The 144179-nt window shown below is 35.3% G+C and overlaps 1 pseudogene; it reads right to left on the reverse strand.

Annotated features, from left to right (window-relative positions):
- Positions 1-20916: 20916 nt before the first annotated feature.
- Positions 20917-94302, reverse strand: LOC141520522 (5-aminolevulinate synthase, non-specific, mitochondrial pseudogene; annotated as a pseudogene).
- Between the last annotated feature and the right edge of the window lie 49877 nt (positions 94303-144179).

The following is a 144179-nucleotide window of genomic DNA, read 5'->3' on the forward strand; positions in this document are numbered from 1 at the left end:
AAGGGTTGTGGGAAATTTGGTACACTATTACATTGTTGGTGGAGCTGTGAACTCATTCAACCTTTCTGGAGAGAAATTTGGAACTTTGCCCACAGGGTAACAAAAATGTGCATACCCTTTGATCCAGCAATACTACTACTGGGTCTATATCCTGAAGAGATAATGAAAAAGGGTAAAAACATTTCTTGTACAAAAATATTCATAGCATCCCTGTTTGTGGTGGCAAAGAATTGGAAATTCAAGTAAATGTCCTTCAATTGGGGAATGGCTTAGCAACCTGTGATATATGTATGTCATGGAACACTATTGTTCTATTAGAAACCAGGAAGGATGGGAATTCAGTAAAGCTTGGAGGGATTTGCATGAACTGATGCTGAATGAGATGAGCAGAACCAGAAAAATACTGTATACCCTAACAGCAACATGGGGGCGATGATCAACCTTGATGGACTCATTCACTTCATCAGTGCAACAATCGGGAACAATTTTGAGCTGTCTGCAATGAAGAATATCATCTGTATCCAGATGAAGAACTGTGGAGCTTGAACAAAGACCAAGCACTATTTCCTTAAATTTAGAAAAAAATACTGATATTGTCTGATCTTGCTATTTCTTGTACTTTATGTTTCTTCCTTAAGGATATGGTTTCTCTCTCATCACACTCAATTTGGATCAATGTACAACATGGAAACAATGTAAAGACTGACAAATTGCTTTCTGTGAGGATGGGAGGAGGGAAGTAAGATTAGGGGAAAAATTGTAAAACTCAAAATAAACAAAATCTTCAATAAAAATAATAAAAAAAAGAAAATCCCATGGACAATATTAGTGTCCTATATTTCATGGAGTCAAGAAAAATCAGACAAAACTAATGACTCAACAACACTCCGAGGATAGGATTGCAATCTTTGCTACTAGTTGGTAGAAACTGAGTACATTGAGTAATTAGGACTACATAGAAGCAATGTTTCAAAACAAAACAAGTATCATAAAACATTTTCTTCCAGTAGATTGTATTGTGGGAATAATTGAGAAAGCTATCATTTGAAGGATTTTTAATTCCAAATCTGATGTTTAGTAGAGAGATACAGTATGAGGTAATTCTGAAAAATCTTAAATTATCAGGGATTATGAATAAAATTTACCAAATAATTTCTGCTCTTTATTGAAACTATAAAAATTGTTATAACAAAGCAATAGCAATGATTTTCCCCTTTAATTTTGTCAGGGTGATTCAGACCACTTACCATAGTGGAAGCAGCATTGAGTTTGAATACAAAGAGATCTAGGTTTGAATATTGTTTCCCTTTGTGATCTTCCATTTTTTCATCTATATAATAGGAATAATAAATCAGGGTTACCGTTACAAATAATTATAAATTTATTGTGCTGTAAGACATGAGCTTCATGTGAGTCAGTTTATTGTTATTATTCTTGTTTTCACTTTATGTCTCTCAGCTTTTGAGGGGAGAAGGAAGCTGCCATTATGTACTCTTGGTTTCATTTGCTGGGAGGATTAACTGTCTACTATTGGAGGATTTTTTTTTTGTTACAAGTATCCCAGTTTGGGGTCACTGGCAGTGCTAAGTCTACTTTGTTAGTATCATAGGACTTTTTTTTAAAATTTAAGGTCTAGTTGTGAATCAAGGAAAGAATCCATACTGATTGAACAAATCTATAAATTGGCAGGGATTCTAGATTGGAACATCTGTACTATGCCAGTAGTTAACTTTTCCTCCCAAATTCCTGAATATACTAGGATCCTAAGGCTTATTTCAGAGGATTATTATAGCCTTGGTGTACATTTATATGGTAAAGTTTGAAAAGCACTTAACATATACTATCTCATTTGATCTTCACATTGGAGACATAGGGAGCATCATTGACTTGCTCAGGGTTAAAAATAGAGGTTGTCTGATTTTTCTAAATCTAAAATGGAAACTGCTGGTCTTAGGAAAAAAGAACAAACATTTATGTTAGATGAAGGCTTGCTCTTGCCCTCAAGTTACCCTATATGGGTAGAAGACTTAGTGCTAAAAAACTAAGAAATATTCCATTTTTTTCTGGGGGCAGGGTTAAGCAGTATCAGAGCTCTTGGTGGAGTCCTAATATCTCTGAAAATTCTTCTCTTGCTTTGACCTAGCTCTTAAACTCTTGGACATCTTTGTTCAAAGAATGGATTAGTAGAATGCAACAATTTTTATAGTATTTCCAATACTATAGTCAGCAAAAGTTAATACTGAATAAATCAGTCTTTCATATCACAATCCTTTTGCTATGAATATAATTATGGAGGTTTGTTTTTCATGCTAGAATTATAGAATTCTCCAGTGGGGTTTTCTCAGATAAGGGCATCCTCGTGTCATCATGCTATATAAAGAAACCAATTTGGCTATTAAAGTATTTGAGAATAGATATTAATCATCTACTAGCTGCCTTGGGCTGGGCATTCTTTGCTAGGATGGATGGGCATGAAAATAAAAAAAAGCAACAATTCCAAGGAAGATGTCATAAAACAGAGAAAAAGTTTGAAATTTTTTTTGCAGGGACCAGACCCACCTAGACTTTTGTGGCCAGGCTTCAGAAAGCAGTTGACCCAATAACTTTGAGATCTTTTTGAACCTTTAAGTGATATGGAAGTCAAACCAGATTTAGGGGCTTGAGCTAAGGTCCAGGATCAGTTCATTTGTCATGATTACTCACATTAGAGTGACTGTAGTTGTGGGTCATGATTCCTCACATTACTGTTTTCATCTCCCAGGCAGTCTCTTCCTGAATCTGAATTGGAAACTAGGAGGGGTTCAGAAAGCTTGTGAATACCTATGTGCTTTGTATATATTTTTGTTTATAATTATTTATGTATTCATAAGCTCTTTGAGGATAGAGACTATCTCATTTTGATCTTTATTACCCCAGAGCCTAATCATGCCTGGGATATACTTAATAAATGCTTATTTGATGATTTCCTATTACATTCTTTTATTTTTTATTTTTTTAGGTCTTTGCAAGGCAAATGGGGTTAAGTGGCTTGCCCAAGGCCACACAGCTAGGTAATTATTAAGTGTCTGAGACTGGATTTGAACCCAGGTACTCCTGACTCCAGGGCCGGTGCTTTATCCACTATGCCACCCAGCCGCCCCCTATTACATTCTAAGAGAGACAATTTGATTTCAACAGCTTTTTTTTCCATTGTACTTCATGCTCTACTGGTATGCACTGCATAATGTAGAACTAACAACTAGCTTTGTTTTAGTCTTGAGTCTTTCTTCCGCCCATATTCTAGGCACAGCTCAAGTTTTAGATTGGTGGTAGGACTCACTGGCTTGTTTTTTCTTTTAAACTCCCACACACACTACCCTTATCTGGTCGGTCTTCTAATCTTGTTCTCTAAATGTAATATATAGCCAAAGCATTTTCATCATAACCATTAACCCTCCTTTCATTTTTCTTTTCTACTGGGCTTTACAATGAATGAATAACATTTATTGAGCACTTACTATATATTAGGCATTGTGTTTTTTTAGGTTTTTGCAAGGCAGATGGGGTTAAATGACTTGCTAAAGGCCACACAGCTAGGTAATTGTTACTATTATTATTAAGTGTCTGAGGTCAGATTTGAACCCAGGTACTCCTGACTCCAAGGCCAGCACTCTATCCACTGTGCCACCTAGCCGCCCCATATTAGGCATCATATTACATTACATTATATTAAGAATACAAAGAAAAAATTTTATTCCTACCTCCAGATATGTTCAGGGGGAAAACATTACATGAATAGATATAAGTCAAATAAGAACAGAATTGATGGAAGGTAACTTCTTAGGGGAAGGTATTAGTAGCTGGAAGGACCATGGAAAGGCCTTTAGAAGATGCAAATTAAACTGAAATTTAAAAAAAAAATTAAAAAATATTATTTATTAAGACAATGGAGTTAAGTGACTTGCCCAAGTTCACACAACTAGGCAATTATTAAGTGTCTGACCTCAATTCGCATTTATTTTTATCTTTATCTGGAAATAAAATTTATAAATGTTTTGGTTCCAGAAAAAAACTACAATGATTTTTATTTGTGCAAGGTGAGTATTTTCTCTGAAGGAGAGTACCACACAAAGGAGGAAGATCCAAAGAAAATCTGAAACTACTTGCCTTAATCTTAACTATAAGAATGTATGAAACTTACTTGTTGACTGAACAAGAAGGGTTTTAATAATATAACTGGAAGGACAGGGAGGGACCAGGTTGTGAAGAGCTTTAATTGTTAAACAAAGGCCTTAATATTTGATCCTGTAGGTAATAGGGAGCCATTGGAATTTACTTGGACTGGCTGAATCTATACTCTAGTCCTGATAGCACCCTGTTCCTTGCCTTGCAAAAACCAATAAGCAAATTAAAAAAAAAAAAAAGATGAAACTTGAATTTGGAAATTACTAATAATTCCACTTTTATCCAGTCAAAACAGAAAGAACTGGGGTAGAATAAGGAAAAGTGAAAAAAGTAACACTAGGAAAACATTTTCTTTCTCTTGTTTTGCCCATTTCTCTTTCTATCTTCTTTTATCTTGTTTGTGTTTTGTATCTCCTACTTAACACAAATTTGAGCACACAGAAGAAACTTGATAAATATTTGTTCAGTTGACTAATAAATATAGTGAGGGCAAGTTGGAAAATTTCTTTTTTTTTCCAAACTGAAAGTACTTCAGATGTGGAGGCTATTATTAATACTAGCACTATATCTTCCTACTCTATATGGGAGACATTTACTATAGATGATAATTTCATCACTACCTCTGCATTGCTTTGCATGAGTAAATGATAAGGAGAAAAGTTAAAGCTGCCCAGACAATACAATTTGAAGGCTTATTATATTTGCCATGTATTATCGCCATCTGGGATGGGAAGTAGGAAGAAAGACAGACAGACAGACAAAGAAAGAAAGAAAGAAAGAAAGAAAGAAAGAAAGAAAGGAAGAAAGGAAGGAAGGAAGGAAGAAAGAATAAGCTATACTTCAAGGACATTATCATATGTAATAATAATGAAAAATGAGTCCTTGGAGTAGCTTTAATTTTTAGAAAGCTTTTGTCTATACTCAACAATATTCGACCTTCCTGTGATTTCTGCTCATACCTCACAGTCCTAAGTATTCCTAATTATAGAAGCTATAGAGAAGTGGATTCTACATCAGTACAGGGGTAAAAATTTTTTTTAAAGGTCTATTTCAAATATCATTTCTCTATGCTAAAAGTGAGCTTTCCCCCTTCTTTTATTCTCAGTTACATGGCACTGTATAGAAAGTACTCTATAGAAATGAGCCATTATTACTATAGTTGAAGAAAGAGTACCAAAATGGATGTAGAAAGGTGCTTATGATAGTTTTGGCCTACTTTGAGTTCATTTCTTTATAATGGGGGGAGAAAACTTCTAAATTTGATCAGAAACCACTAATTATTACTGAGGGTCTCTATGTTAAATCCAAATCATTTGGGTGTTATATAGTAGGGCATTCACTCAGAGGCATATACTGTTCCTGCCTCTTTTCATTATATTTTTCCCCATGCCTCTGAGTTTTTTTTGCATAGATTGGCTTATTTTCTTCCAGTAAAATTCCTGTAAATCATTTTCCTGTCCTAGGTTCTTGTCTTTGCTTGTTTGATTGTCTCCTTCCCTAGTGCTTCCATCTGAAATCCTTCAAAGTCCCCATAAAAGTGTATGTGTTTATGTGTAGTGAATAATGCATGAATCAATCCATTTCTCCCCACGTGTGATATTGGGCCCTTCATAATGCCATTCATTAATCTGTATGGCAGAAACAGTAGGAGAAAGTCAATATGGGTAAAGATAATTAGCAATTGATTAGCACCTGAGAAACCAAATGAAAAGGCACATTTTCCCCCAATGACAAGTTGTTGAAGTAATTGATAAAAACAAGAATTCTTGCTTGAGATAAAGCTGTTGTTTCAGTTTATAATGGAGAAAAATCTCAGAATTAATGAATGAATCTAAGTAAAAATTTCAGTAGAAAAAAAAGGATAATTTTCTAGGCACTGTCTGAAACAAAAATTCCCCCATACATGCTGGTAAACGTGAGGCAGTTTAGTAAGTTACATAAAAGACTTTCAATGTCTTAGGGAACTTTAGTGCAGATGCTTAATAAAAGTTTGTTTAATAAATTATTCCTCTACCTATCCATTTCCTCTCAAATAAAATGACATATAGACTATATTAACTTATAGGCTATATGAATGGAAAAATATTTTTACCAGGTATAAGCTCTTAAATTTTAAAATAGCTTTGTTTTTCTTCTGTTTTCACTCTCTCCTTTCTTTCAAGTTTCTGTTTTTAAATTTTACTTGATAAATTTGTGATGAATTCAAAGCTATACCAGCAAATTTCATTTTCAGCACTGATTTTAGAGCTAACTAGCTTTGTAATTGTGAACATAAGTAAGCTACAGGATAATAAGTCTAGTCAATAAATAAATATTTATTATGCACCCTCTGTGGGCCAGGTGCATGTTAAATGCTGTGTATACACATAAAAAAAGTCAGTGCTTGTTCTTAAGGAGTTGACAGTCAAATTGGGGAGAGATCTCTTGGAAGCTTCAAGTTACATGCAGGAAAAAATAGAGATAATTAACAAAGGCAAGGAACTAGAATTAAGGAGGATCAGGAAAAGTTTCCTGTAGAAAGTGAGATTTAACTTGAAGGAAGTTAAGATTCTGGGGATGGATATGAGGAAGGAATGAATTCTAGGTATGGAGGACAGAGCCAGTGAAAATATTTCAGAGTGGGGAGAATGAGTGTCTTGTGTGGAAGTTGAGGAAAATGTGTAAGGGGTAAGAAGACTGGAAAAGTAGTGGTGAGAGGGTTTTGAGTGAGGAAGGACCTTGAATGTCAAAAAACGGGGCTTTATGTTTGATTCTGGGGGTGATAGGGAACTACTGGAATTTATTGAGTAGGGGTGAGGATAATATCATCAGCCTGTGCTTTAAGATAATCTCTTTGTGGAAGATGGACAGGAATGGGGAGAGATTTGTATCAAAGAGGTAAACTGTATTAAATTTACATCCTTCACAGATTTATTCTAGCCTTTTTAATTTATATGAAATTATACCTTTAGTACCACATCATGGAAAGGACATATCTTACATCGACATAAAGTAATTTCTAGAGATGACATTAGTAGTTCACATCAGGAAATATTTCTTAGAGAGAATTTTATCAGAGCCTTGAAGGAAACTAAAGCTTCTAAGAATGGGTAGGGAGGAAATGAATTCTAGGTTTGTGGTACAGCCAATGCAATGGCATGGAACCTGAAGATAGTGTTATGTTTGAGGAAAAGTGCCCTGTTCTATAGAACACTCTTCCTAGTTCTACTCCTCCATGAATTGGTTCATGAAATGAACCTCTCCTCTAGAACTGTGATTGTTATAATCCCTTAGGATTTGTGTGATAAGGACAGGGAGAGAAAGTTCTTTCAGTTGGTCTCTTTTGAAGGTTGTCCATATGGCAGATACAATTATAAAGCTTCTATTCTTTGCCATGTGAGCAGCTTCCTTGCCAGTAGGAGAATGTTCTATTACTTTTCCAGACTTGAATGATTGAATTAGATTTACAGAAAAACAGAGAATCTGGAGGATCCTTTCTTTAGGAGTGTAGATGAAAAGAGGTCCAACAATCTATAAATCTTTCAGTCCCCTTTCTATATCATAAGTTTTGATCTATAATGCATTCTAAGGCAATTCAATTTTTCCACAAACTTGATGAAACCACCATAGTTACTATTATGTAATACACCTTTTTATGCATTTTGAAGTAATACTGTAGGTCCTAAGGAGCAGGTAGTATGTTCTCTATAATTTTAGTGACTCAACTAAATGGAAGTCATCTAATCTAACCAAGCAAAAATATTGAGGTAGGTCCACTTTACTATTCTAGTAACCCCAAACTGGGGAACTATACCCAGAAAGATAAACTCTGAGTCTGAGGGGAAGAGACTCATGCAATTTATATATTGGACAAATTTATAGAGATATTTGTGTAAGTATTGTGTGATTGTGGTGATTTTCCTTATTTTATGGAATACTCAGCCAGTACTATTCTTCCTTCTGAGGATGTTTCATGGCTTGAGGTTTTGGCTCAAGAAAAGGATATTTTTCACTGAAGGTGTTATGGCAGGGTTGGGTATCAGTGATTAAGGCTACATTATGATCTGGTAGCTCTCAGTGAGACTTTGGAAAATAAACTTTTCCAAAGACTCTTGAATGGTAATCAGTATTCTCTCATCATCCCTCCTGTCAATGCCTTGATGAGGATATCATAATAATTTCTCTGGGTACATACATTACCCAGAGGATTGAGCTTGGTACTTTTGTGTCAATTATGGTATTCCTAGACTGCTCCTGTAGATTTTTATTTCTACAATATGTAGGGTTAAATAAGGGGTTAGTTTGAATCATTTAGATGAACAAGAACAAAGGCATTTTCATCCCTGGCTCCCATAGGAATGGAATGCATGTTTGATATCTAAGTGTCTTCATAATAACAAAAATTAATAACTTTCTTATCAGGAAAATTAATTCCCAATTATTTACAGTTTTATTGTTTTATTAAAATAAGTAAAATGGAATTTTGGGATTTTTTTCCATTTCTTTGTTGATTGTCAATGACTGTCCCTAATGAAATTATCAGTATAGCTTCACCTTGCCAGCCATGCATCCAATGGACTGATAATCTCATTGATGTTCAGATCAATTCAGATCACAGTCTGTCCAAACCTGCTTATTTTGTGTAATTATTGTTTATATTCTCTCATAAATTTCTCCCAGGGGAACTTCTTGTTCCTTGACCATTGAGTGGATTCTGATAGAGTGCAAAGCTCATCGGTTAGATCTTGCTTGCAATACATGACAGGTCTATCTTTTTCTTCCAGTCACACAAATTTCTACCTTTATATCGTTTCTCCTGAAAAAATGGCCAGCAGCATGCAAAGTCATTTAACATTCTTATAAAATTTTATCCACTACATGCCTGTGATAGACCTTTCTGTTGTGTTTTATGGAGCTACCGTTCTGCTAACAAATTGCTTTTCACATTAGAACCATGCCTCTGTCATAAAATTACTTTGTATACATTTTTAATTTAACTTTCTAAGAAAATATTGTTACCCCTTGCCTTCAGGGCAAGGATTATTTTTGTTTTTGTCTTTGTGTCCCCAGAATCAAGCATTGTACCTAAAATGCTTTTTGAGTTGAATTATTGTAATAGAAACAATGCTGACTTTGAAGTTAGAGCACCTGAATACGTCTTGCCTAAGATACTTGCTACTTGTGTTGAAACTGAGTAAATCACCCTCTCTGGATTTCAGTTTCCTCATCTGTAAAATGAAGGAGTTGGACTAGAGATTCGTTGAGATTCCATCTATAGAGATTCCATCTCTATAGCTATGATCGTTTGACTCAGCACTCTGAAAATTGAGATTACAATTTCCCATTTCATTTCTTTTGCATTTTCAAGTATCTTCAAAAGTTCTCCTATTGTGACAGAGCAATCATAGCTGAGTTTTTTCAGCACCTTAGGATGTAGGTTATCCAGGTCTTTTAACTTGATCATACTAAAAGCAAGTGTGTCCTAGGGAAGAGCAGATTGACACAATGGTGCAAGTAATATTTGGCCATGGCTCCTCCCATCAATGGTATTACTAGGTCTTGAAATCTTTTCTTTCCTAATTAGTCTTCACAAACCTCAATTCTCTATTGCCAGAACTTTCTGTTTCTTTAGTTCATGGATAGTTCTCTTTTTTGCTACCAAAAGTCTCACTCTAAGAAACTTCTAGAATCAAATGATTGCCTCTCTATATCTATCTGAAATACATGTCTCTTTTCCCTTGATTGTTCCTTGAAATCTTTCAAATAGTCTTCAGTTATGGGATAGGGTGTCTTGTGACTCATGGAAGAGGGGGAGAGGAGGAGAAATACTCCTCTCCTCTTCTTTCAAGAGATGAAAATTTAAGTTCTTTCCCAACTTTTGGCTTCAACTTTCCAACATCAGTTGTTCCCAGGACTTTATTATTTTAATCACTCCCCCCCCTCCAGAAGTATGGGAAAATTTCATCCCAAGTCATTCATTTTACCTTATTTCATTTAATAACCAGGAATCCACAGCATGTTAACATGTAAATATCTCTTCATTTTGACTATACCTGTGATTACATCAACTGAACTGGGAAGGGGAAAATCAAATCTCCCCTCCACTGTATTAACTGTGTGAGCTAAAGAGCCATCAAATAGTGTCAGTAGATCTAGTAATGTCTTCAGAGACTTCACCCTATAAAAAAAGTCTGAAATCTTTCTACATTTTTGTCTTCTGCTGTGTTTGACATTGGAGACACTTGAATTGAAAAACAACTGTTGAGGGAAGGTGCTATAGTCTTATTCCTATACTATCAGTAATTTTCTCAAATTTTCATGAAGGTAATTTCTAGATGTCCTTTTGATTCCAATGATTTAGAGGTAGGAAGGAAGTAGGGTCCTTGGGTTCATAGAGCAATAAATGAAAAATGGAGTATGAATGAAGAATTAATGTTCTTCTGGAAATATTGATGAGAGTATGAGAGCATAGATTCAGAAAATATTAAGACCATGTGGAAATTCAGAGTCTATGAGTCAATATGAATGGCACTAGGGAAGTTCTTCTGGGTATGAATCACTAGCATTTTGTGGGTGATAATAGTGGGAGCAAGCTTTTACAAATGCTATAAGTGAGGGAACAATTTTGGACCTCCAGTAATCTCTCACCTGGAAAGAGAGAGATGCCAGTAAGTGGAAAGGGGAGTGGGGCAGGGAGTAAAAGAGAACTCTTGGAGAAGGAAAGCAAGTAATAAGTTTACACAAGGAGAAACTATAAAATAGCTCCCTCTAATCTCCCTTTAATGAACTGAAATTATACTATCACCTTAATGGCAGCGACACTCCATCAGCACCAAGGGTTTTTTTGGCAGTGTCATATCATTAGATTTTGAAAAGATTTTCAAGGTTATTGAATTTTTAATCCTATATAAAATGAGATAAAAAAGGAAATCTATAAATAAAGACATTTATTGAAGGTCAAACAATTACAATTTAGATCAACCACTGCCTTACTTAGATAAGGAAGTTCAGTGAAGGGAGTTACAGACAGCTATATCTACTTGGTGGGGCATCTAGGTAAGTGGATGGAATAGTAGGTGGATCACAAGTTATTTATTGCATGGTGATAACTCTTGTGTTTTTTTTGTTGTTGTTTGTGCTTCATTCTTATTATTTTTAGTTTTTGCAAGGCAATGGGTTAAATGACTTGCCCAAGGCCACCACAGCTAGGTAATTACTAAGTTTCTGAGGTCAGATTTGAATCGAGGTCCTCCCTACTCCAGGACTGGTGCTCTATCCACTGCGCCACCTAGCTGCCCCTTGTCATTCATTCTTGAAGAGGACCATGATATCATTCCTAGAAAAACCACAGGATCAGTGTTAGATCACTTCTAGACAAATCTAGCAGTAGGCTGCTGATTTTATCTTTAGGGTCAACAGCATAGCCAAATTGTAGGAAGCGAGGGGTTTTGAAAAGATCCTTGGTGCTACTTATCTGGAAAAAGGGACAGTTAGAAGCTACTTATCATAGCAGAGATTCCCAGGAGTTTCCATTGGGGATAGGGGTTGATAAGAAATTGCTAGTCAGAATAGGGTAGGGGTCCCGGAGTTTCCTAGGGATTGACAGAGTCTAACTCTCTCATTTTATAAAAGAGGAAATTGAGTCCTAGAAAAGTTTAGTGACTTACCTGGAGTCACACAACTAGTAAAGGGTACAAAAATTTGAACCTAAAGCTTCCAGATTCCAAGTCTTATGGCTCTCTTCTGTAGGATGAGAACAACTCTGAGGGGATCAAGAACTTTTGACCTATTATACTAGATACAGATACTAATGATATCAATGATAACAACTAAGAACTAACATTCAGTTTAAATAAGCTTCTTGAGGCTTCCTCAAAAACAGGTTGTGACAGTTTGATTTCATTTCATTTTTAGAAAAAGTATCTAGTACATCGGTAAGTGCTATTGATAGATTTTTCCTAGATTTAACTGAAAAAATGCTAGGCTGAGGAAGATGTCAACATATAGACCAGACAATACTGCAGCTATGTAGATTAAAAAATGGTTGAATAAATAAGCACAGTAATTAATTGTTTGATGTCAACTTGGAAGAAAGTCTCTAAGAAGTGCTTCCCCCAAAGCTTCTCTAACAGGGTATTTGTGTTTAATCTTCTACTGCTTTTCATTTTTATCAATGATTTCTATAAAGTTGTATATTGTACATTCATTAAATTTTAGAAGACAACTTCTACCATATTACAACATAATACTTTTTATTTACTCAGTATGAATCTTGTAAGCACCTGTCTGTGTACATTTCCTTCCCTATTAGAATGTAAGCTCCTTGAGGGCAAGGACTATAGTTTTTTCTTTGTATTCCTAGTATTTGAGAGCATGACTGTCATAAAGGGAGTTCTTAATAAACTCTTTAACTGGTTGTTTTAAACTGAGAGGGGTAACAAACACAAAAAATGACAGCCATTACCTGAAAAGGTCTTGATAGACCAAAACTTTGAACTGATTCTAATAAGGGGAAGTTTCTTAGGGTGAAAGGCTTATAATTTGGTTCAAGAAATCAACTTTAAAAGTACTGCATGGAGGAGTTAAGCTTATTTGAAGGGGTATCTGTGGTTTTAGAAGCCTGCAAGCTAAGTGATTTATCAAATATTGTCAAAGAAATTTTTTCCCCCACACTGAATAGGACTGATTTAGGCTAATTCTGTTTATTTGAGTCTAATATTGAAAAGAAAAGACACACTTGTAGGTCATTCAACATTTAACAAAAGGTTTAATTAGTTATAGGGTGGGGAATGATACAGCACTATTTAGCTTGATTAGAAGCATGCTCCCTCTCAAACCTCATTTGAAAACCTTGTGTTCATTTGGGTAGGGTATTCTGACCCCAAATCTTGGGGAATTAGCTAAGTATGAAGGACCTCAATTTCATATGAGTGGACCTTTTTAATGACCTTAGGTGACTAGAAAGTCATATCAATATGATTAACAGTCAACAGGAAGCATGTCAAAAAAGTCCTGGGGATAACTTTTTCACCTTTCCAGGAAAACTTGCCTAATTCAAATGTGTATATGGGTTTGGGATGACTCTGGTAGATGGAGATCTATTATGATGCTTATTTTATATTTTACTATGGAAACTGCTCATTAGATGGAATGTAGTACCTGGAATCAGGAAGACCTGAGTTCAAATTCAGCCTCAGAAACTGTGTGACTAAGAACAAGTAAAGTTCATCTGTAAGATGAACTGGAGAAGAAAATGTCAAACCATTCCAGTATCTTTGCAAAGAAAACCCCCCAAAGGGTACAAAAAGTCTGATATGACTGAAGCAAGTGAATGATATCAATAGAGAATCACAACAATGAAACAATATAAAAATCTCATTTACAATAAGACTGTGAAGTAAGTATTACTTCATGGAGTAGTATATTATCACAGTAAATATATTATCTTCATCATTTGAGTAAGAAAATTGAATCTAAGAGAAGATAAATGACCTCTACAAGGTCGCAAAAGTAGTGTTAGAGAAAGAATTTGGACTCAAGTCTCTCCTTACTCTAAGACAGTGTTCTTTTAATTATATCATGCTGCTTTAGTTTTTTCTTGAGACTTGCTTAATGAAAGTTTTCTTCATCTCTTCGGTCTATTCCTCACAGTCTGAAACATATTTAAATGGAATAGACAACCCAGCCTTTCAGAGAGGGAACTCAGGGAATATCTTAATGTAGTCCTTACTGGCCAGGAAATGGAGAAGAGGCACTATTGTCATGATGAAAAAGGTAAGGAAATTTGAAGGCTTTATCTTCCTTTAGCCTTTTCCTCTAGCTCACCATTTTTTCATTTTTTTGTGTGGTCTGGAAAATTTCAAACTTGATTTTTTTCTCTGTTATTATATAACTACCTTGTCTCATTTTGATGGTACAATTAAATATTTTATGATTCTGTTTCTCCAAAGAAATTTTGAAAACTATTCTGTTCAGAAGAGATTCTGGGTTTCCTCTCAATATTACCATATTTTGTCCCAATGACTTCTTTGGGATGTTTGCAAAACTCTTGGCAAACACAAGATCACATATGCAGGTATTAGAAATTTGGATAAGGAAGTTCATTAAGTTAACTTGACAAAAAATCAAAAGGTGAATTCTAATAATGCTTTCTTTAATCCAAATATCATACTACCTGAATGCTCCTACTTAATTTTTCATTATGATGCCAATTTCTTTTGTGATTGAATTTCTTCTTTTTTTTTTATTCTGGACCCATGATTTCATCAAAATATAGGCAACTCCCAGTGAGATAATTCTCTCTGACTCTAGCTAATAAAATTGCTGCATATAATTGGAAACAGATTAATCAGTACCAATATAGATCATACCTTCTCAACAAAAATATTCTTATAGAGTTGCCTGGAGACAATGGAAATTCATCCCCAGGTTTATGAAATCAAAGGCCAGTATATTTTAGAAGCTGTACTTGAATGCTAATCTTCTTGATTCTGTCTTTCCTTCGTCCCAAGCTGCCTCTTTTGTGAATGTAATTCAGGATAAAAATTTTAGGTGATATATACATAGCTACCAGACATATATTTGATGTTTATGATATCAATGTTCTGAATAGTCAGAGAATGTAAAATAATATACTTTACCCAGTTATAAAATTAACTTATTTTATCCATTGAATGATTTCATAATCTCAGTGTCATGAAAACCCAAAAGTCATTTTTCTCCCCAAATAAATTGATCGTGGTCCCACTAATATTTACTACTTAATAACTAAACCTTTACTCTCTTGACATTAGCTGCAGATAATCTTATTTATGTTCACTTAGTTTTAGAAGCTTAGAGGCAGCCCCAGAAATATCAGATGAATGTGAAATTAGATAACAGCTGAACAGTAAAGAAAAATCTTTTCCATTGTCAAATCATGTGGATAGTTGAAAAAAAGTTGTAGCTAGAGCTTATCCGTGAAATATCCTGAGAATATACAGTGTCCTCTCTTTACTTTTTTTTAAGGGATTTTTTATTTGCTTCTATAACAAACCATGATACTCACAAAGCCAATATATTAGGGTTATCTTAGGAACTCTGTCAATAGCTATATAGTTGCTTCATGTCCAAAAGGATATTTTGATTTTTCTGTAGTCAGACTCCCTAGACGTAGTATGGATCACAATGACTATGAATTAGAATTAATCTGTAACACTAAGTTCAATTCAGATTATTTGATTTAAATATATGGCAGATATAAAACAGAAATGGGACCATAGTGGAAATAATGAAATATTTGTTCTCTAGTGTTTAGAACTTAGGAACTCTGATTATTCTACTCATTTCCCGTACCTTGAAAAATCATATCAAAGTTTTGTTAAAAGCATATTCTTTGGGATGGCTAGGTGGCATAGTGGATAAAGCACTGGCCCTGGAGTCAGGAGTACCTGGGTTCAAATCCGGTCTCAGACACTTAATAATTACCTAGCTGTGTGGCCTTGGGCAAGCCACTTAACCCCATTTACCTTGCAAAAAACCCTAAAAAATAAAAAAAAATAAAAAAAAATAAGAGCATATTCTTGGGGCAACTAGGTAGCCCAGTAGATGGAACACAGTCCTGGAATCAGGAAGACTTGAGTTCAAATCCAAACTCAGACATTGAATAATTATCTAACTGTCTGACCTTGGGCAAATCATTTAACCTCTTTGCCTTGTCAAAAAAGAGCATATTTTTCTTTGATATGTAATATTACTTGTATTTAGAGGTTTCATATCTCTCATAAATGGAAAATATTTTTAAAAATGCAGGATTTGAGGAGTTCATGGCTCTCTTTAAGAAAGGACAATTTCTCTACATATGTAGAACCCAAGATATCATTTTATTTTCTTCTAAAAGTTTGTGACTCATGTATTTGGAATGTGGAGCACATTTTGCAAAATAACCAAGTTGGATCACTCTCTGGAAACCAACTTAGCTCATGACATTTAAAGTCATAGTATAATTGTAGTTTTATTAGCATAATAGAAATAGTATTTTTAATCAAGAACCATAGCAATATAATAGTAGATTGCTCTTGGCTCTATGGTAAATAAATAGTACCATTTCAGGTATCTTTTAGAGTCATCCAAGGCTTCTGTTCAAAGGAGACCTAACTTCTCTGAACTTAGTGATTTTCATTTTCCCTATGACATAAGAAAGCATAATAACAAATAATTTACTCCTAACAACTTGGGAACTTGAACAAGCCATAATTTATTAATATCAACAGAGTATTTAATTTTGAGTGACAATGTCAAGAAGAATTTAAAGACAAGGCTTTTTTTGGAATGCGCAAGGGGTAAGCTGGAGCTATCTCTGACTGACTTGCCAGAGTCAATTATTTTATTCATTCATTCATTTTTGTTCTTCATACTTGAAGACCATACTGATATCACAATGTCGGGGCCAATGTACAGAATATCTGGATGGTGGCTGATCAGACAAATGTGAGTTTGGAGGGTTCTACCATTGATCAGGTACCAAAAGATCTGTATGAATATTTGGGATGGAGATGTCTCTAAATTTGCAAATCTCATGTTTTGAGCTACTGAAATTCTGCTTTGCTCACAGAGCATAGCACTTTGTTTTTGGATACAGGTATGGTCCTGTGCTAATGTCTTTCTTGTCTTCCAACTGAATGTCAGCATTTATATCTCAGAAATAAGTAATTGCTACAAATCAGTTCTTGATTTATCATTTTATTTATTATCTAGATTTTTAGAAGTACTAACAATACAAATTAAACTTGAAACGATACCCCTCCCAGTTGTAAAACACTTACTAATATGTTCATGAATTCAGTCACAATTAATTAAGTAGACTATGTCATTTGAGTTAGTATGGTTCTGGATCTCCAGAAGAATAAAGCAAAACCAAAAACTAGACCACCTTCACTTTTAATCTAGATAAAAATATTTAATAGCATCAAAACTGATAGAGGAACATTTACCAATGTGAAAAAGGATACTAAGAAACATGTACCTTTATCTTTAAATTTTTTTTTTTTAGTTTTTTGCAAGGCAATAGGGTTAAGTGGCTTGCCCAAGGCCACATAGCTAGGTAATTATTGAGTGTCTGAGGCCGGATTTGAACCGAGGTACTCCTGACTCCAGGGTTGGTGCTCTATCCATTATACCACCTAGCCGCCCCATGTACCTCACCTTCACTCATACTACCACTCTTGGGTCATATTTTTAGTCAAGTTCAGGGAAATAAAGCCATATACATAATTGCAACCCTGGCAAATAGTTCTTTCTAAACTAAAGTCGGAATCAGAGTTGCCTGAGGTTGATTTCCTCTTCACATTCCCATGCTTCAGTTGGACTGCCATTTCTTGATTTTTGTCCTAGTGTCTTTTGTTTCCATTATGAGCTGTCCATCATACTTATAATACCCTCCTTCCTCCTTTGAGAAAGGAATGAATATTGAAATCTGTTTCTTCCTTTAAGGTACACCCTTTCTACAACTCCCCACCATATAGGAAAGTGATTTTCCCTTCTCGAATTTTCCAGGGGTATTTTGTCTGAATCTCTCCTTTGTCCTTTTCACATGGAATATGGTAGAACTTGGATTTGCACACATATGCTATATTTCTTCCCATTAATTTGTAAACTCCTTGAGGGTAGCGACTGGGTCTTATTTTATCTTTGTGTCTCTAGGAATTAAAATAATGTCTGGCACACAAACATTAGTAAATGTTTGCTGAATTTAATTTATTGGCATTTTGTCTTTGTATAATTGTATCATTGACTAGTATATTAGGGACTCAATAAATATTTACTGATGAGTTAGACAGTTTGGAAAGGAATATTGTATTGAATATCAGTGATATAAAATAGTCAATTTGCCTTCCCAAGGTTTCTAACTTGTCTCACTCTAACTAATTCACTCACACTAACTCTAACTCATTCACATTAACTTTTCAGTACTAGGAGATCAAGTAAATACATTTGTTGTAGTCACTGAAACAGAGTAGGAAGGGACCTCAGAGGTCAGTTTTTCCAACATTTTCCCCATGGATGAATCCTTCTTCCAACATTTGGATGTGTTCTGTACATTTTAAAATAATTTCTAGAGAAACAGTATTCATGACTTTTATTCATAATAATGATATCATTCTGTGCTGTCTACTAAAGGTGATAAATAGCATAAAGGAACAACACTGAGCAGATCCTGGAGGATCACATGAACTTTGCTGATATCTGTGTTGTACAAGTAGGTTTAAAAGTGACAATTTCCTATTCAGAAGATTAAGAAATTTATCTGCAGAGAGGAGATCCATTCAGTTCTTGAAGTGATTTATTGAGGAAGGAATTGAGTAATTTTTGAGTAGTTCTAGGTGAAGATTAAGGGAAGAGGAAATAGAACATACATTTATTAAGCACCTGCTGTATACCAGAGATTGTACCAAGTGCTTTTATAAGTATTAACTTATTTGATGACATTTGTGACTATCATCCTACAATGATAATTCCAAATTGCATTTTAATATATTGTAAAGTTTTCCTTGTTTAAGATTCCTATAAATGTTATCTCAGTTTTCCTTGGTATATAGAGAGATGTCCAAGTGAATGGGAAGGTAGGGACTATTCCATTTTGGACATGTGTCTCTCTAATTAGAAATATTTTGGATTAAGCACAACAATACATTAATAAAATGTTTCTTGTATTCTTGTGCCTAAAATGCAGGTTATAGTAAAAATATTTATTTTTCTTTGAGAATGCCAAGAGAGCCAGAAGAAAGCTAGCTTGTTGGGTGGATTCTTTGTGGAAAATTTTAGGGAAGTGGTGGTTGAATCACATGGTATGGTCAGGCATGAATGAATTACAAGATGCATCAGTGGTGGAAGTAGTTATCACATTGATGAGATCACAGAGTCACTGAAGTACAGAATTATATTCAAGATGATTCTAAAGAGGAAAGATTTTGATAGCTAATACTATTTGATAAAATCAGATTAAGGTTAGTTCAGATGATCAGTACTGAATAACTATCCATGTATTTAATTCCCTTTTGATGGGATTGTTTGATTTTATTTAAACTAAAGAAAGGAAGAAACAAAACCTTCATTGTATTAGTCTGATGTTTTTATGATCAGATGGCTCCAGGTTCCTCCCAGCTGAATTGCTACTGCCTAACCCCCATCATTCTGGCAAATATGATTAAATATTCTCCTGTGTAATATGAAGTTATGCTTAATGTCTTGAACAGTTGTCTTCTAGAAATGAAACACCTGCTGATAAATGTGATTTTGAACAGGAATAGGAAAGTTGTGTCTGCACAGTAAAAACTTAAATCTAATTTTACATTAATTTTATACTTGTGTTATCTCATAGCCCTTAAAGGTAAAGTTATTCTCTCCTCTTAAGACCACATCACCTTATAAAGATATATACCCTTAAGAAGTCAAAACAATAACAAAGGCTGATCAGGGTTTAGTCAATTTTATTAGGATTGATAGACTCATGTGTTTTAAAAAACAAAGAATAGGTGTAACTAGTCTTTTAAATGTTGTTTTTGGAGATTTTGATGTAGTACCTATCAGACAGATTTGCTTTATAATAATAAGAAATAGATAAAAAAAATTTTATGTGTGGCTTTAATAGTTGGAAAACGCTCTACAAATATAATTTCTTTTTATCCTCCCACAACAGGAGAAGTATGTGTCACTACTGTTTCCATTTTACAAGCATGAATAGTAGAGTTATGCTACCACTTTAAAGAGAATACCTACTTAATAATACTGGGGACAATTGTAGACACAGAAAATTTTGTCATTCAAAATGATCAAGTCAATATCTTATTCTTATGAAAAATTGAGGAATATTATCCATGAAACAGGAGATGTATTTTGTTTTACTTTTTACCTGAAAGCTTCCATGAGTTAGCAATTAGAGATTTTGTGAACTTTAATCTTCCCAGTTCATATTTAGGCAAAATGAGACATAGAGTTTACTTTGGCTTACTTAGCAAGCATGTATTGATAGTGGGGAGAAAAATCAATTTTCTGTGTTTCCAAAGTTTTGTGCTATGGGCTATATGCAGAGATTACCACTTGCTCGTTATTTTGGCAATTCTCCACAGATTCTGTTCATGTACAATATAGGAGAAAAGAATACTAGAGATTGAATCAGAAGATCTGTGTTTGAATCCTGCATTTGGTACTTATTGTGCGACTTCAGGTAATTTACTTACACGATTGATGCAGGACTAGGAGAAATGTATGTAAACTGTAAGCATCTTGATTTAATTTTTTAGTTTTTAAATTTATTTTAAGAAAAAGATGGGGTAGCTAGGTGGCATAGTGGATAAAGCACTGGCCTTGGAGTCAGGAGTACCTGGGTTCAAATCTGGTCTCAGACACTTAATAATTACCTAGCTGTGTGGCCTTGGGCAAGCCCCTTAACCCCATTTGCCTTGCCAAAAAAACCTTAAAAAAAAGAAGTACCTAGGCAAATTTGTGAACTAGGTAGAATTTCTCTTTTTCATTATCTCCTTCTATTTTTCTGGTCTTCTCCCTTCCTTTTTTTCTTTAATGCCAATTTATTTTCAGAATTGTTTCTACTATGGATTAATATTTAAGACAAATTAATTCGTATATAAAGATTATAAAGACAATTTGATTAGGAGACTGGAAGACATCAGGTAGCCTTATGGAGATTAAAATGAGGCATCAAAAGAAATCAGATTGCTCATGTTTTGGAAGTAGGATTCTTCTTTTTCATTCAAAACTTCAAAGTGTAAGAGTGTCCTATAGAAGCTGAACTACAAATTTCCGAATCTCCAGCAGATTATCTAGGAAATAGTTCAGTAACTGGGGAATGTGGTTCAGGGCAACATGGAGGAGCTCCTCTTCTGGGTAATGGCACTGTTGGGGAGTTGATGAGTTGGGTGTAGATTTAATTTTTACTTAGGCATTTGTCATAGACCTCTGTGTTCTTAGTAGCACTGGCCACCTGGACTGTAGTGATTTGGCTTGGACAGTAAAACACAGGGAGGTCTATATCCATTTTTATTAGTTTTTTTTTGCAAGGCAATGGGGTTAAGGGGCTTGCCCAAGGCCACACAGCTAGGTAATTATTAAGTGACTGAGGCTGGATTTGAACTCAGGTACTCCTGACTCCAGGGCCGGTGCTCTATCCATTGTACCACCTAGCCACCCCATGTCTATATCCTTTAGATATAAGTTTGACATTATGCTAGTGCTGTGAGCAAAGGGCATAACCTTCTGAACTCATTAAGATTCAACCCAATCAAGAGTGCCAATCAGAAGCATAAATAGGAGGGAAACTGAAAATAAAACTAGCATCATTGGATTGTTTTAATTTTAATTTATTTTTATTAAAGATATTATTTGAGTTTTACATTCCCCCCCAATCTTGCTTCCCTCCCCACTCCCCCCCCCCACACAGAGAGAACTCTGTCAGTCTTTACTTTGTTTCCATGTTGTACCTTGATCCAAATTGGGTGTGATGAGAGAGAAATCATATCCTTAAAGAGAAGAGAAATCTAAGAGGTAACAAGATCAGACAACAAGCTATCTGTTTTTTTCCTAAATTAAAGGGAATAGTCCTTGCACTTTGTTCAAACTCCACAGCTCCTTATCTGGATACAGATGGTACTCTCCTTTGCAGACAGCCCAAAATTGTTCCCAATTGTTGCCCTGATGGAATGAGCAAGTCCTTTAAGTTTGAACATCACTCCCATGTTGCTGTTAGGGTGTATGGTGTTTTTCTGGTTCTGCTCATCTCACTCAGCATCAGTTCATGTGAATCCCTCCAGGTTTCCTTGAAATCCCGTCCCTCCTGGTTTCTAATAGAAAAATAGTGTTCCATGACATACATATACCACAGTTTGCTAAACCATTCCCCAATTGAAGGACATTTAATGGATTTCCAATTCTTTGCCACCACAAACAGGGCTGCTATAAATATTTTTGTACAAGTAATGTTTTTACCCTTTTTTCCTCAACTCTTCAGGGTATCGACCCAGTAGTGGTATTGCTGGGTCAAAGGGTATGCACATTTTTGTTGCCCTTTGGGCATAGTTCCAAATTTCTCCAGAAGGGTTGGATGAGTTCACAGTTCCACCAACAGTGTAATAGTGTCCCAGATTTACCACTTCCCTTCCAACAATGATCATTATACTTCCTGGTCATACTGGCCGATCTGAGAGGTGTGAGGTGGTACCTCAGAGAAGATTTAATTTGCATTTCTCTAATAATTAATGATTTAGAGCATTTTTTCATATGGCTATAGATTACTTTGATCTCCTCATCTGTAAATTGCCTTTGTATATCCTTTGACCGTTTGTCAATTGGGGAATGGCTTTTTGTTTTAAAAAATATGACTAAGTTCTCTGTATATTTTAGAAATGAGTCCTTTGTCAGAATCATTAGTTGTAAAGATTGTTTCCCAATTTGCTATATTTCTTTTGATCTTGGTTACATTGGTTTTATCCGTGCAAAAACTTTTTAATTTAATGTAATCGAAATCATCTAATTGGTTTTTGGTGATGTTCTCCAACTCTTCCTTAGTCATAAACTGTTCCCCTTTCCATAGATCTGACAGGTAGACTAGTCCTTGATCTTCTAATTTGCTTATAGTATTGTTTTTTATGTCCATGTCCTGTAACCATTTGGATCTTATCTTGGTAAAGGGTGTGAGGTGTTGGTCTAATCTAAGTTTCTTCCATACTAACTTCCAATTTTCCCAGCAATTTTTATCAAAGAGGGAGTTTTTATCCCAATGGACAGACTCTTTGGGTTTATCAAACAGCAGATTACTATAATCATCTCCTGCTTTTACACCTAGTCTATTCCACTGGTCTACCACTCTATTTCTTAGCCAATACCAAACAGTTTTGATGACTGATGCTTTATAATATAATTTTAGATCGGGTAGGGCTAAGCCACCTTCTTTTGCACTTTTTTTCATTAAGCTCCTGGCAATTCTTGACTTTTTATTTCTCCATATGAATTTACTTACAATTTTTTCTAACTCATTAAAGTAATTTTTTGGAATTTTGATTGGTAGGGCACTAAATAGGTAGTTTAGTTTTGGTAGAATTGTCATTTTTATTATATTAGCTCTACCTATCCATGAGCAGTTGATATTTTCCCAGTTATTTAAATCTAATTTAATTTGTGTGAGTAGTGTTTTATGATTGTTTTCAAAAGGATTGTCAGTCTGTCTTGGCAAATAGACTCCCAAATATTTTATATTGTCTGAGGTTACTTTGAATGGGATTTCTCTTTCTAGCTCTTCCTGCTGTTTCTTGCTAGACATATATAGGAAAAGTTGAGGATTTATGAGGGTTTATTTTATAACCTTCGACTCTGCTAAAATTGCTAATTGTTTCCAGTAGTTTTTTAGATAATTTCTTGGGATTCTCTAGGTAGACCATCATGTCATCTGCAAAGAGTGAGAGTTTTGTCTCTTCCTTCCCAATTCTAATTCCTTTAATTTCTTTTTTTCTCTAATTGTTGCTGCTAATATTTCTGATGCAATATTAAATAGTAGTGGTGATAATAGGCATCCTTGTTTCACCCCTGATCTTATTGGGAATGCCTCTAGCCTCTCCCCATTGAATATAATGCTTGTTGATGGTTTCAGATAGATACTGCTAATTATTTTAAGGAACAGTCCATTTATTCCTACACTCTCTAGTGTTTTTAATAGGAATGGATGCTGTATTTTGTTAAAAGCTTTTTCAGCATCTATTGATATGATCATATGATTTCTGATAGGTTTGTTGTTGATATAATTGAGTATACTAACACTTTTCCTAATATTGAACCAACCCTGAATTCCTGGAATAAATCCTACTTGATCATAATGTATTATCCTAGTGATGACTTGTAATCATTTTGCTAAGATTTTATTTAGGATTTTTGCATCTATATTCATCAGGGAGATAAGTCTATAATTTTCTTTCTCTGTTTTAACTCTTTCTGGTTTAGGTAACAGTACCATATTGGTTTCGTAGAAAGAGTTAGGCAGAGTTCCATCTTTCCCTATTTTTCCAAAGAGTTTATATAGGATTGGAACCAATTGTTCCTTAAATGTTTGGTAGAATTCACTTGTGAATCCATTAGGCCCTGGAGATTTTTTTTAGGGAGTTCAGTAATGGCTTGTTGAGTTTCTTTTTCTGAGATAGGGTTGTTTAGGTATTTAATCTTGTTTTCATTTAACCTGGGCAACTTATATTTTTGTAAATGTTCATCCTTTTCACTTAGATTATCATATTTATTGGCATAGAGTTGGGCAAAATAATTTTGAATTATTACTTTAATTTCCTCCTCATTGGTGGTGAGTTCACCTTTTTCATTTATGATACTAGCAATTTGGTTTCCTTTCTGTTTTTTAATCAAATTGACCAGAGGTTTATCAATTTTATTGTTTTTTTCATAATACCAACTTTTGGTTTTATTTATTAATTCAATAGTTTTTTTCTTTCAATTTTATTAATTTCTCCTTTAATTTTTAGAATTTCTAATTTGGTACTTAATTGGGGATTTTTGATTTGTTCTTTCTCTAATTTTTTTAGTTGCATGTTTAGTTCATTGATTTCCTCTTTCTCCAACTTACTCATATAAGCATTTAGAGCTATAATATATCCCCTGAGTGTTGCTTTGAATGAATCCCATAGGTTTTGGTATGTTGTTTCATTATTATCATTATCTAGGATAAAATGGTTAATTCTTTCTATAATTTGTTTTTTGGTCCACTCATTTTTTAAAATGAGGTTATTCAGTTTCCAATTTGTTCTGGGTCTATATTTCCTTGGCCCAGTATTGCATATAACTTTTATTGCATTGTGATCTGAGAAAGATGTATTCACTATTTCTGCCTTTTTGCAGTTGATCATTAGGTTTTTATGTCCTAGTACATCTTCAATTTCTGTATAAGTTCCATGTACTGCAGAGAAAAAAGTATATTCCTTCCTATCCCCATTCAGTTTCCTCCATAAGTCTACCATATCCAATTTTTCTAATAATCTATTTACCTCCCTAATTTCTTTCTTGTTTGTTTTATAATTTGATTTATCTAGACCTGATAGCAGGAGGTTGAGGTCTCCCACTAGTAGAGTTTTGCTGTCTATGTCTTCCTGTAATTCTTTCAGCTTCTCCTCTAAGAATTTGGGTGCTGTTCCACTGGGTGCATATATATTCAATATTGAAATGACTTTATTGTCTATGGTGCCTTTTAGGAGAATAAAGTTTCCTTCCTTATCTCTTTTAACGCTATCTATTTTTGCTGCTGCTTTGTCTGAGATAAGGATTGCTACCCCTGCTTTTTTTACTTCAGCTGAAGCAAAATTTATTTTGCTCCAAACTTTTACCTTTACTCTATATGTATCTCTCTGCTTCAAATGAGTTTCTTGTAAGCAGCATATTGTAGGATTCTGCTTTTTAATCCACTCTGCTATTTGCTTACATTTTAAGGGAGCGTTCATCCCATTCACATTCAATGTTACCATTACTTATTCTTTATTGCCCTCTGTTTGTATTTTTCCCCCTTTCCCCTCTTTTATCCATAATCCCCAGTCTTTTGTTTCTCAAAACCACCCCCTTCAGTGTGTTTGCCCTCCTATATCACACCCTCCCCTTTCTTTTCCCTTTCCCTTTTCCCTTCCCTTCCTTTTGTTATTTCCCCTTATTTCCCCCACTCCCCCTCCCTTTCTCCATCCCCCCTTCCCCTTTCCCCTTTTAATACTTGAAATGTTAGATGTTTTTTAAGTTAACTTGCACATGTGTAGGTTGACTTTAAGCCAAATCTGATGAGAAGAAGATTCAGGTGTTTCTCCTCTGCTCCCTACTTCCCCACTATTACCATAGGTTTTTTGTACCTCTTAGTGTAATGAGATTTACCCCATTCAATCCCCTCCCTCCTCCCATCTCTTTCCTGTCCCCCTTTTTAGGGTGGTAGTGTTTTTTTTTTAAGATCCTTCTAAGTCCTAGAAAATTCTGAGTGTCTGTCCCTTCTAGTTCTGTACATTCTGTCGAATAGAGTCAAAATTCCTGAGAGTCTTTCTCCCAAGTGGGGCTAAATCCAGTTACATCCCATTAGATAGTAGTCTCATGGATAGGTCATGAATGTCCATCATTTCTGGCTGGGTGTATTCTCTCTGTTAGAGTTACATTTCTCAAGGTTTATGAGAATCTTTTTTTTTTACCCCCCATTTTAACTTGCTGGATTGCATTTTTTCCCCTCTTTCTCCCCCCCTTTTTTTTAACCTTTTCATGTGTCTCCTGAACCTCCTGTTTGATGTCCAAATTTTCTGTTAGCTCTGGTCTTTTCATCAGAAATTTTTGGAATTCTTCCATTTTGTTAAATGTCCATCTTTTGCCCTGGAAGAGAAGGCTCAGCTTTGCAGGAAAGTAGATTCTTGGCTGCATTCCAAGCTCCTGTGCTCTTTGAAATATCTTGTTCCAGGCCCTTCGATCCCTTAAAGTTGATGCAGCCAGGTCCTGCATGATCCTTACTGTGGCTCCTTGATATTTAAATTGTTTCCTTTCTGGCTGCTTGCAGGATTTTCTCTTTTATCTGATAGTTCTGCAGTTTGGACACAACATTCCTTGGTGTTTTCATTTTAGGATCTTTTCCTGGTGGGGATCGATGCACTCTTTCAATAACTACTTTGCCCTCTGATTCCATGATATCAGGGAAGTTTTCCATCACTAGATCCTGTAATATTAAGTCCAGGCTTTTTTTCTCTTCAATGTTTTCAGGAAGTCCTATAATTTTCAGGTTACCCCTCCTTGATCTATTCTCGAGGTCAGTGGTTTTGTTTATGAGGTATTTTACATTTGCTTCTATTTTTTCTATTTTTTGATTTTGTTTAACTGACTCTTGCTGTCTCATGGAGTCATTAGTTTCTGTAGAATCCATTATTTTTTGTGGGGAGGAGTTTTCTTCATTAACCTTTTGCAACTCCTTTTCCAATTGGTCAATTCTACTTTTGAAAGAGCTTTCCATTTGATCAATTGAGGTTTTGAGAGAATTAATTTCTTTTTGCATTTGCTCGTTGGAGGATCTGAGAGAATTATTCTCATTTTGTAATTGTCCAATTGATGATCTGAGAGATTTATTCTCCTTTTGTGTTTGTCCAATTGTACTTTCTAAGGTATTAATTGTCTCTCCCAAATTTTTAAGCTCCTTCTTTATTTCTTCAAGGAAGTCTTTCTGTGCTGGAGACCAGATTGTATTCTCCTCAGAGGTTCCAGGTCTCTCTGGGTTGGGGTCTTTCCCTTCCCAGAATTTTTTCTATGGATCCACCTTTGTGCTGACCCTTCTTCATTATGCTAAGACCTTGAGTTGGGGTGGGGCTGGTTCACCTGGGCTTGAGATACCTGAAGGCTTTACTGAGTACAGTTTCTCTGGCTGGCCAGTAGGAGGTGCTTGTTGCCCTCTCTGGGGTGTCTGTGACCCTGGTTGTGAGGCCTTCTCCCTTTGCTTGAGGGAGGGAATTGTAGCTATTGAATTCTTTTGCCTTCAATCAATGGTGGGCTTTACCGTGGCCTGAGGCCATTCCTCAGCTGGGCTGGTTCTTCTGCTCACACACCTGGGCCTGAGGTGGAAGTAATTTGCCTTTGTTTGAGGAGAGGCCTCTGTGCAATGGAGGCATGGGCTCAGAGTTTCTCAGACCCGAGAAGCCTAGGGATGGTGTCTGCAGTTCTCCTGCATCAGAACTCTTCCCCTGGCCTGGTCCCCGAGCTCCAGGGGGACAGCACCAACACCAGCGCCTCTGCTTCCCTACTGACCCAAGCCCCTTTTGTCCAGCCCCACCGCTGATCCAGCAGGTCCAGCTCTCGGGCCCTCAGACTCCCGGTTCCAATTCAGCTGTTAATCTGGCTGAACGGGGTGATCCTCCCTTGGAGCCCAGACTCACCCACCCCGATTCATCCAAGGCTGCTGTGGGAGACAAATCCTGAGGTAGCTGTTCTTTCTCCTGGCTTTTCTTTCTGGGTTTTCTGGATCGGATTTCTTTTAAGAGCTTTGTTTCATGTGATAGATGGGGAAGAGATCAGGAGACTAGAACTGTGCCTGTCTTCTCTCTGCCATCTTGGCCGGAAGTCTTGTATGCTGTCTTAAAGAACTTGTTCTGGTGATATGGCCACCATAACAATCTAGGTCTTTGTCAGAGGGTCCAGAAATGATCATTTTGTTCATGGTTCTCTCTCAGTCACCTATCCCATAACCTCAAGCACAATATAATTTTGTAGCAGAAGTTTCATTCATAGACCACCTCACATTGTTCTTCCAGAGAACATATCACATCATACATTAAGTGAATAGTTTTTAATGTAGCAATTTTAGGTATTGATGAGTCCGATCTCCTTAGCAGCCTTCTGAACCGGCTTGCATTATTATGGTGAAATATATATTTTGGCACTCTGCTGTTATGAATTCCTTGGATCTCAGGGGCATTGTTTCCAGAATCAGAATAAATTTCACAATTTGTATCCTTTTTTGTTGTTACCACTAACAACAAAGTGAAGACAGTAGAACCACTAACAACAAAGCAGGATGCAAATAGGAATACTGCATCTTTTCTGTGCAGATTAGTTAATTATTATTGTAGATCAATGTGAAATTTACTAATTCCAGAACTATTTCTAGTACTTCCTGCACAAGTACTATGTTGTTTTAATGTTTTCATGACTGTCTTACACACTCGAGGGTAGTGATTCATGCTTAGGTAGTTGCTGACACCCTAGAAAGATAACTGCTTTTTATTAGCAAGAGAATCTGTGTAGTCATCTATCACTGGGAGTATGTGTTCCTTCTAAATCATGGTTTTAGACACTCAATAAGTTTGATCACTTTTTTTACACATATTATTTTTTTGCTTCTAAAAGAAATGATCATGTTGGAAAGTAGAAACAAATTTTAGCAAGTTGTCTGGAAGGAAGTGGGAAATCTTTCCTGGTCATTGTTTTTGCATGGGACACTGAAAATTATTTTGCAAACATTTCTAGCCTTCTCTATCATTATTGAGGTTAATCACAGTGAAATTAAATTGATTTTGAATAGCTTCTTTCCTTTAAGACTGCATTTCTTGCACAACCTCTTGAAGCATCTTGTGAAAAGCAATGCTGGTTCTTTAGTACATCTGAACTTCCATGAAGGGATACTTAACTGTAGTTCCCTGACCAGAGAGAGGTTGGGATTTATTGGTGGTTTGCTGAGAATTCTCAGAATAATAGGACATAGTTTTGGAAATTTTGTCCTTTTCATTGACTGGAGTTGTTTCTTTTACTTTTTCTGGAAGGGAGGTGATGAAGTTGCCATAGCCTGATATGTAGGTTTGGATGCAATCTTTTGGGACAATTTTGGGCATAGAAGAGCAGAGATTTGCCAGAACTCTGGAGGAAGATTTGGGGTACTTTTAACAAGAATCAAATTATGGTGTCCATTAAGAGGAAAAGGGCAGGATTCTGGCCAGTATCTGAGAAGACACTGATAGTGGATCTAGGACCTACAAGTCAGAGGAACTAAGTTTACAGCTCTAGTTATGGCTTTGAGAAATATTTTCTCCTCTTTTTACATATTATCTAGGTGTTCAATGTCCTCATGTTACACCTCATTTGCTTGGGATCCAAATCTAAGATAGTTTTTTTGAGCCTGGCACCTTTTCAAATTTAATATGCTCCTGAAGTCATGCTTCAATTTTTACTCCAGGAATAAAAATGTCACACATATGACTTACCAGTGCATATTTGAAATAGGTTAGGCCTTATGGTACCCTTTAGAAACCTTGACCATGTGGCTCCCTAATTATTTGTGTAGTATCAGTCAAAGGGCAAAAGAAGTATGATATGAGTAGACTAGGGTTGAATTCTGTAAGAAAAAGTAATGATAAATATTTATTTAGCAATAAAGATGATAATATAAGAAAACAGACAGGTCTTGGGATGCCCATCATCTTTTTCTGTCCTTTTACCCAATTCTAACCTATGTTTCCCAGAAGCTCTAGCATGTACAGTGACCAAACTCTGGTAAAACCACATTGGCAGAGGTAATTAGGTGGTACAATGGATAGAGTACTGGCCCTGGAGTCAGGAGGTCTTGAGTTCAAATGCAGCCTCAGGTTCCTAATTTTTACTAACTGTGTGACCTTGGACAAGTCACTTAACTCCATTGCCAGATGGCCTAAACCAGGTTGAATGTAAGTGACAGACCTCAAATGTGGATGAAAACAATTTTTTCCAATTACTATGAAGGTAGCTGAAGAAGACACTACAGAATTCTTAGAACTTGGTTAGACATCATGGTCATCTACCATCCAAAATCATCTTGACTTTTGTCTTGCCACTGGACTTTAATATTTGTTGAAGAGAGAGTGAAGCTGATGATTTTGTGTAACTCTGCCTCACTTAAATCCAATTCATGTATAAGTCAAGACATCATTCTTTGATCCTCTTCAAAACTGAGGGATGAAGAAGAGCATATTCCAGCATTGTTCTGAGCAAAATATGCTAAACATTAAGGATACCTTAAAAATGGTTAAATGCAATTTCTCCTTCCTTATTATAGATGGAGAGAAAAAAGTGAAAATCATCAGATCTCTATAAGATATATAGAGTAGACAGAAAGTAGAAGACATTGGAACTTAAGGAAATAAAATGTCCTAGATCAACTGGAATTTGATCTGATTCTTGAAGGAATTCAGGGGAAAATAAGGGTAAGAAATGAGAAGGGGAAGCATTTCAGATATGGGTCTTCCACTACTCAAAGTCAAAATGACCACTATTATCAAAAACTGAATATGAATTACATGAAAAATATGAAGTTCTTGCCTAATCTATTTACAATTATGCCAATTAAAATTATGACCAATATCACTATATTTTAGCTGTATTATTTTTCAATGCAAAGTCAGATAGATATAGGAAATGGAATATAGTGAGTGAGGAAAAGCAAGTAGGGTTGCAATCTGGATTGGTGACCTCATAAATAAAGTTATAGCCCCCCCATCCAAATACCTAATGGGGATGCATATGTTTTTATTTAATACTTTAATAATTTTATTTCAGTACAATAGATATTCTTTGTAACCCACTATATTTTATGCATTTAAAAACAATGTTCTGAGAAGCTGTCTGAAGCATTCATCAGATAGCTGAAACAGTCCAAGATACAAAGAAGGTTAAGAACTCCTGGCTTAGACTAATATATTATCTTTGATATGCAAAATAAAGATACTTTGTTGTAAAACTATAGAAAAAAACAAAACTGGAATTCATATAGAACTTCTTATGAAAAAGAGGATGCTTTGAAGAGGTAGAGAGACCTTCATTTTTATCTGTTGATTGATCATCTCATATACTACTTTCTTCTTTTCTGAACAGATATCACATGACTAATAAGTGAAAAATAACACAACTAAAACATAGTGATATTGGGTGATATCACAATTTTTATTTGTCATAGTTATAAATAATTTAGACAAGAATTTTATATTTTCCATGTAGTTCATATTCAGTTTTGTGATAATAGTGGTCATTTTGACTTTGAGTAATGGAAGATCGTATTATTCCTGTAGAATAACTGATTCAGCTGTTTGACATCTGCTAAAATTCAGTGTCAGTATTTCCTTCAGATTCTTAAATGAATTTTTCTAACCAGGAAACACATCTAGCTTTGTAGCTATCTGTGCATGAGTTAACAAAAAAGAATGAAAACCATCTTGGGGAGACATAAGACAATAATTCCTGTCATTGACTTGTTCATCTTATTGTTTGGTTGGGAGAAAAAAATTGAATCTAGCAGATAAGGAAAAGTAGAAGCCAACATGAAACAAAGATTTTGTTTGCAGACTAGACTGATAGATTTGATGAGAAAATAATTACAGTCCTTTTCTGAAAAATATAGTCAATGTTCTAATAGCATCTCATTATAACAACACCAGAGCAACTCACCTCATTGAAGTATTTCTAAGGCTTTCTTCATAGCAGTTCTATGAGCACTGTGATAACTATCTTCATTTTATGAGTGACAAACCTGAGTCTCAGTGAGTCACTGAGAAGTGATTTTCTCAGGATCAAACAGTTAATAAATAATAGTGTTAGGACTTGAACTCTGATCCTTGTCTCCAGTAACAGCACTCTTTCCATTCACTTCTTGCTTGGCGTTGACTAAATGTCTCATTCACTCTCATATCTCTCTTCCTGAGGTAAACTAAGAGACATCTTTTTTGGTGTGTTATGTAGAAAGGTAAAACATGATGTAGATCTTCAGTTTTTCTTATTACTTATCCATTGTCTTCTGCTTTTAGCATAAAATGGATGCATATTGAAATATATATATGTATATATACATATATACATATATATATAATGATCTGCTGTATCAGAGAGAGAACAGTGAAGACACATATCCTATTTGTAGTTACTGGAGGCTTTGTGATTTTTTTTAAAATAATTTATTATAGTGTCATATTCATTATAAAATTTCTCCACCAAAGTCCTCCTTTGATGCTTCATTGTAGAGGGGAGGTGACCCTGAGTTCTCAAAGGCTGTGTCCCCAGATCACAACCTCTGACAGATTTTTTCTTATATAATAACAATTTGAGTATGAACTGAAGTTAAGTTCAAAGAGGTCTGCCATTAGATTGGTCAATAGGAAATTTATCTTTGTTTTTATTTTTGAACAACACAACTCTTGAAGATTGTTAAATCAGAGAAAGGGTGTGATCCATCATGTTGCACAGTGGGGTAGAAAGAACAGTCATATCACTGAAAAAAGAATTCTTGTATTATTTTAATTCTATTCCTATGCCTTATATGGCCTATATGAGGAATCAGGATTATTGAAGGCTCTACTGGTATAGAGTCTCTTTTGGTATCTTTTTCTAAACTAAAAAAGGTGCCTATCTAAACTCAGAAATGGGCTTCATATCTACTATTTGAAGACTGCCTAATTTAGTATGTCTTGTCACAATATCTTTTGTCTTTTTTATTTTGTTTTGTTTTTTTCAAAGCGAAGTGGTTAAATGACTTGCCTAAATCACACAGCTAGTAAGTATCAAGTGTCTGAGGCTGAATTTGGACTCACGTCTTCCTGACTCCAGTACTGGTGCTTTGACTACTGTGCCATATAGCTACTCCCCACCACAATGTCTTTTATTTGTTTGTTTGTTTGTTTGTTTTAGACTTTTGCAAGGCAAATGGGGTTAAGTGGCTTGCCCAAAAGGCCACACAGCTAGGTGATTATTAAGTGTCTGAGACCAGATTTGAACCCAGGTACTCCTGACTCCAAAGCTGGTGCTTTATCCACTACGCCACCTAGCAGCCCCCACAATGTCTTTTGGAGATCATTTGCTACCAGCTAGAGAGACTGCCATTATTGTTGGATAAAGGAATTTCCATTTTGATGAAATAATATGGCCTAAATAATGTGAGGTTTTAAAAAATAAAGTCTTTGATTTCATTCCTGGTGAGAAAACTCCATTTAGCAATGCAGATTGTCACTTTTTCTGAAAATTTTTGTCGCAGCAAATTTCCTGGGAATTCCCAAGAGATTAAGTGGTTTGTCCAGGGTGACACAGCCAATATGTATCAAATGTAGGACTCAGATCTTCTTGACTATGAGGCAGCCTCTCTATCCATTATACCTACTATGCTTTCTCTTTAAATGTATTAGGCAAAAATTATTCTAAACTGGTGATACAGAGCAGTACAAGGCCAGATGCTTTGTCTATATGTGTTTGTTAGGCTTTTATTATTTTAAATTAGAAACAAATACATGAGCCAAGTTAAATTCTACATTATTTCCCTTGATTCATTATTTCATTTTATTTTCCCCCTGTTACATGCAAAAACAAATTTTCATACTGAATTCCAAATTCTCTCCCTCCCTCCCACCCCACTCCCCCTCATTGAGAAAGTAAGTTGCCTGGTATAGGTTAAAAATGTGTAGTCATGAAAGAATATCACTATAATAGTCATGTAAAAATAAGCATTCCCCCCCCCCCCCCCGCCAAAGAGAAACTTCAAGAAAAATAAAGTGAAAAAAAAAAGCACACTTCAGTCTGTATACAGACACCATCTGTCTTCAGGATGGATAGTATACTTCATCCTAAGTGCTTCAAAGTTTTCTTGGGTCACATCATTACTGAGAAAAGGTTGGTTTTTCACACTTGATTATCCTGCAATAATGCTGTTACTTTGTTTTCCTTGATTCTTTAGCTGACATTGATATTGTCTCCTTTGTACCTTTTGTCTTCAATATCTTACTGGATTGTAAGCTTCTTAAGGACAAAAGAACTATAAAAGATTTATCCTAGAGAGCAAGTGTTATAAAATGGAAAGAATCCTGAAATTGGTATCAAGAAGACTAGGATATCAACCCCAACTTTAGCACTGGCTAGTCATGAGAAATTGGTTACCATCTCCATGCTTCAGTTTTTTCATTCTGTGAAGCACAATGCTTTTAAGACTGGGAAACAGAGAAGAAAACACACTAGCAGGAGGTTGAATTCCAAGGTAAGAGAGAGGACAGTAAAAGAGTAGTTCAATTAGTTCAAGTCATAAGACTCAGATAACTACACATCTCATGGTTCTGAAAGAAGGGGCAGAAGTGATTATTGATTAAAATTATGTGAAATGAGACTACCACTAATGGGTAAATATCTCAGTTTTCAATAAGAGAATATAAAATTTTCAAATTATAGAATGATATATGACTTTGGTTTTTGGCAAAAATCTAGAATTATGTTTTGAAAGTGGTGTTTGTAAATAGGAAAATAGGGTTTCCTCAATATTCTCACCACTTCATTTCCCTTTTTTCTATATAGATTTGATAGGTAATCCTGTAGACATTTACTTCAACTTTAGTAAAGCATTTGTTGAAGTCTTGTGTTATTCTTGAGCACAAGATTGAGAAATGAGGGCTATATGATAGTAAAATCACATAGATTTGCTTGTCAATAGTTTCTATAGAGGTGATAGAAGATATGGGGGAGTGGGGAGAGGAAATGCAATGAAGAGTCAATTGTAAAAGAATGAACAGATTGTTGTACAGTAGGGAGGGCCCAGTTTAGAGTAGATAGCATAAATTTGAAGTGGTCTCTATTTGACTATCTTAAGTAGCATCCATAAGCAGAGAGGAAAGAAGGAAGATGGTGGGGGTAATCTAGGTTTGGGGTTTAGAAAAGCTTAGCAACAGTAGAATAAAGATGAAAAGAATTTGAAGGTAGAGAACAATATAAATATTTCTTTCTAGCAACATGATTTGAAAGGGAGGAAAGTGAGGTCACAGGGGAATAAGTGGAAGGGATAGAGTGACTTTCTGTAGAAATAAGAAAGAAGAATGGAATTAGACTCTTATTTGACCCAGAAGGTAGAATTCAAAAATATAAGTTGTACATTCTAAGGTTCAGATTTCAGTTTGATATAAAAAAGATCTCTTTATAAGAGCTATACCAAAGTGGGGTGGGTTGCGCCAGGAGACAGTGAGTTTCTTAGTTCTGGCCTTTTTATATTCTACTTCCAATTAAAACTTTAATGTTTCTCAAATGTGTCTTTTCCAAATCTGCATGTCAATTGATTGAATAAATGCATCAATGAGTGGGGATGTCAGTGTTCTCTTGTGCTTTCCAAGCCATAAGCAGTGCCTGATTTGGCTTTGGGACAGAATCCCACAAGGACAAATCAGGGAAACATTTGCTAGGGAGATGCATGCCATAATGAAGACCTGGCTTACAAGCTCAGACTCAGCCTGATTTTTTCCTGAGCTATGCAAAGAAGAAAAACTAAATTGATTACCAACTTGCAATGAGCAGATGCCAATACAGTAACTACTGCTCATAGCTTCTTCTTTCTGATATAGTAGTGCCTGGATTTCTGTTTTCTGGCAGAGATTTGAGCATTCAGTAAGAGAAATTCCAATGAGCTGGAGCTTTTTACTTCAACAGATGTTTTGTCAAATTGTTTTCCTGCTTCTGTTTCACAAGAATTTGCCCAACTCAAACATATTTGTGTGTAGGAATAACATGCATCTCAAATAAGACTGTCTCCTATTATCAATGGGTTTTCACAACCTACCTTTAAAATGGAAATGTGCAAAGAAAACTAGACCATCCTTAACAATTAATTTGTATTTATTAAGCACACTAAGTACTGTCCTAGATGTGGATATAGAAGTACAATGAAATAATCCTTCCTCTTAGGAGATGCTAGTTGAATTGACTAATTGAAAGGCAACAAATACATAAAAATATATACGGCAGAAATAAAAACCAAAAATAAATACACAGAAAATCGTTAAATGCAAGGTAGTTTGGAAGAGAGGGCAGGAAATAGAGTCAGGATAGGCTTCATGCAGAAGACAGAGTATAGTTAAGGAGAGGGTGCATTTTTACCATGATAATGAGAGAAATTGCTATTAATAAGCAATTATTGGAGGAGATTGATATTTTCCCTATAAAGGACATTGCTGATTAGACCCCACCCTGGTTGGTATCTCCTGCTCAGGTTTACATGGGTATAGATTCTTTGAACAGATTGCCCAAGGCTACGAGTGGTCTGGGTAGAGATATGGGTGGACATGATGTCACTCAGCCTATAGTAATAGGCCACCTCCTCTCATGCTAACCAGTCAGAGTGGATTGCCACTCATTTTCCAAAAGAACATCTAAGAACATCTAAGAGTCTCCCATGATTGTCTTTGGTGAAAGAGAAAAGACCAAATAAACATCCTTTTATTAAAAATGTGCTGACCTTATTAATAAAATAATTCTTACCCCAAAACTATGTCTCTTAAACTTTTTAAATTGTTTACAATAGTAAATCATTATATAAAGGCAGGTATAGAGACAGGTTATCTCTCTATTCTAGGAAGGAGGAAATCTGAAATCTGAAAATTGTGTGGTGGGCAATGTATTGCTGTTTCAGGGTTTTAAAAAATGGGCTGATTAGAATTTTTTTTTCAGTCTTATAATTGCAACTCCATTATTACAATGTCTAGGGTGAGTGGGTGGCACAATGGGTAGAATGCTGGGTCTGGAGTTGGGAAGACATGAGTTCAAATTTGGTCTCAGACACTTAATAGCTGTGTGAATTTGGGCAAGTAGCTTAAATTTCTTTGCTTCAGTGCAGAGGATAGAGCTCTGGCCTTGGAATCTGGAGACAGGAGTTTGAATCTGATCTCAGACACTTGGGCAAGTCACTTACCCTTGACTGCTTTGCATCCAGGATCATCTCCAATCATCCTGATTCCTATCTGGTCACTAGACCCAGATGGTTCTGGAGGAGAAAGTGAGTCTGGTGACTTAGCACAGCACCCCCTCATTCAAATCCAGTCCATGTGCTTGTTGTCATGGCATCACTCCCCTGATATCGTGGTCTTCTTTGAGAATGAAGGACAAACATTATCTTCATCCTTAAAATGGTCTGGAGAAGGAAATGGCAAATCCTTCCAGGATCTTTACCAAGAAAACCCCCCAGAGTGGTCATGAAGAGTTGGACATGAATGAAATGACTGAACAACAATAAATCAAAATGTTTCAAATGGCCTTTCCTCCATAATTCCAACTCTTCGGTATTCATTGTTTCTTTTAAGATAGGATAAATTTGCCACTTTTACAGGAGTCCTTTCCTGAACCCTCCTCCATTTATTAAAATATACTCTTTATTCTCTCCTGACTTTTTAAAAATCAGCCTATGATTTCATTGGTATAGGTGACTCTTTGTGAGGAAAAAGTTTCTTTACGGTTGTAACTGCTGCTATACAACTTAATAGAGAGTTGTCTTAGGATATTCAGAGGTGAAATGACTTGTCCAAGGCCTCATAACTACAAGCAGTACTTGAACTCAGATCTTCCTAACCTGAAGGACTTTTCATTCAATAGGAATTTCTTTGTATTATTTTGTCTTATTTTCAGAATTTCTTTGTATTATTTTATTTATGCTTTATATTTACTTCTCTTTGTGTATATTGTATTCTCTATATAAAATGTAAGTTCCTTGAGTTCAAGGACTGTGTTTTTCCTTTGTTTATTTGGACCATAGACCAATGCCTTGAAATAGGTGCTTAATAAATGCTGAATACAATTAATTGGAAAGATAAAATTTTTTCCAAGACAATGAACAGATAGATGCTTAAATGCAAAATTACCTTGTATGTTTTGCTGACACATAATGAATGATGAACTGCCAAACCCAAATGATAAGTTTTTCTTTGATTTCAAGAAGACCCCTCTATTATTACTTATTCATAGGACAATCTGAGCGGCATGTTTCTTCAACAACTTGGCAGTTTTGGATCAAAATGACAGTGTTCAAGAGAGTTTCACTTTTAGAGCTAAAAGATAATGACAATGTCATAGACTAAGCATATAAGGTTTCAAGGAAGATTATATTATTAAATCAATGATGCTTTGAGTATGACTCAGACCTAATAACCCATATTTTTGTCTTTTATCCTAAGTTAAGCAAAAAAGAGTATCTAAATGCAACTTCTTTGCCGATTCCCTTGGAAATGACAGATTATGAGTCTATTAATGTCTCTTTGGTAACTGCAAAGAATGGGGAAATGACCTTAACAGTATTTGAAACTTTATTTTATATGCTTTTCATATATTTTATACTTTATGGAAAGTATTGTATTCAGTCCATAGTAATTGTTAAATGAGACCATGTCAAAAGACTTCTAGTTTAATATTTTGGAACCAAATATCTATGTCTTTCTGCAGAGTTTTGTGTTCATGGATAGATTAAACAAAAACAATTGCTATTCCAAGGAAGTGAATAGAATTTTGCTTCAGAAAAGAAATAGCAGATAAAGAAGATTAAGCTGTGTGTACTTTTTTATTTTTTTAAATAGTATTCTTTTGGATTGGAAGCAAATTGAACAATCATCTTGGAGAGTGATTCACAAACTTTTTTGTTCATGGCTCCTCTGACCCCTTGTAGTTTATTATCTTCACAAATAACTTCAATGTGAAGCAGAATACACAAAGTTCCATTAGAGTGTGGTGATTAAAAAGGTTCAAGAGACATAATTCTGGGTAATTTAATCATTTTGTTAATAATGTCAGGATTTTATTAAAATTTGGTTATTTGGCCATCTTAGACCAAAGATAATTGTGGTGGCAGGCTCACAATTTATAAAATTTTTGAAGAATAGATGTTCTCCAGGGAAGTAATCAACCCTGATTGGTTATCAATTTAAGAGAAAATGAATATTATAGTAAGGGATTGGACCTGAATTTTTGTTAAATAATTTACTTTTAAAATTAATACCAGATTGGGCAATGTATTCAAAGAATTTAAGCACCATCCAGGTCTTTGCAGAACACAATAAATACCCCACCTGGGAGGGCTGTGAGCAAAGAAAGTTAGTCCAATCTTATTTTTAACAATGTCCTTCAAGGCACTGAACATTTAAAATCAAGACTTTAAGAAAGTGGGCTGGGTAATGAGAACTTTGAATCTCCCTAAACCATTGGCTATTATTAATGATCATTTCTCTCAAGAGAAATATGATCAAAATGCTATGGGAAGGTCAGCTACATGGTGCAGTGGATAGAGCAGTGGTCCTGGAGTCAAGAGGGCCTGAGTTCAAATCCTGCCTCAGATACTTAATAATTGCCTAGCTGTGTGACCTTGGGCAATTCACTTAACCCCATTGATTTGCAACCCCCCCAAATGCTATGGGAGTTTGGAGGATGTAGGGATCATGTATAGTTAGGGAGGCTGTTTACATCTCAGAGAAATTAGAACTGGTATCCAATTCCCTCATTCTATAGTGCAACAAAATGAGATTTAGAGAGGTTAACTGGGTATGTACAAAAGGTTAGCTAAATTAATGGATAGTAAATGAGCTTAGCAGAATTAGAACAACTATACACACACACACACACACACACACACATGTGTGTGTGTGTGTGTGAAAATATTTGAATTTTATAGTTGTATTAGTAAATTTGTTTTATAGATATAAGACAAGTAAGGGGTTACCCTTTTTAGTTTTTTTAAGGCAATAGGGTTAAGTGACATGCTCAAGGTCACATAGCTAGTCAATTATTAAGTATATGAGAACAGATTTGAACTCAGTTCCCCCTGACTCCAGGGCTGGTGCCAGTTTGTGATCTTGACATACATTTGGACCTTGATAGGTTCTTTGATTGTTTTATAGGTGTAATAATGGAGTAAGCTAAATTAGGTTGAGGATAATCCAGGGGTCTTGGGTCCATTGGTCAGTTAAGGAGTGTCTACCCCAAGCATGTAAAGACTTCTCCTGGAATGAGTAAATGAGAATAATTTCTCTCAATGGTCATAAAGGTGACTGGTACTTTAGAGTCCTTAGAGCTTGGTCAGACATCAAAGTCATTCAGTACATTCCAAGCCATCTTCAGTCATCTTTTCTTTGTCAGACAACACCCCATAGTGATTACATTAAAGATCAATAAAAATTCCAGTGATAAACCCACACAATGCAGATAATTCCAAGTTTTTGTGTCAGTTCAGTTTATATATACTCAGATTAATGTTAACAAACTTCCAGGAAGGAAATATCAAATCAGGACTTGAAATTGGGTCTTACCTGTCCCCTAAAGCCACACTTTCTCTCTCTCCTGGGTAATAATATGTTTTTTAATAAATATTTGTTGAATTGAGTTAAGGTAGGGTTTAACTAAGAGTGTGATGAGGCAAAGGGTAAGTAGTACTTCAATCTTTCTTGATATTTTCTCTTCAAGAAATTTACATGAAACAGTTCTGGAATTTTAATGGACCTGCCATGCCTACCTCAATATATAGGAAGAATACTGAGTTCTTATTTGGAATTAAATTTGGAATTTATATATAAAAATCACTCATGGAGAGAATACCTCAAAGATAGGATCTTGGTTTGAGTTAAATGACTTAGAGGAGAAGCCAATTAACCAGCCAAAGTCAAAAAATGCTCTAGGAAAAAAAATAACTCAATTTCACAATTAGGGCTTCTTTCTCTTAATCTTTCCTTCTTGAGTAGCTCATAGATGTTCCTCCCTTGATTAGTGACCATATATTTTACCCAGGAAATTTTTCCTCTTTGTATTTCCTTTAAATTCCAGTTATTGTAATTTTCCTTCCAAATTAGAAATCCAGAGACCTGTGTTTAAACTTCAGCTTCATAACATATAAATGATATAAACTTGACATGACACTTTTTTGATCTCAGGTGGCTCACCCAAAATGGGGAAGATAGTTACATTATCCAAATTCATAGGACTGTTGAGTAAATAATTTTGTAAACTAAATTGTTACAGATTTGAAGTATTATTGTTTATCTATGTGTATGACAATTCTCCAAACTATAAGTGAAGGAAAGGCAGGAATTTTGTTTCTTCTAAACTTTTTTTCTTCCCATAAGAGTATACTAGTACTCTACATACAGTAGGCACATCCTAAGTTTTGAATAAATGAATGCACTAGGACAGTTCAGTAAAAATATTTTTGGCATGTTCCTCTTAAGTTCATTTTAGAACATGTAAGCTGTGCCTAATAAGCCTTTTTTGTGTTACAGAAAAAAGATGCAATTCAGATGAGGAGGCAAAACCATGAAGCTTGTTGGAGAATGGGAATGGGGAAAGGAACTGAGACTTCGGCTCCTGCCAGTAGCTGCAGTGCAGGGCTAGATAGCAGAAAGGGAATTTTATCGTTTGCTGTTCGGTTGTGTTCAACTCTTCTAGATTCCACTTGGGGTTTTCCTGACAAAGATACGGCAATGGTTTGCCATTTCCTTCTTCACTCATTTTAAAGTTAAGGAAACTGAGGCAAACAGAGTTAAGCAGCTTACCCAGGGTTACACAGCTAGGAAGTGTCTGAAGGTAGATTTGAACACTTAAAGATGAGCTTTTCTGACTTCAGGCCCTGACACTCTCTATCCACTGTGCCATCATCGAAAAATGAAGAAAATAACATCAATTGGCCCTTGATAGGTTCTTTATTGCTGTATAGATATAAGACAAGCAAGGTTTTTTTTTTTTTATTTAAGGCAATGGGGTTAAGTGACTTGCCCAAGGTCACTATGTAATTATTAAGTATCTGAGATCAAATTTGAACTCAGATCCTCCTGACTCCAGGGTCAGTGCTCTCTCTATTCACTGAACCACCTAACTACCCCAGTTTACCCTTCTTAAAGGTTGACCTTTAGATAGTCTGTGCTTCAATGTACTCCAAGTTGTGAACATTATTGAGGGGTTTTTATTATACATGACAATGCACATTTTTAGACTCAAAAAAGTGACTCTAAAACTTCAATGTTTGTCCTTTTCAGTGACTCATAATGCTATTTAGGGCCAATCCCAAAACTCCCATTTTAGAAGTGTAATGCAAAGTCAAATTATGACTACATCCTTCTCTGAATGACACTTGATCCTTCCTTGAGGAAGAGGTAGAAGTAAATATGAATTTTTGAGTGCCTACTGTGGATCAGTTACTATGTTAAGTGCTTTATAGATATTTCATTTAGAAGGAGAGGATGACCAGTCCAAAGATTAAGTCTGGTTCTTTTACTTCAAGTCTCTCTTTCTTGTATATGGATTTGTCAGACTACATATTACTTCTCATTCTCTGGTTGAAGATGATTTTGCACAGTTCTTCCTCTCACTCATAAAACTAAAGTACAAAGCTCATATTTTTGGGAATACAGAAACCCCCACACCCCCTACAAAAGACCCACAGTCCAAATGTCCAAATGTATAAAAGATATCCCATAATGTTCTGAAATATGTTCCAGAATACAATATTCAGAGTAGATGATGGTAAATGAAGAAAGTCATAAACAATTGAAACTCATAGAGGGTTGCTGATAGGGAATTAGATAGAAATAATGTAATTACTGAAGCAAATGGATCTGGACAGAAAAATTCAACTCCAACTTCCTGCATTTTGGAGTCTCCATTGACCTCAATGCAAGTAATAACTCATCCATAGAGCGCATCCTAGCAATGCTATTATTGTATTCCATAAGTAGTTGCAGAGCTATGCTGGCATCATCAGTCAGTATTAGGACTGTGGTTATTGATTGTTGGCTTATAACAAAATTAATTTGTTGCTGATGCAAAGAATTATCAAATTATATCAAATGATTTTATATCTTATACATGAAATGTGAATCCATTAATTGGATACAAAAGGTAATATACCATAATTTCTTAGCAGAGTGCCTGGCATGTAGTAAAAACTTAATAAATGTTCATTGACTGATTGATTGATTAAGATTCTACATTATATTAGAATTTTTTCCTAGATTTATAAAGTCAAATTCACTCAATTATTTCCATAAACTTCTAGTTGTTTTCTTTTGTTTGAATGTTCATGGCCAGTTATTTGAGATATTTAGAAGTTTGATGAGTATTCTCTCCTAATTCTCATTTTTTTTTGGTTGAAATCTGTATTTTCATTGGTTTAGGGAACTTGCAGAGAGGAAACTCTCCTACCAATGTAGATTATGAACTTTAGTTATTCTGCCAGCACTCTTGTCATCAGTTCCAACTCCCTCCTCTGTAATCTAAGAGAGGCAATGTTCCAAACAGTAGCGAGACAAAAAGAGGCAAACGACACAAAGGAATTCATATTTGATCATCAGAGCATATGGTGATTACCTCAGTTTCATTAATTCTCTTCTACTCAACTTTGAACTTTTCTCATTTGTTACTCTTTTTCTTTTGGAGTTTTGTTCATCAATTCTTTTTTCTCTTTTATTTTATTATATAATTCTCCCCTTTTTATTCTCAGTCAAGTAGACTTCCATTCTTCTCCTTCAACTAGTCTTATTCTTTAGTTTTAATTTTTAAAATTTCATCTTTGTGCCCCCTTTCAGAAAGAATTTCTCTCATTCTTTTTATTATCCATTTCCTTTTTCTATTTTCTGATTCATACCTCTAAAATTACTGATCTGTGCAATTTCTCTGTTGTTTTCATGCAGAGTTTCCAAGACATCCATTCTAGGCACTTCCATTGAGGTGAATATAGATCTTTTTTCATGGATTCCCCTTTTCCATTTTGCCTCACTTCCAGAACAACATAATTATTGAAAGTGTTAGAGAGGACACTATCTCATGGGAGGACCTTTCCCTTCACATCCCTGATTATTCAGCTCCCCATTGATCTCTAACCTTCCCCTAACTATCTTCTATTCTCCATTTGCCTTAACCCCCTTTTCTTATTCTCATGCCATCCCAGATCCTCAGATGCCCGTTGCTCCCATGTGTTTCAACCCCCTTCTCACAGTGTAGAATGTGTGGCATTTTCAAGCACTAACTCCTCCAGATGGTACCCAATCCAAGAGACTCATTTTCCTTCATAGAATTTTTCTCTTCACCCATATGAGTATTCATTGTGGAACCCTTTCATGACATGAAATCAAGGCCTCCCTCCTTTTATTTCCAATTTCAATCCTGTCCCTCTCCTCATCCCCAACTCCTCTTCAGCTCTTCTCTTCTGGAGGCATCTCGGGGATCACTGTTCACAACTTGCTAGATTAATATTGACCCCAGTACACACTCCCCTCTGTACCTATATTCTCCTTTCTTTTATTCACTCTCCTATTTTTTAATGTAGCCTCCCCAAATTAAATGGTTTGCCTTTAAATTGGGTCTTGCTTACTTTTTCAACACTAACTGTACCTAACATCTGCCTTCACCTCTCTCTCCTTTTGTACATTTAGAATGACATTCTTACTGCTTCTTCTCTTGTTTATCTGTTGTGGTTGGTATCTTTCACTGCTTCATAGATTCATGCCTCCCATCTTTCAATTAGATTAGCTGGGATATTCAAGAAGCGATGATCTCTTCAGATATGGTATTATCTTTAGAATGTTTCAATCACCTTTTTATTATTGAATGTACATCTTTCTCATCTATAATTAAACTCAGATTGTCAGGGTAGGTGACTATAGACTGTATCCTGAACTTTATTGCTCTTTGAAATAATTTTTCCATTCCTTTCTTCATTTTCTGTAGTAGGAAGAATAGTCATACTATTTGAATTTCCTTTACTTTGCATTTGAAGGGTTTTTTCCTTTATCACTTGAGAACTTGTTTTTTAATTTTTTAAAATTATTTAAAGCAATGGGATTAAGTGATTTACCTAATGTCACACAATTAGGAAATTATTAAATGTCTGAGGCTGGATTTGGGTCCTCCTGACTCCAGGGCTGGTGCTCAATCCACTGTGCAACCTAGCTGTCACTGAACTGACTTGTTAAATAAATTTAACCTCTATACACCTTTTAGTTTGCAGTCTTTTTTTTCTGGAGACAATCTAAGAATTGTTCAACTTGTATTTCATTTTCTATGTTACTAAATTCTGTCCAGTTCTCTTAGTAATGTCAGTTTTTTCTTTTTCTTTTTGTCTTGTGTTTTGGGAAACTTATAATTTTTAGGTTGTCTCTATTCATCCTTTCTTTGAGATCAGTATGTTTTACTTAGGTAATGAATATATTTTCTTTTAATGTTATCAGGTTTTGTTTCTCTTCTTTTACATTGTCCTTGACTATATTTGAGTTCCACAATATTGTTTTCTCTTTCGTTTCTTTGGTGAGATTTACCATCTCAGATTCAGGTTTTTCTATTATGCAAATATTTTTGCTGTGTGTAGGGTAAATTCTGCTGTCACACTTCACTTTTCTCTTTTAAACAATTCCATGTTCCATGTTCTCCTCAAATTCCACAAGGTCTTTTGCAGCATGTAAAGTAAGTAGAGAGAAGCAGAAGCTATCAAAGAAACCCCAATCTCTATGTGCCAATTGTAGGGCAGGAGCTCTGGAGGTTTTGCTCTTCTCCTGTCTGTTGGACAGGTTTTTTTAATTCAGAGCGACCAAAGGAATGCTGCTTTGTAGGGGATTTATGCAGTTTTATTATGCAGGCTGCTGGTGAGGCAGCCAAAAGGTAAAGTCCACACATAAATCAGTCTGCATTTCCCAAGTTCGCTTATCAGTTCCCCAAGTTCCTAGTTTACTTCTCCCCTCTCAGCATCTTCCTCTGGTGCTTTATGCACTAACTACACATATAGTGATAAATACACACACACACACACACACACACACACACACACACACATATATACACATACACACAGACACAATACATATATACACATACCCATAGATATATAATTAAATGCATATAGAAATATGCATATAGATATACCCAACAAAGTCAGCGGCAGTCAAATTTGAGGGCTATGTATCGTAAGTATAAATAATGTGTGTAACTGGCTACATCAGTTCAAGCTCCATGACTGTGACTAAGGGAAATACACATTCATATCCAGGTCAAACGGCTTGCATTACAATCATCACCTATTGAATCATTTTCTTTGTTTTGTAGTATTTATTTATAGATGCCTGAACTTGTTAATTGGATCTAGAGGCCATACTTTTACTTTCGTTAATGTTTTTTTCTTATTGATTTATCTGTTCTTTTTTATCTGTTCAAGGTATTCAGGTTTTTTTAAAATCTAACATCTTTCTTGATTTTTATCTCCCCCTCTCCGCCATCTAATTCCCCATACTGCACATTTTCTGATTCCCTCTCTTTTAATGGTATTTTCTTTGGTGTCTCTCAGTTTCCTTACAAGCTGGGCAATTGAGAGTTCATCAGCCTAGGTCTCTGTCCCAAGTACTTTTTGGGAGTTCAGTACTGGTCCCAGCTGAATAGTGGGCTATTTCCCTCAGCTTTAGTTGAGTGGCAGACAGCTCCCTATCCAACAGAAATGGTGTTCTATCCCATTTTTTCTGTTCCTTAGTTCTTTGTCACAGTGCTGGCAGTTCAGATAGTTTCTGTGCTGGGATTGATTTCTGTGAGTTTGAATTTCCAAGGCCCTGGTAGTGGAGTTGTAGTGTAACTTTAAGCTTTATTTCAAGCTCAGACCTGCATCTTTTCCATTTCCATCAGTTTTTCTTCATTTCTAAAGAGATGTTTTACAATATGAAGTACTTTTAGAGTTGTGTCTATTGTGACCTTGGCAAATTTCTGAAGTTTGGAGCCAAGATCCTCATAACACTGAAAGAGAGGAGGGAGGTGATCAGAAGGTAAACTTGGGTTTCGTTGCAAACAGGTAAATTTCTTTAATATGCTAGTATAACTATGCTGATGGCATGCAGTAGGTGAGAGTAATGTTGCATGAGTTCAGGATAGAAATTAGTTAATGTTTTTTCTTTTTCTTCCTTTTGTGTGCCATGTTATAGATCCTGGAGACAGCTGATATTGCTTTATCTCAGATACATAATTCATGTTTTGGAGAGATTTGATCACTTACAAATATCAGAAAAAAATGTCTAGTCACATGACCTGGATGCCCTGCCCCTTCTAATAGAATAAAGAAGCAAATATTTCTTTATAAAGTCTCATCAAAGGGGGCTAGGTGGCGCAGTGGGTAAAGCACTGGCCCTGGAGTCAGGAGTACCTGAGTTCAAGTCTGGCCTCAAACACTTAATAATTACCTAGCTGTGTGGCCTTGGGCAAACCATTTAACCCCATTGCCTTGCAAAAAAAAAACCCCACTAAAAACAAATAAAGTCTCATCAAAGTCTGAAATGGATGAATCATTTACAAGATACAAAAGGACTACATCCAGTTTGTTTATTTGCAGTCTGTGAAAATGTCACTATGGGTTTCAGTCACTCAAAGTTCCATGCTTTTTATAAGTTGTGAATGCTACCCCTCAAAATCTGAAAGAAACAAAACTTTGACAGTTCATTCTTTTTATGTCTTCCTCAAGTAGGACTGAGGGACTCAGTTGAGCAGGGGTTCTCTCATTGATCCCCTTATTATACTAACTATACTAGGTATTATTATTATTATAACAAGAATGACTTTAGAGAGGTGGAGTTAAATCTCATATCTGCACTTATAGTATGTATTATCTTGGGTAAGGCATTTGACCATGATGGACCTGTTTCTTTTATAAAATGAGAAAGTTGTACTAGTTGACCTGTGAGGTCCTTTCTAGTTTTGAGTCTATAACAAACATAAAATTATATGCAATTCTCAAAGGGTTATATAAATACAAACTCTTTATTATTGCATGTTATAGGTCATTTTCAATCTTAAAATAGATATTAAAGTACTCATTATTATTATAATTGACTTTTATCAATAGATTAATACTCAATGCATTGGAACAATCAGTTATGAAGGTGGGTTAAGAACATATACCTTTGAAAAGGTTTATGTCTTGAGAAAATGCTTTAGCAGACAGATCAGAATATAAGTTTAGTAGTGTTAAATTATGATTTCAAATTTTAATTGTGAGGTAGCATAATTAAGAAATTATTCTTCGTTTTATGATTACCGATCACAGATGACTGATTGGAAGAACTGTATGGGACCTTATAAGTGATCTGGTACAACCTCATTATCACAGAGAATAAGAAACTCACGTTCAAAGAATGGAAATGACTTTATTAGGGACATGGAGTCAGTAAAAACATCAAGATCAGTATTAGGGAAAAGGGGTCAGGTGGCAAGAAAAGGAAGTGCTATGAACTCTAGTGAGTACAAAACACATTTGTTAGGCATCTATGACATTCAACATTCTGGGAATATAATCAATAAAAAGACAGTCCCTGTCCTTAAGGATCTTACAACCAAAAGGAATAAATGACATGCAAAAGGAGGCAGGAAAGGATGGGTAGAGGGTCACTTGTGAGGAGACTTGTTTCATGGGCTTGAAACCAGGCAGGGCAGCAAAAGTAAAGTCAAATGAGTTGAGAGTTCAGTTTCTACCCTTTATAAAGGAAGGTCTTAGGAGGAGTTCAGTACTCTGAATAGAGGGAACAAGAGGTTGAGGGAGGTGAAATCAATCTGGGCTTGAGTTAGCAGCATGGTGGTGATTTTAGAAATGATTAGCTTACTGGGGGATGGGCATTTTGTTTCCTTGAAATCAGGCAGGGCATCAGAAGCAAACTGACAGAGAAAAATTAGGAAAATTGATTTAAAAGAGAAACAAATTATATTTTGGACATTGTGAACTTGCTATATTAGGGGAGACCCAAGTAGCCAGGCATTTTTTTTATCTCTATATCTGTGATCCTATAAATTGTCAGACTAGGAAGTAGGTGGTAGAGAATAAAGCACTTAGGTAAATGGGGTTGCTTTTGGCAAGGAAAGGAGGACTGCTTTTTCCTGACAGAAGGAGAGATAAGGTAAAGGCACTCCAGGTTTTTGTGATTTGCAACTAAAAACCATGGAATATTTTAGCTGGCAATACATTGAGCATTTTTGCAAAAGTCACCATTGCAAAGGATATTCATGTTGAGGGGGTAGTTTTGAAGCAACAGTTAAGGAATATTATTCCAATTATAGGACTAGATGGCAGCTGCAGCAAGTGTGTTACTGAAAGCCTGAGCAGCTCTAATGAGTAAGCACAGTACCCTGATGCCAATCTCTTTGATGGAAGTGATAATTCACACTGTGCTGGATTGTGATAATAATGTAATATAAACTGTAGTATATAGATGCTGTCATTTTCAATGGGTTTAAACCCTTTTTTTGGTGGAAAGGTAAAGAATCTCCCCAGAACTCATTTCCAGAACTATATAGGATTGTGGTTCAGATTACAGATATTCTGATTATTTTGGTATTTAGATTTGTCATTTAAACACACAGATAAAAGGACAATCATGGACACAACTCAACTCATAAACTATTACGTTGTTTCAAAGGGTTATTTGTAAGTTAATTAGTTGTAACTGAGCTCATAGTTTCCCACAGAACCAATGTTACATATGACGAGTAGATTCTCAAGTCTGCCTACAGAAAAGTCTGATTATAACTACTACCACTACTAATGAGATGAATAAGAAATTACATCTCTAAAACCCTTCAGGGTTTTATAAGTCACATTCCTTATACCAACTCTGTCAGGTGGTAGAGGAGGGGGCTAGTATAAATATCATGATCCTCATCTTACAGATAATACACAGAATCACACATAACTGCAGATTTGGAATTAATTACCCACTATCTTTCTGGATGGTAGTAAATATTGGGAATTCAAAGAAAGGTGAAAAACTATTCCTATTCTCAAAGAAGTCACATTCTAATGAAGAAGACAACATGAAAACCACTAAGTATAAGCAACACATATACATACATTTACATGTATTGCAAATATTCTATATGTATATATATGCACCGTGTTGGAGATAACCAACACAAATGCCACTAGAATTAAAGGGTATCTATTAGGTATGGCTTTTTGTAGAAGGTGAAATTTTAACTGGGATTTGAAAGAAGTCAGGAAAACTATGAGGAAGAGATGAGGACTGAGAGAAAACCCAGAGGACCGCTAGTAAAAATGTCTAGTTAGCAGACAGATTTATAAGAGGGGAAAAAAAGGAGGGTAGTGTCAAAGAATTACAGAGTGCATGTTGGGGAGGAAGGTATAAGAAGCTATAAATGTTGGAGGAGCTAGTATGAAAGACTTTGAATGTCAGAGTATTTTATATTTGAACCTGGATTAGCATTCAAAATATTTTTTATTGGTCCATCCTACCTTTCCAGTTTTCATCTACTTTACTTCCCAACATGTACTCTGTGATTGAATGGAATTTCTTTTTTTTCTGGACATTTTCTTTTCTTTTTTTAATGATTTATAATATTTAATCATAATATAATGATTATTACAATAATCTTGTTGTGAAAGTAAATATACCCCCCCAAAGAGAAATGAAGTGAGAGAAAAAATGACATCCCTTTGACAGGTGAATGGAGAGAAAAGAGACTTGAAGAGACCAACTAAGTGGTTATCGCAGTAGTCTGGGATTGAGGTAAAGAGGGTCTACACCAGAGTGGTGGTAGTAGAGAGAAGGGGGGGGATGTATGACTGGATATGGGAATGAGAGGGATTTAGGAATTGACCTAGACTTTGACCTCAGGTGAAAAGGAGCATTGCCCTCCCTAGTAATTTGGAAGATAGGAAGAGGAAAGGGTGTGGAAGGAAGAAGATAATGGGTTCAGATGTCTATGGGCCATCTGTTTCAGATGTACAATATACAATTGGCAATGCAGGTGTGGAGATCTGAGAAAAAATTAAGATTGCATAAGCAGATCTGACAACTATCAGTATAGGAATCAGTTCAGATCTGTGTAATTTCCAAATCTGAAAAGTATAATCTATATAGGTAAAGTGCAATTTAAATCTTATGGTAGCATATAAATGTCTATTATTCTTATTAATGATATCTAAATCATTGATAGAAATATTAAAAAGTAAAAAGTCAAGGACTTATATCTGAGTCACTTTGTTAGGATATGTCCTTTCAAATTAGTATCAATCAATAATTATTCTTTGAGTTCAGATATACTATCATTTTCAAATTCACTTAGTGGTGGGTTAAACCCATGTCTTGCCATTTTATCCATGAGAAATTCTGTCAAGTGCTTTATTAAAATAGGTAATTTCTTTCAAATATAGCTTTCTTCAACTTGTCTAGTAACCCTGTCAAAAGTAGAAATGAAATTAATTTGACCCTAAAACTAAGAGAAGTTAAATGATTTGTCCGAACACACTTCTAGGAAATGTCAAAGGTGGAATTGAAACCAGAATTCTTGATGCCAATGGACTGAGAATACTATAGAACTTAAGTATCATACATGATAACTTTTTTTGGTGGGTGTGGGGGATTGGGGAGGGGGAAAGAACTCACTGAACTTGCATTGCCAGGAACATATGCCTTCTATTTCAAGTCTCTTGTAGCAAGTGATTCCAGGTCATTGGTAATGGCTCCTGTGACCTGGATTACAGGTCAAAGGATGAATGGAAGTTTAGGTAAGGAGATGAAATAGGGACTCAATGGTGTGTGGGGGAAATTTGGACATAAGGAGAGACCTGGAACTTGATAAAGTTCTTTTCACTGTCTCTTACTACATTTTTTTTTACTCCTATTGATGACTAGGGAGTTAGTCAAAGGTGAAGAAGTAGAATAGAATTTTCATGATGGAAGTTGGATCAGTTTTAATCTCACCTCTTGATTCCCCTCTCTATGGAATGGTGTTTGAGGAGAGTGCTGAAAATCAGAGGGAGGGATCACTGACCAGGAGCAATAGAGAAAATTTTTTTTCTTATTGTTTTTATTTACCATTACTGAAATTAAGTGAGAAGTGGGGATTCTAGTCAGAGGCTAGGAGAAGAGGAAGAAGTAGGAAAGAAGTTCCCAAAAGCAGTAGAGAGGGAAGGGAAGTTACTTATACTACCTGAGTCATTTGTATGAGAGGATATTTGTAAGTCAGGGATCGCTTCTACTTGGAAATAAAGTTTAAGAAGTACAAAATATTAAGGGATGAAAGCATTGAATTGAGACAAAGTAGGTCTAGTTTCTAAGTCTCAGTTCTGCTATTAATTAACCAGGTATCCTTGGGGAATCACTTTACTGTTTTAGACCCCAATTAAATGAAGATGTTTGGGTTAGAATTTAGATATTACAAAATCCCAAGGTTTTAGAGAGAAAAAAAATTCCAGAGGTGAAGGGTGAAATCTGTTAATAGAAAATATTAACTATTGCATTGGTAAATTGCAATGTAGAAACATGACATTTGAAAGCAATAAATGCAAAATTCAGTGTGGTTTCAATAAACTGAAGATGGTCTTATTTTTGTGTCTCTTAGAAGTCAGGAAACATGCAAATCTACTCAAAAGTAGAGGAGCATTAGAAATTAACCAGCAGTCATTGGGACAACAGAATTGCTACCAATAGGCTTGCCCAAGAAAAGCTTCATGCATGCAAAGCAGCACAGATTCATAGGGGAAATGAGTTGATGGCAGGAAGAAAAGAGCACCTGCCCTACCATATGGTGACAATCACAAACAGGGGACTCTAAAGGGATATGTGGAGATTGACTTTCATGACTGACATGTGGAAGAGTTGTGGGATTTAGGTTTCTGTATTTTGAGCTGAATATTTCTTATCTTTTCAAGGACATTTTCACATTTAGAAAATAAAATTACAGTTACCTAAGATTCCAGTATCCCCTTGGGTAATAGCCCAATTCTCTAACACTACAGGTTGAACATAGATAATGCCATTAACCTTTGAGGGAAGCCTTTAGCTCTGCCACTTACAGTGTGATTGCCGGGATAATAAAATGGGGATAATAATAATAGCCAGAATTAATATGACACTTTAAGGTTTAAAAGGTAATATATATTATATATTATCATATATATGTAAAATCTATGACATGTGCATAATTTTATTTGATTCTCACACCTATCCTTTGAGAGATTCTTCAGTTTATATTATCTTCATTTCACTGATGATGACATTGATCTGAAATAATTTAAGTGACTTTCTTTGTATATTTAGAATTTAGCACAGTTTGTGGATCATAGTAAATTTACTAAATTCTTGTTAAGTTACTGATGGTCACAGAGTTAATAAATGTTGGAGTTAGGTTGATTCTAGAACAAACTTTGATATAAAAAAATCTGCTATATTTTCCTTTATTTCTTTTTCATTTTTCTCAACCCTTTGCAATCTGGTTTACAATGTAATCTAGTATAATTCCTTTCTTGAAAGTTTCCAGTGATCTCTTTTGCCAGATATGATGTTCTTTTCTCAGCTTTATCCTTCTTGACTTCTCTGCAGCATTTGATAGTATTAACCATTTCCTCTGTGATGTTCTTTCTTTTCTGGGTTTTCAAGGCAATATTCTTTCTTGGTTCTTTTCTTAGTTAACTGCCCCTCTGCATCTTTTATTTTATCATGATCTCTATTCCTTTTACTTTTTTTGTTTCTTTTTGTGAGGCAAATGGGGTTAAGTGGCTTGCCCAAGGTCGCATAGCTAGGTAATTATTAAGTGTCTGGGGCCGGACCTGAACTCAGGTACTCCTGACTCCAGGGCTGGGGCTCTATCCACTGTACGACCTAGCCGCCCCTCTATTCCTTTTCCTAATGGAGCCTATCACAAGTTCTGTTCTTGGACTCTCTGCTGTTCTCTTTCTGTACTCTTTTATCAGTTGATCTCATCAGTTTCCACAGGTTTAGTTATTTTTTTTAATGCAGATTCTTTGTCCTGCATCACCAACTGCTTTTAGAACATTTCAAACTGAATGTTTCATAGACATCTCAAGGCTAGTGTGTCCAAAAGAAAACTTAGTATCTTTTCCTCAAACCCATCCTTTTTCTGAACTTCTTATTTTCTGCAAAAGGACATTGCTACTCTTCTAGCCTCCCAGGATTTTAACTTTATCATTATTCTTTACTTCTCACTCCCTTTCATCCCAAATATACAATTAGTTGCTAAATCCTGTCATTTTTTACTTCCACTACTTTCTTTCAAATTTATCTTTGTCCTTTTACTCACACAGCCACCATCTTTGTTTGGGCTTTTATCATCCCTAGTCTTTACTATTGCAATGGTCTCATAATCTATCTTCTTACCTCAAGTTTCTCCCCACATTTATTCATCCTCCATTTTGCCAAGGTTAATTTTTATTTCACTGCAGGTCTGATGATGTCATTTGCCAACTCAAAAATCTTGAATATCTCCCTATTGCTCCTTGAATTAAGTGTATACTATTCTGTATAGCTTTTAGTCCTTTACAATCTGTTTCTAGCCTATGTTTCCTTTTTTTTTTTTGCATTACTTCCCCTTTCTGCCTTTTATAGTACAGATAGCATGGCCTTGTTGTCCTTCAAAACACTGCTATTTAAATTGCTATTTTAAAATCTGTATTTCTTCCTCATGTATCTTGTTTTTGTTCAGTTATTTTTCAGTTGTATACAACTTTTTGTGACCTTGTTTGGGATTTTCTTGGCAAAAGATACTGAAGTAGTTTGCCAGTTTCTCCTCCAGCTCATTTTACAAATGAGGAAACTGAATCAAAAAGAATTCAATGACATGCCAACAATCACACAGCTATTAAGTGTCTGAAACCAGATTTGAGCCCAGGAAGGAGTCTTGCTTAACTCTAGGATGAGTACTCTATCCACTTAACCACTTAGCTACCCTTAGAATTCCTCATTTCCTTCATCATTAAACTACTCTAACTTTTTTTTAGTTTTTTTTTTTTGCAAGGCAAACGGGGTTAAGTGGCTTGCCCAAGGCCACACAGCTAGGTAATTATTAAGTGTCTGAGACCAGATTTGAACCCAGGTACTCCTGACTCCAGGGCTGGTGCTTTATCCACTGTGCCACCTAGCTGCCCCTCTTCTATCTCTTTTTATTAAGCCTTTCCTCATTCCTCCAGCTGCCAGTCCTCCTCCTCCTCAAACTACCTTTTGTTTACTCTGGGTGTGCTTCTATATGTCCATGTTGTCTCTTCTGAGAACATATAAGCTCCATAATAACAGAGATCATTTATTTTTTTGCTTTATATTTCTAGCACCAAACATATTTCCTGGAACATAGTAGACACTTAATAAATGCAGTTGATTAATATGAAGTTGTGGTTGTGGTAATACAAAGAGGAACATAATCAGTCAACAAACATTTGCTAAGTGTCTATTATATGCAGATACACTGTGCCAAGTACTGAGGATACAAAAAGAGACAAAATATTTTCCTCGACCTTAAGGAGCTTACAATAAAATGGGGAAAAAGAAGGTATGGCATGAAAACTAATATACACAAAACTACTACACGTAGGACAAATAAGGGAAGGTTTTGGGATTTATAGGAGTTGGGGAAGGTTTCCTATAGAAGGTGGGATTTTAGTTAGAAGTTAAGGGTAGCCAGAAAGGTCATTAGGGACAATCAGAGAAAATGTCCAGAGTCAAGAATTGAAATGTCTTGATCATGGAACAAGCCTAAGATCAGTGTCACTAAATCAAAGAGTATGTATTAGGGTTTAAAGTGTGAGAAAACTGAAAAGGTAGGAGGAGGTGAGGTTGTGAAGGACTTTGGATGCCAAACTGAGTATTTTGTATATGCTCCTGGAAGCAATAGAGAGCCATTGCTAAAGAAGGAAGGGGAGAGATAATCAGACCTGAATGTAAGGAAAGTCACTTTAGTGACTGAATGGAGAATGGACTGAAGTGGGGAAAGATTTGAGGCAGGCAGACACATGAGAGTGAGATGAGAATCTACACTAGAGTCTAAGTGGTATCAGAGGATAGAAGGGGATCTATTTAAATCATCAAGCCTTTCTAACAGTTTGAATGTGGGGGGAATAAGAGATAGTGATGGATCTAGGATGACATCCTAGCCCTGAGGGAGTGGGCAGATGGTCTTACCCTCTATGTGGGAGGATCTTACTTTCTATAGGGAAGGTCTTACCCTCTATATGAGAGACAGGAAGAATGGAGAATTTAGGCAATGGGTTATCTTTTAGATATATTATATCTATTGGATATACAGTTTGAGATGCCTGAAAGGCTATTAAAGATGTGGGATTGGAGGTCAGCAGTGAGACTGGTTCATGGAAATTAGACTTGAGAATCTTTCTAAGTACTATAACCGTGGGGCTTCTTCAACCTATAGTCCCAAAGGTACATGAGTAGGTAAAGAAATGGGTGTCAGTGACTTGAGTATATAATATGATGTGTACTACAAAAAAGAACCTAACATCTTTAGTGTAAATAGTATTAGCCAAATGAATAACCCCCAGACTATTTACTAGGCAACTAGGAGGTGCATATAGATTGGCCAACACTTTCTGTTGCTTTTGAGTGAATACCACTGGGAGAGGAGTATAATTGGTTGCTGGGATCAGGGAGAAGGCTGCCTAGATTTCTGGTATATCTGAGACAAATTCATTATGAGATTTATTCTTCTGTTTTAATTTGGGATCATGGTCAAGGTGATTTAGGACCATATTCTAAAGCCTTATTATTATTATTATTATCCTTATTTAAGTCATCTTTTGCTGTGCCCTCTTTTTGTACATATCAAAAAGATGCTAATGTGTCCTGAATCAGCATCTCAACATCCAACTCATTGATATTAAAACTCAATGGGAGGGTGGCTAGGTAGCACAGTGGATAGAGCACCAGTCCTGGAGTCAGGAGTACCTGAGTTCAAATCCAGCCTCAGACACTTAATAATTACTTATCTGTGTGGCCTTGGGCAAGACACAACCCCATTTGCCTGGGAAAAAACCTAAAAACACTCAAGAGGAATACATATTGGTGTGGAAAGTTGTGATTTCCCCCAAAATAGAACATGCAAAGTAAAGAGATGAATTGTGAATTCCATTGTTAGGGTCTCCGTGAATGAAATGATTCCCTATTTGATCTGTTTACATATCATGAAATTCCAGTTTATCCAAAAAAACTGTCTTGGCCAGCTATATTTAGTATTGAGTACAAGATTACCAAATTATCAGCTAAGTAGACTTCTATGAATGCAAGATTAGCAAACTCTCCTAATCATAGTGCTCTTGTGATTGATAAGGGAGTGTCACAGTCTAGACCACCTGCTGGTTGACTAACTTATGGTTCCCCTCCCATTCAATCCCTTTCTCAATTTTTCCAACAGTAGCAATCAAACATAAGAACAGATACCCCTGAGATCTGAGCTCTTAATCTAGGTACAGATCCAAATGCTTCTGTGACTGTCATTATCCCATGCCCTTGGGATCGTAGGGTAAGGGAGTATTATACTTACATACCTATGAGTATTAAACAGACTTGTGATTTTCTGAGTTTTTGTACTTTCTTGGTTATACCATACTAAGGACATCTTTCCAATTGATCATTTAATTTATCCCAGGAGTCACCTAGGATGCTCTTTCTACTTCACCTGCACCAAGAAGTGACCTTTCTTTGAATGAGTGCCTTCTATCTCTAAATGCATGTGTCCCCTGATTTGATTAAACACAAGGTAACTTCCATTTCCTACTGCACTTGCAGGTCTCATCTTTCATCTCCTATGCTGAGGAGAGATCTTGCTTTCATCTTTTGCTTTTGCCCATCCTCTGAGGATAGAGGAAGAAGAAAGTTGGCAAGGAGTAGGTCTTCCATCTCCTTCTTAATTTCTTGCCTTCTTATGGAAGAGACGTGAAACACAAATTCCCATTAACTTCCAGTTCAGGCTGTACTAAGTTTCATATCTGAACTCTATCACTTTATGGCTAAACTAGAGAGAGAGAGAGAGAGAGAGAGAGAGAGAGAGAGAGAGAGAGAGAGAGATCTATGATAACTGCCTCCACTTTTACTCTCTTCTCCCTACAATTTGGTTTCTAACCTCATTATTTTCTTGAAATCATTCTATCTAATGTTATCAATAATCTCTTAATTGACAAGTCTAATGACCCCTTTTCAAACATAATATTTATCTTCTCTGCAATCTTTAGCATTATCCTGGATACTTTCTTCTCTCTAGGTTTTTAGAACATCACTCTCTCCTGGTTCTCCTCCTACTTATCAACTACTTCTTCTCAGTCTCCTTTTTTGGTTCCTCATCCAGGTCACTCCTTCTAATTATAGATGTCTTAAAGGGTTATGTCCAGACCCTCTTTTCCCTCTATACTACTTTCCTTGATGATCTCATTATCAGCTTCTATGGATTTAATTATTATCCCTATGCTGATTATTTTTGAACCTATCTATCCTTCCCTAATCTCTTTATTAACCACTGGTTTTAGATTAGCAACTACCTTTCAGACATTTAGAACTGGATGTAGAGTAGACATCCTAAACTCAAGAGACCCAAGACTGAATTCATTTTCTTTCCCTCTAAACCAACCCTTCTTCATACTTCTCTCTTACTGTGAAGGACACAGTTTCCTCAACTCCCTAGGCTCACATCCCAGATGTCATCCTCAATTCCTACCTATTTTGACTCCTTCTAAATGAACTATTGTCAGGGTCTGTCAATTTTGTCTTTGCAACATATTTATAAATACACTTGTATCATCCTGGTAGAGGTCTTTATTACCTCCCACTTGGACTATTGCAATAATCTATTGGTGGTTTAGTTTACCTTAAGACTCTCCCCACTCCAATCCATCTTCCATTCAGCTACCAAAATGCAGTCCCCAAATCCAATGGATCCTTTTAACCTCCAAGATGAAATACAAAATCCTTTGATTCAAAGTCCTTCATAATGTATCCCCCACATCACCTTTCCAGGCTTCTTACACCTCACTTGCTGTCATGTATTCTTTAATCCAGTGACACGGGTCTCCATCTCTTGGCTTCAGGGATTTTCTCTGGCTGTTCCTTTGAGTACTTAGGAAGATCCTCATATCTCCCTTCCCTGCACCAAACTCTAATCCCTTATCTCCAAGTACTTTTCAGACATCTCAAACTGGATATCCAATAGATGTCTTAAATTCAATAAATCAAAAACAGAATTTTTATCCCTAAATCCTCCACCCTTCCTGACTCCCATATTATTGTAGAGGGTAAGATCACCTGCTCAAGCCCATTGGACTAGGATATCATCTTGGGTCTCTCACTATCTCTCATCATTCATATCTAAACTACTACCAAGACTTGTTGATTTCATCTTTTCTACACCTGGTCTTGCATTTGAGGCTTTAAGTTTCTTAAGGGTAGGACAATGTTTTAAACTTATTTTGCATTTCTGACAATGGATAAGGCACATAGTAGCCACTTGTTAAATGGATTGAATTATGATTCCCCTGATAGAATCAAAGTTCCTTGAAGGCAAGGCTAGCAGAGTAGGTAATGAATAAATATCTGTTAGTGAATAATTGATTTACTTCATGACAATCGCTTCTAGTTAGCAAATATTCATAATCTTTAAGGTATTTCAAGTTATAGTGGCCTAGCATAATAATTCAAAATCATGTGTTAGTATGAGGAAAGAAAGGTATTTATCTCTTGCATAGAGCCTATGAAATGGCAAAGATCCAAGATTAGAAGTAAAAGGATTTCTATGACTGATATGTTGTAAACTCAGTCAACAATATGCCAACAAAGAAAAATAACTGTCAGACAGATTTGTTTATCATTCATCTTGTCCAATGTGTTATTGGACTTGTACTAGGAATGTTTTCAGGGAGTCTAAAAAGAATGAGCTTACATTGTAACATTTTTATTCAACTACAAAAAGCATTGATTGTATCTATCCATGTAATAATCCACAGAACATTAAAGATAAAAGGGTTACAACAGGATAGAGATTTGTTATGGAACCATCTCTATCTGAGTTCCAACAAAAAATGAAAGATGGAAAGAATGAGATGTTAATGATGATAGAACATTATCACAGACAACTGCTGCCTTCAATCTCTTGGCTTTACTACAGAGTCATAAAATCTTGGGATAATTTTAAAAGATGTTGCCATATCAAATACACGTAATTTCCAAGGTAAATGGAACCAAAAAAGAATGACAAAATGTGAGGACACTACAAAATCATATAGGCGCAGATGTCCCATAATCATATCTTCTATTGGAGCTATACAAGATTCATTTGCTGAACCTAAAGAAAATGAATTTACATAGAATTTATTCAGCTCCAAGAAAAAAGTTATTTACCCAACTCTGAAAGAGCTAGTAGAAGTGCATATAAAAAAGAATAGTACAATGATGATAGTAGTTTTGTCCTAGGACTTCTTCTATCTAAAATATATTAAATGATATAAAAGAAAAATTTTCTATAAAATATAAATAACATTTATGGAGAGTCTAAATCTGTCACAGACACTTTTTGTTCTATGTGACTCTGAGCAAGAATCTTTTGGATTGTTTCCTTATCTGTCATTAGCACCTACCCAACAGGTCTGTAAGTAGAATAAGATTTAAAAAAACGGTAAATATGAGAGTTATTATTATTATTGTTATCATCATCATCATCATCATCATTATTATATAGGTTTGAAAATATAGCACAATAGAGGGGTACATTGGGTGTCAGAGCACTTCAGCTCAGGTCCCAGCTTTCCCACTTACTAAGTATGTAGCCTTAGACTAGCCTCATTTTCCTTCTCTGAGTCTCAGTTTGCTCATTCATAAAATGAGGAGTTTGAGCTAGAAGACCTCAAAATTCCCTTTCATCGCTAAATCTCTGCTTCTGTGATCTGCCAAGATGGCAACGTGAAGATAACATGCTCTTGGAGCTTTTCTCCTACCAAAGATAAATGAAGCCTCTGCACTGATTTAAAGCTACAGATCCCACCGAGGAAAAGAGAAGATTCAAAGAAGTTTTCAATGGCAGACATAGTGGAGGATCTTCACTGAAGGTCTTTCTCTTTAGGGGAAAGGGGGCAGTAAAGCCCAAGAGATGGGAGAGCAGGAAAGCCAGCAGAAGGTTTTTAACCACAGTGTAGTCCAGATCACACCAACCTGACAACAACAGGGGTCCTGGCAACTGGATAGCAAGGCAACAGGGAGGGTCCCATCCCCAAACAAAATTAGAACCCTGGGAACACCAGGGTAAAAGACAGGACTGGGTTGGGAACTAACCACTGCTAAGTCAGAACCTGGTCATGAAAGAGGAAACAAACCTCTGCAAAGTCAAGGCCTGAACTGCATAGGCAAGATCTTGGCCATCGACCAGCCAGGGATCAGACCCCAGTCCCAGCATAAAAAACTTGGATCTTTATCCCCTATATTTCAGGAGCAGAGTTAAAACATCAAAGATGATCAAAAAAGCTATGACTCTCACTATAGAAAGCTACTTTACAGACAAAGATGATAACAATTCCATCTCTGAAGAAGAAATCAGTGAAAAATCACTTACAGGGAAAATCTCAAAACAGTCTAAGAATTGGATTCAGGCAAAAACTCATCAAAGAGTTTAAAAAAGAATTTAAAAATCAAAGAAGAGAGGAAGAAGAAAAAATTTTAAAAACATGAGTCATGCAGACAAATTATGAAAAATTGACCAGAGAATGCAACACTTTTAAATAGGAAACACAAATGGAAATTGAAGAAAATAAAACCCTAAAAATTAGAATTGAGCAAATAGAAACCAATGAATCAATGAGACTATAAGATTTCATCAAACAAAATAAAAATTCTGAAAAAATTGAAGAAAATGCAAAAATACCTTTTAGGAAAAACCAATGACTTGGAAAATAGAACCAAGAGAGAGAATCCATGAATCACTGGTCTATCAGAAAGCCTAGATCAAAAAATAACATAGAGGGGAAGCTAGGTGGCATAGCGGATAGAGCACTGGCCCTGGAGTCAGGAGGACCTGAGTTAAAATCTGGCCTCAGACACTTAATAATTACCTAGCTGTGTGACCTTGGGCAAGTCACTTAACCCCATTGCCTTAGATAACTTAATAAATAAATAAATAAATAACTAACTAACTAAATAAATAAATAAAAGAACCTGGAAAACATCATGTAGGAAATTATTAGGTGAAACTATACAAATCTGCTAGAATAAGATAATAATCTAGCCATTTAAAGCATACACAGAAGACTTCCAGAAAGAGACACCAGGATAAAAACTCCAAGGACTGTTATAGCTAAGTACCAGAACTCTCAAATAGAGGAGACTGCAAACAGCAAAAAGAAAACAATTAAAATGCAAAGCAAGCATAATCAGACTCACATAGGACCTATCAGCCTCAACATCGAAGGACTGGAGGATCTGGAATACCATTTATCAGAGAGCAAAGGGCCTGGGATTACAACCCAGAATTTACTATTCTGTGAAATTCAACATATACTGTTTAGGGAAAAGATGGATCTTCAACGAAATAGAGCACTTACAGAATTTTCTGACACAAAGACCAGAACTGTACAGAGAATTCAACTGCCAAATATACAATTCAAGTGTTGCATAAAAAGGAAAACAGGGAAGGAAAAAAACAAAACCAAACAAATGGTCAAGAATATCAAACTGTATACAACCTTAGAAGGGAAGATATAACACTTCTAATTATAAAGAACTTTACTCTTTTGGATAATTAAAGGGTTGAATATAATTGAAGAGATTGAACTTAAAGGATATGGGCATGGGGCAGCTAGGTGGCATAGTGGATAAAGCACCAACTTTGGAGTCAGGTGTACCTGGGTTCAAATCCGGTCTCAGATACTTAATAATTACCTAACTGTGTGGCCTTGAGCAAGCCACTTAACCCCATTTGCCTTGAAAAAAACTAAAAAAAAAAAGGATCTGGGCATTGTTTGGTCTTGTCTCTACTGAAGAAGTCCAAGGTGACCAATGTACCTAGAGGTCCATTATGCCTGAGACAAAAATACCTGGTGAAAAGCAGGGGTGTTGAGGGGTGGAGCCAAGATGAGGGTGCTAAAGCATTTCCTTGGAGCTCCTTCCCCCCCAAACTCCCAAAACCAACAAAATATTACTCTAGTCAAAATTTAAAGGGAGAGAACCCACAGAAAGACTGAGTGATACATTTGCCTAGTCCAAGATAACTTAGAAGTTCCGTGGGAGAGGTGTGGGGGTTGGAACCCCCCAGGACTGGGGGTTGGAAAAAAGCCACTGCTGCAGTGCAGTGCAGCCCAGCCCAGTCCAGCCCAGCCCAGCCTAGCCCAGCCCAGAGATCACTGGCAACAGTCTGAAGGGGTGGTGAGAGAACTCTGCTATACCAGAAATGAGTGTGGAGTGAGGAGCACTGGCCAAAAAATCTGCAGCGAGAATCTGGAGAAAGCAGTCTGCATGCCCAAAGATAGTAAGGGAAGTCTTCAGAGATTTCTTTGCTCTCCCTCGGGGCTAGGACTCTGCTGCTAGCCTACACTCAGATCCAGGTTGCAGTTTGGGCTAACATACTAAATAACTAAGCTGGATCCCTCCTTATAGCTCCAGGGCAGAGGGAAGTACTGGGGCCATATCAAAGCACAGGCAAGAGAGTATAAGACCTTGGAGGAATAAAGGTCCCAGTGGAGTGCCCCCCCCAAACCAAAATAAAACCTAATGCCTAAAAAAATAAAATAAAGAAATAAAAAATAAATTAAAAAAACCCAATGCCTTGGTAGTGCTGTCTTGGGCTGAGGAAATGAGTAAACAACAGAAAAAGAAGAATCTGACCATAGAGAATTACTTTAGTTCCATGGAAGATTAAAACATATTCAGATGATGACAAAATCGAAGTTTCCATATCCAAAATCTCCAAGAGAAATAGAAAATGGGCTCAGACTATGGATGACTTTGAAAAGCAATTAAGGGAGATGGAGGGAAAATGAGAGGGGAAATGAGAGCTATTCAGAAAAATCATGGAAACCAAATAAACAGCTTGGTGAAAGATATACAAAAAAATACTGAAGAAAATAATATGTTAAAAGCCAGTTTAAGCCTAATGGAAAAAGCAAAACAAAAGGCAAATGAGGAGAAGAGTACCTTAAAAAGCAGAATTGGTCAGCTGGAAAAGGAGATTAAAAAGCTCTCTGAAGAAAATAACTCCTTCAAATGCAGAATGAAACTAAAGGAAGCTGATAATTTTGCAAGAAATCAGGAAGAAATAAAACTCTTCCAGAAAAGTCAAAAATTAGAAGAAAATGTGAAATGTCTCATTGGAAAAACAACCAACCTTGAAAACAGATCCAGAAGAAATAATATAAAAATTAATGGGCCACCTGAAGGCCACAACCAGGAGAAGAGCCTAGACTTCATTTTTCAGGAAATTATACAGCATAATTTCCCTGAGATCCTAGAAGCAGAGGGTAAAATAAAACTTTAGAGAATTCACCAGTCACGTCCTGAAAGAGATCCCAAAAGAAAAACTTCGAGGAATATTATAGCCAAATTCCCAAACTCCCAAATTGAAGATAAAATTCTAAAAGCTGCCAGAAACAAACAATTCAACTACTGAGGCACAATATTCAGTATTATACAGGATCTGGCAGCATCTACATTACAGGCTTGTAGTGATTGGAATATGATATTCTGGAAGGCAAAAGATCTTGGATTACACCTGAAAATCAACTACCCAACAAAACTGAATGTCTTCTTTCAGGGGAAAAGATGGACTTTCAATGAAACGGGACTTTCAAACTTACCTATTGAAACAACCAGAACTGAACAGAAAGTTTGATCTCCAAGTACAGGACTATGGTGAACCATAGAGGGGGTGGAAGAGAAGGACTAACTATGAGGGACTTAATGATATTGAACTGTTTGTATTCCTGAATGGAAAGAAGATATTGATAACTCATATGAAGTTTTTCATTTATAAGAGCTGTTAGAAGGAGCATATATAGACAGGACCATAGGAAGGAGTGGAATATAATGGTATAATATAGTAAAAAGATGGAATCAATGGGTGATAAAGGAAAGTACTGGGAGGAAGGGAAAGCATATGATGTAAAAGAAGCTAAGAAATTTCACATAGGAGTCAAGAAAAAGCTTTTTCAATGAGGTGGAAAGGGGGAAGGCAAGGGGGAATGAGTGAGCCTTCATTCTCATCAGAAATGGCTCAGAGAGGAAATAACATACACACTTAATAGGGTGAGGAAATCTATCTTACCCTAGAGAATAATGAGACTAAAGAGACGGAAGAAGGGGGGGATGGGGGGAGGGAAGGGTGAATAGGTGATAGAAGAGAGGGAAGATCGAAGGAGAGGGTACTCAGATACAACACACTTTTGAACAGGGCCAGGATAAAAGGAAAGTGAGAGAATAGAATAAATGAGAGTGGGGAGAAATAGAGGTACAGCTAGCAATAGCAACTGTGGGAAAAATATTGAAGCAAATTCTCTGGTGGACTTGTGATGAAGAAAGCAATTCACCCCAGAGACAGAGCCATTGGAATCTGAACACATACTGAAGTAGAATTCTCTCTCTCTCTCTCTGTCTCTCTGTCTCTCTGTCTCTCTGTCTCTCTGTCTCTCTCTCTCTGTCTCTCTCTCTCCCTCTCCTTGAAGTTTCTCATCTTCTGGGAGGATGGGGGTTTATGTTTACTCATGTTTACTTTTATAACACATTCAATTTACATCAATGCATAGCATGGAATCAATGTAAAGACTATCAGATAGTCTGTTGTGGGAAGGGAGGGAAGGGGAGGGAAATTGTAAAATTCAAAACCTTACAAAAATTATAGGTAGATATTACTATTGTATATAACTGGAAAACAAAATGCTAAAGAAAAAATAAAGAAAAAAAGAAAAGCAGGGTTGTTAACTTTAAACTTAAGTGTCTCATTATCCTTTGACCTTTAATTCTGTGGTGCTAACAATGCTTATCACATTGTCTGATGAAAATTAGAGGTCCTGAGTCAGTGTCTCCCATAACTTAATCATTTGTAAAGTTCTCAAGTGAGAACTTCAGAGCCTCCAGCACTTAGAGTCCTTTAAGATTCTTGTAGTTAAATAAGGTTTGACAATATGTGCATCACTTTACAAAGTAGGTGTTTTGGGGAGGTAAAGTGTGAGAGAAAATAGGACTGGGTGGATGGGTAGGTACAAATTGTTCAAGAAATATTTGGATGACACTTTGACTCATGGAGAGGACTGTGTGTCCTTGGAGGGTATTTGAAAAAGGGGTAATGTAAAAATTATTATAATTATAATTTGATGTAATTTGAGACAATGCTGCTTATCAAGCAATCAATAATCAAACTGTGATTGATGATACTTGAGTGATAAATAACACCATTTGAAGAGGCACAAAGATTTATAATTTTAGAGGGAAAGAAGGGAGAGTGTGAATACTGAGTAAATTCTATTCAAGAGATTTGCCCCAGAGAGGGAATAAGATACATTCTCAATTGGGTTTATAAATGTACCCTAATCCACAGGGAAGTGGGGATGGAGAAAGGGAAAGATAAAGGAAGAAGGGACTGATAAAAGGGAAGGTGAATGTATAAATGAAAATAAACTGAAAGTTAAATTTTAAAAGAAAAGTCAAAGAGGTAAGCGAGTAAAATTTATATGATGAGGAATAAGAGAAAAGGAAAGAGAAAAATATAAATGGATAAAGATAACAAGGAGGGAAATACAGAATTTGTAATCTTAACTGTAAATGTGAATGGGATGAATTGTCCCATAAAATGGAAGTGTATAGCAGAATGGATTAAAAACTAGAATCCTACACTTTGGTATTTACAAGAAGCACAGTTGAATCAGAGAGATACACACAGAGTAAAGGTAAAAGGTTGGAGCAAAATATATTATGCCTCAGCTGAAATAAAAATATCAGTGGGTAACAATCTTGATTTCAGATAAAGTAAAAGCAAAATTCAGTCTCATTAAAAGGGATAAGGAAGGAAACTACATCTTCTTAAAAGGCACCACTGCTAATAAAATTATATCATTACTAAACATATAAGTACTTAGTGGTATAGCATTCAAATCCTAAAAGAAAAGCTGAGGGAATTACAAGGAGGCATAGACAACAAAACTTTAATATGTGGAGACCTCAAACTCCCTCTCTCAGAACTAGATTAATCTAAACACAAAAAAACATGAAGGAAGTTAAGAAGGTGAATGGAATTTTAGAAAACTTAGATATGATAGACCTCTGGAGAAAACAATGGGATGGAAAAGAATATACCATTTTCTTGGCAGCACATGGCACCTATTCCAAAATTGACCACATACTTGGGCACAAAAAACTTATAATCAAATGAAGAAATGCATACTTCTCAGACCATGATGCAATAAAAATTGCATGTAATAAAGGGTCATGGAAAGATAAACCAATACTTATTGAGACTAACTTACTAATTTTAAATAGTAGGTGGATCAAACAGCAAATAATAGAAGTAATCAATAAATATGTCCAAGAAAATGTTATTAATAAGACATCATACCAAAATATATTGGATGTAGAAAAGGCAGTTTTGAGGGGAAACTTTATCTCTAAATGCCTATATGAATAAAATAGAGAAAGAAGAGATCAATGAATTGGGTTTGAAACTTATAAAGATAGAAAAAGAATAAATTAAAGATTCCCAATGAAATACCAAATTAGAAATTTTGAAAATCAAGGGAGAGATTAATAAAATTGAAAGCAAGAAAACCATTGATCTCATAAATAAATATAAGTGTTAGTTTTATGAAAAACCAAGAAAATAGATAAACCTTTGGTTAATCTGATTACAAAAAGAAAGAAGATAATCAAATTACTAGTATCAAAAATAAAAAAGGATGAACTAACCACCAAAGAGGAGGAAATTAAAGAGAGAATTCAGAGCTACTTTGCTGAACTGCATGCCAATAAATTGGATAATCTGAGTGAAATGGAGGAATATTTACAAAAATACAGACCTCAAATTAACATAAGAGGAAGTAAAATATTCAAATAGCTTCATTTCAGAAAAAGGAATTGAAGAAACTGTTATAAAAACCCTAAGAAAAAGTCTCCAGGTCCAAAATAAACTAATTTAAAAAACAGGAGAAGAAGTTCTCTCAAATTCCTTTTATGACACCAACATGGTGCTGATATCTAAACCAGGAAGAACCAAAACCAATCTTCCTACTGAATATTGATGCAAAAATCTTAAATAAAATTTTATCAATGAGACCATAGAAAATTATTATTAGACTAATACACCATGCTCAGGTAGGATTTATACCAGGTAGGCAGGCGTGTTTCACTATTAAGGAAACACTCAACATAATTGAGCATATTACTAGAAATCATATGATTATCTCACTAGATGCTGAAAAAGTCTTTGATAGAATACAACATCCATTCCTATTAAAAACACTAGAAAGTTTCAGAATAAATGGAGTTTTCCTTAAAATAATAAATAGTGTCTATCTAAAAACCATCAATAAATATTATATATAATGAGAATAAACTTGGAGCATTACCAATAAAATCAGGGCTGAAACAAGGATGTCCATTATCACCAATACTATTCACTATAATATTAGGAATGCTAGCTATAGTAATAAGAGAAGAAAAAGAAATTGATGGAATCAGAATTGGCAGTGAGGAAGCAAAGCTATGATAGGATAGTATACTGAGGGAATGGTAGAAAATCATCTGAAAAATTCCTTGAAACTATTAACAAATTTAGCAAAGTAGCAAGATATAAAGTAAACCCACATAAATCATCAGCATTTCTCTCTATATATATGAACAACAAAGCCCAAGAGCAAGAGATAGAATGAGAAATTCATTTAAAGTAACTATAGACAACATTAAATACATGGGGCAAACACAGAAACTAACACAATAATAAAGCACTTCTCACTCAAATAACGGCAGATCTAAATAATTGGAAAAATGTCATTTGCTCATGATTAGGACAAGTTAATATAATAAAAGTCACAATTCTACCCAAATTGAATTACTTTTTCAGTGCCACACTAATCAAATCATCAAATAACTATTTTACCAAGCTAGAATAAAATAGTAACAAAATTCATCTGGAACAACAAAGGGTCAAGAAAAGCAAAGGAACTGAAGCAAAAAAATGTAAAGGAAGGTTGCCCAGCTCTTTCAGATATAAAACTATACTATAAAGTGGCAGTCATTAAAACTGCATAGTACTGGTTAAGAAATAGAGTAATGGATTAGTGGATTAGGAGAGGTTCAAAGAAGTTGCAGTAAATGACTATAGCAAACTATTATTTGACAAACTCAAAGACATGAACTTCTGGGATAAGAACACAATATTTGACAAAAATTGTTGGGGAAACTGGAAAATTGTATGGCAAAAACTAGGCATAGACCCACATCTCATACCTTATACCAAAATAGGATAAAAATGAGTACAGAATTTAGAAATAAAGGGTGATACCATAGTTAAATTAATAGACCAAGAAATACTTTATCAGATCTATGGAAAGGAGACAAATTTATGGCCAAACAAGAAACAGAGTACATTATAAACTGAAAAAATGAATTATTTTGACTATATTAAATTAAAAAAGGTTATGCAATAATAAATCCAATACTGCCAAAATTAGAGGGGAAATCAGACAGCTGGGAAACAACCTTCAGAAATTGGAGTTCTGCTAAAGGCCTCATTTCTAAAATATATAGAGAATTGCATCACATTTATAAGGTTACAAGTCATTCCCCAATTAATAAATGGTCAAAGGATAGTGGTAATAGTTTTCAAATTAAGAAATTAAAGCTATATATAATCATATGAAAAAATGCTCCAAATCATTATTGGTTAGAAAAATGCAAATCACAACTATGAACTATCAGTTCAACCTATCAGACTGGCTAAGATGACAAAAAGGGAAAATGATTAATGTTGGAGAAGTCATGGGAGAACTGGAACACTGAAACATTGCTGGTGGAATTATGAATTGATCCAATCATTCTGGAAAGTAATATGGAACTATTCCCAAAGAGCAATAAAATGCTTCATAAAAATGGGAAAAGTCCTACATATTCCAAAATATTCATAGCAGCTCAATTGGAAATTGAGGGGATGTCAATCACTTGGAGAATTGCTAAACAAGTTATGGTACATGAATACTATGGAATATTGTTGTTCTATAAGAAACTGTAAATTGTTGGATTCTAGAGAAGCATGGAATGAGTTACAGGATCTTATACTGAGCAAAGGGAGTAGAGTCAAGAGAACAATGTACATATTAACAACAACATTGTGAGATGATCAACCTTGATGGAAGTAGCTCCTCTCAGCAGTTCAATGAGCTAGGACAACTGTATTAGACAGATGATGGGCAATGTTATCCCCATCCAGAGGAAGAAAAACAAAACACACCCCCAAGAAAACCCTTCAGAGTCTGATGAGCACTTTATAAAAATTATCTTTTCCATTAATCCTAATTCCTCATACCCAAAATCACTCATCTGTAAACATATTTATCAAAAAAATGTATTTACAATGTTGACCTGACTGCCACTGAGGAGAGGGAGGTGGGAAGGGAGGGTGGAAGGAAATTTTGTACCTTCAAAATATGCATATGCATATGGATAAATGTTGAAAAAACTTTCATGACATGTATTTGGAAAAAATAAAATATCAAAAACAAAAAATAGAAGCTGAGAGGTAGAAGAATCAAGAGATTGCTTGGGGAGAACTTGAGTCGTAATTCTTCAGAGACAAGACAATAAAACATTTTCTAACCTCAAAAAAAATTTAAATGCCTAATCTGTTAAACTCTGGGAATACAAAGAAAAACAAAACATAGTCTCTTCTTCGAAGAACTTCACTACCTAATTGGAGTAGAAACAATCAAAGAAATGTACACAACTAAGTTATATACATAACTAGGAAATAATTTACAGGAGAAGGGTTTAGAATTAAGAAGGATAGGGTAAAGCTTGTTGTAGAAAATGTTATTAGAGTTTGGACTTCAAGAAAGCCAAGTGGTAAAGATGAAGAGAAAGATCAGAGAATTAAAGGAAAAGTGCATGCTTGGTGATAGAAATATTCTGAATCACAGATACTTTCTTGGTATCAAACATTAAGAAAATAATGTTGAAAAATACCTTCACAAAACTCTTAGTAACTTAAAAAAGTTTTTAGGAAGCTTTAATTTTCAGAATAGAACATAAATGCTTTTATTGTTTTTTTCTGTAATGATAGTTATATTAGTTTCTCTCTTTTTCAAGGAGCAAGTAGTCTTATATAGAGAAAACTATCTCTAGGATATAACCTTACTGATCTACTTTTTCTGGTAATTGAAGAAGTCAGCATGCACATACACACAAAAAAAGATTAATGTTTGGTATGTTGGAATTAGAATTGAAGAAACCACAGTGCTTTGAAATAATAGTCTGTTTTACCTTACCTCTTTCTCAAAATCTGCGAAAAACCCTAATTCATTTGTTCTTTATTGTTTAGAATTATAGAGACCTTCCTCCCACTTGATAGTGCAGGCCTTTGGAGAAAGACTTATCCTGTATTACATGTAGGCTTGACTGTAACTATATATTATGTCGTAATTCATCTTCATAGGTTTTTAGAATGTAACAAAGTATATTTTATAAATAATTCATTAGGGTACACTATTTCCACTGAGAGAAAGCATTATTCAAAAGATTTAAGGCAAGACATAATGATGTTTAAAAAACATAGGATAGATTCCTATGCAATGCTTTGAAAATTAAAAGGATAACTTCATGGTTTATAGAATAAAAATTATATGCTGAACATGAGTTTGATACTTAATATAGAGTTTTTAGTCTCCAGATAGAATGACCTAGTATTTATTCTCTTTCTCAAACGATGGAGTTCTATAAACCTGAAACTTTAGCATGTTACAATGGAAAAACACCAGGAGATATCAGTTCTAGTTCTGGCTTTAACATGAAAGTCAGAAAGTTCTTCCTTTCCTGTGAGAAAATGAACTAGTTACTTTTCCATTATAGTAACTAGTTGGCCACATTTTTTTTTAGATTTTTCAAGGCAATAGGGTTAAGTGGCTTGCCCAAGGCCACATGGGTAGGTAATTATTAAGTGTCTGAGACTGGATTTGAACCCAGGTACTCCTGACGCCAAGGCTGGTGCTCTATCCACTGTGCCACCTAGCCTCCCCCCACAGTTTTCTTAATTGTAAAAAGTGTTTTTACTAGATGATTCCTGATGGACCATCTCACTTTCACATTGTGAGAGATTCTATGTATTTCTTTATACATAGATAAAATGTAGATAAAATTCCCAGTACATGGAATTTGGTGCTTAGGATATCTTACTTTGCATGCCACCACCATGACATCAACACTATCTAGATGGTGATTTTGGAATTGGAAACTGAATTTGTTCGGTTCAGATAAAGATGAGTTTTCATTTCTATTAGCTCTTCTATTAGTCCTTCTATAAGCTATAATTTGAGACTTTATTTAAATATTTCAAATAAAGTGTAAAGAGTATAGTAATTTTGTGTGTTAGTGGAAAGAAAAAGGTCATCAATTTCACCAGTACCATTTGGTTTTTTATTCTGAGTTGATTTCTGTGGAAACCAGTGGCATGATGAATTTGAAAAGAATTCCTTGTTCCTCTTGTTGACTTTGCATTTTTATTAAGTAGAGTTTCCTAGATGATATGAAGGGCTTTAGACTTCTGACTCAGGAGAATGAGAAAAATTAAAAGAAATGCTTGCAACATAACTTCGAGTATGACCTGCAATGTAAGTGGCAGCTTCTGGGTGTAGGTGACTGGTGTTTATATCACAAAAAGGATAAAGTTAACATTAAGGGTTATAAACTGAAGAATTAGCCAATCTTTCCCCCATGGAAAAAAAAGCCAGGTCATAGCTGACATTCAGCAAACTGTAGCTGAGAATGGGGATGCCTAGGAGAGAAAAATTCAGCAGAAACCAAATGAAAGCAACATAGTGACATTTCTATAGGGCACCAGCATCTTCTTGATGTTAAAGGTATGTGCAACTCTTTTGCACACATGTTCAGCTTATGTGTATCTTGTCCCACTGGTATTAGTATAATCTGTGAAAGAATACAAATAGATATGGAAAGAATCTTTCTTGTCACTAATTTTGTCATGCTATCTATGAAATATCTTTTGTTTTTAATGCGTGAATCTTCCATTTGATCTAGCAAAAGAAAACACATGAGGGACACACATCAATTTTATTTTTTGAGTGGATGATCATCTATAAATTTCGCTGAACTTAGAATAACTTTTTAAAGGTTCATGTTTGAGGGGCACCTTGGGTGCTTTACAGTTTATAATGATTCAATTCAAGAACATTTATTATTATACACATACTTTAGACAATTAACTATGCTAGGCACTGGGAAATATTCAAAGATAAATTAGATGCTTTATCTATCCTTAAATGTATAAGTTGGTTACAGTCCATTCTTCTCAAAATTCAAAGGCACCAGACAATACTTAAAAGATACTATATGTAAAATGTTGTGAAAGATGATGAGATTTCTAAGATGTACTCCTTGCTTAAAATATATCCATTAGATTATAGAAAGCACTTTTTTGATCAACTCAAATGGGGACAAAAATTACCAATGATTTTGAATTAGCACCAGCAACATTTAAGGAATAGTGGCATACTTTTAATATCCCCTCAACATGATAAAAGGCCAAGACTCATAATTTTTTGAAACTTGTGATGGTATCTGTCATGAAGAAATGATGTAAATTGCCATTTTTCATGTTTTTGGGGGCTAAAAATAGTTTTTCACTATTTTGGTTAGTATGGCTAGCTAACTTTGACAAAAAGTAGACTGATTGTCCTCTGATATGATTAATCTTGGTGAAGTGGCCTATTAAACTAGATATTTATCAAAATGTTTTATGGGGGCAGTGGATCATTATTTTCATTGTTCCCTGTACTACAGGGAACATTAGCTTTTAGAATAGGTCATTTTGAAAGTAGTGATAGGACTAAGGCATTATAGATTGCCTCCAGTGACTTCGTTTGTTGCATGCTTTCAAATTAGAAATAAGGCACCCTTCAGCCTCATATAGGATTCATAGAATTCTAAGTAGAAGCAGAGCTATATGCATAATATGCACACCTTTCTGCTAGGAGCAGTTTCTTTAAGTAGATTTTTAAGGATGCTTATTGATTGAATTGTTAGTTATAGCACCATAAAACCTGAGGGTGGTCAGTGTTTTCTCTTTCTGTCATTGGGTACCTTGGAGGAACAAGAAGATAGAGCATACAGAGAGAAATGTCTAAGTTATCTTGAAGGGGACAGGGGAAATGGGGGAAGCAGTATTGATTTCATCCCAAAACTTCACCACCTTGTGGGAGAATGTTTCACAGCTCATTAAGTTGGGTAAGCTTTAGGGCAACTGAAAGAAAAACAGATGAGTGTTAATATAAGAGAATTTCAGTGTTTACCTTTCCTTTTAGTTTTACTCTGAAGAAAAATAAATGAAATATATTTCATGGTTTTGGATGAAAATAATTTGTTTTTATCAATATGCTATTTCTTTCTATATCAAGAGGAGTAGATCAGTGATTTGCATGTGAGGCATCAATTAAGATGCTTTATATCAGAGTCTCAAATGTACATGTGCAATGTTCTCAAATTTGAGTAAAAATAGGACATAAATAGATTGTAGCCTCTTTGAAGATAGAAATCATATATATTTTATCTTTGGACTTCCTATGATAATTTTATTAATACCCTTCTCTGATGTTTCATTTTAGAATGGAGGTGATCTTAGTTCTTAAAGGCTCTAAAACATAAGCCTTTGTAGGTTATATTGAACTATAAAGTTTTTCCTAGTAATGGACTGTTTGTCTGTTGTCTGAGAACTAGTCTTTCTAAGTATAAAGAGATTCATAGGTAGAAAATTGACCACTGGGTTAAATTTTTAGCTATAGTAATTTAAAAAGGCTACCTAATAAGGTGTTCAAGAATTGAAATATTCTTGGAAAAATGGAGTACCCATATTAAGAAAGTATATCTATAGAATTTATCTAATTTATCTAGCTACCTATCATCTATTTATAAATATACATTTTCAAATGCATGTATATGTAACAGATACATGTATGTTACTCAAACCATACACATTTATATATATATATATATATATATATATATATATATAAAATGTCTCTTTTGCTATCAATATTGACATTAATATAAATTTAGATATAAAGGACCACTCTTGCTGAGTGCAGAGAGGTCTCATCCCCATAAGATTGGATACTCAGTGATAAATTCTTTTTCTATAGAAGTTTATGAATTTAAATGCAAAATGGTCATTAGTCTTCTAATATCATCTTCCTCTTCTGTAGTATGTATGGAAGAATGATGGAAAAAATGTGTCAATAATTACAGTTTTTAGATTGTCTATAATAATTGATAGCTACTTGTACTCTAAATGTGAAATATTTGTTCAATGATTTACAAGAGTTGTTATAAGAAAATATTTAATTGAACAAGGAGAAAAAGAATGCTAAGTTTTAATAGAAGGATTGTTCACAGATTCTCCTTGAAGAGTTTTGTGAATGATTTAATGGAGTTGTTCCTGTTGAGCAACCAAAAGCAACAAGAAGCATGCATCATTTAGTAGCACATTTGGCTATCTTAAATAGTAGAGTTCATGATAAATATTAAAAGAAAGAGCCATGAAGATAATCACAGTTTATATGTCAAATCTGTTGTAGAGGACAAGGAGGTAAAGGAATTCTTTGAATAATTTGTTTATACTCTTGAAATTAGATAAATATATATGTTGACAATGTGATGACTTCAATACAGAGGTGGATATAGGATAAGATATTGTAAAATATGAAGTAAAATTTGGTTGATGTGCAAGAAATGAGAGACAAACTATTTATGGACTATAAAGAACTTCTGTTCCCATATATATTGAATACATTTTCTGAAAAAATCATTAAGAGACTCTGAATAAGGAAAGCACTGAAAAAAATAAAAAAGAAACTGATTAAGTTTTACTGGATAAGAAACAATCCAATACTGGTGACATAGTTATTACTGAATTAGCTGTAACAAGTCACTGATTTGTTTGGGCAAACATCATACGACACTAAATTAAAGTATAAAAATGAGACAAATATATACATATATATATATATGTATATATATCAAAACAATTCCAATACAACCTATTTAAATATTAGCAGTCAATGAAAAAAACAGAAAAAGATTAGACATTGACTATGATTATAACCATGTTTAATAGAAGCTTGATATAAATCTAATGCCATTATAGGATATCAGAGCAGCCTAGAAACCACTTCAGTCATTAAATGCTTAAACTCCTTGACAATTGGAGGGACATGACAAAAAGGACACAGATTTTGAGTATAAGTTTGTTTATATAATTTTATGGAATATAGTAGAAGTTTATGATATGCATTGCCTCATAAAACCTGAGAAGCAGTAAAGGATAAAACAAGTTAAAAAAAACTTGGTGAACACTAAAATAAAGAGACATATAAGACTGAAATATTACTGTAGTGTAGGAAATGATAAAATAGTGAATTTAGAAAAATAGGGAAAGACTTTGACTTATAAAGAAGATGCTGTCCATCTTCAGACAAATAGGACAAATACGAATAAGCATAGTGTGGTCTTATATATATGCATATGAATGTATATGTGTGTATTTATGAATGATTCTAGATATTTGTGTATATGTATGTGTGAATATATGTTATATATGTATAATGTGTGTGTTTGTGTGTGTGTGTGTGTGTGTGTGTGTATAGTCTTCTTGGGGTGGGGAAAGGTAGGGAAAAGTTAAGTAAAAAGGACATAGCAGAAAACAAAAGAAAGCCTATAAGGAAACAAAGATGAATGACTTTGAACACAATATGTAGCATTATATGGGTTTTATTAAAATGCAAATATATTGCTTTATAGTGAAAATTCTTTTATGTTCTACTGTGTGCATGAAAATTATTTTTCTCATTTTATATTTAAATTTAAAATAAATTTAAAACTAAAAAAATTTAAAAAGGAAAGCTTAATGTGAAAACTATACAATTCTTGCTAAGAGAATTTATGGATGAAACTGGAAGGATGACAATAAGTGGACAAAAGAATAAAAGAGATTTTTTTTAGGTTTTTGGTTTTTTTTGCAAGGCAAATGGGGTTAAGTGGCTTGCCCAAGACCACACAGCTAGGTAATTATTAAGGGTCTGAGACCGGATTTGAACCCAGGTACTCCTGACTCCAGAGCTGGTGCTTTATCCACTGTGCCACCTAGCTGCCCCAATAAAAGAGATTTTTAAAGGTTTTTATAATCATCTCTTTTCCATTATGAACTCTCCATATTTGGATTTTAACAGTAGATAATCTGAATGAGTAAGAAGAAAGCACTGAGTAAGTAAGAAGAAAGTAAAGTTAGGGGAAACAACTATACTACATACTTACACTAAAGGAAGCATGTGCTAAAATTAAATTTGGGAGTACTAAAGGAAGTTCATGTTGAGATACCCTTGGGATGCTGAAGATCTGATTCTCAAGACAGAAGGTACTAAAAGTATAGGGAAATTTTTGGACCCTAATATAATAGGAAAAAGGCCATTACTGAGAGAATATCAATATTTGTCTACTTTTCTATTTATGTAAACATTGTATCAGAATAATTTACACATGCATTGATGACATCCTTGTTGATGATATGAAAAGGAACCATTTAAGTTTTTGCAGATCTCTTACTAGAGAACTCATCTTTGTCATCACAAATTGACCTTACTATGCTTATTATTTGTTGTGTGTAAAGAAAAAATCCAAAATCTTTGATCCACTATAGCAAGACATAACCTTAAAGTCTCTCTTCTAAGAAAGGGTCTCTCAGTATATATTTCAAACTTATTTAAAAGTCCCTGAAAAAGTATTGAAAAAATTTTCCTGTTATTGTCTCTAAATGATTGATATAGATCAAGGCATAAAACAAAGAGATATATGCTTCCCAAAGTTTCATAGGAGCAAAAAATGTAAAGCTAAAAGAAATCTCAGAAACCATCTTGTACTAAACTTCTATCATAAAGATGAGGAAACTGAGGTTCAGAGACAGTAAGGGACATTCCCAAGGTCACATAGACAGTAGGCGACAGGGATAGAATTTCAACTAAGGTCCCTCTTATTCCACATAAGTGCTCTTTCCTCTGTACCATGACACTTCTCTCATCATTATCAAAGAGATTTGCATAATCTAATTTGATCCTCTTAACAACCCTATGAAATAATTATTATGTCAGGATTGGACTAATGGTATTTGTTGTTATTGTTGTTCAGTTGTTTCAGTTATATTGAACTCTTTGTAGCCCCATTTGGGATTTTCTTATCAAAGATAATTGAATGGTTACTACTCCTTTCTCCAGCTCATTTTGTAGATGAGAAGACGGAGGTAAAGGTAGTGCTAGATGGCTTGCCCAGGATCACACAACTAGTATCTGAAGCCAGGTTTGAATTCAGGAAGATGAATTTTCCTGCCTTCAGGCATGGCATTCTGCACTGTGGTACCACTGAGCTGCCCTTCCCACTGATAGGGGAAACTCTTAAAGAGGAGCTTCCTTTTGCAATAAAGATCAATGCTTTCTCCAGCCTTCAGTCTTGATAGGTTAAGATACTTATATTAGGTCACACAGCCAATATTATCAGAGGTGGGTCTTCCTACCTTCAACCTGATTTTCCATCCACTATTCCTTATTGCCTATACACTATAAATATTTTGTTGTTGTTTTTGTTATTGAGTTGTTTAAGTTGTATCTGACTCTTTGTGACCCTATATCAGGTTTTCTTGACAAAGATATTGGAGATGTTTGCCATTTCTTTCTCCAACTCATTTCACAGCTGAGGAAACTGAGACAAACTTGGTTAAGTGATTTGCCTGGGGTCACACAACTAGTAAGTGTCTGAAGACAGATTTGAATTCAGGAGGATGAGCCTTCTTGATTTCAAGCTCAGTGTCTATCTACTATACCACCCAACTGCCTACAGCTATGAATATTATTTTCATTCAAAAATGAAGAAACAAAAACATAAAGATTCAATTTCAGTGATTTGTCTGTGATACTAGTTTGTAATGTTGATAGTGTGATTAAAATTGAGCCCTTTATGACTTCAAACTCAGAATATCATCAATTGTCTTCCCCGATTCTGTTATAAAACTCTCATGTAATGCTAACACTTGATACAAGGCTAGAATTAATGGAATATTTCTTAATATACAACAAAAGAAGAGATGCAAAAACTATTATTACCCATGTAAAGAATGTAGACTGACCCATAGTTTAGCCAAAATAGCTGATTTCAAATTTGTATAGTAGAATTTTATACTATAGGAACACACATATAATTTCATTCATTCTCAACTTGCACAGAATAATTTGGATTCATATTGAACACTAAATAAATAAGTATCTGTACATTTATAATAACTTGAATTTTGAATTGTAGATATGTGAAAATATTTTTGACATTGTCACAGAACTCTTTCCTTTCTTAAGTATTAATCATTAGGGAGAAAGAAGTTTCAGCCTCATTTAATACTTAATCTAAGAAAATTAGACTATTCAGTAAGAGTTCCCTTTTCTTCTCATCTCATATTTTTCTAACATCATGCCTCACTATTCTGTTGAAGTCTTTGACATGTCCTTTCTTCTTGTTATAACAACTCCTCAACAACATCTTCAATCTACTTCTTCCCTTCTTGTCTAGACAAAAATAGAAAATAAGAATAATGTTTGTCCTTTATTTTTGAAGAAGACCACAACATTAGGGAAGTTTTTCCATGACAAACAGGTGAATGGATTAGAGTGAGGGAGTGCTGTGCTAAGTCAACTGTCTCACTCACTCCTCCAGTGTCATCTGAGTCCAGGGGGTAAGTGACTTGCCCAAGGTCACACAGCTAGTTAGTGCTGAGTCTGAGGACAGATTTGAATTTTGGTCCTCCTGACTCTAAGACCACTGCTCTAGCTCTATCTTCTGTACCATCTAATTCCCCAAGATCAGATGGTAAATACTAATAGTAATAATAAATAAAAAAGTATTAGAGCCAAGATTGGACCTTTATCCTCTGACTCCAAATCCAGGATATTTTCTATTCCTTCCCAATAAATTCTGTCAATGATTAAAAGAAAATATAGTAAACAATTTAATTGGTCAAGTAAGGGGGTGATAAACAATACAAATATAAGCTATGTATCTCATTCTGCCTCCTATTTAAGGGAAAAATTATTCCTATAAGCTTCCACTTCACTGGGGAAGAGATGATAAATACATTACTGCATACAAACCTCTTGTCTCTGGTCGAGTTTAGGAGGGCGGGTTCAGGCCCTTATATACTTACTGCAATATGCATTTCTTCAAGCTGATTAAAACAGAAACCTTCTATTCTGTTGAGGCATCATTTCAACTAGTCAGAAATTAGTTTGCTCTATTACTGACCTCCACTGCCACACCAGGATTACCTTTTCACATCCCTATGTATATCGTGAAGATAACTTGCTGCCTTTCCTCTGGTTATGGGGAAAAAGACCCTATCAATTGCAATGATCTTCCCTACTCCCCATATTCTCTCAGATCTTCAAATTCAAAGTCAAAGAACAATTCAGGTCCTTGTGTTTTTCATTTGGGTCCCTGTGGAATCACTTTCAATGTTTATAAACCCCTTGATTCAAAGTATTCTGAAGAGAAAAAAAAATTCCCAGGCATAGATTCATTATATAAAGAAGTTATTTGTTTTTGAAAAGTTGGGTTGGAGAGAGGATTCTGGGAAGGTGGTGGAATAGGTCAGAAAACTTTGGCTCTACAAATATCCTGGACAAAAAAAAAAAAAGGAACATCGCTTCAGAGAAAATGTAGAGCGGTGGTGGTGGGGAGACAGCTAGGTTGGGAGACAGCATCAACCTTAGAAATTGTCATCTCACAGACAGTGTGGGGGTCTGGTAATAGGAAAAGGTTGGAGGACCTTCCATTATTGAGGGATGAGTCCCATGCTACTGCTGCCAGGGAGAAGAAGCTAGCATACACCTGGTGAGCACAGCTGACTGGACAACTGCAGGAGAATAAAGTCCCTGGTTTCAATTCTTAGCAATGTGGCCTGCTGTAGTTTGCAGCCATCCAATGGAAGCAAGATCTTTTGAGGGTCAGTATAACTAGGGGTTCTAGCTGTGGTTTATGATTAGAAAGGAGAGTGCAAGGTTGAACCCTGGGATAGAAAAGAACAGATACAGGACAAAACAGGACAGAAAATAACAATAAGAAGGATGTGAGACTAGGGGCATCATTCCCCACACCTGTGGACTATAACTGCAGCTAAACAGTTGTGGCTAAAAGCAACAAAACATGAGTAAGCAAAGGAGAAAGAACCCTATATAGATAGCTACTTTGGGGATAGGGAAGATCTGGGTTCATATTCAGAGGAAGATACTGAAAAAAGGTAACTCCTTTTTCAATGAAAAAATATCAAACGATCCTAAGAACAAAAAAGTTCTCAGGGGAACTTAAAAAAAAGAATTTAATAGTCAAATAAGAGAGACTGAAGAAAAATTAGGGAAAAAATAAAAGCAATACAAGAAAATTAAGAAATTATGAAAAGAACATTAACCAACCTGACATAGATAATCAAAAACTTAGGGAAGAAAATACCTCCTTAGAAACTAGAATTGAACATAAAGAAGCTAAGGCACTAAAATTAATAGAACAAAGTCAAAATAATGAGAAAGTGGAAGAAAATATGAATAGTAAAAATATAAGAATTATTTTACCTGAAAATTACAATAAAAAATCTGATACATTAGTATAAGACCTTATTAAGGAAAATTGCCCTGGAGTTCTAGAACAAAAAGGCAAAGCAAAAATAGAATAAAAAATTCATTAATTGCCTCCTGAAAGAGATTCCAGAAGGAAAACTTGTAGGAATATCATAGTCAAGTTTCAAAGCTTCTAGGTTAAGGAGAAAATATTGGAAGCAAAAAGATTTAAAAAAAAGCAATTTAAATATCATGGAACTACAGTAAGGATTTCCTAAGACCTAGTAGTTATTACACTGAACGATCATAGGTCATGTAATAATATATTCTGCCGAGCAAAAGAGCTACGGTTACAATTAAGGAGAAATTACCAGGGCAGCTAGGTGGTTCAATGGGTAGAGCACCGGCCCTGGAGTCAGGAGTACCTGAATTCAAATCTGACCTCAGACACTTAATAATTACCTAGCTGTGTGGCCTTGGGCAAACCACTTAACACCATTGCCTTGCAACACCCCCCCCCAAAAAAAAGAAACCAAAAACCTTAAAAAAAAGGATAAATTACCCAGAAAAATTATCTGGAATGAAAAAAGAAATGATCATATAAAGAACTGAAAGACTTTAAGGTTTTTGTGACAAAACATTAGAACTTGAGGGAAAAGTCAACATATAATATCCAAGAGAATTGTAGGGTAAACATTAAAGACAAATTATAAGACTCAATGAGGTAAAATTGTTTATCTCTTATATGTGAAAATATTATTAGTATTCTTATTACTATCATCATGTGGTAGCTTAAAAAAAGATGAACTGAAATGTGTATGATGAGATGATTCTAAAAAATTAAAACTGTGTAGGAAGAGATGAAAAGGAGTAATAATCTCATACAAATGAAGCATAAAAGAAAAAATTGATATAGAAGAAGTTAATAATGGGGAGGGTGGTAGTGTTGGAATTGTATTCTCATTGGGAAATGGTTAAAGAGGGAACAACATACATATATGTATATATATATATATATATATATATATACACACACACATATGTGTGTGTGTGTGTGTGTGTGTGTGTGTGTGTAAAACTCTTCCAGGGCAAGGGGATAGGTTGGGTGAGGGATAGAGGATAAGTTAGAGGGTTGGCTAAGTTAAGAAGGAGGAAGACAAGGTAGTAGGTAGAAGTAAAGTCTGTCAGTGTTAATAGAGTTTGAACGGGGAATTCCAGTATATCTCCAGTACCCATTTGTACTTCTCTCCCCCCTCAGGTGTTTCCTTTCCCATGATTCATTTTCTGTGATTCAATCTCTGCTTGAAGACAATCTTTAAGGAGGAATTCACCTTCCAAGGAAGTTATAACATGACATATGTCATAAAAGTTTGAAAAAATTTCTCTTGGGCAAAAATCTCTTTTGACCTTATTTTTCTTTGGTTTCTATTAGTTTATTGCTTTGTTCCATTGCTAAGCTATTCAAATGCAGATGTAATTTATTAATCTCTTTTTTATTATTGATGTAGGCTTTCAGAACTATAAATTTTCCACTGAAAACAGCTTTTGCTGCATTTTGATGTATTGTATCTGTATTTTCATTATTTTTGAAATAATCTGATATTCATTCTGTTTTCATCCAATAATTATTTCCTATATGAGGGAGTTCACATCTTTTATTTAATGAATCATTATTTATTACTAATTTCATTGCCCAATAGACTGTAAGAGGATTATGTTAGACCTTTAATTTTCTACTTTGCTTATAGTTTGTGTGTTAAAAACTACACAATTTAAAAACCATCAACAACTTTAATTTTATTATTGTACATGTGAAACTGAAATTAAGTGATCAGTGAGTGAGTGGACATATGACTAGAGGAGCTGATATATATCCACCTTGACAATTTTGCTATAAACAAAACCAGAAAAGGGAAGAAGGTTAAAGCTAAGTGGAAGGATAGCTCAAAGAACCTCTTGGAGAAGTACAACATTGATGAGGTCAGTCAGATAGCCAACTGCATTCATTAAGTGCCTAATATAAGTTACCACAAGACCTAGTCTATTCCAAATTTGCATTGACCAGCTATTTATATGAAATTAGTGTTCCTGGAATTATTTTAGGTGCATACTAAATAGAAGGAATTTTAAAGGTGACAGAGTAAGAGCACTATCCTAGATTTTGGGTATAGGCAAAGGAGGACAACATGTGACCATTGAGGCTCTAGATTATATGTAGAAGGAGGAGAAAGGTAGCCTAGGAAAATGGGATGAGAGCACCAAAAAGAGAAATTCTATCTAGTTCACAATTGTGCCTAGGACTTGTTCTGCTTCTTAGGATAAATTCAGATACCAAAAAAAACTTAGAAATTTCCAAGGGACTCTAAGTTAAGCAATTTTCTCTTAAGGTCTAGTTCCTCATCAGATTTGGCTGCTGATAGACTGGGCTGGGAAGACCATTCTATAGACTTCTGTGGTTCGAATTCAGGTGGTTCTTCTGCCCTGGAAATTCAAAAAAGCTGTAATTTGGTCCATAATATCTCTGTTGCTCATTCCTCTAATATCAGAAAAGAATAGCTATAATAGGAATAGAGAAAACAGGTATCTTGTTCATGACCAGTTGGGAGAGCAGCTGCTGCTGCTACCTTTGTCCTCATTCACACTTAAAATTGTTTTTCCTCCTCACCTGAAAACCACTGGGGAAGAGAGAGACAGATTTTTATTTTGGTTTGCCTTTGCATATAGTTACTGATTAGTCAAAGGAAATAAAGAATTTCTGTACATACATCTGAATAGGGAAATGTCCTTCAAAGCAATACACTGATATCAAGTCTCAACATGTGTTGGTACCAAGCCATCTACTTTAAGGACTGTGACCAGTTTTTTGTTATGTAAATATTTGAGTGCTTTTCCCTGTGGATTTAAAAATGAGGTCCTTTCTTAGTCTTCATTCATTTTTCTTGACCTCTCTACTTTATTCAATATTTCCAAATATCTCATCCCCCTCAAGTGCTCTCTTATCTAGGATTTTAGGAACAAAATGTTCTCTAGGGTTGTCCTTACTGGTGTGCTCTTTATAAGTTTCTTGACTATCATTTCTAACAGGCCTTCTAATTGTCACTATCTTATGGTTTTCTCCTGTGCCCTTTCATTTTCTCATTATATACTCTTCCACTTGTAGCATCATCACTTCATATGGTTTAATTATCATCTCTAGGCTGATGACTCTGAAGTTTACACTTCTAGTCTTATTCTTTTACTTGAATTCCAGTTCTACTTTGTCAGCAGTAAGGATCTCAAGTTTAACACATCCAAAATAAAAATTATTATCTTTTCTTTCAAAATTCACCATTCTTATCAACTTTCCTATTGTTTTTGATGATACAAAAATTTCCCAGGCATCAGGTTTAAAACCCTAGTTCAAATCTTTATCATTTTTTAACCTGAATATTTCAGTAACCTCTTTCTTGATCCTTTACCTTAAGTCTCTCACTTCTCCAATCTATATAACTGATAAAATATTTTCTTAAGAACACATATAACTATGTAATTCTCTTAAACAATAAATCTCAGTGATTCTTCTGCCAAGGATCTCAGAATGCTATTAGAAGTTCAGGTATTAAAATGGCAAAAATGTTGATCTAGAATCAGCAAGGTGATAAAAGAATAAAATAACTTAGATTATTAAGATAGAATTGTTGAAAACAGAGCAATAATACATGCCTTTAGTTCTGATAACAGTTTTGTCTCTGGTTCAGTTGAATTCCAAGACCTCTTTTTTGCCTTCCTGTTTCTGCATAATGTTGAAAGGGAAGACCAATACTACCAGCTTCGATTGGGGTACCCAACAAATCTGAGAATGCACCACTTTCCTTATATTAGGTCATTTTATAAATTTGGGACCTGCCAGATATTATAAACCTAGGAAAAGGGTTTTGGTAAGCATGAAATAAAGCAATCCATATGTTCTAGTTACTTAGGTGTAATGATCTCTGTCCATCAGAATATCCCCAAGTCTAAGTGTCTTGTAATATTATCTTATCTTCAGGATTGATTTACCCTTAGATATATATCACAGCTACTCCTGTGAACCATCTTCTTCCCATATAATCTATTAGATCTGCACATAGCCTATTTATAGCTAGTTAGTTGCAGGATCTAATACTAACTTTGTTCAGTACTTAAAGTCTTTCATAATCAAGTTCCAGCACAGCTTTATTGTACTTTTACTCTCCTTCATGCCTACTCCAGAGAAGCTGGCATTCTGAATGAACTCCATTTTTTGACTCTATACCTTCTGCCTAGAATATATTATCTCCTCAACTTAATGTCTCTAAATATCTAGTTTAATTTGAGACTCAGGTCAAGTGACACTTTCTACCTGAGACCTTTCTTGATTACCTCTAAGTCTAGTACCCTACCTGTCCCATCACCTTATTTTGATTTTGTATCCATTTTAATATATTCCTATAGATGTACAGGTTATTTCATTTAGCTAGAATCTAAGTTCGTTGAGGGCAGGGACTGTTTTCACATTTTTCTTTGAATTCCTAGTTTATTGCCTGGCACTGAATAAATGCTTGCTGATTGATCAGTTTATCACTCTAAATTTCATAAACACCAGAAAAGAAGGTATATATTTTTTTATTTGTTCCATTGAGTTTTCTAAAACATCAATTCAATCTAGTTTAATACTATTTAGCTCTCTGGCTTCTTTCTTGTTTATCTCTTTGATGGATACATAAAATGCACTGGAAATGGGGTGGAAAAATCTCCTCTTATTATTCTAAAAAAATCTAAGTATTCTGGTAAGGCCATGAGGTTTTTCTTTATGAAGTTTGCTGCAGCTGTTGGATACAAATAAATTTGATTGATATAGTCTCATATTTCAAAAAAGCTATTAGGATTTAATGCCCTTCTTTGTCTCTTTCAATATTTTTCTGGTATGAGTTTGGCTTTATCCAGATATTGTTAGTTATTTGTTATTTGGCACTACTTCTGTGGACCAGTGATATAAATGATGCAGTTGCTCAGTTCAAGAATATAGACATCAACTCCTCCATCTTCTTATCCTGGGTAGCTCTTGTTCATGTCCTTACATGAAAGTGCCACAAACAAGCCTTTTAATGTACTGGGAACATTTTCCTAGATGTCTTGGTCAATCAATCAATGAATAAGTATTTATTAAATACCTATTTGCCAGAAACTGTGCCTAGTCCTAAGGATATAAAGGAAGGCAAAAGAGAATCCCTGCCTTCATGGAATTTACAATGGAGGAGACAACATGTAAACAAATATGTACCAAGAAGATTTTTACAGGATAAATAGAAAATAATTAATAGTAGGAGGGCATTAGAATTCAGAGTGGTTAGGATACCTGCTTTCTCTAAAAGTAGCAATGGTTTTAGTTGACAAACCAAATGACCTTTTCTCAATCATATCTTGAAGAAGCTTGAGATTTTTAGCTGAGAATTAAGGGAAACTCTGGTCAGAAGGCAGAGATGAGGAGGGAGAGCATTCCAATCATGGGAACTGCAAAGAATTATTCCTGGCAAAGGGTCAAGAGCCTTGCTTGATACAGCCTGAAGGCATGTGTTCCTGTATCAAAAGTTTGATGGGTAGGAGGAAGGTATAAGAAGAGAAAAAAGTAGGAGGAGACTAAGTTATGAAAACCTTTGAATGCCAAACAGGTCATGTCATTTTGTATTTGGTCCTAGAAATGATAGAGAGTCACCAGTTTACTCAATAGATATGTGTGAGTGGGGTGTGTGTGTGTGTGTGTGTGTGTGTGTGTGTGTGAGAGAGAGAGAGAGAGAGAGAGAGAGAGAGAGAGAGAGAGAGAGAGAGAGAGACATGGACATGTACCTAAGGAAAAAATCACTTTGGTGACTGAGACTGATGTACCAGCAGGCTATTTCAAGAATTCAGATATAAGGTGATGAGAATATGCATTAGAGTGGTGATTGTCTCAGAAGAGAGAATGGAGAGTATTTGAGAGATGTCACAAAGATAAAATTGACAAGTCTCAACAACAGATTGAATATAAGGGGTAAGATATAGTGAGGAAACCTCCAAGTTTAGAATCTCAGGAACTAGGAGAGTGGTGTTGTCCTCTTCAATCATAGGGAAGGGGAGTATTTGGGGAGAATATATTGGGAAATATGAGTTCTGTTTTGAATATGTTGAATTTAAGGTGTTTATGGAGCTTCCAATTCGAGATATCTGAAATGTGGTTGAAGCTGAGATTATTAGAGAAGTGAGGCAGCATAAGATTTGAAAATCATCAGCATAGAGATGATAGCTACATCCATTAGAACTGATGAGATCACCAAGTAAAGTAGCATAGAGGGAGAAGAGAAAAGGGACCAGGACAGAACTCTGAAGGAAATTAGAGAATATGATCTGGATGAAGATCCAACAAAGGAAACTGAGAAGTGTCCTGAAAACTAGAGAGAAGAGAGTACCAAGGAGGAGAGTTATCAACTGTGCTGAAGACTATAGAGACATCAAAGAAAATGAGAAAATGAGAAAAGGTCACTGGCTCTGGTAACTAATATCACTGGCAATTTTGGAGAAAGTAGTTTTGGTGAAATGATAAGACCAAAATCCTTATGGAGTGATAAAAGCCAAAAGTAAGGAGTTAAGAGGAGAGTGAAAGGAGAAAAACTATTGTCAAAGTGAAGGTGTCAGTAGATTATGCAGATTGACCATTAGTTATCTTCTCTAATTACATAATCAGTCTATCTCTTTTTGGGGTTATTTCTCCCTTTGTGCATTGTATTTCCAACAATATCATATGGCAAGAAATGTAACAAATGACATTATGAAGGAAATGAATGAATTGAAAAGGATATGGGCATGTCACGTGAAAAGCATAGGATAAGAAAGGATAATAGGAGGTGAGCTGGAATGCTATATAGACACCTATTGAATGTTAAAAGTCCTAGAAGAAGCTCACCAGTGCTTGTTCTAGAGAGTGATTAAGATATACAGAAGATTATGATATCACACAAGATTGTGTAGCTGGGGTTCAGTATTCATAGGTGGAAGGAACACCCTCAAAAATGAGAACCTTGTTCAATGAGGAAAAGTGTTTGCTTGATAGAGTTAAGATGATTCTGCTTAAAAATCATACTTAAGGGGCAGCTAGGTGGTGCAGTGGATAAAGCACCAGCCCTGGAGTCAGGAGTACCTGAGTTCAAATCCGGTATCAGACACTTAATAATTGCCTAGCTGTGTGGCCTTGGGCAAGCCACTTAACCCCATTGCCTTGCAAAAGCCAAAAAAAAAAAATCATACTTAAAATGTAACTGTTGTCAGTTTATAATACTTCTCCCCCAGGAGCATAGAGAGGATGGTGCCTTATAAACTGTAAGTTTGTAAAAATTGGAGCCACTATTATTTGTATTTCTTATTTATAAAATTTTTAATAAAAATAAATGTGAAAATAGAGGGTTATAAAGAACATTCACTTCATTAGCCTTCAATAATGAAAGGTATTTTCTAGCAGTCAATTTACAAATAGTAGCTCTTGGCATGATTCACAAAATTAATATCATTTTATGCATATATTTGTGGAAGAACAAAACTATATATCCTAGTTGAAATCTAGGATGAATTGAAAGGTTGGTCAGAGACCTCAGAAATGAAATCTTAATTACAGACATTATTTCAGGCTCTCTGGATTTGTCTCTTCTTAATCCTGTCAAGTCTTCTGATCAGGTTGATGGGGCTGCTAATAGTGCTTTACTTCTCACTGGGTCATGTTCCATTCTACTTAATAGTATTGAGTTTTATGAATTTTAATGATTGCTATTAAGCTTTTAAATAAGAGTGCCAGCAGGAACAACAATAATAGAAGAGCTCCTAGGCCCATGGGATTCAGTTTTCCCTAAAGATTGTCCTATAGGCAACAATCAGATAACTATAGATGAATGCCATACTTCAAATAATAGTTAAAATTTCAGAACTGCTAACTTTTATGGAATTCTCTCTCCTGGTATCCCGGGGTGCATAGCTGAGCAATGATGGTTTATGACCTTTTTATAGGTTTTTTTGCAAATTCTAAAGTCCAAGTTCTTAATATAAAGGCTCCAGGAATGAAAATATAATTTTAAAGTATGAATTTTATAATTTTGCTATATTTGCTACATTCTCATTTAATTTATTAATAGTTTTAAAATAATAATAATAATAATAATACCTTATATTTACATAGGGGCAGCTAGGTGGCATAGTGGATAGAGAATAGGACCTTGAATCAAGAAGATCTGAGTTCAATTCTGGCACAAACACTTATTGACTGTGGGACCTTGGGAAAGTCACAGCTTCTCTCTGCTTTACTTCCCTCATCTGTAAAACTGAATAAGCAGTTCAAACTCAACCTCAGACACTTAATAACTTACACTTAATAACGTAGTAACTTACCTAAGGCCATATAATTGGTTATTTCTGCTAGGCAAAAAGGTATAACTTAGAAACTAATTGTTCTTTCAATTTTGTTTGATGATTTCTGCTATTTTAACCTAAATTTTATAGATTAGATGGTTTTGTGTATCTCTTCACATATGTAAGAAACTATTCTGATTTTATACATATACATCTCTCTATATATAGCTGTGTGACCTTGGGCAAGTTACTTAACCACATTGCCTTACAAAAAGTAAAAAAAAAGGCTATATACATCAAAATATTTACAGGAACTTTTTTGTGGTAGTAAAGAACCAGAAACAGCATATCATCATTGGGAATGACTAAAGTAATTATGGTACATGAATGTAATGTAATATTATTATGCTGTAAGAAGTGGCAAAAATTAGGACTACAGAGAAGCACAGAAAGACTTTAATGAATAGATGCAAAGTGAAATAAGCAGAGCTGAGAAAACAAAATGCACAGTGATTACAACAATATTTATGGGAAGACCAACAATCATAAAACAATTGGATGTTTTAAAATTCATGGCATCATAGAAAATATATGAGATGATACTATTTTGCAGAGGCAGAAAACCCACAGAGTTGGAAAATTGAATATATTTTCAGACTTTTAAAAATGTATTGATCAATTGAGCAATTTTACCCACATTTCATGTGAGTAGGAATTTTTCCTATTTTTACTCTTTTTCTTCAAAAATATTATTTATTATATGGGAGTGGGTCTTTTGAAGGGACAGGCAAAATTTAGGTGATAGAAAAACAAAAGCAATTAATGACAATGTAAAAATACATGCTGACAATTCTGTTGCAATTGGGGGGGGTATCACTCTATCCTGTTAATCATCTAGGCTTGTATCCCAAGAGTAGATTCTTCACTTTCACTTACCTGCTCCCTCACATATGTGTATTAGCTCTGCAGTATCTTTTTTTTATTAGGTTTTTGCAAGGCAAATGGGGTTAAGTGGCTTGCCCAAGGCCACACAGCTAGGTAATTATCAAGTGTCTTAGACCGGATTTGAACCCAGGTACTCCTGACTCCAGGGCCGGTGCTTTATCCACTGCGCCACCTAGCCGCCCTGCAGTATCTTTTCAATCTGTACTTTTCTCTCTGCCTACACAGCCACTGTCCATTGTCAACTTTCACTTGAACATCACTAGTCTTCTAATTGTCCAATTCTCCACACAGCTGTCAACTAATATTCCTAAGGCATAGATCTGGGCATGCCACTCTCCTCTAAAGAAACTTCTGTAACTACTTAATTCTTTTAGGGCAAACCTTGAATGGCTTTATTTGTCACTTAAGTCACTTCCTAATCGGGTTCCAACTCATCTTGCTAGGATCTTGCTATTCATCCCTCCATCATACATTCTGTGTTCCAGTCAAACTGACTTAGACATTTTTCTTCAGACATAACATTCCATTTCTCATTATCCCTTAGCAGTAGAAAGGAGACCTTATAAGAGAGCTAGGGTTAGTCTTAGGGAACTCTTGCTGAGAACACTATTGGATTCCAGAGTTAGATAAGGAATGTAGAGAAGAGGATGCCCAGGAGCCTTTCTAGGTCAATAGGTAGAAAAGTTAAATTCAGCCTATAAGTAAAGAGCTAGCTGTGACTTTAAGCTGGGAAATCTTGGAAGCCTAAGTTACTGAGATATCTAAGAAGGAAAAAAAGAGACTACATTTAGATTGAATGATGATCGCTAAAGTCCAGCAAAAAATACTGGAGGTAAGATTAAAATGCTTTTTTTTTCTTGTCCAGGGAGTTAAGGGGAAAAGATAAAAAAATTCATTAAGTCTTTGGCCAGGTAAACATTAATTAAATGCTTACAATGTGCCAGGCACTATGCTAAGATCAGGGAAAGAAATGTCTGTACCAAGTCTGAGACTCCAGACATCAGAAGTAATATTTGAAGCCAGAGAAGATAAGTTACTTACCTAAGGTCACATAATTGGTTATTTCTGCTAGGCAAAAAGGGATAACTTAGAAACTATTTGTCCTTTCAATTTTGATGATTTCTGCTATTTTGACTCTAATTTTATAGATTAGATGGTTTTATGTATCTCTTCACATATGTAAGAACCTATGCTGATTTTATACATAAACGTCTCTCTCTCTCTCATATATATATATATATATATACATATATATATATATATATGTATGTATGCAGCATAATATGGTGGATTTTTGTGGACAGAGAGCTATCCTTGGAGCCTTGAAGACTTGGGTTCAAGTTCTGCCTCAGATCCATGCTGGCAGTGTCACACTATAAGTTACTCAACATCTCAGAAAACTTCTTAGATCTCTAAATTGCAGAGAGGTGTCAGTATTCATAGGTACAGGGTACTTCCTCATCAATGAACTTGCTATATCAATGAAATAATAGGTTCTGTTCAGTATATAAAGTCATACACTTTAATGCATATGTATTAAATATGTATAGCAAACATTTGACTTGGCAGGAAACATTTCTTTTGAGGGATTCTGGAAGACATCAGGGAGAAGCTAATGGGCATAAAAATAGAGATGTCATGTAAAAAGGTCAACTGGGATCAATGGGTGAAGGTAATGACTTCAAAGCTGCCTGCTCAATTTGAGAACTACAAAAAAAATTTTCCTAAAAGGTGGCGTGATGGTGACAGTGAAGGTAGTGGTGGAGGTTTTAGTGATGTAGTCAGGCAGGGCAGCCAAGAACTTTGATAAAGGCAGCAGATGTTGGAATACAAATGATGTGAACCCAAAAGATGACATAAGACAGAAGAGAGAGGAATGGAAATTGCTCATTCAATTGATCCAAATATCCAAGAGAGCAATATGCTCAGACTACTGGAACTATCTCTGTAGTGCTACTAATCAATTGTGGGGTCTGAAACCAAACCATTTTGGGGGTGGAGAGTAAGAAGTGGCACTTGTTTGGCAGTGGAATATATATCCATTCCTTTCCTGAACAGATTTGGGTGTAAATCCCTTATCTGTTCTTTACAGGCAAGTTAATAAAACCTTTTCTATGTTTCATGCTTTTGAAAGCTGTTTTTTTGGGAAGAAAATTGAATATCCTTAGGAAAAGTTAAAATTGGCCAGAAGTGTTCTGTAACTAAAGATCTTGGATTGTTTTGTCTGTGCTCTTGAATTGGTTTCTTAAAGTTACATAGCACTCTGTCAGGCCTTTCCTAGAACCTACATTAGTACTGGCAGTTTGGATTTCCAGGGGGACAGCTGCTACTACTCTTTGGGTTCTAGGGATAAGGCTGTGGGTGGCTATTCTCCTGATACTGGTAGTTCATTAGCTCTCATCAATGTGGTTCCCCTTAATAATTTATCCATAGACTCACAACACTAACTGAAGAACAGTATTTACAAAGTTTTTCTTCAAAAACTTGGGTTTCAGTCTCATCCAAATACACACAAAATTTTCTTTTAGGTCAGGTTTGGTGGTAGTAATGAATTAGTCAATTTGCTGCTGGGCTTGACTGGTTCCTTTCAGGGAATGGTTTCTCTGACAGATGGCTAGTTCAGTTAGGCTTACTCCTTATAGGAAATGGTATACTGATCTGTTTACTGGTGACCTGGCTGCTGAACTGACTCCTCACTAGCTTCACTTGTGGCTGGGAAGGCCCAAGAGGGTCACTTGTCCACTGGATTGTAACTGAACTGTTATGGACCGATCACTCCACTGCTGGTCTTATGCTCTGGAATTGAGTCAGAAAAGTGACTCTACTGCCAGGTTACCAGACTTGCCTGGGTCGGTCATTTGGCTACCAGGCTGCTGCCACTTGGTCTGGTCTGAACCAATTGCTTTGATACTGGGCTGTTTACAGGGTGTGGCATCTTTGACAGACATATCAATCTGTTGGACTCCCTGAGCTCACTTTTCAATAGAAAACTGCAGTCTTCATTATTTTCAGTCTCTGGCACAGTTGGGTATTATAAATCTCTCTTTAGCTGTGATTTAATGGTACTTTATTCAGCAAGGGCAATAAACTTCAGCCTGAGATTGGAAATAGATTCCTTTTTTGAGGAGTTAACAGTTACAAAACCAGTAAATGGCTGAGGCTGGATTTGAACTCAGATTTTCTTGACTTTAGGTTCAGTTGATCTATCCACTGTATCACCTATCTGCCTCAATTTGTATCTTATGTCAGATTCATTGTCTCATTCACCTCTCTTTATACAACTGAGCTATTCAAGACTTTCCAAGGTGCAGGATGTTTTCTTTGTATCTGAAAGGCCTTTCCCTTTACATTTCTCATTATGGTATTCAACCTTGTCCAAATTTATAATAAGAGCAAACCTTTGCAGTTTGCTAAACCCACTTGCCAGCATTTTTTGTCTGTGATTTAGATTCAGACTGCCTATCATATACATATAGTTCACATTTTTTCCCCCAACCTATATTTTAGTTCTCATCTGTATTACTTGGAAAAAAGATAGCATTCTAAAATTTTGCAGTAGGTTTCAGTACTGTGTTAGAGGAAAAAATATTCCTTGGCACATTATCTGCTAAATGTTAAAGTAAATTGTATAGTATACATAAGGAATATTAACACAAATTCATTATTGGTTTCTGAGGGAGAACAACAAAACACGCCAAAATTAAATGTTAGTCCATCTACTCCTAAGAATTCAGAATTGGCAGTTCCCCCTCTTTGTTAGCTTCATTTTGCCCTTGACACAAAGAATGTAAAATGTATAGGGGTAGCTGCAAGGACCCATTATCCCATTTAGGATGGTAAGAGTGAGAGACTTTGATTCCATGCTGTTTAGTTGAAGTTGCATTGATTTTTCATTTTGAAGCTCCTAGAAACTGTACACAAAGATACATTCAGCACATCAACTTCAGTGATTATCTTTTTCTTTCTCAATTTCAGTGGAAGTTTCCAAGACCTGTCTTCAAATGTGCTGCATAGTGAAGGTGCCTTTTGTTGTGAGAAGATGTCAAATTTGCAGGTGCTTCCTGAAGAGAATCCTGTTTCAGACTTAGTCTCAAACTTAGTAACACAATATATCACAAAATCAACATATTTTCAGAGACTGGTAGAATCTCAGAAACTATTTTATCTAACTCAACTCACAATACAACTTGCCTACTAAATAGTCCTACTGTTTCTGATTGAAGATTTCAAAATGGGGGAAACTTCTAAGCAGTCCATTGCACTTATGGATATTTCTAATCATAGGAAATTTTTCCTCATATTATATGTAAATGAAATTCTTTGAATATAGTAATGGTAATAACAGTAAAAGAATAATAATAAAACTAGCATTTATATGGCACTTCTTATGTCCCCAGGCACTGTGCTGAGCCTTTATTTTCTACCTATTATTCCTGTTTCAGCCCTCTGGGATCAAGTGAGAAAAATTCAATACCTTTTCCACAGAGTGGCCTTTTAAAAATTTGGAGACCAGAATCTTGGACCCCTAGAGTCTATTCATACCCAGAATAAGTAAGTCTTTTTTCTTCAGCCATTCTGAATATGGATATAGATTTGAAACCTTCACCATCCTGGAACTGTAGGTGTTTTATTAGTATTTGGTATACATGGGACCTTTCTGTTTTGACCTCCTTGGTGTTTATGACTAGAAGTATAATTAAAGGATATTGACATTTTTTTGTTCTTTTTTATCTTTACCCTTTCCCTCCTTTCTCTTCCCTTTTCCTTTTCTCTTTCCCTTTATTCTTCTTTTCCCTTCCCTTCTTTTCTCACAATTCCAAAATGTCTTTGAGACTAGTTGTACCATGCCACAGCTCAATTAGTGTTAGTGTTTTTGATTTCCTAGTCTCTCCAACATTTTTTTCCATCTTTTTTTCAACTTTACCATTTTTCTTGACGTTAGTTGAAGCTTCATTTTGATTTGTATTTTTCCTATTAATAGTCTGGAGCAATCTTTCAAGATGTTGTAAATGTAGTCGTTGTTCATCTCTTTTAGTTGTGTTTCACTTTTCTCGATCCCATTTGGGATTTTCTTGGCAAAGATAATGGAATGCTTGCCATTTCTTTCTGTAATTCATTTTACAGATGAGAAAACTGAGACAAATAGGATTAAGTGACTTGTTTAGAGTGCCACAACGAATGTCCGAGGTCAGGTTTGAACTCAGAAAGATGTCTTCATGACTAGCACTCCATCCTCTTTTTCACAGCTTATAAGTAGTTTGTAATTATTTTCAGTTGCTTGTTCATACATCTATAGGGGTGAGAATGACATTTGTCATGTATTTGTATTAATTACATATTATATATTATGTATTTAGATATACAGCTATGAAATTTCAGACCTTGTTCAGAGATATTTAATATTTTTGACCTCTAAATTTACAGTTTCTATTTTTATTCTTGCTTCATGTACTTGGTTCTTGGAAATATTTTCAATTTCATGTACCTGAAATGACCTGTTTTATCTCTTGTGATTCTCTTTGCACCTTGTCTGGTTAGTAATAGCTGTGAAAGCTGTGATCCTGTCTCATTTTATATATGTTAAAGAGATTTTTGAAAACAAAGTTTTAGTTAAATTCCGTCTGATATTTCAAAGTATGTTAGTAAACAGAAATTCTTATCTGAAGGAAAAAATTATTACTTTTGTAAAAACTAAAATCTCTGTAATAGAGTATTAGTTCATCAAAGGCAGGGATTATTTTTGGTTGTGGTGGTTTTTATCCCTAGAATTGTTGTTAAATTAATTTAAATAGTAATTCATTCTAAGTTACTCTAGGTGAGGTAGTTTTTATTGTTTTTTGATAGTACATGGTATAATATAGCTTAACAGAAACAAATAAATAAAAGTTTTAAACTTCTTTCCTAAGGGGACCAGTAGAAGAGTGCATACAAATTGGTAGGTGTTCTAAGCTCATAGTTAGGTCAATTACTTGCTGGCTCATCTCTAATTTTAATTACTTTCTTTGCCTCAATTCTGCAATTAGCTGATGTTGCTAAATTGTTGTCACCAACTTAATCATTATAAAGTGTTTTGGGCCTATCTGCAGTTCAAATATATAAATTTGTTTTTTTTTTAAGATTTTTTTTTTTGCAAGGCAAATGGGGCTAAGTGGTTTGCCCAAGGCCACACAGCTAGGTAATTATTAAGTGTCTGAGGCTGGATTTGAACTCAGGTCCTCCTGACTCCTCCAGGGCCGGTGCTCTACACTGTGCCACTTAGCCGCCCTATAAATTTCTTTTGAATAGCTAAATCTAGATGTGGGACTTTGATCATAGTTGCATACCAATTGGTGTAATCATGACTCAAAATCCTTGAGAAATAACAATAACAATGATAATAATAATGATAACAAAAATAAAAACTTCTATTTAGATAGTGCTCTACACATATTATTTCATTCGATATTTATAACAATTCTGTTCCCATTTACAAATGGGAAAGCAGAGACTGAGACAGGTTATAGTATTACCTGTATTATGTCATTTATATAAGTACGTATTAACTCTATCAATAATTATTTATATAAGTAATTTATTACTTATTACTGACAACCTAGGAGACACAGAGGATAGATTGTCAGATTTGGGGTCAGGAAGACCTGAGTTCAAATCCAATCTCAGACACTTATTAGCTATGAGACCCTGGGCATGTCACTTAACCTGTTGGCCTCAGTTTCTTCCACTGTAAAATAAGGATAATAATAACACCTACCTCCCAGGGTTGTGAGGATCAAATCAGATAATAATTGTAAAGTGTTTAGGATGGTGTTTGTCATATTGTAAGTGTTACATAAATATTATTATTATTAATTATTAATATTATTTATTACTGAGGATCACACAACTAGTAAGTATCTCCAGTAGGATTTGAATACACAGGACAACCTGGCTCTAGGACTAGACTTTTATCATAATTGCCATTTCACTGTCTGCTCCATGAATACTTATAAATTTACTTCAATAAGCATTTAATGGATATCTTGTAAGATTCTTTTGTGTGGTGCTAAGGTGGTTACCTGGTTGAATAAGATAGGATGCCTTTCTGAAGATGATTCAAACTATCTGGGGAGAGAAATACCTGCAGTAGAAAGTAAGTGAATGAAAATTATAAGAGATAAGGAGTTCCTAATCCCTCTTAATCTACTTCCTGGAATATTGCAGTAGTATTCGAAGAAGTCTCTTTGTTCCTATTCTTTCTTGTTCTCCATCTACCCTTCCTTCAGCTGCCAATACATATTGCTTAAGCATATGCCTGACCATGTCACTCCTTGTCTCAGGACATTTTAGAGGTTTCCTATTCTAGAATAGAATAAAAAGATGTCTGACTCAATGAATTTACCTATAGGGTCTGTCTAGACATTACTCCCCACGACATGATCTGCATTCTAGACAAATTGTCTTTCCAATCATATCTCTACATGACGTTCCCATCTGTGTTACTTTGAATAGGTCTTCTGAGCAGTCTCTGCTTCTGTCTCTGAAATGAATAGGGAAAAGGGTATAGTGCTAGCTGACTTTTAGGTCCATCCTTTCCAGATGGACGACTTTGATCCTATGTTCCTATAATTGAGGCAGTTAGATGGTACAATGGTAGAACTGGGGTGGAACTGGGGAACCCAGAAAGATCTGGGTTCACATGGTACCTCAGATAATTAGTAACTCTGTAACAATAGTAGTCATTTCACCTCTGTTACTTTTCCTTTTTTTCTCGCTCCTCTTCTCCCTCTATCCCTTCCCTTCCTCCTTTCCCCCTCCTTTCTCCTATCCCTCCTTCCCCTCCCTCATCCCTCCCCTCTTTCCTCCCTTCTCTCCCCTCCCTCCTTACTCCCTCCCTCCTTACTCCCTCCCTCCCTTTCTTCCTCCCTTCCATCCTTCCCCCTTCCTTCTTTCTTTCCTTCCTTCTTTCTTTCTTTCCTCCCTCCCTCCTCCCTCCCCACCTTTCTCCTTCCTTCCTTCCTTCCTTCCTTCCTTCCTTCCTTCCTTCCTTCCTTCCTTCCTTCCTTCCTTCCTTCCTTCCTTCCTTCCTTCCTCCCTTCTTTCTTTCCTCCCTCCCTCCCTCCCTCCCTCCCTCCCTTCCTTCCTTCCTTCCTTCCTTCCTTCCTTCCTTCCTTCCTTCCTTCCTTCCTTCCTTCCTTCCTTCTTTCCTTCCTTCCCTCCCTTCCTTCTCCCCCTATGCTTCCTTCTTAGAACTTCTTCAGTTAAAGGATCTTCTTCCTATAAGAAATGTTTTCTGATTCTCTCAGTTGTTAGTGCTTCAGTCTTTCCCCTCCAAAATATTTTCTATTCATTTTGTAGCTATTTTGTATTTACTTATCTGTGGAGGTATTGTTACTCCCCCCCCCCCCCAATAAAAACCTAACCTTCTTGAGGACAGAGACAGCTTCCTTTTTGTCTTTGTATTGACAGCAACTGGCCCAGTTCTTGTCATACAGTAAATAATAAATGCTTGCTGAATTGAAAGAAAAGAGAAGACTTCAAACACACAATATGGGGAATGAGACAAGCAATCTGTGGAGGAGGAGTAACATTTATTGAACTCCTTTAACAAGCTTGTCTCAGAGGAAAAATTTCATGCTCTTTTTAGAGTGATTCTGCTGGATATAATAGTGCATGAGAATATGCTAAATGGGCTGCAACCAATCAATAGTCCCAAAGAAATACATGCTTGAAAGCCAGGAATGGAGTTGAATGTCCTTTGCAGTTTCATAATTTGTCCACATATAACTTCCCAACACTAGAGAATAATCAGAGGCTTGTTAATAATGATTTTATTCACTGTGAAACTATATACTCTTGGCTGCTAGAATTCATAAAATCTTTTAGTTTTCTGCCCTAATCTTTTTCTGTCTGATAGGAAGATCTTTATTACCCTCACCACTCCTTCCTTATCATTTTTTTCTTTCTTTTGCATTGTCCTTTTCCTCCCAACCCTAGGTTTCCAGTAAAGCCTAGATCATTATGAATGAGAGTCTTGAAATAGGTGAAGAGTCAAGACTATATGCCAGTGTGAAGGGAGGAGTTGTTGGGAGAGTTTTGGAGTGGAGAGATACTAGTTTTCTAGAAACAGATATTTCTGCTTCTAGATTCTTTCTGGGACTTCTCTCCTGTGATGAAGAGAGATAGATTTTGAAGTAACTACTCCTCTTACACGGACACACAGTTTAAATCAGCATTTTTCTCCAGTAGTTAAAGAATCTCCTGCAAAATGATTCAGATTTTGCTGGAAACCTGAGTTTCACCTATATCTGTAATATTCTTTACTTGCAACTTAAATCTTTGCAGGATAGTTGAAACTTTCTTGCTTGTAACACCAGGAGTACACAGTCAATCAGTTGAAATTAAATAAGACCCTCCCACCTCTCCTAAAGATACTTCAGGTTTGCACATGCACAAGTGATCTTGTTGGTTTTATAAAGATGTCCTGATTCTTGAGTTTCTTTTGAATTTGACTTGCTCATATGCTTTGATTTCATTGTGGAATGGCTCTTGATCTTATATATCCATATGAATTCCTTAGAGATATTGGATTTTAATCAACATACATAATACAAAATTTTTTTCCCCAAGGAATTTTTTCTTGTTTCCTTTTAACTTCATTGATTTTGTTCATATAAAAGTTTTGACTTATTATGTAATCTAAATTGTCTAGGTTGTCTTTCAAGTTGCTTCTAACCTTTGTTTAACAATAGTTCCTATTCATTGTCTATCACTTGGGGAATGACTGAACAATAAGTGGTATATAATTAAAATGAAATACTTTGTGTTATAAAAATGATAAACAGGGTGATTTCAGAAAAAGCTGGACTTAAATAAACTGATGCAAAGTGAAGTGAGCAGAACCAAGAGAATATAGTATACAGTAACCACAATATTGTATTATGATCAACTATGAAGGGCAACTATTCTCAGCAATACAATGATTGAAGAAAATTTTGAAAGACCTATGATGAAAAATAATATCCACATTCAGAGAAAGAACTGATGGAATCTGAATGCAGATCAAAGCACATTATTTTTTATTTTATTTTTTCATAGGTTTTTTTTTGGGGGGGGTGTCTGTGTTTTCTTTCACAACATGACTAATATGAAAATATGTTTTTCATGTTTGTACATGCATAAGCAATTCCAAATTGTTTATCAACTGAAAGAGGGGGTGGAGGGAGGGAGGGAGAGAAAGAATTTAGAACTAAAAATTTAAAAAAAATGTTAAAATTATTTTAAAATATAATGGGAAAAATAAAATATTCATAGGCAAAAACCCCGATGGACTCCTTAATCATAATTGTAAAAAGTACCTCCTTTGAATCTCCTCTATTTTCAACATAATATGGCCTTTATATTCAGGTCTTTTAAACATTTTGACCTTATTTTAATATGTGATAATAATAATAATAATAATAATAATAATAATAATAATCAGTGGAATTTATATACAACTTTATAGTTTGCAAAGTGCTTTGCAACAATTACCTCATTCTATTCATATAATGTCCCTGAGAGATAAGTGCTATTATTATTCCCATTTATAGATGAGGTAACTGAAGCAGACAGAAGTAAAGTGATTTGCTTATGCTTACACAACTAGTAAATAACTGGATTAGAAATTAGAATTAAGGTTTTCTTGAATGCAGGTCTATTCTAGATCCCTTTGATATATATATATATATATATATATATATATATATATATATATATATGTCTAAGGTTAATTTCTACCACTGCTTTTCCAATAGTGTTGTTAAAAAAGAGGTATTCTTATATTTGTTTTATACTTATCAAGTAATGAACATTAAATTTTTGTTGCTTCTGTTTCTTATTTATCTAGTTGATTCTATGAATCCATGTAGGTAATTTAGATTCTTAGCCTCCTTCTTCTAACCCCATCAACACTGGTAACTTATGTCCCTAGAGTAAGGTCTTTTAGACCCTCATTCTTATGTGTTCCCCTCAATATCTATTGATAAATTAATATGTCTCCAATATCATACAACCAGTAACTAATGCACCAATATCATTTGATTGTTAGCTATGTCTTCACTATCTTTGATTACCTTAAGAAAAGGAATATTAAATGAAAAACATAGTAATAAAAGTACTTCCAAGCTCTGGGACCTAGGATATCCTCTCCCTTCTACATACATCATCAGGTTGACTTCTGGCTTTAGCATAACTGGATGAGTTACATTTTTTTTTTTGGAAGCCAAAAAGTACCAGCTTCTGCTTTAATAAACTGCTGAACCCAGCAGGTCACTATAGGGTTGGATCTTACCCAGTCTTGTTCTCTGAAACTGTTAACTCTTTTGACTTTTAGAATCTCCAAAGATTGTAGCCTGATTCATTCTATCTACCATAAGAGTAAGAAAACAAATGAAAGATCAGTATCACTGTTATTTCCCCATGTATAAGTAGCACCATAATTTTGGGGACAGAAATTTTAATAAATATTACATAAAGTTATTGAACTCATTTTATTCATCATAAAATTCATATAATTCCTCATCACTGTCAAAACTCCCACCCATTAGCTCATCCTCATCTGTGTTTGAGGATAAATCACTGTCCTAAGAAAGGTTTTACCTGCTCTCCTGCCTGTGTTGTGGTCTGGGGCTGACCACAAGTTCTCTCTGGGCAAGTCTAGTGTGTGGACACATGTTTAGTCCATTATGTTTCATGAACCTGAAGCACCAATAGTGTCCTTCTTGGAAATCAGAAACTTCTTTTTCATCAGCAATTCTTCTGGCCTCCTGCTGAATTATCTTTGTGGACACAGGAATTCCAATGACCCTCTGCTCTTCAATACATCTCTTCACTCTCTCCCTCTAACTCAGGCCATTTGGCTGACTTACCTCTCATGGCCATCTTCTGCAGGGGCATTTTTCAGGAGGGTTTCTTCTTCCCATAGCCAGGCTCTGATTGTTTTCTCATTTGGAGGAGGATCAAACTGACCTTTCAGCAGCAGGATTTCCATTCAGTTTTGCAAACTAGATCACTTTGAATTTGAATTCAGCATTGTACAAAATCTTTTCTGAGCCATTTCTGTGGCAAAATGTAACTTAATATACCAGTAATAAATGTGAAACAATGAGTGCAAAGACAAGTGCAGAAAAAGTAAGAAATGCATGTCAAAAAAATCTACAACCACTGCATAAGATGCTCCCAGTTTTTAGACCCCAAATTTTTAGAAAAAGGGTGTGTCTTATACATGGAGAAATACAGTATGTATTAAAGGACATCTATCAGCTAGAGTGGGAAGAGCAGGCTACTTGAGCTACCTCTCTAAACACCTAGAGACTTAGAGACATTTTTGCCTTAATTATCCCTGAATGAGAGATTTATTTTGCCTAGTCATGTCTATCATATGCATGTTCATTTCCTGTTTAGCAGTCAGTTAAAAGGTTTTTTTTCTACCATGTAGGAGGGAGAAAGGAAATTGTCTCAAAATATGAACAATTGGAGACAGAGACCCTCCATTACATAACATCATGCATTTCCCAAAACAATATCACCAAACCTATACCCCCCTCTCCCCCTACACAGTCACCCCAGGTAGAACATATTACTCATTCTGGAAGACCTGGGCTCCTATTGGTCAGTTCCCAGTAGCACTCTTATTAAATAACCAAATAATTTTGATGATTAATGTTTTACAATGTACTTTGAAACTCTCCTGTGAAATCTGAGGAATCTCATGAATGTTATTTTTGACAGAGGTGATGGAATATAGTGGAGCATACTTTCTAATCTGAATCTGGAAAACTGGTTTGATTCTTTATCTTTTTCCTTGTTTTTTTCTCTTTTAATATCATGCCCTCCTCACTTTAGATTGTTCAATATTTTTCTCTGTGTTTTGTGTCCATGATTTTCCAATCACTTCAACCCAGTCCATTGGAGGTTGCTTGGAAAAGCATGGTCCTGACTTGTAGTGGCTATTCTCCTGAAATATCCCACACACTTCACTATATTTCACTGCAAGACCTCTGTCTCATCTCCCAACTGTCATTACTTCTCAAGCTTCCAGAACATTCTATGACTTTTGGTTTTCAAAGTTCCACTGCTCCCTCTGTAATTTCTCCCCTAATATTACTTTCCAACTTTTCACAATCTTAAAGACAGGGGAACAATAGAAAGTTTACTATTGGTCTCTTAAATCTAAATCAATGCTTTTTTGGAATCCTAACTTTGCACCTCTACTCTCCCAAACTAAGAATACCTCTGTATTAACTTACTGTCAGATAATATTGATTTACTAATGACTAAATGAGGTTTTCCTTTTTTGCTTGCAATTAAATTGTCAGTCACTTCTGTTTTCCTCCTGATTCCCTTCTCTTTTCTTAATGCTTTGGGTTCTTTTGTCCACTGCTGTTTTCTCAGTGTTTCTGTGTGTACAATATTGTGAAAACAAAACAAAAGAACCAAACCAAAGAAAAAGACTATGTTTCTCCACATTCATGGTCTTGTTTAACTGTGTACACATAAGACTATATATTTTTGTTGTTTTTGCTATCTTTCATTATTACCTGAAGATGGTTATCTTTCTTTTATATTTCTTTTTCCACAGCATAACTCATTCACCTCTGGGTTCTTTTGAAAGAATGACACTTAGTTTCTAAATTTTTTAGATTCTTAGATTTAGATTTGTAGCTTTTTGTGTAACTTTATTTTGTTTTTTGGAAATATAAAAATTCTATGTTTTATTCTATTTCTTTAAAGAATAACAATACTGTGCTAATGGGAATATGAAAATGTTTTTTATTTTTGTCCTGTCTAAATGTAAAATTTTTTCATGAAATTACAACTGTAAAGTTTGTCTTGTTTCTTGATAAATTATACTGGTATTTCTGTAGGTATTTTTTAGTTAAAATTTTTTTCATCTGTTTTGAATATTTGGGGGCAACTTATCAAACATGGTATTCAATTTTTGAAAATCATATATTTTCTATTTCTTCATGTTTACATTCCAGTAATGTCATTCTACTGTCTCCAAGTTTTTATTATGCCACTTGTTTCCTTTCTAATTTGTTGAAATTAGAATATTAGAGTCAGCTAGGTGAGGAAAGAGAATTAACCCTGGAGTCAGAAGGACCTAAGTTCAAATCTAGACTTTGACACTTACTAGCTACAACTCACTTAATCACAACTGCCCCATGGGGAAAAAGAAGTTAGATTAATATTCTAAATAAGGTGCTGCTCAAAAATCAATTCCATAAAAAATTCTTATCCAATAGCAAAATTCTAATTGTTCTTTTGAACTTTTAAGGGAATTTGTTCTTTTTAAAAAAAAAATTCAGTCTTTAGGTTTTCCTTGTCTTTTGTCCTTTTTATTAAGATTATGATGATGATGATGATGATATTTTGTATTATTCTTTTATTTCTCTCATTATGTAGAACAATACATAAAGTAAGGGTTTGATATATATTCAAATGAATCAATGAAGAAATCGAGCCATTTTCTCATGAAATAGAATAAAATTCTGAAATTTTGTTAGCTTTTGAAATTAACCTTTGAGATGATATTGTCATACAATCTTAGAGTTGGAAGGGACTTTGAAGATCAGCTATTCTAACTAATAACTTGATAGTTATTATTCAACATACTTTTAAAGTGATCATGCAACTTCTGCTTCTATATGATAGGAAACTACCACAAAAAGGCAAGCCATTTCATGTTTGGTAGCTTTCATTTTTCCTTTTCCTTTGGCTCCAAATATAAAATATTACTATTTGTAAATTAATAAATGCAAAAATTCACATCTGAATCTACAGAGAAGGAAAAGACATGATACTCAGGAATCCTATTTCTAGGTATCACTATAGTTTCACGTCCTGGCACTCAGCATATTCTGGGTCATGTTTCAGCAATGTGAGAGGTTGAGATACATTCTTCCACAGTTATGTTCTCTTCTAGGCTCTCTTTGTTTTCTCACATTGTACTTTTCCTGCCTAGTGCATCCCTTAGCTCACAATTAGTGGTGAATACTCTTCATAGGCTTCATTATTCATCTTTGGTAGTCTTAGATACTTTGCTGACTTCCACAGCTGTAATATCCTCCTTCAGTTGGTTCATGTTACATTCCTGAGGGTACTGGCTTTCTAACTCTGAGCCACATGGAGAACTATTTTCTCAGCTGAATTTATTTACAACTTAAAAATATACATCCGGATAAGCATACCTCTATTGGAGATCTTATTTCTTATCAATTTCTTTTAGCTTTTACTAATTAACTACTTTATTTCTGAACACGTCCTTTTCTCTTCTCATTTTCAGTGAGTCTTCTCTTGTAACAAAAGTTAAAAAAAAGGAGAAAAGTCAATCACCTCAGTAAATACAACAAAGACAATTGATTATGGCATTTTATGGAGTATTCTACATTTATAATCTTACACCTCTGCAAAGGGGGGATGGATATAAATCTCAACTTTTTTTCAGGGGCCAAGTTTATTCATTATAATATATAGCATTTAGTTTCATTAGTTCATTTCCAATTGGATTTTTTTTTGTCATTTTGTATATTATTTTCCTGATTCTGCTTATGTTGTTCTTTATCAGTTCATGTGGAAAAGAGGACTTGGGTTGGAGTCAGAAGATCTGGGTTCACTTCACATCTCTGCTATTTACTACCTATATGACCTTGGGTTTTTCACTTAAACTTTCTAGAACTCAATTTCTTCATCTATCTGTTTGTATTTTTGTTTTGGGGAGACAAGTGGAATTAAGTTACTTGCTCAAGGTCACCCAACTAGCAAGAGTCAAGTATTTGAGACCAGATATATACTCAGGTCTTCCTGACTCCAAGGCTACTGTTCTATCCACTGTGCGATCCAGCTGCTCCTCACTTTCCTCATCTGTATAAAAGGAGGACATTGAAGCTGATAGATTCTGAAGTCCATTCCAGCTCTAAAGTTTTGATTCTATTTTTGATCTTATACATCAATGATATGTCTTCTGAGTTCATTATAATATTCATTGCATATTTTGATTCAACAATAATACTCCATTATGTTCATGCTTCACAATTTATTTAGTCATCCCATGGTTGTCATATACTTTATTTCTAGTTTTTTTTGGTTACCTTTTCACCCTTTCTCCACTAAGTGCACATTATTAGAAAGGTTTTTTCTTAATATCAAGTCTTCCTTTCTGGCATTCTTCATCTTTTGCTCTGTTGCTCCTAGTACTAGTTGTATGGGGTCTAGTAGTACAAATCTAATCCCTCTCTTTCATGGCAAACCTTTAATAATTTATTGGCAACTATATATTCATTGCACATGCCAGTAAGGTTATGCTTAAGATTCTGCAAACTAGGTTTAACAATATGTGAATCAATATTCAATAATAACAAATTATCATGATTTTCCCAATGCTTTTGATTAGCAGACTGGTTTTTGAAGAGACAGAGGAATTAGAGATCAAATTACCAATATTCACTGTATTATGGAGAAAGCAAAGGAGTTCCAGAAAAAAACACATACTTTTGCTTTATTGACTACACTAAAGTGATTATGTGGTTTATAACAAAATGTGGTAAGTCCTCAAAGAGATGGGAGTGCCAAACCATCTTGTCCCTGAAGAACCTGTATGAAGGCAGAGAATCATCAAAAATGGAGCAACAGGTTGGTTTAATATTGGCAAAGGAGCATAACAAGATTTTATAATGTAATTTTATTTCTTTAACTTGCAAAAACAAATTATACTATGCAAAATTCCAGACAGGATGAATCAAAAACTAGAATCAAGGTTGCATGGAGAAATATCCACAATCTCAGATGTGAAGTTGCTAGCAATCTGATGGCAGAAAATGAAGGGGATTAAGAAGCATGTTGATGAGTGTGAAATAGGGATATGTAAAAACTGGTTTGAAGCTTAATCTTTAAAAAAGCAAACAAACTAAGATCTTGGCAACTTGTCTCATCTCTTCCTGGCAAATAGAGGTAGAAAAAATGGAAGCAGTGTCAAATTTTATGACTTGGTTCAAATATCACTACAGATGGTGACTGTAGCCATGAAATGAAAAGACTCCTTGGAAGGAAAACTTTGGCAAATCAAACAGCATACTAAAAAGCAGAGACATCATCTTTCTGACAAAGCTCCATACGATTAATCAAGGCTAAGTTTTTACAGTAGTAGTGTATGGCTATGGCAGATTACACGGAAAAAAAATGAGCAATGAAGAATAAACACTTTTGAATTGTGATGCTGGAGAAAACTTTTTATAGTTCTTTGGATAGCAAAAAACAAACTAGTCAATACTTAAAGAAATTATTTCAGGCTACTCCTTGAAAGGTCAAATATTGAAGCTATACCTTAAATATTTTGACTACATAATGAAAAGATGGGATTCATTAGAAAAGACTTTGTTATTGAGAAAGATAAAGGGACAGAGGATGATATGAATAATTATTATGGAAACAAACACCAACTCTTCTATATCCAGAAGAAATTATAAAAAAGGGAAAAGTCCTACATGTTTCAAAATATTCATAGCAGTTCTTTTTGTAGTGGCAAAGAATTGGAAATTGAGGGGATGACCATTATTTGGGGAATGGCTAAACAAGTTGTGGTACATGAATACTATGGAATACTATTGTTCTCTCTCTCCACTTTGAGAGATAGTGGAGGATAGAATGTTCTAGTGCACCATATCCATGAGGTCCTGAAGAGCTGAACATAAATGAATGATAGAACAACAAATTATCATGGCTCCTTCCCAATGCTTTTGATTAATTCTCCAAGGTGAAAAACAAGGGAATATGCATGAGTAATTTGGATGTACATCTAACCATCTACCACATATATAGGAGATTTACGCTTAGGGATGGAATTGTTTAAATAGATCACTTCAAAGCATTTGCTATATGCCAGGAAATGTGTTAATCATTGAAAAAACAAGTATACACAAGTAAGACAGTCTCTCCTCTCAAGAGTCTTTCATTCTAATACAGGAATACAATGCATAAAGGAGAGTTACAAGCAGAGTGATAGGGTTATGTGTATAATTTTGGAGAAATGTGAGTTATAGGCTTAGGTCTTCACAAAAATAAAACAAATGCCATCTATTGCAATGAGGAAGCAAAACTTTTCACTCTTTGTGGATGATATAATGGTATACTTACAGAACCTGAGAAAATCATCTAAAAAAACTCATTGAAACAATAAATTCAGAAAAGTATCAGGATGTAAAAATAAACCCACAAAAATCATCAGCATTTTTATATATGAACAACAAAGCCCAAGAACAAGAGATAGAAAGAGAAATTCCATTTAAAATAACTATAGACAACATTATATACACTTGGAAATCTACCTCCCAAGACAATCCCAGAAATTTTATGAACACAATTATAAAGCACTTCTCATGTAAATAAAGTCAGATCTAAATAACTGGAAAAATAGCAAATGCTTATAGTTAGATCCAACTAATATAATAAAATGACAATTCTAACCAAATTTAATTATTTATTCAGTGCCATACCAATCAAATTGCCAAATAACTATTTTACTGAGCTAGAAAAAATAGTTAATAAAATTCATTTGGAGCAACAAAAGGGCAAGAATAACAAAGGAACTGATGGAAAAAAATGTAAAGGAAGGTGGCCTAGCTCTTCCAGATCTAAAACTACTGTTTAAGAAATAGAGTAATAGATCAGTGGATTAGGACAGGTTCAAAAGAAGTCGCAGTAAGTGACTATAGTGATCTTTGACAAACCCAAAGACATCAACTTCTGGGATAAAAACTCACCATTTGACAAGAAATGTTGGGAAAACTAGAAAATACTATGGTATAAACTAGGAATAGAACCACATCTCATACCCTATACCAAAGCAAGGTCAAAATGGGTACAAGATTTAGACATAAAGAGTGACTCTATAGAAAAATTAATAGGCCAGGAAATACTCCATCTATCAGAACTATGGAAAGGGGATAAACATGTCCAAACAAGAATTAGAGCACATTATAAATTGCAAAATGAATGATTTTGACTATATTAAATTAAAAAAAGTTTTGTGATAATATAATCAATGCTGCCAAAATTAGAAGGAAAGCAGAATGCTGTGAAACAATCTTCACAACTAGGAGTTCTGATAAAGGTCTCATTTCTAAATATAAGAGAATTGCATCAAATTTATAAGTCCACAAGTCATTCTCCAAATGATGAATGGTCAAAGGATATGAACAGACAGTTTTCAAATGAAGAAATTAAAGCTATATATTATCATATGAAAAAATACTCCAAATTATTTTTTATAGTTTTAACATTTTGTTTTCCAATTATATACAATAGTAAGCTTTGCCCATCATTTTTTGCAAGGCTCTGAATTCTACAATTTTCCCCCCCTCTGCCCTTCCCTCCCCAACCCAGAAGGCTGTCTGACAGTCTCTGTATTGTTTCCCATGCCATACATTGATGTAAATTGACTGTTATAAGAGTAAACATAAACCCCCTCCCCTCCCAAGAAGATGGGAAACCTCGAGACTAGAGAAGAGAGAGAGAAAAAAAAATGTACTTTGTGTTCAGATGTCAATGGCTCTGTCTCTGGGGTGAGTTGCTTTCTTTATCATAAGTCCAACAGAGAAGTTACTTCAATATTTTTCTCTCTGTTGCTATTACTAGCTGTACCTCCACTCTATTTCTCCCCACTCTCATTTATTCTTTTTTTTCTCTCTCCTTTCATCCTGGCCCTGTCCAAAAGTGTGTTGTATCTGAGTATCCTCTCCCTTGATCTTCCCTCTCTTCTATCATCTATTCCCCCCCCTTCCCTCCCCCCCCATTCCCCTTTATCCCATCCTTTTCCTCCCATCCTTCTCCAGGGCAAGACAGATTTCCTCACCCTATTAAGTGTGTCATTTCCTCCCTGAGCCATTTCTGACGAGAATGAAGGCTCACTCATTCCCCCTTGCCTTCCTCCCCCACTCCATTGAAAAATCTTTTTCTTGACTCTTGTGTGAAATCTCTCAGCTTATTCTTCATCTCCTTTTCCTTCCTCCCAGTACTTTCTCCCATTGCCCATTGACTCCATCCCTTTACCACATCATACCATTATATTCTGCTCCTTCCTATGTCCTGTCTATATATGCTCCCTCTAACAGCTCTTATAAATGAGAAAGTTCATATGAATTATCAATATCTTCTTCCCATGCAGGAATACAAACAGTTCAACATCATCCAGTTCCTCATACTTAGTCCCTCCCTTCCACTCCCTCTATGGTTCACTAGTGTCCTGTACTTGGAGATCCAACTTTTTGTTCAGCTCTGGTTGTTTCAAAAGGAAAGTTTGAAAGTCTCCTGTTTTATTGAAAGTTCATCTTTTCCCCTGAAAGAGGATGTTCAGTTTTGCTGGGTAGTTGATTATCGGTTGTAAATCAAGATCTTTTGCCTTCTGAAATGTCATATTCCAATCCCTACAAACCCTTAATGTAGATGCTGCCAGATCCTGTGTAATCCTAACTATGGAGCCTCAGTAGTTGAATTGACTGTTTCTGGCAGCTTTTAGAATTTTCTTTTTGATTTGGGAGTTTTGGAATTTGGCTATAATATTCCTGGAAGTTTTTCTTTTGGGATCCCTTGCAGGGGGGTGACCAGTGAATTCTCTCAATTTCTATTTTACCCTCAGCTTCTAGGATCTCAGGGAAATTTTGTTGTATTATTTCTTGAAAAATGAAGTCCAGGCTCTTCTGGTCATAGCTTTCAGATAGTCCAATAATTTTAAAATTATTTCTTCTGGATCTGTTTTTGAGGTCAGTTGTTTTTCCAATAAGATATTTCACATTTTCTTCTAATTTTTGGCTTTTTTTTGGAAGAGTTTGATTTCTTCCTGATTTCTTGCAAAGTCATCAGCTTCCTTTAGTTCCATTTTGCATTCGAAGGACTTATTTTCTTCAGAGAGAGCTTTTTTATCTCCTTTTCCAGTTGGCTAATTCTGCTTTTTTAGTGCATTCCTTCTCATTTGCCTTTTGTTTTACTTTTTTCCATTAGGCCTAAACTGGTTTTTAACATATTATTTTCTTCAGTATTTTTTTGTATATCCTTCACCAAGATTTTGATTTGGTTTTCATGATTTTTCTGCATCACTTTCATTTATCCTCCCAATTTTTCCTCCACCTCCCTTAACTGCTTTTCAAAGTCTTTTTTTGAGCTCATCCATAGTCTGAGCCCATTTTCTATTTCTCTTGGAGGTTTTGGATATCAAAGCTTCTATTTTGTCATCATCTGAGTGTTTTGATCTTCCACAGGACTGAAGTAATTCTCTATGGTCAAATTCTTCTTTTTTCCATTGTTTATTCATTTCTTCAGCCCAAGACTAATTTCCAAGGCTTTGGTGTTGTTTTTTTTTGGGGGGGGGGAACAGCCCAAGGAGACCTTTATTCCTCCAAGGTCTTATACTCTCTTGCCAGTGCTTTGATATGTAGATGACCCAGTACTTCCCTCTGCCCTGGGGCTATAAGGTGGGATCCAGCTTAGTATGGAAGCCCAAACTGCAATATGTGAGTGTAGGCAAATAGCAGAGAAATCTCTGAAGACTTCCCTTGCCATCTCTGGGGGTGCAGTCTGCTTTCTCCACATTCTTGCTGTAGATTCTGGAAGTGCTCCTCACTCCATACTCACCCAGGTGCAGCAGAGTTCTCTCCCACCCTTTCAAGCTGTTGCCATTGACTTCTGGGCTCCGCTGGGCTGTGCTGGGCTGTGCTGTGGCTTCTTTCTAACCCCCAGTCCTGGTGAAGCACACCTTTCCTGTGGAAGTTCTAAGTTATCTTGGACTGGGAAAATGTATCACTCAGTCTTCCTGTGGGTTCTGCCCCACTAAATTTTGGCTAGAGCCATCCTTTGTTTTTTGGGGGTTTGGGAGGGGGGTCGGACTTCTCAGGAAATGCTGCCTTCATGCTGCCATCTCGGCTCTGCCCTCCGAATCATTTTTGATTAGTGAAATGCAAATTAAAACAACAAGGTATCATCTCACACCTATCAGATTGGCCAAGATGAGAAAAAGAGAAAATGACCAATGCTGAAGAGATTCTGGGAGGATTGGGACATTGATGCATTGCTGGTGGAGTTGTGAATGGATCCAACCATTCTGAAGAGCAATGTGCAACTATGCCTAAAGAGCAATAAAACTATTCATACCCTTTGATACAGCAATTCCAATTCTAGGCCTATAGCCAGAAGAAATTATGAAAAAAAGAGAAAAGTCCTACATGTTCCAAAATATTCATAGCAGCTCTTTTTGTAGTGGTAAAGAATTAGAAATTGAGGGGATCCTATCAGTTGGGGAATGGTTAAACAAGTTGTGGTACATGAATACTATGGAATACTATTGTTCTATAAGAAACCATAAATGGTCAGAATCTAGAGAAGCAAAGAACAACTTACAGGATCTGATGCTGCGCAAGGGGAGCAGAACCAAGAGAACAGTGTACACATTAGCAGCAACATTGTGAGATGAACAACCTTGATAGAAGCAACTTCTCTCAGGAGTTCAAAGAGTTAGGATAACTGTATTACAATGGCTAAGGACAATGTGATCCCCATCCAGAGGAAGAAAAATAAAACAAAACAAAAAACCCCCAACCCTTCAGAATTTAATGAACACTTTAAAAATGATCTCTTATGTATCTCCCTCAATCGTAATTCCTCATATTGAAAATTACTAATTTTAAACATCTTTATCAAAATATGTATGTACAATGCTAACCTGTTTGCCACTGAGGAGGGTGGAAAGAAACTTTTTAACTTAAAAATATATGTGTACATATGGAATAAAATAAAAAAAAGGCAAAAAGAATAAAAAAAAAAGGAAGATACCTGGCCCAAGGTGCAAGACCACTCCCCAAGCACCACCCCTTGTCCAACCAACCACAGAAGGATATTTAACAGGAAGCACTGCCACTTCTTGTCTTCTTTTTACTTCTAGCTTCTACCATGAAGTTGTCTGCATTTTTCTTTCCTTGCTAGGCCATGTGTTCCCATGCTAGACCCTGGTGGTCTATCATGGGCCCTCATGCAGCCAGACTAAATCAAGCCTCATGGCTGTTTGCTTCTCTCTCTCTCTCTCTCTCTCTCTCTCTCTCTCTCTCCCCCCCCTTCTCCCCTCCCCACAAAACTTGACCTGGTCGATCCTCTCTCTGACTCAGTCTCCACCTGACTGTCTAGTTTCCTCTCGGTCCACCAAGTAAACTTGCCTAACCTTTTGCTGTTCACCCCATCCTAAAATACTTATTGACTTTCTGGGAGGAAAGTTTTTTTCTTCTTTTTTAACCTGTTTACTTTGCTATATTTCATAATAAAATCCTGAGCAGTTTTAACAAAAAAAAAATAAAGGACCACCTCTCTTTACTCAGGGTGGTTCTCAGGTGTCCAAGGTTCTGATGGAACATGATTTGCAGTTGGAGATCCATGTGATCTCTAAGGTTTCTTTAAATTCTAGTATATTGTAACCTCATGATTCTATGCAAGATAGAGACAGAGACATCCCCAGATCGCCAGATGACAATATTTCTGGTCCTCTCAAAAATTTAAATTTCATAAATTGATATTTCACAGTTTGTTCTGGCCAACAATTCCATACATGTTAGCCAGCTTTCTTGACAGAACCTACTTGCACTTAGCTAGACTAAATATTTTTCTACCTTGCTAAGACCTGCAAGAATTGAATTCCACTGCTATGATATAATCTCTGAGAATGTAGAAGTACTTGTTGGATAGACTTTTGTAAGTTATTGCAAGTTTATTTTCAATATATTGAGCAACTCAACCAATACCATGAAGCTATACAAAAGATGCTCTTGTTTTTTTTTTTCTTCCCTAAACTAGCATCTTCCATGTGGTTATTTGCAAGGCATTTAGGACTTAGAAGAAGATCTGAATTCAAAACCTGCTTCAATCACTTGCTAGTTATATAATCCTGAACAAAGTATGTGATCACTCAGACTCAGTTTGTAGAGGGAGCTTCTTTGCTGAAAAATTTCCTTATACCAGTGAAATCATATGTTTGGTACCCACTCCCTCTCCCCATCCCAATACTCAATAAATACTTTTGTCAATGCTGAAAATTTTTACAAAATAGAGAACACCCAGTAGTATCAGGGAAGCTTAATCACAGATCTGATTTCTTTTAAAAAGCCTGATGATAGTTCTCAAGGCTCAAGTGTCTTTTCTGTTCAAAAAGAACTTGAATTGTAGATTTCAAGATAAAAGAGATCTTAAAGATTATTGAATCTAACACTTATCATTTGAAAGATGAGGAACAGAAGTTAAGAGAAGTTAAATGACTTATCTAGGGTCATAATAGTAGAAATAGATTTGAACTGTGTGTTTTCTTGACTCTGAGACTAGTTCTCTATCTACTACTCTACTAATATTATTAATTAGCAGAGGGTATTTTTGCATAAACTAATTTTAGTCTGAATCTGTGCCAGCTTTAAAATTTGGAGAATGCCCTGGATTAGGGAACTGAATACCAGAAAGACTCTGATAGTAGAATGACCAAATAGAACATATTAGAATTTAATGTTCTGTTTCTGAGCTGATAATTCCCATAGAAATGCTTATATTGAATTACTTTTTTTTGGTTTTGTTTGACTAATATTAATTTTCAGAATTTATAAAGCACTTTGATGATTTGCAAAGTACTTTAATAATATTATTTCATTTCATTTTCACTTCTTGTTCAGACATTTATGTTGAGTCCAATTCTTTTTCTTTTTTTTTAAGGTTTTTGCAAGGCAAATGGGGTTAAGTGGCTTGCCGAAGGCCACACAGCTAGGTAATTATTAAGTGTCTGAGACCAGATTTGAATCCAGGTACTCCTGACTCCAAGGCCCGTACTTTATCCACTATGCCACCTAGCTGCCCCAAGTCCAATTCTTCTTTACCTCATTTGGGATTTTCTTGGTAAAGATGGTGGAGTGGTTTGCCATTTCTTTCTTAGTTCATTTTTATAGAGGAAGAACTGATCTGCACTGGGTTAAGTGACTTTGCCAGGGTCAATATTGACTAAGTGTTTGAGTCTAGATTTGAACTCAGTAAGCTAAGTCTTCCTGACATCAGGCCTTGTCTTCTATCTATAGCTATCTATCCTCCTACTCTATCTATCTATCTATCTATCTATCTATCTATCTATCTATCTATCTATCTATCACCTATCACCTACCCCATGAGTAGGCGCTTTTATTCCCATTTTGTAAATGAAGAAACTGAGACAGAATGATTTATCCAGGGTCACATAACTAGTAAATGTTTAAGGCTAGATTCAAATTTAGGTCTTCCTGGCTTCAGGACAATATGATTTTGATACCTCCACATCCATCTAGCTTCCTCTGATCAAAATTTTATACTTCTAGTATAATATTTAAATAATGTATAGAATGTCTACATAATGACTTTTATTCATTATCACTATTATTACCTTCATTTTTTCTGTAAACATAAATTCAAAAAGCCTCACCCCATGACCACCAAGGGAGAGTTATCAATAAAAACTGGAAGAAGGTCAGTAAATGACATTTTTTAAATAAAATGAATGTCTCCTGCAGATTTTTTTACATTGTGTATTTGCAATAGAGCATCCTGACAGTGAGCCCTCATATATGTGACTGACAAATCCATTTTCTATTCTGATCAAGTCTCCCTTTTATGACACCTTTTTGACATTTTACCTACACCATACTTTATTGGTAGTCTGTTGTACCTATTCACATCCATTGTATACCTCTCCATTGCCCTTCAGGTGATTTGAAAGATTAATTCTTTAGTGAATGAGAAATTTCATGACTTTAAGACATATGATATCAGTTATCTACAGAGAAAACAAGAGCAAGTAAAACAAGTGCATGAAAAGTGTCTGTTGTCCAGATTATGATTTGCAATTGGCAATACTGCCTACAGAACTAATCCAGAAGTACATATATTTCTTATGAATGTATCATGATACAAAACTTGTAATTGTTAGGAAAGAAGAGAGTGGGATTAAATTGCGTTTGGAAAATTGTATAGGGCTGTTAATGATCTCAAGCTTCTCCAGTTTTTTTTTAACATCAATGACTAAATAAGTGATTAATAGTTTTGAGGTTTGATTAACTGAAAGATTGAATAAGATATTTATTATTAGGTTCTCCCACAAGAAGTTGAGCCAAACATCTCTAATCCAAAAGCCAAATAGAGAAATTGAATGTCAGAAACGAACTAGTCATTTGAGTAGTCATGTGGAACATTTCAGAATTTTAATGCACCTAGTTTAAAATTTCTGATCTGATATTGTTCCAAGAAGGCCTAGTTGAATTAGAGTTTTTGTTACATTGCTTGATTAGACCTTTTAAATAACCCTCTGCTGCAACCTTTAAAACAGCCCCCTTGGCATAGAAATAGATCTACTGTAGAGTGATTCATATCTTGAAATGCTAGTTCCTTCTGTTTCATCTTTACTTCAATGTAAAATTTTCATATGACAGAAGTATACCCTAAAACTGCCCAGGGAGAAAGGTTAAAAAATGCCTAAAATTCCGGGCTGTTTCAAAAAAAAAATTAGACTATAAAGTGTTGTGGTTAGAAAGTAAAAAGTTATGCTCTATTATAATAAAACTATGACTACCTTTACAGTGAAAAAAAGAAAAAATTTCATATCAAGATAAAACATATCTAAATTTAAAGGTGCTTAAATATTCATATTTATACATTGTTTTTCTGTCATGTAGAACTCTTACAGTAATTATTTTTATACATATTTGATATTCTGAAAATGATCCAACTAAATTTTCAAGAAGCCTTTATCAATGCCTAGTATATGCCAGAGGTGAAGTGGGAAGTGGAACAAGTAGTGGGAAGCCTTCAAAGTCTATAAATGATTATTAATTGAGGACCTTGAATGAGATTCTCTCTTTGACTTTTTTTCCTTTGCTGATAATGACAATCCAGTCCAATCCAATCCAATTTAATTCAATTTAGCCATCTCAATTCAAGACTATTTCTTAAGTGCTAGGTACAAATAAAATGAAAAACAGACTGACCATCAAGGAACTTACCTCCTACTGGAGAAAATACAACATATGACGTATTTCATGCAAAGGGTAACCTTTGAGTTGGGTTTTGAAGGAAAAGTCAGATTCTAAGAGGAAAAAAATAAGATATCTCAGATATAGAAGACAGAATGCATAAAGCCTGTATACCAGTATAAGAGTTCAATTAAAATGATATGTCAAATATGTAACTGTAACTAATGTGAAATGTTTTGAAAGATGGGTTGGAGTCAGATTTTGGATGACTTTTGCTGTCAAAGGCATTTGCAATTTATTCTAGAGACAATGGAGAGTTATTGAAGATTTTTGAGTAGATAAGCAATGGTTAGCTATTTTTAAGTACAACTGAAAGAAATTTGGAGTGGAATGGCTTATGAAATTAAAAAAATGCTTAATGACTGAGAAAGTACTAATTCAATTTCATCTATAAAAGTAATAGTATATAGTATTAATCTTTTTTTTGTTAGTTTTTGCAAGGCAATGGGGTTAAGTGGCTTGCCCAAGGCCCCACAGCTAGGTGATTATTAAGTGTCTGAGGCTGGAGTTGAACTCAGGTACTCCTGACTTCAGGGCTGGTGCTCTATCCACTGTACAACTTAGATGCCCCAGTAATAGTATTAATCTTACAGCAACATATTTGCTTATAGTATATTAATTGCCCTTCTCCTTCAGTGCATTAGAATATACAAGCACAATTTGCATTCATAGTAATAAACACACTTTTTTCAATGGGAATTTGGGAAAGTAGAGATTTCTTCTTTGGGTAAACTGCCAATAACTATACCCATTAACCACCTTTATAACTTCAAGGCTTCGTTTAGGAGTAGGATCATAGGTTCCTAATAGTAATGCTGTTTGGAACATCAAAGGTCAACTAGTCCAAATCCCTCATTAGTATTTTTCATTTTGAAGTTTATGCTATCCCTGCCTACTGATAATAATAATAATAATAATAATAATAATAATTATTATTATTATTATTATTATTAGAGATCAATAGTTGCTAAAAGAATCACTGAGATTTCATCTCAGCAGAAATAAGTCTTTATGCTTAATATAACATTCATTATGAGATCAATGAAATGTACAAACAGAAAATACTTCCCTATAGCTAAGTGAGTCACCTTATCTTAACCATTAGGGTGGAACATTGTGATCAGATCTCTCCTTGTTTTGTGGGTTACTTAGTGTCCCAAGAATTATATAGAAGAGTGAGAAACATTCAAATATTAACTTTTTCATCATGATAGAAGTTTTGCTTTATTTCCTACAGGAATCAGAATATGCTCAAGGTGGAAGTGTAGTTGTCATATTTTACACATGTATTTGAGGTCTCTGAAGCTTAAGATTGCATCTGTTGGGAGTGCACTGGATGGAGTACCAACCCTGGAGTCAGGAAGAGCTGAGTTCAAATGTGACCTTAGACACTTAATAATAACCTAGTTGTGTGATCTTGGGCAAGTAGCTTAACCTATTGCTTTAAGTAAATAAAATTCAAAAAAAGCAAGAAAAAGATTGCATCTATCATTGTATAATCTGCTATTAGATGGAACTTGCTGGTAATGGTATTATATTATATTATATAGAGACTGATCAATCATATTCTTTCTCCAATTGAGAGTACTTGGCTTTTGCTAGAGCATGGTCAATCTTCCTTTTCTCTGAAAAACTCTACACACCACGCTTATATCTTATATTATATCTGCAAACCAACTAGTTTAGGCTATATTATGCTTTTGAATATTATTCTTGGTAGCAACCAGAATAGAGATATAAATTAGGGTTGAGGGACTGACTAATTCATGCTCATATGAAAACAAAATAAAACAAAAAAAACAAACAAACCAACAACTCACTTCTGAGGTAGACAATACAGAGAACATTTTATAGAAATACATTTCATAGAAGAGGAACCCAGATTGCCTCATATCCAGGGTCATTTCCAGTTGTCATGATTCATATTTGACCAATGGACTCAGATGACTCTGGGGAAGCAGCCCTTCATTCAAATCCAATTCATATCATGGCATCCCCTCCCTGATGTCATGGACTTCTTTAAGAATGAATATCAAACAACAACAGCAACACCAACAGAAGAGGAAACTGTGACACAGAATGATAAAATGAATTTTTTTTGAGGTTAGAGAGCTAGCAAGTGTCAAAAACAAGATGTAAAACTAGATCTCTTTAATCTCAGTTCTGTACTGTTTGTACTATATCATATTTTTGATACTATACCTTTCAGCTGAAAGGAGACTAGTCAAAAGTTGAAGAATAAATTATGGAGTTTTAGTGGAATGCAAGAATATAGATTAAATTGGTTTCTAAATTATGGGTCAAATTAAATCAGAAGGAATGGAAGGAAAAAAAGAGCAGAAAGCACATTGAATCTGAAATATTAAGTCCTTGGTTTGAACTTTAGATTTGCTATTGACTGTGTGTCTTTGGACAAGTCATTTGTTCTCTTGGTTTCATTTTCCTTCTCTTTAAAGTAAAGAGTTTAGATTATACTATATTTAAGATCACTTCTGGTTTTAAATACTATGAAGGGATAGAGGACAAAATAAATTCCATACTTTTTGGACCTAGGTGTGGAATTTGAATCACAAAAGTAATGAGAAATGTTGAGAACAAGTCAGAGAAAGTTTCAGTGAGCACATATGTCTATTTTGTGCACCAGATTTTTCTATTCTGATCATATGGAGAGAACAAACTTTGTAAAATCAGGACCAGCTATTGATATCAAAATGAATCATTATATTCCACTAGCATAGACAGAAGTGATTAGTTCTGATGATGCAATGGTTACTGTGCTTGGATTAATTAGTAGCAAATAATGTGAGAGAAAGAGGAGCGAAAGGAGGGAGACAGAGATACAGAGACAGAGAACAATGTTTCAAATAGAAACTATGAGTCTAGTTGTGTGAATATGTCCAAGAACATATCCTTAAAAGTTTTGAAAGTATCTCTTAACTTGTAGAGTATAGGGAGAGTAGAAGATTATAGGGATAGGCATCATCATCTATTGAATTTGAATGACTGTTGAATCCTAGTTCCTTCCTTTGGATTAGTTTTAGACAATGATGGCATAAAATTGAAAGATGCTATATTTGAGCTCCGCCTGAGAAAAGAAAGTACTTAGGGAAGTGATTCATAAGTAGACCTAGAACCAGAACATCAAACTATGATATGAGAGGATCCCTAAAAAAGAACTTTTGACATTAGAGTCAGAAGACCTGTATTAAAATCCTATTTCTAATAATTACTGGCAATGTGACCTTGAAAACTCAATTCTCAAAGTTTCAGTTTCATCATCTATAAAATGATGAGTACAGACTAGAACATCAAAGATTCCTTCCAGTTATATATTCTATGATCCTATGAAATCTAGATTCCCCAGTTCTGACAGTTTCTAATGCTATGACCTTTTTTTCTTTTCAGGTTTGTCCAGATCTTCATGATGCCATTGCAGTTTTTTTGGCAAAGATACTGGCATGGTTTGCCATTTTCTTCTTCAGTTCATTTTATAGATGAGGAAACTGAGGCAAAGAAGGTTGGTTCTTGCCCAGGGTAATACAGCTAGTAATTGTCTGAAACTAGATTTGAAATCAGAAGATGAATCTTCCTGAGTCCAGACTCAGCCCTCTTTTCACTGTGCCACTCAATTGCCCTGAAGTGATGTTAGACAAGCCATTTAATATCTTTGAAACTCAATTTTCATATTTGATAACGGGAATAATGATAACTTCTCTTTTTTTCCCTGAAGAAGTCTATTTATTTATTAAATTTATTTCATTTTCTTTTAAAAATTTTTTACATTTTTTTTGCCCCATCTACATGCAAAAGCAAGTCTCAGCATTCACTTCCAAAACCCCGAGTTCCAAATTTTCTCCCTTCATCCCACTTCACTCCCTGAATTGAGCCAGTCAGTTACTTGATGTAGGTTAAAAATGTTTAACCATGAAACACATTACTACAATAGTCATGTTGCAAAAGTAAACATAATTCTCCTCCTTAGCCCCAAAGAAAGAGAAACCTTGAGAAAAATAAAGTGGAAGAAAAAAAAGAGTGTGCTTCAGTCTATTCAGACACCATTAACTTTTTCTTTTGGGTGGAGAGCATTCTTTATCATAAATCAGTCAGAGAAATTGCTTCAGTATTTTTTACCAAAGTGCTATTGCTAGCTGCATTTCCCTCCATCCTATTTCTCCCATTCCTATTTTTTTCTACTCTCTCCTTTCATCCTGTCCCTCCTCAAAAGTGTATTGTGTCTGACTATCCTCTTCCACAATCTTCACTCTCTTCTATCACCTATACCGCCCTCTCCCCTCCCCATCCCCTTTCTCCCATCCCTTTCCTCTCATATTTTTCTCTAATGTAAGATAGATTTCTATAGTCAATTGAGTGTGTATATTATTTACTCTTTGAGCCACTTCTTTTTTTTTAATGATTTATTTATTCATTTTCACCTTACTACAATAATCTTGTTGTGAAAGTAGACACAAACTCCCCTCCCCTCCAAGAAAGACAGAGAAGCCTCAAGGGAAATGAAGTGAGAGAGGAAAAAAAAAAGTCTTCTTCAGTCAGTGTTCAGATTTCTTTGTTTCTGACTCTGGGATTAGTTGTATTCTTTATCATAAGTCCATCAGAAAAGTTGCTTCAATATTTTTCCCACAGTTATTATTGTTAACTGTATTTCCCTCCCTTCTATTCCTCCCCACTCCCATTTATTTTAGTCTCTCTTTCCTTTCACTCTCTCCCTCCTCAAAGTATTTTGTATCTAACTATCCTCAGCAATGATCATCCCTCTCTTCTATCATCTAACCTTCCCTCCCCTCCACCTGGCCCCCTTGACCTGTCCCTTTACTCTCCTTTATTCTCTAGGATGAGATTGATTTCTATACCTATTAAGTGTGTATGTAACTTCCTCTCTAATCTATTTCTGATGAGAATGAAGGCTCTCCCCCTCACCTTCCCCCCCTTCTACTCCATTGCAAAAGCTTTTTTCTTGACTCTTTTGTGTGAAATATCTTAGCCCATTCTACCTCTCCTTTCCCTTTCTCCCATTACATTTCTTTTTTCACCCGGGTCCTACACTTGAAGATCAAACTTTATATTCAGCTCTGATTGTTTCATCAGGAAAGTTTGAAAGTTCCATATTTCACTGAATATTCATCTTTTACCCTGATAGACTAGGTTCAGTCTTGCTGTGTAGTTGGTTCTTGGTTGTAAGGCTATTGTAAAGACTCTTTTGACTTCTAGAATATTGTATACCAATCCCTACGAACCCTTAATGTCAAAACTGATAAATCTTGTGTTATCCTGACTGTAGCTCCATGATATTTGAATTGTTTCTTTCTGGCTGCTTGTAATATTTTCTCCTTAATTTGGGTGTTCTGAAATTTGACTGTAATATTCCTGAAAGTTTTCATTTTGTGATCTCTTTCGGGAGGTGATTGGTGGATTCCCTCAATTTCTTTTTTTATGTTCTGCTTCTAGGCTTCTAGGATATGAAGGCAATTTTGCTGGATTATTTCTTGAAAAATGAAGTCTAGACTTGTTTTTGGTCATGAATTTAGATAGCCTAATAATTTTTAAATTTTCTCTTCTGCCATCTGTTTTCCAGGTCAGTTGTTTTTCCAGTGAGATATTTCACATTTTCTTCTAGTTTTTTTCATTCTTTTGGTGTTGTTTTATTTTTTTCTTGATTTCTCAGTCAACCACTTCCCTCAGCTCCAACCTACATTTGAAGGAATTATTTTCTTCAGAGAGCTTTTGTAACTCCTTTTCCATCTGGCCAATTCTGCTTTTAATGCATTCTTCTTCTCATTGACCTTTTGGATTGCATTTTCCATTGGCTCCAAACTGGTTTTTAATATATTTTCTTCATAAATTTTTTATAATTCTTTCATCCAAATGCTGACTTGGTTTTCATGATTTTCCCACATCACTCTTATTTCTCTTCCCAATTTTTCCTCTACCTCCCTTACTTTATTTTAAAAATATTTTTTGAGTTCTTCCATTGCCTGAGACCAATTCACCTTTCTCTTGGAGGCTTTGGATACTGAAACTTTGACTTTGTTATCTTATGAGCAGGATTTTGATTCTTCATAGGACCAAAGTAATTGTCTATGGTTGTATTTTTTCTTTTCTTGTTTACTCATTTCCCTAGCCTATGACTTGATTTTAATTCTGCTTCCAGAATGGAGGATGTACAGTCCCAAGCTTTTGAGGGTTTTGTTGCTGTTTTGTGACAATAACCATTCCCTGCCACCTCAATTCCTCTATCATCTTATGAGAGGCTCTGACTCTTCCTGTCTGTGTTCTGTTCTGTGAATGACCATAAGCACTCCTTTTTGTCCTGGAATCATGAGGAAGGTTCCTGCTCTACTATGTATGGCATTTAAACTCTTTGTAATGAGACTGGGTTTCCATACTGTGACTTGGATCTGAGTATGGGCAAAACTACAGGATCCTGCCTCAGGGAGAGCGGAGACCTCTGCAGTCTCCCCTCACCCCCTTACCATTTGTGGACTGAGCACTCTGTACCCTGCTGCCAGGTGGCTCCCTACCAGGTGTCTCCCCAGATCTGCTCGTTTCCAGGGGCCACTTCTGAGCTGAGGTCTGCACTGGACTGGGCTGTCCTTTCACTATGCTGTGACAGAATATCCCTGATGGGCTTCCCAATTGTCCTTGGTAATAGCTAGGCCCCTACCATAGATGTAGGTGCCCCCAAGGACCCAGGCACCCCAGATGTTTCTGAATAGCTGGAGAGGGATTGCTCCTGCGCATCCTATGCTGTGCTGTGAACACCTTCTGAGAATGGAGTAACAGACATTTTCTGTGGATTTTCAAAGTTATCTTGGACTGAAAAATTGTTTCACTGTTTTTTTTCTGGGTTCTGCCACTCTAGACCATGGCTAGAATAATTATCTAAAGGCATTAGGAGTGGTATGGAAGAGAGCTGGAAGGAGTTCCTGTCTCCAAAAATAGTGACAACTTCAACAACTACTTCACAGAATTGTGCAATTTAAAGTACTATATTAAATGAATTATTAGTAGAACTTATAATAATACATTCCAGATATACTCCATCTACATGTGTGTGTGTGGCCTTGGGCAAGTCTCTTCCTTTCTCTGGGCCTTCAGTTCTCCACCTCTAATAGGTGAGACTTGGATAAAAAGTTGTTTAATGTCCCTTCTACTTCCAAATTTTTGAGAAAGTTGGGAAAAATGAATGATCATATATTATCTTATTTAATCTTACCATGCTTAATCATGATCTCAAAACATATGATGTCCAAGCTCATGCTTCCAACCTTACTCTCAGTCATACATTCCAGTTTAAATTGCCATCTTGTTAGATATCATTACCTGGATATCCCTTGGCATGAAAGGTAGTATGGAGACAAAAGCCTGGATGAGAAATGAATGTTTTTCCCCCTAGAATCAACAGGAAACCAGTGAATATATTTTGAGCAGGAGAGAGCCTTGTGCTTGTGCCTTGAACATTCTTTTTTTTCCCCTTTGAAATAGCTCAGGATTTATTTCACAAGTCTGTAAAATTTATAGATTAAAAGCTTTTTTTCTGATGAGCAAGGAAAAGATGAATAACAAAGGACTAGGTAAGGTGTATGAGGGAAAGAGAGAAAGGAGAACAGCAGGAGACCTGACTTGGTTGAGACTCAAGTGGGACCTGCCATGGAGCAGAGGCCTCAAGCTTGAGGATGGTGTGAACAGCAAAGTTTTAGGCAAGATTTCCTGAGAGTAAGGGAGTAAGAGGCCATAGTTCTTTAGTGACCTGGGCTGGGAGTACATGGTTCTAGCTTAGAGAGAGAGAGAAAGTGTGTGGTCATTTTGACCGGGGTGGGGGAATAGAATAAAAAAGAGTTCTCTTCCAGATCACCTGACATAAATGCTTTTTCCCTAGTGGGCTGGATAAGGATTGTGCTAGTGGAGTGGTTTAGCACCTGGCTCTAGGTACTCTACAATATGCACTCCACAAGGAGGGTCCAAGACAGTTACAGTCTACTCACTGGTCTTTTGTGTCCCAAAATGTGTGACTTTTAAGTCCAACATGTCATTTCCTCTGGTTTAAGATGATTGTCACACCTGTCTGTAATCTAGCATCTAACTGAATTCACCAGTGAGAGCATGACCAAGTTCCAAAGTGAAAGTCAAGAAGTTTTAACGGTACACACAGGATTTTAACAGTGCAAAAGATTATAAAATTTGTTTCCAATTATAGTATTTCCCATATCCATAATTCCCTGCATCATATTCTCCTCTCAAAATTTTTAGGATCCAGATTCATCTGGTAATTGGGACATAGATTTCCTCAAAGCTGAAAAGGGGCACTGTGTTCATCCAATCCATCCTTTCAGTGATCATTTGGAGGGGAATCCATTGCAGTGGGTTACTTAACTGAGGCAAAGTCTACAAGATGGTGGTTGTCAGGACTGGTTATGGGCTGGTTGGTTTGTATCTGGTAGAGGTCATTATTGGAGATGTATAAAATGTAACCAGGAGAAACCAACCTCAGAAAAAATTAAGCAAACAAAACTAGAGAGGGCCATTTAACAGAGGCCCATTGAGAAGAAAAAGCCAAGAGGTCTATAAAGAACAAGAATTATACTCCATGATCTTAAGCCAATATCAGAATACTTTTCATAAGAACATGGATTCCAATATTATCCACATTCATTAACAGTTGCTATACTAATTGAGTTGTAACCAAAATCTCAAGAATTTATAAACAAATGCAATAAATATTCATTCTAGAATAGTATATGTCCAATAAGTAATTAGCAATAAAATTTTCTATTTTAACTTTAGTCATTGTAAGGGACTGTTGTGTGTGGGAGTACTGTAATGTTTCATCACCTGGTGTACTCTAGCACCAGAGCATTATTTACTGGTTGATTGTAGAGTGCCACGGGAGTGGGAGTGGACCAGGTACTGGGGAGAATATTTAAGCACTTGTCTTTGGTTTAATAAATGGACATCTAGGAGATCTTGGAGAACTTGTTTTCTTTGTCTCCTTCCCCTTCAGAATTTGCTGAAAGGAACTCAACAAGTCATGTTTAGAATGAACAAGAAAACCTCTAGCTGAAGAATGGATCTCTTTTTTAAAGCATTTTAAAAATAGATCAAATGTCATCATGGTATAAATTGTCATGTTAATATTTCTTTTCCTTAAAGAAATTTGTTGTGATAAAGAATCACATCCTAATGTTACAATTCTTAAAAAAAAGCCAAGACTAAATATGTACCGATTGTTAAAGATTTAGAAGGTAGAGATCCAATGTCTCACTCTTAGAATTAATTAATGAGCACCTGGCCTGAATATAGTAATTTGTTATAAAGAGCATACAGTGACATAAGAACATGTTCCCTCATGTATTTAGATGTCTGATACAGGAAGAGGTCATAGAGACAATCTTTTTCAATGAGCCAGACTCCATGTCTGTCAGGTGAGGCATTCCTTTAAGAGAATTCAATACCAGTTGAGACTCAGGTCTCATCCTTTCAAGGACTTTAGGACTAGTGGCTTCATTGGTATATCTGTTTTAACATGCCTGATGTCAGACAGATCAATTAATAATATATATGTTGTAATATAGAAATTTCCTATAATCAAAGTTTCAGGTGACTTGAGGCCTTGAACATTTTTTTTAAAACAATGCTTTAATATCTATGGGACACTTCCTGCCATTTGACACTATGCTTTGACAAAACTTTGGTTTACCTAGCTGATACTTTACACAATACTTTTTTTTTAGGTTTTTGCAAGGCAAACGGGGTAAAGTGGCTTGCCCAAGATCACACAGCTAGGTAATTATTAAGTGTCTGAGACCGGATTTGAACCCAGGTACTCCTGACTCCAAGGCCGGTGCTTTATCCACTACACCACCTAGCCGCCCCTACACAGTACTTTCAAAACCACAATAGTTGACTAACAAAATTCATATAGCTAAAAGTCTATGTGTAAAATGTGGCTGTTCCCTATTAACTCCAATACCTCAAATAGGCAGATACTGTCAGAAACACACTCAAGTTAATGGAATATAAAGACTACTAAGAAATTACACCATTAAATTGTATAAATATTTTTTTATTTAACAGATTCTTGAACCTGTAGCCCATATTGTGACTATACTGTATGAGCCTCACTGCCACAGATGGCCATGAATTTTTTTTTTATTGACTCTTTGAGAAGTTTATTTGGTTCTGGAGCATGAAACTGTTTCTGGATGAAGGATCAGAATTGTTCTCATTGTTTTTCAGATAATATATTCTTGGATGGAAACTGCATTTGAAAACCATTTGGCTCTTCTACAACTGAGTTAATATTAAAACACTATTTAGTTATGGAAGCTCCAGCTTTGTTGATAATTTCTTGCTAGAAAGGACATTTTCCATCTTTCTGAACATAATTTTTTCCTACATAATTGTATCTCTCTGTAAATTAGCTTTCAACTAGCGTCAATTTAATAGGTCATGACTTGAAGTTACATAAATCTTGATTAAGTTGTCCAGATTAGTTGAGCTTAATTTTGTGACATTCCAGTTAACTCTGAAATATATATCTATGCTATTTTATTAAGATTCCTTTTTTCTCAAGGCAAGAGAACTGATGTTTAATTTTAAATATGCATTAAATCTAGTCCAAGGACCTGAACAATTGAAATTAATTCATCATAGTTCTTTTGTGTTGCAAAAAGAAATTAGTCAATATATTAAAATTTGTGATCAGTTGGTTTGTAAGGTAATAATAAGACACATTACTACCACTGAACTCTCCATGCAGCATGACCCATCATACATAGTGGCAAGGGACGAGTACAGTATTTTAGAAATTTTCTTATTGTATTCATATTTATGGATGGACATATTTGAAAACAATCATATATATGTATTCATACATATATACACATACATTTATACATTTAATAAACAGTTCAGTTTTTACAAACTAAAGATATAAATGGAAAAAATTGTTCTGACATGAATCTGACATAGTTATGGCCCTGTTTCAGATTCTCAACATCTTGCACATGGGCTGCTGTAATAACCTGCTGGTTTATTTGCTTTGCCCCAAGTTTCCCTCTGTTCCACTCTTCCACTCATCGATCAAGGTAATCTTCCTAAAGTGTAGATCTACTCATGCCTTTTCACTAATCAAAAAACTCCAATGATTTCCTATCGTATTCAATTTCGAATAAAATTCTCTGGCATTCAAAGTCCTTCAAAACCTATCTCTCCCTCTACTTTTCCAGTCTTCTTATATCTTATACCCTACCACATGATTTTCACCTTCTTATCTTTCCAATAAGACACTCTAGCCATTCCTCAGTTTTAGGTTTTTTTCACTCATTGATTCCATTCCTAATATGCTCTCCCTTCATATCTCTACCTTCTGGCTTCTTTCAAGCCCCAGCTAAGTTCTCACTTTTTTTATTTTTAGCAAGGCATTGGGGTTAAGTGACTTGCCCAAGGCCACACAGCTAGGTAATTATTGTCTGAGGCTGGATTTGAACTCAGGTACTCCTGACTTCAGGGCTGGTGCTCTATCCACTGCTCCATCTAGCTACCCCAAGTTCTCACTTTTTATAGGAAGTTTTCCCTGCTAACTCTTAATTCTAGTTCTTTACCTCTCTTGCTTTTTTCTAATTTATCCAATAGTGTCTGTTTGTAGTTGTTTGCATGCTTTCTCCCCTATTAGAGTGAGAGCAGATACTGTCTTTTACCTTGCTTTGTAACTTCAACACTTCACAAATTCCTGGGACATAATAGGTGTTTAATGAATGTTTATTGATTGACTGTCTGAAAAGAAAAAAAGACAGTATAATGTAACAGTATTTAATTTGGAATCAAAAAACCCCCGGAGACCTTTCTTGGGTCTTTTTCTTTCTAATAGTGTGACCTTGAATCTGGTGGTCTCTTTACTCTTCAGTTTCCATTCTCATCTGTGAAAAGAATAAGTAGATTAGATTTACTTTTTCTAGCCCCCAAATCTATGATCCTAAAAGAAAACAGTGATATGTGGTAGATTTAGAATATAGAATACATAATAATGATAATCATAATGACTTCAATTTATATTGCTCTTTAAAGGCTGCAAAATGCTTTGCTTATGTTTTCTTACTTAAGCCTCACTTCAGTTTTATGAGGCAGGTGCTATAAGTATTGTTAGTTCTACTTAATAGATGAGAATAAGAAACTCAGAGAGGGATTCATTCATGGTTAAAGAGCCAATAAATGCTGGAGGTGTTATTGAATCTATGCTTTGCAAGGATTAATTTAAGAGGAGAAGACAACATAATTTACTCATCTCCCAGGTAGATTAATGAAATGAGGGGTAAAGACAACTTTTTTATCTCTTCTAACAAAGGAAGAGGAATAGTATCACTGGAAGAATTTTCACATAGTTGTGACTCAAAAAGGAATTAGGTATTCAGTGAGGTCCTAACTAAGTACCCATGGGCAGCCAGACGGGAGTGTGAATTTGGTCTCAGACACTTGACACTTACTAACTGTGTGACCTTAGGCAAGTCACGTAAACTTCATTGCCAGATTTGTATCTGGATCCAGATCACTCTGGAGGAGACAGTGAGGCTAGTGTCTTAGCACAGACCCCCTCACTCAGATCCAATTCATGTGCTTGTTATGGCATCATCTTCCTGATGTCATGGTTTTCTTTGAGAATGAAAGACAAAAATCAACTAAGTATTCATTCTTATCTTCTTTTGAAAATTTCATGGAGCATGTTTAAGTACAAGCCTACTTGGTCAGGGGTATAGGAAGAGGATGGGTTATTATTCTTAAAGTAATCAATATTAGGAAGAAGAATAAATTTCAAGTAATAAAAAGAATTTTAATGTCTACTATGCACAGAGAGATATGGCAGATTCATAGATTAGTTTAATACAAGGAAGAAAGTGATCTAGGTAGAAGATCAATCCAGAAAAATTTGAGGAAATTTGAAAAGAACACTTTGATATAGAAATAAGGTAAAACTTCATATGGAGAAGGTGGTACCTGAAGTGCTGGAGGAAGAGAAAACTCAAACTGATGGAGGTGACTTGATCTTGCATTTTAGGTATAGGAGAGGGCATTTAGGAAAGGACAAGTTTAGACTTGGATTAGTCTAAGGCTGAGGATTAGTCCAGTTTGTCTGGAATGTAGAATTTTTGAGGGCATAGACAGATGGGGCAGGGTTTACAGAGTTATAGAAGATAAAATATGCTTCATGGATTTTGCAGTCTAGTTGGAAAGATATTTTCAATGGAAGAACATATATGCTAATTTTCAAATGGATGCTATAGATAGATAAGTGCTATTTTGGCTGAAGCTAAATGCACTTGGACAGCTTAGAGGTTCAATGGATACAAGACCAAGACTTAGGAAAATGCATATTTCTGAGCTCAAATCTGTTAAGGGCCTCAGATATTAGCTATATAACCATGGGCAAGTCAACCAACCCCATTTGCCTTAGTTTCCTCATCTGTAAAATAAGCTGGAGAAGGATATGGCAAATCATTCTACTGTCTTTGTCAATAAAGTCACAAATGGAGTCACAAAAAGTGTAATATAATTGAAAAAACAATTGAATGATGAAATAAAAAATACACTTATTGTGCCCATTAAACTAAGAACTTATTGGAAACAATTCACTTGATTACTGTTCCTTCCTAAAGTTTGGACCTGACCACATCATGGCCTTACTCAATAAACTCCAGTGGTGCTCCATTATTTCTAGGATCAAAGGTAAATTTGATGACTTCTCCTAGAAATCTTTTTTCTAAAGAGGGCATCGAGACCAACCATATCTTCATTCCTTTCCAGACTTCATTCCTGACTTTCTCTACTATGCCATCATACTAGAAGCTCCCTTCCTTTCATCAAACCCTTTCCAGTTTCCTTTTATATATCTTCCCCATTAGAATATGAGCTCTTTGAAGGCAGGCACTATCTTTCTCCTTGTATTTATATTCTTAGCAAAATATCTAACACATAGTAAGTGTTGAATAAATACATGTTGACTGCTGACATTTATATTTCTTCATTGCCTGTCTCTTTCCTGCCTTTCCAATTTTCCTACACTTTACTCCATGAATTATATGATCCATCCCTATTATCATATTTGATTTTTCTCAGATATGAAACTCCAACCCCCATCTCTTTGTCTTTTATTGATTGTGTCTCATTCTAGGAATATTCTCCCACTTCAGTTTTGCCTCATAAAATCCTTAACTTCCTTCCAGACTTAAATATTTTCTGTAGGAGGCCTTTTTTTGTTCTCACATGTTAGTTCCTTCCCTTTTAAAATTATCTTTCATTCATTCTGTATCTTATATATCTTTTTTTTTTTAGATTTTTCAAGGCAATGGGGTTAAGCTCCTTGCCCAAGGCCACACAGCTAGGTAATTATTAAGCATCTGAGGTCGGATTTGAACCCAGGTACTCCTGACTCCAAGGCTGGTGCTCTATCCACTGCACCACCTAGCTGCCCCTGTATCTTATATATCTTTTATACACACACACACACACACACACACACACACACACACACACACACACATACACACATATCTTTATCTACCTTTTTCTTTCATTAGAATGTAAAATTCTTGAAGACAAGGTACGCTTTTGCTTTATTTTCTGTACTTGACAGATTGGCATGATACTTATATGCCACTTCTTCAGGGAAATTTGAGCAAATTATTTTGTGCAATTTTGAACAGACTTTGGTGGTTTCTAGAAACGTCTGAAATTTTGAGTTCAGAGGTAGAAGAAAGGTCCTTAGAAATCATGTAATCTAAGACCCTACCTGAATCATGGGCTAAACTTTCAACAGATAAAACGCTGACTAGGTTCAAGATCAGGTTTCTTGGAGGATGTGTTAAATGAGTAGAGTCTCTTGTCTGTCTCCCCATCAAATATCTCACAGATGACAAAGAAGCAGGAATTACTTTGCCATCAGTTAGGCTTTTCTCAGAAGTTATCTACTTGCCTTCATAAATAGTAAATGGGTCTATTGAACAGAAAACAACTGGTCAAAGTGTAAGAAAAAGTAAAATAGTGTTGAATTAATTTCAGAAGATAATTAACAACTGGATGTTTTTGATTACTTTAAATGAAAAAGCTTTTGCACAGATAAAACCACTGTAACCAAGATCAAAAGAAATGTAGTAAATTGGGAAACAATCTTTACAGCTAATAATTCTGACAAAGAACTCATTTCTAAAATATACAAAGAACTGAGTCATATTTTTAAAACAACAAACCATTCCCCAATTGACAAATGGTTAAAGGATATGCAAAGGCAATTTACAGATGAGGAGATCAAAGCAATCCATAGCCATATGAAAAATTGCTCTAAATCATTAATTATTAGAGAAATGCAAATTAAAGCTTCTTCGAGGTACCACCTCACACCTTTCAGACTGGCCAATATGACCAGAAAGGATAATGATCATTGTTGGAAGGGTTGTGGGAAATCTGGGACACTTACACTGTTGGTGGATCTGTGAACTCATCCAGCCTTTCTCGAGAGAAATTTGGAACTATTCCCAAAGGGCAACAAAAATGTGCATACCCTTTGACCCAGCAATACCACTACTGGGTCTATACCCTGAAGAGATGATGAAAAAGGGTAAAAACTTCACTTGTACAAAACTATTTATAACAGCCCTGTTTGTGGTGGCAAAGAATTGGAAATCAAGTTAATGTCCTTCAATTGGGGAATGGCTTAGCAAACTGTGGTATATGTATGTCATGGAACACTATTGTTCTATTAGAAACCAGGAGGGACGGGATTTCAGGGAAACCTGGAGGGATTTGCATGAACTGATGCCGAGTGAGATGAGCAGAACCAGAAAAACACTGTACACCCTAACAGCAACATGGGGGTGATGTTCAACCTTGAAGGACTCACTCATTCCATCAGTGCAACAATCGGGAACAATTTTGGGCTGTCTGCAAAGGAGAGTGCCATCTGTATCCGGATAAGGAGATGTGGAGTTTGAACAAAGTTCAAGGACTATTACCTTTAATTTAGAAAAAAAAAACCCAGATATTTTATTGCATGATCTTGTTATCTCTTAGACTTTTTATCTCTTCCTTAAGGATATGATTTCTCTCTCATCACATTCAATTTGATCCAAATTGGAAACAAAGTAAAGACTGACAGATTGCTTTTCGTGGGGGTGGGAGGTGGGAGGGGAGTAAGATTAGGGGGAAAATTGCAAAATTCAAATAATATCTTTAATTAAAAAAAGATGATTAACAAATGAACTGGTCTATTTGAACTTTAGCCATATCAACCAATTCAGGTACAGATAAATGTATACTAGAAAACCATCCTCAAAGTCAAGATGACCTTGATTCACTTTCCATCTCTGATTTATACTGTCTCTAAAGCAAATTATTTAATTTTTAAGTCCCTCCAAACAATTCTGAAGATTCTGCATATTTGCTTAGAAGTTTCTTTAGCAGGACTTTTCTTTATCAATTATATGTTCTAATCTCATCCCAGTCCATTAATTTTGTTTTGTTTTGTTTTAAGTTGTTCTTTTGAGAACAGAAAATAATTGATTCTTGGAAGCTGAATTCTATGATTCTATTCCATTCTTTTTTTTACGTTATTTTTGCAAGGCAATGGGGTTAAGTGGCTTGCCCAAGGCCACACATCTAGGTAATTATTAAATGTCTGAGGCCGGATTTGAACTCAGGTACTCCTAACACCAGGGCTGATACTCTATACACTGAGCCACCTAGCCCCGCCCCCCCCATTCTATTCCATTCTTAAAGCATTTATTAAGAACTTACCATGTGCTAGACACTGTGCTAAGAACAGGGAATGTAAAAAGAAAACCAAAATATTCCCTGCCCTCAAAGCATTCTGTTGTGGGTTACAACTTACAAGCAAAAGAAATTCAATAATATTTCTTAGGAAGAGAACAATATAAAGTGAGTCAATCAGAATAGGTCAATAGGGAATTGCCCCTAAATTGTGTTGTGACAAAAAAACTAGGGATTGTAGGAAGAAGAGACCAGACTTGGGAGACATTCTTTTTAAAGGCAACAAAATGGGATATAGGAAAAAGCAAGCAAACCAATTTGTCTCAAATATTGAATTTTTAGTCTAAGATAATATGCACTAAGCATGGAAATTTAGAATACTTGGTGTAACTAGGAAAGTAATTTCATGAATTTCTATATAGATTTCCTTTCTTTGATCAGGAAATACTTAAAAATCCTAGTATAATTTGATAGCCAAACCCATGAATTAATCACTTCTTTCTCTTCTTTTTAAAAAATAACTAGAACATTAGAGTGAAAGTTCTTGAAATCAGCCCTACATGCATAAACTTACCTAAGGAGAAACCAAGCTTTATAACAGAGATGCATTTTCTAGCAACCCAGAGGAGAGCATACACATTTTGAATGTCTCTGAGGAAAATATAGAAATTATGTATATTATATGTAGCTTAGAGAGATGACAGATTAATCTGAGCAATTAGATTCCTGAGAAAGATCAAGATACTTAAGTCTTATCTTAGTCACTCCTAATTATATCCATCTACTTTTCCCTGAGGAATGAGTCATTAATGCAAAATTATGATTCAATCACAGAGTAATCAACCAATCTTGATTTTAGAAGACTAGCCTACTCAAAAAATCTTGGGCATGTGCACATACCAAAGAGTTCTCTGATTGTTTAATGGAGTTATTGCCTATTGGCATGCTTTTTTGAAAAGTGTATTTATGCAAAATCTTCAATTAGTTCATTTATATGTTAATATAAAATTACACAATGGGGAAGAGACATATTTAAGCAAACTCTGGTGGAAAAACTTAAAGCCAACACAAATGTTTTCATAAAATGATTTAACTACCTGTCATTTAATAACATTGCCATTATATTTGAATGTAACGTTATGACAGTTGGATATTTTCTTCACTTGGTATTAGAAATTTGAGTAATAAGCTGGCAAATGTTTGAAATCACTTAAACAGGTGGTTAGTGATTCTAAGGAAAGAAGCATTACTACTACTGAGAATACCTGTAGATTGTGTTTATGCAGTAATTTACACATACACAATCTCATGAATTAGAGAGGTTAAAGTAAAGCAACTCAGTCATTTAAAAATGTCCCAGATTTAGTGGCTGAATTAGTATAATGAAAGAAATGTCAATCTATTCCTGGGATGGATACTTTCTTCTTTCTATGTTCCCCATTCATAGCTATTGAAATCTTTTCCCCACAAATAGCAATTGATACCAACTCCTTAATGAAGCTTCCTTTGAAATCCTCTGAATCTCTTGAACGTAGCAATTTCTCCCTTCACAGAATTTTCATAGCATCAGAGTCAAAATCAGGGTGGGAACAACATGTCCTAAGGAGTACTGAAAGCCTCTGGATTTTTCTTCAACATTAGCATTTAGTAAGAAAGAATAATTAATTGAAATATGAAACTGAGTAAAAAAAATAAAAATAAAAACGATGAATGTTGGAGGGACTATGGGAAAATAAGCAAAACAAATGCACTGCTGGTACAGATGAAAATTAGTCTAGACATTCTGAAAAGCATTTTGGAACTATGCCTCAGAGTGACCCAAATGTGCTTGCTCTTTGATACCACTACTAAACATGTACTTCAAAACAATTAAAAAAAAAGTAAAAGGAGACATATCCTAAGGCATATAGGTCACTCTTTCATTAAGGGAAACCTAGATTTGAACATGTCTGATTCAGGAAAATTAATGTTATGTTGTATAATTTATCATTTAATCTAATTATTCTTTGATAATTACTTAATTATTATGCTATATTTTAATTAATTATTTAATGTTACATTATTTTATATTACTCTGTGATGCTATTTTTTTTTCCTTCATCATTTTAGACCCCACCTTTGAAAGGCTGGCAATTTCTGACAGACAACATGTTCACTCTCATCCCCCAAAACATCTGCACATTAAACAGTTTGGGTATCCCCTTTACCCTCTCTCCCTCTTCTGTTTGCCTTATAAACAGAAGTCAGTTTGAGCTAGGCTTCCCAAGGGACATATCCTTTATCCTTTCTTTTCCTTGAACAGAATTTGGAATAACCTGGTCTACAGGAGGGAGATTACTATTGAATCATTTTTGTTCTTCTAGTCAAGATTGCTAGAGGCAACTGGATCTCAAGAAACCTCTAGCATTTCTTAAGTGTCAGGGAGGGGTGTAATCAGGCACATCTGAAGGCCAGTGTATTTCACTTAGCTGTACACTGATCTTTTTGCCTGAGGATTAGTCCTTCCTGAAGATTAATTCTGGGGTTGTTGGGGGTGGGGTGAGTGTGAGGGGTGGACCTTTCCCAATAATGAAGTAATAGAGAGGAAATGAAAACTATTAACCCACCTTTTCATTAAATTATCCAGCAATTTGGATTGCCTTGCCTTTTCCAGGGAAAGTTCAAATGATGTACTGTCAGACCAATCCAAAGGAAGGTACTAAGTTCAAAAGACACTTTGGCACAATTGAAGATGGACCAGAGGTTCTTTGATTAAAAGATTTGATTGCCTATTGATGAACTATTATCTTGTTTGGAGAATTGCCTCAGTTTACTCACTTGTTAAATTCCACTCATGAGATTCTTAGGAGTCTGTCTTAAATGTTAGTGTTTTGAATCAACAAAAAATGAAGAAAAAAGATGTAGAAAAAGAATGATCAGTCCAGCAATTTGGTATTTTCTATTACTGGCTGGCTGATTTGTTAATTCAAATCAGGGTACCCAGTATAAGATAAAAATGGAATTATCACTGGCTGGCCTGATGTAGAATAACATATAATCCAATCAGGGACTTTAATAGCAAGAGCTTTGTTCCCTGGCATTTCCAAACCATGCCACCTGAACTCAGCAATCATATTTTTAGGTGGAACCAGTCTTCTCTTTAACTTCTGATCATTTCTAAACCTTTCTTTTCTATGGGTAGCACCTTATCCCCTCTTCCTTCCTTTTCTAGCTCTTCTATTAGAATAGCAGTTCCTTCAGGAAAGGGGTTATTTTATTTGCTCATATTTTTATCTCTGGTTTAGTGCTCTCTCTCTCTCTCTCTCTGTCTCTCTGTCTCTGTCTCTTTTTGTCTCTGTCTCTTTCTCTCTGTCTCTCTGTCTGTCCCTCTGTCTCTCTTTCTCTGTCACTGTCTCCCTGTCTCTTTGTCTCTGTTTTTGTCTCTGTGTGTGTGTCTCTGTCTGTATGTCTCTGTCTCTCTGTGTCTCTTCTCTCTCTGTCTATGTGTATGTGTCTCTCTGACTCTGTCTCTCATCTATCTCTCTGCCTCTCTTTGTCTGTCTCTGTGTCTCTCTGTCTCTTTCTCACTCTCTCTCTGTCTCTCTCTCTTTGTCTCTCTGTGTGTGTCTCTGTCCCTGTCTCTCTGACTGTCTGTCTCTGTCTTTCTTGTCTCTCTCTCTCTGTCTCTGTTTCTCCTCTCTCTGTCTCTGTGTGTATGTGTCTCTCTGTCTTTCTGACTTTATCTCTCATCTATCTCTCTGTCTCTCTTTGTGTCTCTCTGTGTGTGTCTCTCTCTCTTTCTCTTGGTGTCTCTCTGTCTCAGACTCTGTCTCTGTCTCTCTGTGTGTCTTTCTTTCTCTCTGTCTCTTTCTTCTCTCTTCATCTCTCGCTCTCTGTTTTTAGCTTTATCACCAACTTTGTGTCACATTGGTTAGGCAATGACAACTTCTTTAAGTTTCTTCTTCTTCTTCTTCTTCTTCTTCTTCTTCGGTATAGTGACAAGGTCTGTTTGATTTTAGAGTTGAAAGGTACTTTAGTGATCATTGATAGTTTCCTAATTCCCTTATTTTACATTTTACAGATAAGGAAACTGAGGAACAGATTGGTTTATGATGGCTTGGTGATGTCCTGGAGTCAGGAAGCTTTATCTTGTGAAATTCAATTCTTTCCTCAGACACTTGCTAGCTGTGTGACACTGGGCAAATCACTTGACACTGCTTCAGATTCCTCATCTTTAAAATGCAATAGAGAAGAAAATGGCATGCTACTCTAATATCTTTGCCAAGAAGACCCTAAGTGGAGTCATGAAGAGTAGGACATGATTGAAAATGATTAAATGGAGGGGCGGCTAGGTGACTCAGTGGATAGAGCGCTGGTCCTGGAGTCAGGAGTACCTGAGATCAAATCTGGTCTCAGACATTTAATAATTACCTAGTTGTCTGGCCTTGGGCAAGCCACTTCACCCCATTGCCTTGTAAAAACTAAAAAAAAATGATTAAACAGGACAGCTAGAAGGTGCAGAGGCCTTGGAGTCAGGAGGACCTGAGTTCAAACCCTGTCTCAGACACTTAATAATTGCCTAGCTGTGTGACCTTGGGCAAATTACTTAACCCCATTATCTTAAGTAAAATTTAAAAAAACAAGAAAAGAAAATCATTAAACAATACATGCTAATAATAATAGTGGGACCAGATTTCTAAGGATGCCCCTTTACAAATTCAATCCACTGAGTCATACATTATGAATTCAAGTGAAATACATGTAAAATATTTTGAAAAACAGAAAAGCTATAGCATATAAATTAAAGGTATTATTCATTATTATAGAGAAGAAGCATGATGTAATACATAGAATAATGGGCTTGGAGTCAGGAAGACCTGGTTTCAAGTCAGACCTATGGCATTGAATGAATAGTCCTAGGCAAGTTGTACTAGCCTCCCATGTCTCCCAAAACTTCCTTGGATCTGTATTGGTGAAGTGAGTCCTCTCATAATTGAGATCATGAATTTTTCCCCTCTTCATGATTATCATCTTTATATTTGCATTAACAGCTAGAAAGAGAAAGGGAAATGGGATTAATTGAGATTTGGGTATACCTATGATTGAAGAGCAATACTGTTTTTTTTTCTCTGCAAAGAAATAATCTGAAAATGTGTCTTTCATATTTAGGGTTGATACTGAAAATATTAAAGTCCCATCTGTAGTGATGTTTAGTGGGTGCTCATCCTTAAAATGAAGAATACATATGTAGTCTGTTTAATGGTTAGGAACACTGATCAATCTATATGCAATCTATTTCTTCCTCTATCAAATCTTCATGCAGATAAGATAAAACAAACCATAGCTGAAATCAGTAGTGTAATTGCCTTTTACTAATTATATTTTGTCACGTGTGAGAAGCATAATTTTGGGGGGTGTTTTGCAAGGCTATGGGGTTAAGTGACTTGCCCAAAGTCACACAGCTAAGCAATTATTAAGTGTCTGAGTTTGGATTTGAACTCAGGTCTTGCCAACTCCAGGACTGATGCCACCTAACTGCCCCCAGCATGATTTATTTCTAAAAATAAGTGAATACACTAGATATAAAGTCATCCAATCAATTAATTTCTTTCTGTTTTTTCCTCATTATGTTTTTTCATGTCTACATTACTGAAAAGATCAAAGTTATCTAATCATCTGGGTTCCCTCAAGTATACTCCTGTATAATTCAAAAGCGTTCTGTTTTTCAATTGTCTTATCTTTCTCTTCTAACTCAACAGATTCTTTTTACAAAGGTTCATTTTTCTAACTGTGACCTTACTCCACTCCATCCCAATTTCAGAATCTTGTTCCAACTATAATCTTTTCACTCTTTTGTCTCCACTCTCCCTTTCTCCATTATTTCCTTTTTCTTTGTCTAAAATAACAATATTAATAAGTGATATTTATATAACCAATCTACAAAAGTTTATTAAGTGTTTATTATTTTTTGGCATTGAGCTCAATACTAATTGCATGACATGTTATCTCTTCCATTCTTTACTAACTCTCTGTTCAAAAACATCTTTGAACCAACAGAAGTTTTGTGTTATATAAGGAGGAACCTAACATTGCAGCCAGGTGTTTTTTAAATACATGCCAAGCAGTGTTGGGTTTTTTGGGGGGTAGGGAAATAAGAGAGTTCTTTCTTGATCTTTTTTCTTAACTGAAGTACAGCTATTTTTGGCTTCTTCAACTGAGTGATAATCGGTAGACCCTAGAATTGTTCCACTTTGGAGTAGGATGCACTCATCTCTTGTTGATGAAATGTTTCATATAAGAGAGTTCTTTGGTGTGGTGCTGAGTCATATACAGTGATGACAATTGCAATTTACAATGTTATCTTTGATTATCTTCCCCAGGAGGCTCATGCTGAGAATTTTTTTCTTCAGGAAATGCCCACCTTGAGAACAGAGGGGGGCAGTCATTTAAAAAAAAATTTTTTTAAGAACACAAAGCTAAAGAAAAGACATTATGTGAATCTGCTATATCAAAAGCTGCTCCATTGTACTCTAGTCATTGATTCCAAGCAATCTATTTGAAAAAGACACCCTGATCTCCTTGGGGGGGCACTTTGACATTTTCTAAACCCTATACAATGTATGCTTGGAGTTGACTACTTTAATCTGTATTCTCCTTAGAGTTGGGTCTTTTCAAAGAATCATTTCAACCATGGGATGTTAGTTAGAAAAAATATTTAATGATCAGTTATAATTGGAAATCCATTAATTTGATGCCTAGTCTTGATTTCAATATTCAGCTTAGACAAGTCTCTTAACCTCTTTGAGTCTTATTTCATCCATCTGCAATATATGGAACAAATGAACTATTAAATCAAACAATGGTAGAGCTAGAAAGATCATTGGGGGCTGCTAGGAGGCATAATGGTTAGAAGCACTGGCCTTGGGGTCAGGAGACCTGGAGTTTGGATAGTTTGACACTTACTAGCTCTGTGACCTTGGCTACTGTCTTGCATCCAGAGCCATCTTTAGTCAATTTGATCTATATATATGGCCAATGCACCCAGATGACTCTAGAGGAGAAAGTGAGGCTGGTGACTTAGCACAGCACAGCCTAATTCACATCCAATTCATGTTCCTATTATGGCATCACCTCTCTGATGTCAGTGAGGTCTTCGAGGATGAGGGACAAACATTATCAGAAGGGTCAGTGACAATTTAGTTTAGCTCTTTCATTTTACAGATGAAGAAACAGAGTCTAAACAAAGGAAGGACTAGTAAATATCTGAATTTTATAATTTATTAACCATGAGACCTTGGACAAACAACTAACTGGAAGCTACTTCAGGTTTAGAATAAAAGGACTGGACTAGATGATTTCTATTATTATTTCTATTCTATTATTTCTATTATGATTCTATGGTCAGTGGTGAATTAGGACTAGATCCTGATGTTTGGTCTGATATTCTTCTCATGTTCCAGAGTTTTTTACCTCTTCATTTAATTCATTGTTTTGTATTAACAATTAAACTATACTGTATATTTGTTGAACATACTCTACATTATCTATGGGGATACATTAGATATACACAAATATGGCCCTTAGCTTCAAAGAATTTATGATATTCTAGTTACACCAGAATAACTTGGAGTCATCCTTGACTCTTCCCTCTCTCTCAAACCCCATATTCAATCATTTGCCAGATTTTGTCAACTATACTTTCATAATTCATCTTGTATCTTGTCCCTTTTCTTTACTCATATAATCACTCACCTATCTGGTTCTCATCTGGGTAACTTAAATACCCTCCTTAAATGACTTCTGTATTTCCCATGTCTTCCCTTTCCAACCTAATCTTCATACAGATGACAGGTTGATATTCCTATAACAATCATCTTGTTCATGTTGTTTTCCTATTCAGAAACCTTCAATGATTCTTTCTTGCCCTAGCAGAAGGTGCATACAAAATCTTTTTCTTGACATTTAAAACTTTTCTTAACCCATCTTTCTATTTCCTCATATCACCCTCTTCACAATTATCCCTTCTATTCAAACTGGTCTGCATTGGCCATTCTTTTATCTCCTTCTGTGACTACACAAACTGATTCTCATATCTGGAGCATACTTTCTTCTCACCTCATTTCTTGCCCATCCAATACTTATTTTCTTTCAAAGCCCAACTCAGGGACCACCTCATATGGGAGGCTTTTCTAAATGAACTTGGTTGTTAGTATTTTTGAAATTACTTTGCATGACTTTCTATTTACATCTCTCAGTATATATTTTGCCCCATCCCTATTAGAAGTTAATCTCCTCCAGGGCAAAGACTATTTTATTTTTAAATAAATAGTAACCAATTTGAGGTATATGTTTAAAAATGTTTCTTCCCAAAGACATCAGCTTCTTGGATAAGAATTCACTATTTGACAAAAATTGTTGGGAACACTGGAAAATAATATGGTAAAACTAGATATAGATCCACATCTCATACCCTATACCAAAATAAGGTCAAAGTGGGTACAGGATTTGGACAGAAAGAGCAATACCAAAGATAAATTAATAGACCAAGAAATACTCTGATCTATCAAATCTATGGAAAGGGATAAATATCAAACAAGAATTAGAGCACATTATAAACTGCAAAATGAATGATTTTAACTATATTAAATTAAAAAAGTTTTGGCACTCATAAAATCAATGCTGCCAAAATTAGAAGGAAAGCAGAATTCTGGGAAACAATCTTCACAACTATGAGCTCTGATACTGGTTTCATTTCTAAAATATATAGAGAATTGCATCAAATTTATAAGATTGCAAGTCATTCCCCAATTGATAAATGATCAAAGGATATAAACAGATAGCTTTCAAATGAAGAAATTAAAGTTATATGTAACATATGAAAAATGATCCAAAACATTATTGATTAGAGAAGTTCCAATTAAAACAACAATGGATATCATCTCACAACTATTAGATTAGCCAGGATGATAAAAAGGGAAGATGATCTGTTGGAGAGA

Source organism: Macrotis lagotis, chromosome 1 (assembly GCF_037893015.1).
Source record: "Macrotis lagotis isolate mMagLag1 chromosome 1, bilby.v1.9.chrom.fasta, whole genome shotgun sequence".
Lineage (NCBI taxonomy): Eukaryota > Metazoa > Chordata > Mammalia > Peramelemorphia > Peramelidae > Macrotis > Macrotis lagotis.